Below are 110,934 nucleotides of genomic sequence, written 5' to 3'. Positions count from 1 at the left end.
TTCTTGAGTTTCTTACGTAAAGCTTACAGACACGTACAATTATAAGTGATGAGCGCTCCGAGCAAACAGCTTATTACAAACCGGAATTTACTTATTGATGATGAAAGATCATGATATGAAATAGGTTGAGAAACTTTGACTTACAATAAGAAAAATACTTAGGATACGTCCCCTGTGTTGAAAACAGAACCTTCCCATCTTGGATAAAGTTATTGCTTATAGTTTGTAATAGTACTGTACAAGCAGTATTGAGGCGCTGTTAGGAGAAATCAAATAACAATAGTTACAATGTGGCAATTAACTGCGTATATTTTTATACATAGTACGTACGTAATTTACTATAGATAATGTATTTCGGCAGAATGAAAACTATCAACTGCAAGAGATTGGTAAAAAACGACTTACTTTTAGCGCCATCAATTTTTTTTCTCCTCAATTTTGCTGAAACCTAAACACAAGAATTCATACATACAAGGTGGACCAGACTCAATGAGGCATTTTTGAATAGATGTTGTTTTGCTTTTCCTTTGATGCTAATTGAGAAATGTATGACATATTGCAGTGGTCATAGAAATGGATAGATTAGGTTACAAACATGGAATCATATACAATAAGTAATCGATTTTCAACATACCGGTCGACCTGGGCACCACCTACATCAATATAGGCTTGCAGACGCCTTCCTACACATACTCTCCGGAACATTGTTGAACTCCTGAACAATCACTTCACGCAGATGTTGTTCATGTCTATAGGATTAGCGTACACTTTGTTTTTGATGTGACCCTAAAGAAAAAAGTCAGGTGAGATTATATCCGATGATCTGCTTGGTCACTCCACAGGCCCTCTACAGCTAATTCAGTGTTGAGGAAAACCTTACAAGAACGGCTGAACAATTTTGGCGAACAATATCGCTCAAAACTCTAGATAGACTTGTCCTCGAAATGTCCAGCAGGACAGATAAACGGCATGAAGACTTCAATTTGTGAGGAGGTTATGCCAGTTCCGCAGTAACACGTGTTTCTGCCTCTGCAGTTCGCACAGTTCCTGGTTGACCAAGGTGCTTGAGATTCATAGCACTGGAAGATTCACCAAACTGCTTATTTATTCGAGCGCTTGTGTCGTGGATTGCTCGCGTATAACTCATTCAATGTTATACGTTGGACTTCTGATACATTGTTAGTAACAGAGAAAAGACGCACACATTTACACTCTGCTCGATAGAGAACCGTCTTCCGGCCATGTTGTTTTCCTATTGCACATTAAGTGGAGTATTGGCCTCCTGCCTCGTTACCAGCATAAAGTATGATTTTCTGAAGCATCAACTTTTAGGTTTACAAAAAAAAAATTCTTCTCAACTGTCTCAAAAACTACGCATGAGTTTTTATACTGATACGTATACATTTTGCTCAGCTCGATTATATATATATATATATATATATATATATATATATATATATATATATATATATATATATCAATTGATATATGTCTCGTCTTTGAACATCTTTCTCGCTAATCTCTAATGATATTATAGACATTTTCTTTTAGCTTTAATTCTGTTTCGCAAAGTTCGGTGAGAGTTGGAAATGTGATTAGTGGAAATCAACCATGATTGCCATCAATCACCACTCTGGTCTGATGAATATTGCAAATTGAATTTCAATTACATGTTTTCGCCGGTGAGTACCGGTAATCAAAAAACAAATCTCTGATATGATTACCAATGATAGGTAGGTCACGCCTGCGTTTCTTGAAAATGAATGGATGTAGAACTTACACAATGCAGACACCTTTGCAGAAGAGAGCGAACTGAACTTCGCGCTTTTGTGTGCACTTGCATCTTTTGCGTAAACTTCAGCAAATGTTTGTTTTTCATACCAGCCTTCCTACTCACCGGATTTAGCACCAGCGGATTTCTAGCTCTTACCGAAGATCAAAAGACGCCTCAATGGTAACCATTTTGCGACCGTAGAAGACATCCAAACCAACGTGACGGCTGAACTTCGGGACGTACCTAAACAGGACTCTAAGTATTGTTTCCAGCAATGGTAGGAGAAGTGGAACAAATATGTGTGTTCTCAAGAAGCCCACTTGGAAGGCGATTAAGTGAATGGATACGTATATTGTGGTAATAAATACTTACAATGAAATTCCGGAAAATTCTTGACTGTTCCTCGTAAATGTTTTTAATTAACATTTTGTAAAAAAGAAAAAAGAAAGAAAGAAAAAGAAAAGAGAACTGCTTATTATTATTCTTTTATCTATAGAAAATTATATACATCCCAGTCAATTCACTCGTTTCATCATATTTTCTTGAATTTTAAATTTCTATCAATATGTTAATTTGTCTTGTACTAATACATACATAAAATGGAATTTTAATTTCTTTGTAAACAAATTACATGCATTACGGTGGCGCGAATTAAATTTCCGATCCCAAATATGTTGTGTTCAAAGGCCAGAAAATGAAACCCAATACCTGGTTAATCAAAACAGTCGTTATCTGAAACCAAACACTTTTGCCATTGCTAAGCAAACAATGGATTAGGTGGCAAGAGAAGTCTGGAGTTTGCCATACGAAAAAGATCTCAACCGCACGTTGCAAGACTCGATCATCAGGAAATTTGTTCCTTCCTAAGAAGTGCTCTCGAAATAGCGGAAGAGATATATAGTCAGTAGAAGAGACATGAGGAGAATACGGTGCAAGGCAAAGAGTTTCATACTGCAAATCATAATAAGTCTGCAACATCATTTGAATGACATTTGCGCATGCTTTTGTAGTGCAACATGAGGACACCATTTCTTTTGAACATTTCTGGATGCTGATGAGCAAAGTTGCAATGAACTCCAGGAGTTAAGCACTCTAATGATCCACAATGATGGTTTCGCGTCGACAGAGAAACATATGATCCACCAGCCCCGCCGTCTATCATCTATACCAGTAACAACATACTCTAGAAGTTTTATAGATTTTCCTGGACTTTGATCAACATCTCTCCCCTGTCCTAACAATTTACGTTTGTTTCAGCGGATCCATTTTTGATCAAAGTTACAATTCAATGCAACAAACTTTCCTGGTTATGCTTTACACTGAGTAAAATGCACAGTTCCAGATCGCGATTCTATTGGCTGTTGTCAACTCATGTAACACCCCTAAGTATAACCTTACTGATTACACGGAACCAGCGAACGACAGTGTTCCTGAGAAGCACGTCCGAACATAATGTTGGTCGTTTATCACGGGACTCACTTTGCAATGCTATACTGGAACGAAAACTGAGAAACCAACGGGGAATGGAGTGTTTATTTGTCATTCTTGACCCAAATTCACTGTTAATGTTCTCTTGCAACTTGCTTTACTGAATATCCCAGTTTGAATTCGTAAATATAAATCATTCGGAATTGTGTGTGTTCCCAACGGTGCACTTTCTGTCATACGATTCTGTTCAACAATGCACTACCTCCTGACTCCCTTGGTACTTCAGCCCTTGGGACTCCCTTGTTTACAGAACCTATACAGAGTTTGTGACGCGTGACCTTAGTCGATCCTTGTGTTGTGTTGCTGAGGTGAGTTTTACCACCAGACTTCAAAGCGGACATTTCATTCGCATCAACGTAATAGATAATATGATAAAATATTTTCTTCTTTTAAACATACCTATGTATAGCCATCGCCACATCGCCCAGTGATTAGAAGTGTCGATACTACTCTACTGATAAAGAACCAAATTTTCAAGATTGATTCACAAGATATCCTTTCCGTATTCAGTTTGAATTTGCCTACCTCATTTTCCCGAAATTTTAATGGTTTTATAAAAGTACCATTAGATATGCAGAGTTTCATGTCTCTATCTCATTAGGAAGTACCTAATCAATGATGAGTGAGTGAATGAATCGATCTCTGTTTCGGTAAGGACAGTTTTCGCTCCCCCCCAAAAAAAAATCCATTGCACATTCCTTAAATTTCGGACATTTTTCATACTCAAGCCATTACAATGTACTTTTATGTAGACACTCACAGGAATGGCTACGGACAATCTTACGCCTACAAGAAATTTCCCATAGCACATTCCTTAAATTTCGGACTTTTCCCATACTCACATTGTCAGGTCATTATAAGGTACCTCTGAAATGTGAGGAATGTGTTATGATAAATTTTTATGGGCAAAAAAATGTCCTTAGCCAAGCAAGAAATCGTTTCACTCATTCACTCATCAAATTGATTAGGTACTTCCCAATGAGATACGGATGTGAAACTGCATACAGGTACCCCATAATGACTTGAGCATGAAAAAAGTCCGAAATGTGAGGAATATGCTATGGGATTTTTTGTGGGCGAAAAACTATCCTTAGCCAAGCAAGAAATCACTTCACTCAGTCACTCATCAAATTGATTAGGTACTTCCCAATCAGATAGAGTCGTGAAACTTAGCATAAAGGTACTTTATAATAACTTGAGTGTGAAAAAGTCCAAAATGCGAGAAATATGTTATAGGAATGTACCTAAGTAGAATTGGGGATATTTAGAATTAATGAAGTTTTCCAAGAAATGAGAAATCCAATTGTTCGACTTTTGTATGAGACTAGCACAAAATGTAACCGATTCCGTAAATATATTGATACTACAAATTACATTATGGTTATCACATTCGTTGTGTAAAAATGTTCTTAAATCCGTAAACAGTGTGCGAATCTCTTACGTATCAGCCTTTGCATCAACAGTGAATTTCGTGCATTTGCTCTTCATATTTCCTGAATTTGCCCAGCTGGGGGCTTTGCCCCACAAGGCAGCCTTTGCTCGGCCAACGGCCTCGCACCTCTTAAACTCACAATTCTACTGAATTTCAAGTTTCTTTTCCTATTTCAACTATCTGAAAGATAAGATTTTGTATTCCAAGAAAACGCCTATTTAAATAACATGGGAATTTCCTCATCCTTTTTATACTCCTTAAAAATTAAACATATTGTGCCGGTGCTGTGTCATCAGTTATAGCTCAGAATATGAAATAAATAAATGCAATCAAATGGGGATGGAACTGATGCACAACACGGTACTTAACTGTAAAATTGTGGTTGAATTTAAATAAAATTCAAATGTTTCTAATTTTAAAAAATGACTAGTAAGGGGAAAGGGTGAGAGAAAGAGAAAGGTTGTAATTAAAGAATAGGAATGAGCACTAGCCTGATATATCCAACGAAGCTGGTGTCGTCCTGGTCATCTGGAATGAATGTCTGGAGAAGTCTGGATTAGCTGGTGACAGTCAACATCTGGATCTTAATCTTGTTGAACTGCAAGGGGCGTCGATAAGCGTCTTACGATAATGTCCTTCTACATCTTCATTCTACTACTCTGGTGACAAACTTAAAGGTATCTGCGGCGATGAACCGTCAAAATGGTACTCTTTGACTTGTGGAGTCGGTGGTCCTCCAATGGTGGGATCAGTTTCTCTCCGATGATCCTGCACCTCTCTAGATCGCGTGTCGAATACCCCTTGTTGTTCTGTTCCTCGTGGTTTTGATCAATTCAAGAATGATGACCTAATCGGGAAGTATCAGGCTGTGCTCGAAGGTATGCGGAAAGGAAAGAAGGAAGCTAGTCGAGTTTATTTAACAAATGTGCATTTACAACATGTGTCTGAGAATGTACACTTCTAAACAAAGTTTTCTTTCAAAGTTTTCAAAAGTTCATGTTTCTTTATATCAAATACACAGTTACATCACACCCCCTCCTCGAAACTGAAATACACGAAAATTTAAATTTTCCGTAGTACAAAAATAAAAAAAAAAATTTTTTTGAAGAAATTCCAGAAAAAAAATGTTTGTTGAAAATAAAAGAGTTCTTTGTATGACATATTGTTTGTTTTGAATTAATTCTCGGACGCAAACTGCTGAGTGTATATTTCTGAGATTGTTCATGTAGTTCACTGGGTAACCTGAAGATATGACGACAGCGTCTCTGGGAAGATGGAAAGTAAGAAAAAGAAAGATAAACATTAGTGCTTACATAATATCATTGTGAGTGACATGTATTTAAAACGTTAGTGTTGAGTTCCGTTAGTGCTCAGGGAAGGGAGATGAAAGGTAGGAATAATACTAAATTTAATTATCACTTACACAGATTATCAAAACTTAGATACGTATAATAAAATAAATATTTCATAAATATAGTATAATCTAATGTAGACCTCTCTATATATATATGTTCCTCTAATGCAGAAAATAACTTCAATATCAAACGTGACTAATACGCGAAAAGAAAAAAAAACGGTGTAATACTATCTAGCTAACCAAAGATAGTAAAGTTAGACTGCACAAGAAGGGTACTGATTTCAGTTTGAGAAAAATGAGCTTTAAGTTATTTAGGCTTAAAGCGTCCGTAGACTGGAAAAGAATTCCAAGGTATGGTTATAGCCCCATATACTGGCTGTAATCAAACTATATGAAATCAGCACGACAGAACTATTCACCACATATAACCTACAACTCTAACTAACATATAAATTTCTTCTTATCTTCATCTTCTTTCTTCTTGAATCTTGTCCTCTTCGGGCATCGAATACTAGACATCAATCATGGCATCGAATTCTAGACATCTAAAGGGATGGAGCATGGTTCTTGCAATCTTGACTTCAATCTTCTTACATCTTCTTAATATATCCATCGAAGTAACTATCCATACGCGTGTCGTAGATTTTCTTCATTCTTCACATACTCACATTTCAAAAAAAATAAAAGTAAGAAACTTCTGTAGTGATACGCTGTCCAATCAAACGAAATGGTACAATTCTTGAAGATACCAGCGTGTTCCAAAATTCGAAGTATTCCAAGTTTCAAGGTGTTCTAAGTTTTCGAAGTTTTCCACCGGTGGATTTGGATGCACAATTCAAAACCAAGATAAACTAACTTCTAAGCTAAAAGAGAGTTCATCATCCATCTACAAGGTGTTCCTATGCACAATCCAATCTTCAAGAAAAGTAATCCACATACAAGTTACATGCGGACAGACGGACTAACAGATTCTTCATCAATGGGAAAATATGTAGGGAGTAATCGCTGATAAATGTCCCAATTCTCTCTATCATAAACACAAAATACGACACGGTTTACGTCATCAACATGTTCCTCTAAAAATATTCTTGTTGTAGCCAAGGCAATTTTGGCAGCTTCTAACTTTGGAAACTTAAATGCTCCAGTCGAAATGTTAGGTAATACAATTGTAGAAAGATCATTCTCCAACATCACTTTAAAACAATTTTTATATGTCTCTCGTAAAATCTTGTCTGAATTCCGTGCTCCACATGTCATAATTACATAATTAGCTGGTAGACGATAACCATTGGCAATTTTCGCTTCTCCTGGCTTCAATGATGATATGGTCAAACATTCTTCTAAAAAATTCAGATCCAGCTGCGTCTTGAATGGCTTTATCTGCACCACCTAAAGGAGTTAAGGTTTCATTCGTTGGATTTACTAAGGCATCTGCTTTTATATCCACTATGTTACCTTTATAAATACTAATCTTCTGATTGATGGCAGTATAGTAGGGTACATATGTATGTTTTGCCCCACTTTCCCCCCTTCCACCCCCTAACTATCAAAATTTTATGAACCCACCCCTGACTATATTGTACTTTAACACAGAGGGATACCCCAAAGTGAGATTGAATATGCTTTTATGACATTTAAAAATCATAAAAACTTATAACTAACTTACATCTAAAACTTATAACTAAAACTATAACTATTCCTCTTCTATCCCATAATGCCCCCAAGCTAACGTATTTACACCATCTCGTAGTATATATCTTTTATCGTCTGAGGAATCTAATGCTAGCTTATGAACGGTTATACTATATATATCATGCTTATAACTTCTAATAAGGTTTATGTCTTTATACGTTTTAACATTTTTAAATAAGCTTTCTTTATAATCATCAAACTGCAACTCCTTGGCAACTACACACTTAGTTACTCCTTTAGCTTTTTTCTCTTCTTTATTTTCTACTCTATAAGCATACATCTTTGATCTCAATCCAATAAACTCTGTCATTATCTTACCTTTATTCTCATCTTTCATCTTACCTATTACTTTTTTGTTTATTAGTGGTAGTCCATATATGTTATTTTCCTTGTATTCACTCGTGTCAAACTGGTCAACTATTTCTGCTATATCTTTGTAAAAGTCTTCAGTCTCAATCTCATATATAAAGCTATCAGTATCCATATAACATAAATTTATATTGTTTCCATATTTCGGCTTCATCGTGTTATAATGAAAATCATACATTAACAGTTTTGATAGTTCTAATACACTCATACCAACATATATTGGCTTATTAAACGTTAATCGCTCTTTTTTCATATGTATAGCACATAGATTCTCTGTAAATATTGTTCTGTAATCAAAATTAGATTTTGCAATTAATTTTTCTACTCTTTCAGGATCACATTCTAATTGTATGGGCTGCCTCTTTCTAATATTTTCCATTGTTTTTCCAAATACCGAGTTATTCATGAGCTTATAAAAATCTTCTTCAAACTTGTTTTTAGCTTGCGTTCTCATATTTGTATTTAAATCAATGTATTTCTTTAACCAGTCTGATTGTTTGAATTCTAATACTCTATGCACTTTCTTTAATCTCATTCCAAGTGACATATATAGTTTTAAGTTCCTATAGTGAATTACATATCTTTCCTTATTATAAAGTGTCGTTAGTAGTTTTGATTGTTTAGATTCTGGTGGACACATGTTCTCTGGAGCTAATGGTAAATCAGAATGCTTGTTATGTAAATGTTTTGGATATTCTAAATCTACTTCTAATATGTAACCAGTTTCTGAGTCATCCGGAATGTTCATTATATCTATGTATGGTTTAACCCACTTAAAGTCTTTATAAGGCATGTATTGGCTCATAGCCCATCCATATAAGTTGTTTGCGTCTAGATATGCTAGGTATGTTGAACACTCATCTTTATTATAATCTTGCATATATTTGTTGTTAGCTTTTACATATCTTTTACTGCATTGTGAGATTCCTCCTCGTATACCCTTTTCTAACATTAGTATTTTATCATAATCAGTCAACATTTCTAAGTTAATTTTAGTCATCTTTAACATTGCATCCCACGATAGACCTGGTGCTGTATAATACCAAGCAGGATCTAATCCATATGCCTTTAAACACACATCTCTAAAGTTTTCAAATATATCTGTTAATTGAAGGACATCTGTTTTGTTATAATGTTCAGTTAAGTCCTCCAATAACTCTAGATTGAATTCTTTACAAACTCGTACATGAAGCTTATGACGTTCAGGACTCATTTTTTCTCCTGTTAATCTGTTTGTAAATTTGTCTGGAGATAATGGAACAGGTTCTTTCAATTTTTCAAATGAATCAACATAATCAAATGGATAATCACCTTTAGTATTAACTAGATCAAGTTTATCAATCGGGAAAAACTTTAATGTTTCTCGAAATTGTTCTGGCTTTAAATTCTTTGTTAACTCTGCTAAACTCTTTGACATAAATCTAAATGAATCAACAAATCTTAAATTTATTCCATCTTTTTTTGGTCCTGCTTTTACATATTTTTCATATGTTATGTACCTTTCTTCATTGTTTGCAATCAGTTTAATTTTCTGTGTATCATAAGCTAACTCCTTAATAAACAAATGCGTATCATAGCCAGTTAAATTGTGAAGAAATACAGGAACAAAGTTGGGATTTTTATAGTTTAAATTGCAATAACTGTGAGCTGCACCTCTAAACTTTCCAGTTAAATAATCATGATCTCTTACTTTTGCTTTATTTTTATTTATCTTATACAAACACTTTTTTAAGTCATGCTTCCATTCTTTTATTTTTTCACTCATATCATCTCTATCCTTATAGAACTGTATTTTCCCCTTTAATATATTTATTTTTTTCTCAACAGCTGGTGGTAGGTCATTCAAGTTTTTCTCACATATATGGCAAGTATCCGAACTGTTATAAACTTCTATTTCCTCCTCACTAAGCGGGGTCATATCAACTACCCTTTTATATATTTCCATAATTTCTATTGCTTCTTTTTGTAACATTTCAATAAATACTTTCGCAGCATCTGGACCTATATAACTAACAGGGGCTTTGTAGTCTCCATTTGAATATTTGACATAGTAACAAAAACTCATTGGTTTATGCTTTTGATATTTTACTGTTTTACTACAATTATGCTCTATTTTTAACTTACATAAGATACATTCAAAGTCAGCAATTATCGTAAATGGAACTCTTAATGATCGATTATAGTTTTGAAACTTTATTTGATTGTCATATGGTTTAGGAAGTTCTATTCTAACAGCCTCATGCTCTTTACAATCTAATTCATGTTTTGCAACTGCTTCTCATTTCGAAAGTGCCTTGTTAAACATCTATCACAAAAGTATAACTTCTCAGTATGTTTTGTCACTTGACTTCTTATTAATCGTGATAAGTCTTTTATCCAACAAAAATGACTGTTTTTTTCATCTTTTACATATAATAAATTGATATGAGTTTCCTGCTTATTTTTTGTGATTTGAAGCGGATATACATTATAGTTCTTGTCATAGCTGTAACATTGATGGAGATATTACTTCTTTTTTCAAATTTAACTATATCTTTTAACTGTACAGGAAACTCAATACCATCACAATATTTCTTTTGTAATTCATTAACAAGTTGTTTATAATGAGAGGGTCTTTGAGGATTTTTTGAAACGGTTCTATCAATAGGTTTTAAATAACTTGCAATAGAATATAAGAAACATTTATTATCTTTATTTTGAATATTCATTACTGCTTTCTTATCTTTAATCTGCTTTGGAAGTTCAATATAGGAAGAAGCTCTTAATGGTACACCTTGTCTCAAAAAGGTTGAGCGCATTCTTTACTGGTGTTTTGAGGCAAAAATTTTCTAAGTCCAGCTTCGGGTATCTTCGGGAAAAAGTAAGCCAGGTTCGAACCTCCAAGCCAGCCTTTGCAATCGGGAAAAAGTTTGCAGGTGTGTTTTTCTTCTTTTAAATATAATAAGACTTGTTACCAAGTGTTTAAAAAAGCAACATTGATTGAAATACTTAAGGATACAATATTTCGAAACCTTTTTTTTTTTAATGTCAGCACATGCTTGTTTGTCATTTAGCTGTCCATACGTAATGGAACATTTAAATACGTTAAAGAATCTTTCCATATATAAAAGAATGCTCAAAGTTAAGAAATAGAACATAATTATCGCCTGAGTACTAAAATGAAAGTCAAAGTAGAACAGAAACAGCGTTTGTAATGGATATGAATGTCATAATTATCTTGAGATCCGTTATACATCGCTAGAAGCATAATTGTAGAAGTCCTTGTGTTAGCTCATTGGTAAGCTGTCGGATTTCAAATCATAAGGTTGAGAGTTCGGATCCCGTCTGGGTTAATCATTTTTTTTAAAATTATATTTTCTGCAATGCATGAAAAATTATATAAAATAATTATATTAGAATACATAAGTTGTGTATATATAACATAATCATTGCAGAACATAGTAATTATTATGTTTAAAATATAACATCTAAGATAATTTTCACAGTAGGTCGGTATTATATATGAGGATGTAAATACAAGTTAGGAAAATCATTTAATAGCAATAAATAAGTTATGTAGTGTATTTATTTGCATCTATTTGTCATACAGATGTAACTTCTCAATATTCTCATTACAGCATGTCATTTACATTCGTGAAATACAATATATTCCTACGGATATAGAAAGTGTATAAACAGAGTACCCAAAGTCGTATCCTGCTTCAAGACACATAACTTTTCCCGATCCCCTTAACGTCACGGGAAGAAACACAAACTCTCTTTAGAACGGAATGTCGTTACTTAGAGTCTCATTCGAATACGTTGAATATGCTTTTGTATATTCATCTCTCTCTCTCTCCCTTTCGCTTTGTTTATGTGTGTGTGTGTGTGTGTTGCGGAATATCCCAAGTTGAATACAACATTTGCCAAGTATATGAGCATCATTGTCATCGAATACCAGAAATAGAAAGTCGTGTTTCTTCAGGTTGGGTTTGCGTGTTCATGTTAGCTCACTGGTAGAGTACGGACTTGCCAATAAAGAGGTCTTGAGTACAAAGCCTACAGCTAATTATCATTCTTTTGTTAGTAGGATTGCACAGAAATCGGATACAAGGAGTGGTTTACTTCTAGAAATATTTTCAGAAGCGTTTAGGTAGCCCTGAAAAGGGCTGTTTTCGGGAGTTAAGGCGGGGACATTAATATTGCGTCCAAGACCCTTCTGAATTTATTACACGCTCCATTCTTCTGGGCATGGAATCTATTACATGGGTGACAAATCTATCTCCTTCCCCTACCTCCAGCCATGCTTCGGAAACAAGATGTCACAGGTCATCCTGAGTTCTTGGTGGATCTGCCTCAGGCCAACTTTCCCTTAGAGTACGCTTCACTTCTGCCCACATATTTTCCATGAGATTAAGGTCTGCTCCACGAGCGGCCAGTCGATTAAATCAATCTCAGGGTGCCCTGCGAACCATTCCTGAATCACACGGGAAGTATGTATTGGCGACTGGTATTGCTGGAACTGAATTACACCATCAGGCTGAAATACTCGTACAGATAGCACCATGATATTACTGATAATGTCTAAGTACTGAGCATTGTCCAGATGTCCTTCAATTCTATGAAACTGTCCTGCTCCGCGACTGGAAATCCAACCCCAACATAAAATAGATACATGGCCACTGCGATTGCAATCAGCCACATATCCATGGTCATATCGGGTGCCTCTCGGACGATACACAAAACGGCGTCCCTCCTTTGATGTTGTGAATATGGATTCATCTGAGAAAACTACGTTTTCCCAATTGAGACCCACATTCACCTGTGCAAACGCGAGACGGTAAATTTTGTGGTCGTCTGAGAGTTTTTCCTTCACGGCAGCAACACGGCCACGTAACCCAGCATGACGAAGCCTTCGCAGAGCTGTATGCTTACTACCAGGATAGAGAGAAACTTCCCTTAGCTGTCTAGACGTCCTTAGTGGGTCTAACCGGGCTTCGTTTACTAATCTCGCATCTTGGGCTTCGGTTGACACATGCGGACGACCAGGAGATCGTAAATTATCAGTCTGACCTGTAGCACCATATTTCCGAATCCATCGCCTTCTTGTAGAGGCCGGGACACCTACTCGCCTGCTAGCTGCAGATGCAGAATAACCTTCCAACTCCCATAAAGTAATTACTGCTGTACGTCTATCCATAGTTACCAATGTTCTGAGCTGTGAGAAGGAAGCAATAGGTAAAAGCTAGTACCTGACGTGTGATTGGTTACTTGCACGACACGCCTACTGTGGGAAACAGCGTTGCCAGATCTAGCATAATGATGCTAGATCTAGCATAATTTGCATGTCTCTAGCATCTAGCAGCTTGCTTTTAGCATCCTGCTCAAATCTAGCACAATTTCAGCAAGTTTATCAAAAAGCCGTAAAACCTGGAGATGAGAAAGAAGTTGGTCGTGGGAAGAAAAAGAACGGCAGAAATGTATCCTCTTCCATTGATTCATACAGTCGGTAAACCATACAGGCAGTCTTATTTTCCGAAGTAAGTTCGAAACGTCTTTGGGCTTTTTTGTGGCTCCACCCAGGGTTTTCTAATCCTTTAACTCCGAGGCATGGGCGGAGCTATGGGGGACATTCTCCCCCCAACTTTTTGACAACTACTCCATCTTTATTTCTGACTTCATGATCATATTTATTCCTGAAATGACAGCTCCGAGACCGACCAAAAATCTGCCGCCCCCCCCCCCCCCAGCAGACGATTCCCAACTCCCCTTATGCTGCGAAGTAATTTTCTTTCAAAATATGTAAACAAAAACTTTGCATTCATTTATACGATATATACGCCATTGAGTCTGGCAACGACTGCATTAATTTAGTTGAGTTAAAATTTTGGTGCGTGAAGTATTGAGTTCTATCCATGCATTCTTGCTCTCTGTGTATTTTAAGTTACGTTATCGTATCTCAACTTCGTTTTTTTAAACTCCTGAATTAGTAATTATGAGGATCTAGCATAATTTGACCGAATCTAGCATAAGTTCGATCAGGTTTTGGAATAATTCCGAGCTGTGAGTCTGGCAACGCTGGTGGGGAACGACTTGGTCAACGACTCGCGAAAGAAATCTGAAAATGGTGCGCCGTAATAATAATATCAAAAACAGTTTTTATAAAGGAATATTAATACATACGAAAAGCTGTTTAAAGAATGAATTGTTATACTGACTTTACGCGTATAAAAACATATACCATATACCAAACAGATTGAGCGATATGATGATAGCTGTTTTGAGACAAACTCTTTCGAAGTCCAACTTCGGGTATCTTGGGAAAACAGTAAACTAAAGCTGCTGGTTCGAACCTCCAAAGCCAACCTTAGTAATCGGGAAACGATGTACAGATATGTTATTCCTTCTGTTAAATATAATAAGACATGTTGAAATGGTATTAAGTGTAGAAAAAAGTAACATTGAAATACTTAATGATACAATATTTCGAGACTATGTATTCACACTCTCGTTTCGTCATTGTGATTTCCATACGGAAAAGAGCATTTACGTATGAGCTCAGTTATATTTCAGAAGCAGCTTCCGAAAAGCGGTCATGTTAGCTCAGTGGTACACCACCGAGCGTTTAAATCGTGAGTTCGATACCCGTTCAGGTGAAATTCTTTTATGATATTCTACTTTTCCTCAATGCATGAAAATTATGTAAAATAGTTACATTACAATTCATCAGTTGTATATATCAGTTGAATGTATATATTCATATCATCAGTTGTATATATCAGTTGAATATATATATTCATATCATTTCACGACATAAGTAATTCTTATCTTTAAAATATAACATCTGAGGTATTGACAGAACGTCGGTGTGTTATGTGTGAATATTGAATACAAATTTAAAAAATCGTGTAATAGCAATAAATAAGTTATGTAATGTATTTATTTGCAGCTACTTTCATCGCAGATAACTTCTCAATATTCGCATTACAGCATTTAGGTAGAGCATATCGAAAATCGGATCGTGGTCCAAGACAAAAAACTAGCTAGCCCCAAACTGTCACGTAAGAAATTCGCGAATCGCAAAAGTAAAGTGAAGAGATTGAGAGCGGTAATTCCTTAATCGCTCTCTCTCAACTCCCTCTTATCTGCATTTATACACATAAAAGTGTATGTATGTATGTTCCAACATAACTCATGTATGCCTAGAGCAGGGTTTCTCAACCTGGGAGTCGCGGCCCCTAGGGGATCGCGAAGATAGGCGGAAGAGATAAATATAGTTAGAATCTAATACCAGAAATTATTTTTAAATATTATTTTTAATTTTGTTCTGATAGGCATACTTTTATTTTTTATACACACTGTAAAGAACAATAAAAAATAAGTCTACTGAACATTTTCAAAGGGTGTAGAATTCGTGTTACTATTCGGTTGAAAGTCTCTTGTCGTCGCGAATTCTGTCAAGAAATTTGAAGCTTAAAATATACAAAACGATAATCATGCCTGTTGTTCTGTATGGTTGCGAAACATGGTCGCTTACTTTGAGGGAAGAACATAGACTGAAAGTATTTGAGAACAAGATCCTTAGACGAATATTCGGACCCAAGAGGAACGGGAATGGGGAATGGCGGAAACTTCATAACGAGGAACTACATAATTTATACGGTTTACCCAACATTGTTAGGGTCGTCAAGTCTAGAAGGCTTAGGTGGGCAGGTCATGTAGCTAGAATGGAAGAAAGTAGAAACGCTTTCAAAATCTTGACTGGAAGACCAATCGGAAAACGACCATTAGGAAGACCTAGGCGCAGATGGAAGGACAATATTAAGATGGATCTCGCTGAGATACGAATACAAAGTAGAAACTGGATCCAATTGGCTAAGGATAGAAGTCAGTGTAGAGCTTTTGTGAACGCGGCATTGAACCTCCGGGTTCCATAGGCCATAGAGTTAGTTAGTTAGTAGAGTTGTTTAAAAATGAATTTAAATCAAAGAGGTATGATATAAAACTAATGAGAACTGTATATAGAAATACTAGAAAAATACACATGCAACAAAACCTGCACATTGAAATACAATTAAAATTAAAACCTAATGAGACACCTAAGCATGGTGTAATTTCACTAGTTCAGCAATGTCCGGTTCAATCTTCATGACGAACATTATCAAGCCATTTTCAACTGATAAGCGATTTCTTATCTTTGTTTTAATGTTTACCATAAAAAACACACTTTCGCACAAGTACGATATAGCAAATGGAATTATTACTTTTAAAGCAGCAATCCCCAGACCAGGATATTCTTCTCTCCTCATCAGGCAGAACTTGTCCAAGTCTTCGTTACAAAAAAAAAAAACAGTTGCAAAGACTTGTCGCATGATCGTTCTATTATTTGGTCAAGAAGTTGTGGGAAGTTGTGGGTCGCTGGCAAGAGCGTGTGATAAAAGGAGATCGTGATAGGAATTAGATTGAGAACCACTGGCCTAGAGTAATTTTAACCACATTTCTTATAGTTTCGAAAAGAGTGCTGTCGGGTTACCTATGGTGAATGGGAGGGGGATACATATAAAAGATTGCTAGAAAATGATCGATATTAGATTCATAGTTTTCGGGGTCGCTTAGATAAATAGTGAGACTTTCAATTTCGCTTAACTCCGATTAAGCTTTCATTAATAGGGATGGGCACGAACGACTTTTCTTTGAAACTCGACTCGACTCGAAACAGACATCTTTGAGGTCTACTCTTGGACTCGGCGCGAAAAATATCTTCCAACTCGACTCGGATTAGAGTCAAGTCGAACCAAAACGAGCAAAATCTTGTGTGTAGCCCTACCTAGACAATACATAGACAATAATTATTCTATCATCAATTATACTACTATTACTACAAATAATAATAATAATAATAATAATAATAATAATAATAATAATAATAATAATAATAATAATAATAATAATAATAATAATAATAATAATAATAATAATAATAATTAGGCAATGGGACTAATGTGAAATGTGGACTAATGTGGACTAATGGGAAATGCTGCACTGTTAGCGGCGCTGAAAACTTACGATTCGATTCTAATATCGAAGGATTTCGATATCTTTATGTCGCTACGTAACCACCCTGGGTGCTAATGGGAGCTTAATTGGACTTGAATTGAAAGTAGAACTATTCACCTAAGCGACCACGAAACTATGGATTCGATACTAATATCGACCCGTTTCTAGCATTTTTGATATGTATCCCGACAGTACTCTTTTTCCAGACTGTAAGAAATATAGTTAAAATTGCTCTAGATATATCAGAATTATGTTTAAAAAACACACATAAATCCACTTTTATATTCTGTATAAATAGAGAGTGAGCGAGCGAACGAGCGAGAGAGGGCGACTCAAGGCATCACCACTTCCACATTGCAAAAGCATATATCAGGAATTGAATTGAAAATCTATGTAAAGACTTTATGCTGTGGCATGCTTCATAAGGACAATTCCAGTCTGCTCACGTGACCTTTGGGGTTCATGATTTTTTTTGCGAGCGTTCCGACTTTGGGTTCTCTGTTTATACCTTCTGTTTATGCATCGAATAACTTTTCAAGAACATAAATGACATTCTATATTATGAATGTTGAGAATTACCCTCTATATGACAAATAGCTGCAAATAAATACACTACATGATTTATTTATTGCTATTGAACGAGTTTCTTAACTTGTATTTACATTCTTATATATAATACCGATCTACTGTGAAAATTATCTCAGATGTTATATTTTAAACATAATAATTACTATGTTCTGCAATGATTATGTTATATATACACAACTTATGTATTCTAATGTAATTATTTTATATAATTTTTCATGCATTGCAGAAAATATAATTTAAAAAAAAATGACTAATCTAGACGGGATTCGAACTCTCAACCTTATGATTTGAAGCCCGACAGCTTACCAATGAGCTAACACAAGGACTTCTAGAACTATGCTTCTAGCGATGTATAACGGATCTCAAGATAATTATGACATTCATATCCATTACAAACGCTGTTTCTGTTCTACTTTGACTTTCATTTTAGTACTCAGGCGATAATTATGTTCTATTTCTTAACTTTGAGCATTCTTTTATATATGGAAAGATTCTTTAACGTATTTAAATGTTCCATTACGTATGGAGAGCTAAATGACAAACAAGCATGTGCTGACATTAAAAAAAAAAAGGTTTCGAAATATTGTATCCTTAAGTATTTCAATCAATGTTGCTTTTTTAAACACTTGGTAACAAGTCTTATTATATTTAAAAGAAGAAAAACACATCTGCAAACTTTTTCCCGATTGCAAAGGCTGGCTTGGAGGTTCGAACCTGGCTTACTTTTTCCCGAAGATACCCGAAGCTGGACTTAGAAAATTTTTGCCTCAAAACACCAGTAAAGAATGCGCTCAACCTTTTTGAGACAAGGTGTACATACTTATTTAATCTGATTTCTAGGTGTTTAATTTGATGTAACGTCCATCCTGATCCTCGGCCTTGAAATTCTTCCATTTCTCTACGAAGTTTTTGTTTGGCATAAGATATATATTCACTTAAGTCAGTTGATTCTAATATTCTCTCGTTTGATGTTTTGAAATTGCGTTCTTGTATTTCTTTATCTTTTATATAATCACAAATGAGAACAAGGTTTACTGTAACTGGATGAAATTTTAATTCCTCTTTGATTTTGTTAATAGCAACTCTTCCACTTGTATCTAAAAATTTTATTGGATCTTTATATCCTCCTGTGTTTTCAACTTTAACGGTTTGTAAGCGCTTCTTGAATGCTGTTTCTTCTAATTCTACTTTGATGGGTATACGTGCTGGCTTCGGTTCTTCAAATACTTCTTCTTTAAATGGGAATATATTTCTAATCTGTTCATCATCATATTGTTTAAGAAGGTTTATTAGTTCTGCTTTTCTTAATCCGGAATATCTTTTGATTCCCTTTTCTTTACATAAGTTTTTTAATTCAACAACAGTATGTTTAATTAAACTCATAATTACTCTATCGTTTTATATAGAAAATCTTACTATTACTCAATTGTTTATCTTCGCCGAATTATTTCTAGTCATTTTTTGTATTATTTTACTTCCATATATCCTAATACAACGCTTAACATTGTACACTCCTGCCATTGTCTACATATTACACGTTGTATTAGAACACGACTTTTATGGGAATAACCCATCAAAGTTACATATACACATATTAAAATTACATCATTTTTGTAAACTAATTCATCATCGTCATAATCATCACTACCATATTTATATTCATCATCACTATCCAAATCAGATGTTTTTTGTTGTATTATTGATAATTCTTTTTCCTTTAACAGTATTTGCTTCTCTAGTAGTGCTGTTATGAGTTTAAGATCATGATGAATTAATTTAAGTCTATCATGTAATAAATCAAAATATGTCTTCATATTTATTATATAGAAAATTAGCAAAAATGATCATTATTTTTTAAAATTTATATATATACGATAGAGTAATTATGAGTTTAATTAAACATACTGTTGCTGAATTGAAAAACTTATGTAAAGAAAAGGGTATACGAGGTTATTCAAAGCTTACAAAAGCAGAACTAATAACCTTAATCAACGAACACAGAACAACTACCACAAGTTCACAACAACTAACTGAACTTATAAAAGACATGGTTCAAAAATTAAATCCTGAACATATCGTAAACTACTTTGAAAATCCACTTTGTAAAAATATAGTTATAGATGTGCTTAATAATCGAAATGTCGAAGAATGGAGACAAATTTCAGAAATAAAAGATTTATCCGATAACTTTCTACATACTTTTAGAAACAAGATAAATTGGTATTCAGTTACATTTAAACATAATCTATCACTTTCTTTTATTGAAAATCACAAAGAACACATTGATTGGGTTAGATTATCAAGAAGAAAAGATCTGACTCAACACGAAAGCATTATTAGTAAGTATGGCGATATGATTTTCTGGGATGAATTGTGTAAGCCAAAGTTTGATTCAAGGTATGGGCGATATTCTCATCTAAAACCAGAATTCGTATTAAAACATAAAGAACATGTAAGACAACATATAAGATGGTATTATTACACTGATGAATATGCTCGACAAATGACGGAAGATTTTCTTAATGAGTTTAAAGAAGAGATTGATTGGCTTGCATTCACTGAAAAAAATAACTGGAGAAAGTATACAGAGAAACAAGCTATTAATTTTTGTACACAATTCAGAGAATACTTATATTGGGATATAATCTCTTATCATTCAAATTTGCTCACACTTGCATTCCTAAGAACCTTTAAAGATAAACTGGGATGCAGTTTCTATAAAGTGTCATATTGAAAGCAAAGAACAAACAGCCTTCTTGAGCGAATTTAATTCTCTTATCAATTGGCGAGCTATTACACCGAAACTAGATGAAACACATGTAAGAAAATACCAAAATAGAGTTTATTGGCCAAATGTTAGTTTAGATGATAAAAGCGAAAAATTCATTCTCGAGTTTGAAAGCAAAGGTTTAGATTTAAGTGAGATAGTATATACTTGTTGGAATAGGAGTTTTTCTGAAAGCTTTATAATGAGAATCAAAGACAAGATCAATATAGTTGAATTCTTAAGATTAAATAGGCATGTTAGCGATAGCCTTAGAAACAAACTAATGTTACTTTCATCAGGTTTACGCTTAATAGAAAACTCAGAAGAATGTCCAATATGCAAAGAAACAAAAACTCAATTGTGTAAAACAGCATGTGAACATGTGTTCTGTGTTGAGTGTATGGTTACCTGGTTAGGGAATAATAACACTTGTCCTTTGTGTAGAACGGTTATATATAATAATAATTGATAACCCGGTTTATTCTAGATATTGATAGCATGTTTTTATGTAGAATTAGGTTAGTGTAGATTAATGTTAAACTTTTATGATCAATAATCATAAAAGTTATATTTACATAATCCTTACCTTTATAAATATCTCCATCCACATGATAATCATACTTTTTCTTTTACTTTATTTAGAAGGTTGATTGAGTCTCCCTTACAACTAAAACAATCATCATTCACAAGTGGAATGATTCACTATTCATACTAACCTTTTATGTAATAATAACCATAAAAGACATTATATATTTACACTACAACATTACTTTTATCTATCCAACTATTATGTGAATCATCAAACCCTAACCATTTAACAAACACTTTATTACCTTTCTTTCTCAATATTTTTTCAACCAAATACTCATCCTTATATTTAGTTTTCAATAATTCTGGTTCATAAAATCTTCCTCTAACTTCTTCATTGTTTAAATCTTTAATTTTATATGTTGGTGGATTAGATGGTATAATCTCATTAATAACAAACACTTCTGCTGACCAATTTGGTGTATAACCTTTCTCAAACAAACCTTTAATTTTACTTATACGAACATAATCGCCAATCTTATACTTTAACTTAACAGACTTATATTCTTTCTTATACACTTTCTTTAATATTGTTCGCTCATTTTTCTTATTCACTTCTACAGGTTTCATGCCAATTGTTCTATGTACTTTGTTATTATATTCATCAACCAAAACTTGCAATATTTTTAACCACTTATAATTACCTTGAACAGTAAATTTTTTCCACATATTTTGTTTAAGTGTTTTGTTAAATCTTTCAACAACAGAAGCTTTTTTACCACTATATGTTGAGTAATGATTGATATTGTTTTTTCCCATCAAATCTTCAAATTCTTTATTGTAAAACTCTTTACCTTGATCTGTTTGTAAATTATTAGGTTTTCTTATTTTTAACACTGATTCAAATGCTTCTGTAACATTCTTACCACTCTTATCTTTAACAGGAACAGCAAACGCATATTTTGAAAACACATCTATAATCGTTAGCAAATACTTATACCCTTTATTGATTTTGGAAATACCTTTTAACACACCACTATCCATTTCCACAAGATCTGCTTGCCATAAGTCATCTATACCTTTAACAATAACACTTAACCTAGGATAATTTTTTCTAGATGGTTTATGAATTTCTTCTATAATATCTTCTCTAATACCTTCACCTTCATATAGTCAATCGCGCTTTTTAATGAATTGAGATTTATTAGTACCACATACAACACATATACCTTTCTTAACATATCTCCCATTCTTTGTCTGTTCTATTCTAATGTTATCTATTTTTGTATTTGTTGATTTCTTACACTTAACACAATACATCATTATTTATTAAAAGAAAATAATTAAGGTTCTCTTTCTATATACATAATAACTTCCAATAATTTTCCTTCTTCCATAGCTGAATTTTTTGTGCTTGAAACATAATTTTATCACCCTTTTTAATGTTTAATGGCAAATTTACCACTAAAGTATTGTTCAAAAATATATCTAAAAAGTATCTATCCAAACTTAATTCCATATGCATTATTTTTCCATTGTAGAGAAACTCATAATCATTAGATAGATTAAATATTCTGAAGATTGGATTTGGAACATTTCTAGTTCTCAATCGACATAATAAATTTATAGTTTCTTTTTGCATAATTAGATTAAAAGTTTCCTTTTTCATCATTTGAAAATCTTGTTTTGTTGTAAGTGTATTTAACAGGGATGATATTTCTGACTTATATTGATTAAATTCTGAAACAGGAAGTTTTGCTTTAAATAGAATAGTAACATTATTATTGGTCTTTTTAAATTCTTCCATATATTCACCTTTTAAAACCTCAATATCATCTTTCTTTATATGTGTGTCTTGTAATGATTTTAATACATCTTCAAATTTGTTTCTATCACTTTCTAATTGGTTGTTAATATCGCTTTTCACTAACTCGAGCTGGTTTAACGTAATAGCATCTTGTTGATCAATACCATTAGTTATATTAACTAATCTTTTTTGTGTAAAATCAATCCACGATCTATAATTTGTTGTGAAAATTTTATTTAGTTCAGATTTAAAATTTGTACGACTCATTAAATTTTCATGTGTGTCTCTTTTATATTTTTCAAATTCTTCATTCTTAACAACATTATCCAAATTCCTTAACTGCTCTTCACTAATATCACTTACCTTACTTTTAATATTACCAAAAATATCCATATTTATTATATAATAATTTGAGTTATTTAACAGCAAGTAAAACAGATATACGAGCTCCACCAAAATCAATCAAATCACCATTCTCATCTTTAATTGAAACTTTGAAATTATTAAATTTATTGTGATGTATTGGGAAAAATATCTTTTCATTAGGTTCATATATAATTGGTTCTCTAAACTCTGCATTTGTTCTAAATGTTGCAATTAAGTCTGTTTCGTTGTGTGTTGCATCATTGTGTTTTAAAATCATACCTTCTGCTAAATCACAATGAATATTTATAGTATCAAACGGATGAAACCTTGGTGGCTTATCTCCAATATGTTCTACTTTTATAGCCAAGTTCTTCTCACTAAAACCTAATACAGTATTAATGGTATCTAAGGTTATATCACACAAACTGCTAAATATTTTAACTCTATTGGTCTTTCTGTCCTCGGTAATTTTAATAACTTCAGAAGCATTGTTCTTATATGGAAGGTTTGATTTAATATATTCTTCTAATTCCTTTAAATTATATTGACCAGGTTGAACTATGAATTGTTTTGTATATTTTGAGTTACTACTACAGAATGTTAATTTATTGTTCTTTTCTGTAATGTTTGGAGTTAAGTATGTTGTGTAAAATCCTGCAACAGCTACTTCTAAATCGTTTTCAAATGGGTAATGCAATGACATGTTTAATACAGATGAATAACCATTTAAATTAAATACCTTCATTTATTATATAATAAATAACTAATATGGATAATTGGGATATTAAAGTAAGGTTAACAGAAGAAACGGCGAAGAGAAAGAGGAATGGTGAGTTGTTACCTGATGATATAAGATGTTTAATAGTTGGGCCTAGTGGTTGTGGTAAAACGACGTTAATGATTGATAATTTTTTGTTAGCACCTAAATGGTTAAATTATGCAAATGTTTATATATATTCTAAAAGTTTAAATCAACCTAAATACCAACACTTAATACAACTTTTTCGAGATATTGAACGTAATATTAAAGACACAATAGCAATAATAAAAGGAAACAATGAAGAGATTATTCCATTAGATGAATGTGAGGACTATTCTGTGGTAGTATTTGATGATTTCATATTAGAAGAACAAAATCACGTTAGAGAATATTTTACTCGAGGTCGTCATAAGGGTTTGAACTGTTTCTATCTTGGACAAACATATTCTAAAGTGCCAAAACAATTAATTAGGGACAACTTAAACTTTCTTAGTATATTTAGACAGGACAATGTAAATTTAAAACATATATATGATGAATTTGTTGCATCTGATATGTCGTTTGAAAAATTACAATCATTATGTAGCAAGTGTTGGAGTGAAGAACATGGTTTCTTAACAATAGATATGACTAGGAAGGTGAATAATGGTAAATATAGAAATAAAATTAAAGAATTTCTAAAAGTGTAAAGTAAACGTATATGAATGCAGGTGAACGTATATATTATGTTATGTTATGTTATGTTATGTTATGTTATGTTATGTTACGTTATGTTATGTTATGTTATGTTATGTTATGTTATGTTATGTTATGTTATGTTTTTTATTTTTTCTTTATATAATAAATGGATGTTAATAAAGCTAAGAAGTATATTAAGTTAAAAGAAGAACTTGTTAAAAGATTTAAGGAAATTAAACAAAGTAATCGAAGTAAGTATGAAAAATTTAAAGAACAAGATCAGCCTGTTATTGATGCAATTAAAGATTTAGGGCAAGATATATCAAAAGTAGCAGAAGAAAATAAAAATCTAATTCAAGAGTTAGTTCCAGTTGTACATAAAAGTGCGAGAGTGGATTCAAGCTTATTAGAAACACCGCCTATGTATGATAGTTCTATAAATGAAAGTGATACGCCTATAACAGAAGAAATAAAACACATGAAAAAACAAATTAAATATAAAGTAGAAGGAATAGAATCTTTAGCAACAACTCGTTTTGGTAAGATTGCTTCAAGATATTATGCAACTAGAGATGATAAAAGTTTTGGAATACAACCATATGATAGGAAATGCGGAAGTTAAAATTCATGGTGATGATTTAGTTATTAATAATCGACATTATACAGGAACAGAAGGTTTATGGGAATTATTGACAAAACATAATCCAACAAATTATAATGATGATGATCTAGAAAAATATAAACAAATAGTAATTGATTCTAGTGTTGCATTTCATAATAATGATCCAAGTACAAGAAAACAAAAATCTAGTAAAAGTAAAAAATATAAAGAAATTATCAAACCTATTTGGGATGAATATATAAAACCAACAACACCTTCGAAAAATACACCAAAATCTGGAGAAGGAATAAAGGTATATAACGAATTATCAAAAGAATACATATGGATGGATGATGTGAGAAAACTGATTGATCGCTTGATTGTTATTGATGGGGAAGAAAAATCTGGAAATGATAACTTTTATAATGAGAAAGTAGGTATTATGGATATGATTAATTCTAAACTTGCACAATTTATACCTAATGATCCAAAAGGTATAGGTTATTTGATAAAGATATTGAATACGCTGCCACCAAAATTTTGGAATAGTGAAAAGTATGGAAAAGGATTAGTAAATGATTTGATTAATAAACTTCCATTTGAGTTGCATATTCCAGGATTTAGATTTTGCGGGCCTGGGACTAAGTTAGAAGAAAGATTAGAAAGAGGTGATGAAGGTATTAACAAATTAGATGAGGCTTGTAAAGAACATGATATATACTATAGGGATAATAAAGATACAGAATCAAGACATATTGCAGATAAGGAATTAGAAAATAAAGCTTGGGAAAGAGTTTTTGCTAAAGATGCTAATTTAATAACTGAAAAACTACCTGCTCGTGGAACTGCTTTAATGATGAATACAAAAGTAAGATTTGGTTTAGGTTTATAAGTAATGAAAGTAAGATTAGGTTTATAAGTATTTTTTAGATTTAGGTTTATATATGTACTTTTTATGGAATTTTTTCATAAAAAGCTTTTAATTTATATAATAAATATGCAGTTAAAAGGTTTTACATTTACGATTCCTAATCACGAACTTAAACAATTAAATATAGATCACATTTTAACTAACAAACAACTCAAACAAAAGGATGCAAAACTAAGTAAAGGACAATGTATGTCTCTATCTCTTTCTATACCACAACTTAAGAAAATAAACAAAGAAATGAAGGCAAATGATAATAAAGTTCATTATGGTGGTTTTATATTTACTATTCCAACTATTTTAGCTTTAATAGGTGCTCTAGGTTCTGTTGCTGGAGATGCGGCTGCTATTGCTAAGACTGTAGATGATGCAAAAAAGAATAAAATGGAATTAGAGGAACAAAAGCGACATAACTTAGCAATGGAAGAAAAACAAGGTGGTAAGCTTTCAAAAAACGTAAACTCCAAAACAGTAAAGAAAAAGAAGAAATTAAACCTTTAAGTAATTTAGATCTAATACAACTTGTTAAAAAACTTAAGATAAGAAACTTTAGAGGTGTATTTATGAGTGATGAATTGCCTAAACAACCAAGGAAGAATGAGTGTGGTATTGTTAATTTTGATACGTCTAAAAATATAGGAACGCATTGGATTTGTTATTGGAAAAAAGGAAATAGAAAGTATGTGTTTGATTCATTTGGAGGTAATCCGCCAAAAACACTCGTAAAATATCTTGGTCATAATATAAAGTACAATAGCAGCCGTATACAACATTTTAACGAGGTAATTTGTGGACATTTATGCATTACAGTGTTAAAAATGTTTACAGATGGGTATAGTTTTTCAGAAATTATTAGTCAGGTGAATAGGAATAAGGATATTTGTAGAAGTTATATTTAAGTTTTTATGGGCTTAATTCATAAAACGATTATAAATATTTTTTATAATAAATATGGATAAGATAGAATCATATGAATTACAATCCTTTAAACCTAATCAAAAAAACAATCGAGAATTTAAATAAGCCAAACAGGTCTATTGAATTTGATATTGACGTGGGTGATGGCTTCATACATCCTTATTATGCTGATATTTATGTAACTTTTGAAATTAGAGGTAGAGATGGTGATGGGGAATATACTACTGGTCAAAATATTAGACTTATTAATAATTTCTTCCCACATTTGTTTTCTCAAATTCAAATTAGTAAGCATGGACAGATATTAGATATTATAGATTATCCTGGTTTAACTTCAACAGCTGTAAACACATGTACGATTTCAAAACCAGAGGCAAATCACTATGATGAATGTGGATGGGAAGGAATTACGTGGGCAAGAACAGATGAAGAAATAGTGTTTTTGCTAAGACTTTTGCCAGGATTTTGTTCAGATTTTAAAGATATTATGTGGAAAGGAGGTTTGAAATATACATTTAAAAGAAGTGGTTCTGATGATAATGCATTTGCTATTTGGAAAACAAAAAAGCAGGATGGAACATATGAGAATGATCAACCACATCCAGGTAAAATTAAGATTACAAATATGGAGTTAAGAATGCCTATTGTTAATTATGAACCTAACTATGCCACCTTGTTAAGATCTAATATGTTAAAAGAAGGTAAGATTCCTATTTCATTTAACACGTATCAATGTTTACAGAAATCAGTTAGTGGAAAGTATTTAGAATTCGATTTAACCACACAATTTAACTCAAGTGAATTTGATATGCCTAATTTTGTGATTGCCTTTTTCCAAACTGATAGAAATGATAATCAAGAAAGAGATTCAAGCTATTTTGATCATTGTAAAGTTCAGAATATCCATTTTCGTAATTCTAGAAATGAATCTTTCCCATTAGAATCTTTAAACTTAGATTTTGCAAAACATAAGTATTTGAAAGTTTATGAAATGTATACGGTATATAAGCGAGCTACAATTGGAAATACTGAGATGTTTTATTATCCTAAAGAGTTTTTAGAAAATAGGCCGATGTTCGTAATTAACACAAGCAAGCATAAATCAGTAACTGTAAGTGATAGAACTAATTTGAAACTGACTGTTAATTTTGAAAGCGATGTACCAGATAAAACAATTTGCTATGTTGTTATGATTGGTAAGAAAAATTTAGAGTATGATGTTGAGAAAGAAAAAATTGAGAAGATATAAACCAATTATATGTTTATTAGATTAGTTTAGTTTGTAAGTGTTTTTATGATAATATCATAAAAACTTATTTAATAAAATGACTATTCCAGATAACATTCCACGTGAGAATTTAATTGTGTTAATTGAAGATACTATATTAAATCTTGAGAAGTTATTAATGAAAAACAAAAGGAAGTTTAAGAGAATAAAATGTGTTTATATTACTCTTATTACGTTATCAATTCTATTATCAGCTTCTACAGGGTTCATCAATGTATTTATTCCTGTTACAGTGTATTCAATTATTACAACTGCATTTGCTTCGGCTTCTGCTGTTATCACTGGTCTATCAACACGGTTTAATATAGCTTCAAAGAAAGAACATTATAAAAATATGGTGAATCGAATTGGGATGTTTAAAGATGAGCTTAATGTAATTAAGCTCATGAATGGTGAATTAACAGATGAAAATGTAAGAGATATTGTTAACAGAATCAATGACATACTTAACGAAATTCGAGGCTATTAGAAACTGATTTTTAAAAAGTTTTAATATAATAAATACGATGGCGAGTCATATTGAACTTTTAAATAAACTTGGAAGTCTTGAACAAAAACAGGTTATTGGATTAAGAGAATTAGAATTAAATACAGAATATAAGATTGTGAAAATGGAAAAGATTAAAACTAAGTTTGGAAAGAGTGTTTTAGTTGAATGTGAAGAGTTTAAGGTATTTCTTCCACCTAGATTTACAAAACACTTAACAGATAAAATGATTGATGAGATCGTTAAAGATGGAATAAAAATCAAATACACTGGTTTAAAAGATAATTATCCAACTGTTGAGTTCTGTATGTAAATCCAAAAAATGATCAAAAATATGTTGTCAGAAGTAAAAAATGGAGTGAATAGAATGGATCCTCAAAAGAAATTTATACTTACTAATAATTTCAATGTAATTGTGAAAAATGTGCAAACCGAAGTTCAAGTTGTTTTTGATATTAACGGCTGTCTATTCAGCTTGAATTATGATCAGTGGACAGAGTTTAAGAAGTCATTGTTTCCTATAGAGAACGAAGTTAGCAGAAGATTCCATTATCAGTATCCGAATTTGTAACTATTAATATACTAATTTGTAACTATTATGTAATTATGTAGAATTTAGTTAACTTTTATGGTATAATCATAAAAGTGTTTTTGTAATTTTATTATCAATATCCGAACTTATAATTTTAAGTGTATAAGTGTTTTTATAGTATCAAACTATAAAAAACTAAAACCTTTGGATATACAGAACATAATGTCATTTAAATTTTAAAGATACATATATAAATAAGGGATTTATTTGAGTTTTTTGTAATTATATCCTTAGAGTTATGCAATTTATAAGACATTCAGTAGATAGGAAATTTGTTTGTCTATCGATTGTCGTTTGAATTTTGAAAATCGGTTAATAAACAACGGAGATATAACAAATTCGGAATAGTATCCTTAGAGGTATGCAACCCGCAATACCATCAAAAAATAGCAATTTTTTTTCTTTATCGATTGTCGTTTGAATTTTGAAAATCGGTTAATAAACAACGAAGGTATAACGATCTGAAGATATTTTCCCTCATGAGCAGCCATTGATGTTAGGGTTTCCAAAAAATTATCATGTTTACCTTATTTAGTACTAGTTCATTTGTAAGTTTCAGAGCTTAATTCATAATTTTAACAATTCTTGAAAAACATGATAAAAAGAATTAGTTTCCAACCCTGTTTATCACGTGAAGGTAAAAATCATCACGTTACAACTAAGAAGTTTAAAAAAGTTTAAAACTTTTTCGATTGTGAGGAGAGAGAAAATTGTAACTGCATAACGTGACTATGTAACGTGACGTGACAGTTTTGGTGTTGTTATTACTAGACTTCCATATACTGCTTGACTGCCTTAGGGAATGCAACTTGTGACTTAAAAAGAAACAAGTCCTCCTTTACATATGTTCATATGGAAGTCACGTACGCAGCTTGCATGCGGAATCATTCTCAAATACAATGGAAGTAGATAGCCTTGGCTTTAGTTCAACTTATTTTTTTTATTCTCACCAAGCAAACTGGATTGTGTGTGCATGTATCAATAAGTTGGTTGAATGAATATATATATATATATATACTGTGGCTGTGCGTTTATTCAATACTCAATCTATAGTTCATCTTCTTATTACTCAGCTATTAGTAGGCCGATTTTAATCAAACAAAAAGTATTTTTTCAATCAAAGACAGCACTATAAGTTATAAGTTTTAGATGTAAGTTTTTATGATTTTAAATGTCATAAAAGCATATTCAATCTCACTTTAACATTGTAGTTATGGGAATACTTTGCATTAGTTTCTTGGGTCCTTAATGCTAGTCCGCTAATGTTAAAGCAAAAATATATATATTCAAAGAAAGTGTTTAGTAATTACGTTAGTCATCTAATGGTGATTTATAGTTAGTGATATTATATCCCTTTTCTTTAAATTCTGGCAATCTTTTTTGTATCCAATCATGAAGTTTTATATGGGATATGGAACAAAAGTTCTCATTATAATATGCAGGAATTCCACATACAACACACTTATTATTAATATTTCCTTCATTATTTAAGTCATAACAAGATGTAGTTTCACTCATTCTAGAAAGATGTGGTGGGAAACCAATACGTATTATATCTTTAAATAAAATAACTTGTGGTGCTGGTAATGTAATACCTACGGGGTTATATGTTGGATCTACAAACTTACATTCTGATAATGTAGCAGGTCTTAGAATCATAAATGGTGTATCTGCATCCTTAAAGAATTGATACATTATTTTTATAAAGTCATGCTCTAACATTTTATTATGTATTTCAACCACTCGTTCTTTTGATGAGAGTGAATAATCTAGTAACGGTCCAGAATATTTTAAACCCTGTTCAGCTTCTTTATTGAGATTCTCTGCTCTATAACATCTTTTACAATTATCAGACCTCTTGTTTCCATTTCTAGCGAACTCTTGGAATTGTTTTAATTCTCCACAAATTACACACTTTTTCATGATTTATTAAATATAAAATATCCAAAATAGTTAGATCATTTTTGTTTGGTTTTAAATGTCATAAAAGCATATTCAATCTCACTTTGGGGTATCCCTCTGTGTTAAAGTACAATATAGTCAGGGGTGGGTTCATAAAATTTTGATAGTTAGGGGGTGGAAGGGGGGAAAGTGGGGCAAAACATACATATGTACCCTACTCAGTATTACAGGCAAATTTCGGTTTTTCTTCTGTAGAATTCTTCCCTATAGTTGCCCACGTCGGTAGATTTTCGGCAATCACAACATCCTTAATATGAAGAGAAGGGATGAAAACTTCTTCCAAACACTGTTTCTTGGGGTTGAAGATCTCTTCAGTTGGTGGTCCTTGATGGTCTTCGCGTCTCGTCTTCTTCCTTTTCATCGTATGGTCTTCCGTGCAGACGTTGATAGGCATCTCTTCGTCAGAGTCTTCAAGGTGGTCTTCCTCTTCCGGGTTTTCCTTCTCATAAAACTTCTTCAATCTCTGAACTGCTATGCTGTCTATCTTGTAAGATCCTCGGGCGGTCTTATACTTAACAAAATATGAATTTGGATTTTCCACACGTTCAATTATGCCTGGACCAATAAACTTTCCGCTAAATGCTTTGGCGTGACCTTTTTTTCTTGTGGTGTCTAATATCCAAACTTTTTCTCCTTCTTTAAAAGCTGGTTTCGTATGTCTCTTGTCAAAAAATTTTGTCGCCGTTTTATGACGTTTGTAAAGATTTTCTTGCGCTTTATCTCTAATCTCTTGTAATTGCTGTAAACGAATGGCATTATCCTCGTATTGACACGGGGTATTTAAAATTGCCTGATGAAGTAACCTAGGTTTGAAGCCAAAAAGACATTCAAATGGTGAAATTTGAGACGATAAGTTCTTGGTGACGTTAAGCGAAAAAACTATGGGTTGTAATAAATCAATCCATTCTCCTAAATCTTTGTCACATAAAGCTGATTTCAATCGTTGTTCTATGTTTCTAATAGTAACTTCACAAACACCATTACTATAATGCCCATGTACATTTACAAAACGCATGTTAGCACCAATCATAGCACATAATTCTTTAAAAAGTCCACTAGTGAAGGCACTGCCTTTGTCTAAGACAATTTCATAGAAAATTCCAAACTTTAAAATTACTTTGTGATAAAGAAATGAAGCCAAAGTACTTGCTGTAACATCAGGAAGTGAATCTGCAATTATGTATCTAGTACAACTGTCTACTACAACTATCATATATTTGTGATTTAACATATTATTGGGAGAATAATTCCCAGCTACATCTATGTGGATACGATAGAAGGGGGGAACGGAGGGATAAGTAAGCAATCTGCCATACGGAGAACCAATTTTCGATTTCGATACTTGACAAATCGTACATTCTTTACATTTCTGATATATATATTTCTTCATGTTGGGAAAATACACTGTTTTTACTAACATATCATAGGTTTTAGAATAGCCAGAAAGAGATGATCCCAATGCAGACGTATGACAAGCATTAAAAACTTTATAACGCAAAGAAGTAGGAACTGCAACTAAAAATCTTATACCTTGAGACGTTTTCTGTTTTCTATACAAAATTCCATCTTTAATAGTAAAATATAATGCTTGGCGTTCTATTTTAGGATTTCTATTTTCTTTCTGTTCCAACCAAGAAAAAATATCTTTAAAAAACGGATCTTTACGCTGTTCTGTTGCCAGATTTGGCTCATTTAAAATTGAAAATGAATTTGTGGTCTGAGTAAACAAAATTTTCGGATCTTCTTGATTCTTTTTCTCGTCTTCCAAATCTCTAGGGGGGTTAGAAAAACGTGAAATGGCGTCTGCCTCTACGTTACTGGAGCCACTGATATGTGAAATAGTAAAATTATACGATTCGATTTCATTCAACCATCTAGAAATCTTACTTACATTCTTTGTTTGCTTCAAATAAATTAAACTATGACAATCTGTCTTCAAATAAAAATGACGTCCCAAAAGAAAATATCTAAATGAACGTAATGAGTACAATAATGCTAGTAATTCAAGCTGATATGGGTGTAATTTTCTCTCGCTAGGAGACGTTGCACGACTACAATAACTAATAGGAACTAGATTTGTGTCGTCAGGTGAATTTTGAGGTTGTTTGATTAGTCCAGAAAGAGCGAGTTTGCTGGCATCGAAATAGAGATACAGAGGATAATCAGGCTTGTACCTCATGAGACAAGGTGCTGAAATGATGGCTTGTTTGATATTATTGAATGCTGTCTCCTGTGCGTCCTTCCAACGAAAAGGAGCGTCTTTTTTCAACAAAGAAAGTAACGCTTCTGCCAATTGACTGAAATTAGGTAATACGAACGAACAAAAGAAGCCAATCCTAAAAAACTTTTGACCTGTTTCTTTGTTTTGGGACGTTGATAGTTGGAGATTGAGTTAATTATTCGTTTCGAAATAGACAAACCATCTTTACTAACAGTGTGACCTAAAACATCTAATGAAAAATATCCCAATTTTGTTTTTTCTGGGGAAAGCTTTAAACCAATTTCTTTTATTCTTTGAAGCAACATACGAGTTAACTGCAAAATTTCATCAAAACTATCACTAGACCAAAAATAATCGTCAACATAGGCAAATATTTTATCTTGTGGAAGACCTTCTAAGGTGAGTTTCACTAATCTGTTCATACCACTAGTAGATGTCTTGACACCCTGGGGCAAAAAATTAAAATGATATGATCCCACGCCCGGAATCGAAAAAGCTGTAATAGGTTTAGATTCTTCAGTGAGCGGAATATTAAAGAACGCTCCAAAAACGTCGCTAGAACATAGATATTTGCGTCCTGCCAAATTAGTCAAAATATCCTGGATAGGAGGAACCGGAAAACTGTCGGGAACCATTTTTTTGTTCAAAAATCTCGCGTCTTGTACAAATCTATACTGTCCATTCTTCTTTTTAACAAGCATTACCGGAGAATTATACGGACTAATACTAGGTTCAATGATCTTACTTTTCAATAAAATATCCACTTGTTTTTTGATCTCATCCCGTAGATGAAATGGTATCGAAAATTGGGGTCGATTTACTGGAATATTGTCTACTAATTCAATTTTATGCTTATATCCTTTAGCACAACCATAATCAAATTCATTCCAAGAAAAACTAGAATAAAATTCCTCTACTAAATCATATAATTGCTGTTGTTGATGTGGCAACAATTCAGGGTTAACATTTACTCTATATTTATCATAACCTTCAGGAAAAGATTTCGTATCTACTGCATTAACTTGATGAACCTTATTATTAGTGGTATTTTGTTTCTTGAAGTTGGTATTACTGATAACATTTTCGGCAGAACCCAAAACAACATCTTTTTTCAAGTAGAGTTTACTTTTGGTAGGATTAGTCACAGATATTACCGGATGAATTTCGTCTACAACTGATTTACGCACAAAAATTTCTGCCTGCGTATCTATTAACTCATTAGGAACTAATAAATTGCGAGTTCCTGCAAGATCATTTACTTTTTTCAATGTAACTTGAACACTTGAATTTGGAGGCAAAACAACAGAGCGAGCCACTAAAAATTGAGGTTTATATAATTTTGCTATATGGTTAGAAATTTCTTCAAAAGATACGTATGGCGGCAATTCAATTCTTGGAGGAATACCAAATTTAACAAAACTAAAAGAATTCTTATTGTGATCAACCATTGCAAGATGATTTTTCAAAAAATCTTGGCCAATTATGCTATTATACGGAAAATTATTATACACTCGAAAAGGATGCGTAAAATACTGTCCTCCTAATTTAAATTTCACTAAAGCGATTTGATCACTTCCTTGAGAATTTCCAGTGATACCACGAATAAAAGTCGCTCCTTTGAGTATTTTATGCTTATTGCTTAAACTATTACCAGAAATTAAGCTAACAGTGCTGCCTGAATCCAATAGAAATAAATGCGGCTTATTATCAATATATGCTTTAACATGAGGCAAATCAGCTTCATATTGAATAGGAACATAATATCGCTTACTATTTCTAACATTATTACACATATTCTTGTCTACTTTATTCCTATTATTCGATTTAACATTCTCATTTACATTGACAGAAGCAGGAGGCAACGAATGAGCAAAGGATGGAGAGGATGCATGAATGGGATTTCTTCGCTCCAAACGCGAATGCTCATAAGATTGTATACACACAGATTTTCCTTTGTGTGCGTGAGAAACTTTTGCGAGCGCAGTTCGTTGCACAAGATCTTGTAACTGGACTTTGATACCGTCCAACTGAGCTATCAATGTATTTTTTTCTTCAGGCTGACTTACAATTTCATTTTCGTTCTGAATATTAACATCTAAAGTATTTTCTTTTTGCTGTATAGCATTCTTACTAACAGGATGTATATTGTATTCGTTTGTTATTGCCAAGGACTTCGATTGCTGACTACGCATGCTGACAAGAAAATTAACTCTTTCCTTTAGACCTAAGGACTTTGCTAACTCAATAACAGTCTTATACGATTTTCTTACAACTACAGAATAAAATGAAGCCAATAACCCATTGATTATCAAGTTAATTTGTTCGGTCACTGGCATCTTCGGATCGCACTCGAGTATTAATTTCCACTTATGAAAAATGTAATCTAAAACAGATTCAGAATCTGACTGTTCCCTATTTCTCATTTCTTGCTCTAAAACTTGCGAAACTATATTATCCTCATAAGCCTCTATTAATTTCTTCTTAATTTGAACATACATGAGATTATCATATTCTGCGGTTGATTGTAAAGCTAGCAGATGAGCACGAGCTCCGTTTTCTAAACAATACGGCAACAAATGACGTTTCTGTACATCACGTAGGTTATGAAGGACAGAAAAATCCTCAAAATGACTAAAAAGTGATTGAACTGACTCGTTCAATTTGCCGGAAAATTTGGGGGGTTCTACTAAACGATCTATAGCAGAAGACATAACACTAGTATTCTCCATTATATCTATTTTCAAAATCACACTTATAATAAATATCTTACACTACTATGTATATATATCCAACACCAAAATGTAAATAACACAAAGAAAAACAAAATATAATAACTTAGCAAAATTTTCTCTTCTCACCCACTTATCATTCGATTAAGATACAACAAAAACAAAAAAATACTCTAACAGAGCAAATGAATAAAGTAGCGAGGGTGGGCGGGTGGGTTAAAAATAACTTTACTCAATTTCTCTCGACAAACTATAAATTACACAGTACAAATTACTCAAAATTTGGGATCTTAAAGCATCTACCGAATATTTAGAATCGTAATTTATCGAAATTTTAGGATCGTAACAAAGGCGTAAGCCTCACAGCATCTCCATCATGTGCCGGTGCTGTGTCATCAGTTATAGCTCAGAATATGAAATAAATAAATGCAATCAAATGGGGATGGAACTGATGCACAACACGGTACTTAACTGTAAAATTGTGGTTGAATTTAAATAAAATTCAAATGTTTCTAATTTTAAAAAATGACTAGTAAGGGGAAAGGGTGAGAGAAAGAGAAAGGTTGTAATTAAAGAATAGGAATGAGCACTAGCCTGATATATCCAACGAAGCTGGTGTCGTCCTGGAATGAATGTCTGGAGAAGTCTGGATTAGCTGGTGACAGTCAACATCTGGATCTTAATCTTGTTGAACTGCAAGGGGCGTCGATAAGCGTCTTACGATAATGTCCTTCTACATCTTCATTCTACTACTCTGGTGACAAACTTAAAGGTATCTGCGGCGATGAACCGTCAGAATGGTACTCTTTGACTTGTGGAGTCGGTGGTCCTCCAATGGTGGGATCCGTTTCTCTCCGATGATCCTGCACCTCTCTAGATCGCGTGTCGAATACCCCTTGTTGTTCTGTTCCTCGTGGTTTTGATCAATTCAAGAATGATGACCTAATCGGGAAGTATCAGGCTGTGCTCGAAGGTATGCGGAAAGGAAAGAAGGAAGCTAGTCGAGTTTATTTAACAAATGTGCATTTACAACATGTGTCTGAGAATGTACACTTCTAAACAAAGTTTTCTTTCAAAGTTTTCAAAAGTTCATGTTTCTTTATATCAAATACACAGTTACTTCACAATATTCACTTTTGGCAATTTTCCTGCAGGTTAGTCCCGAAATGCTACAATCGTGCCAAATTTCATCATTTTAATCCTGCCGGAAGTGCTTAAACATTTTCGGGTGTAGAAGACGACCCGTATAAATAACATGGGAAAGGTTTTTCAGTTCCTCATAAAACCACTCTATGGTTCGAAATTTTTATTTTTACTGATTTACTTAGGTAATGCTAACGAAAACGTGCAAGCATACCGTATATCACATTTTTATTTCAATTTCAAATACCTAAAATATGAGATTATAGGTCCAAAAAGGCCCAGTTAAATAACACGGGGATTTTTTCATCTTCCCTTTTGACCCCTTAAGTCCCGAAAAGCTACAATCATGTCAGATTTAATCATTGTAGCCCTACAGAAAGTGCCCAATAATTTTTGAATGTAAAAGGTGTCCCATATAAACATGGGAACGACTTTTCATTCCCCATAAAACCACTCTAAAATTGGAGATTTTTATTTTTACTGATTTACTTACGTAAACGTAAACGTACGAGCATACTGAATTTCAAGTTTTTACTCCAATTCCAAGTTTCTAAAACATTAGATTATAGGTTCAAAAAGACCCATTTAAATAACATGGGAAAATTCTTCATCCCCCCTTTAGACCACCAACAAAAATAATAAAAATATTCACTTCTGGCAATTTTCCTGTCGGTTAGTTTCGGAAAGCTACAATCATGCCAAATTTCAACTTTCCACGTCAACCGGAAGTACTCCTTCAATTTATGACAGTTCATGTAGTTTTTATATAGTTAGGATTTGGTGGCAAACATAAATAAGTTTACAAACTATTTGAAAGTTGTATATCATTGGAAGGAAAACCCGAGGCAGTATGAAACTGCGCAACATGCACGTCATGTAATAAACTCTGAAATTTTGTAATGTGGAAGGGTAGAGAACAGCTAAATATATTGAAACACCAGCCATGTCCAGTAATGTAGCATCGAGGATTCAGCATCAAGGGTTTTGGGGTCCCACTCTTCGTATTAGGTAATGAAAAATGAGGTGTTAGTGATTGTGATTTCGTAGCTCAGGTAAATGAATTAGAATCTCATTTGAACATAATTCTGTGACATATATTTAATAGAAGGAATCCTCCCCTCTGGTCTAGTGGCTAGCATGCGCACCTTTGTTGACAGGATCCTGGGTTCGATTCCCGGTGGGAGAGCCCTTGGAAACTAATGTTGCATGTCACACATTATGATTCCTTTAAAAATATACAATTCTAAATTTAAATCCAACAATATGCCGCAACAGAGAATCCCAATATACGATATTAATATGGTGAACTAAAAAAAAGAAGTGAAATCTGAACAAAAACACTAGAGGTGCAAAAAGTGCAGCCAAGTTCATCAGCCTCAAAAAGTGTTGAGATGAGGAAGGACGAGCCAAGTTCCTTGGTCACTGCATCTGAAACGAACATTGGAACTTGGCGCGAGGTGTCAAGGAAAATTATGCTAAGGAGCCTTAGAAATAGTGGTGGTGAGCGTGGTGGGTTTGGGGCCACCACCAACCTTAGGAATATCAACTTCGCTAAGACGCTAAGGCACATATACACTATACTACAGTAAGATTGGTGGTTCGAAACCCAGACAAGGAAAACTTATAATCCTCCACGAGGTATCAACCCAGACAGCATGTTTGCTTGCCGCAAGCTTGCCTGCCGCTTTTATTTGATTTTATTTCGCTTTGGCTTATACACAAAAGCTTATTTCTGCTTAGCGCAAGCCGTAGTGCGGGCAACCCACGCTTCGCTTGCGAGACGATTTTCTTTAGATTGAAGTAAAAAGCCAGCGCGCGTTCGATTTTCAGTTGTTCTCAAAATCCACGTGACGCTGACCTCCTTACTTTCGGCGATAAGGTAGTGTTTGCGTTGTTAGTGTCTTGTTAGCATTCAGCTTGAATAAAGGACAAACTTAATTATTTTTTTTAATTGTTCCGTCTAGTACTCTAGTACTCTAGTCCCACGTACCTATAATATCGCTCTTTATTTCCTCATATTTCGGTAACTATGAGGCATAACGAATTGTAGTATTTACGTATAAAGCATAAATGTGAACATAGATGGCAGCAGATTTGAGCCTACTTATTTCGCGAAAGAATACAGAACTGTTGCAGATATTTTAATATAAACTTCAAGTTTAACTTACAGTTTATTATAAACTTTATCTGAACGCTGTGTTTAAAGTATAAACATTTTTCTGCGTTTTTATATAAAAAGGTAGAAATTTCAAGTACTCGCGACTAATATAGCAACATGTTAGATATTTGTAAGAAGCAACGGCGCGTTGCGTGTCACAACTAAACCGTAACAATTATGCTTATTTTGATGTTTTGCAGAAGCGGGTGGGAGACTTGGGTGTTTTCATGGTTGTGCATATGCTCCAATAATTGGGGAGGTGAGGGGACAATATATTGTAGCATAGATTTAGTCAGACGGTTAAATTATACTGATATCTAAATTCGCTTAGTGCAAGATTCCATATAACTTCTTTGGATTGTGTTTCGCTTGCAATAAGCTTAATAAAGCTTGCCATTGATGAGAATACGCTTAAATTGGCTTGCGTTTGAGATAATTTGACTTGTGTTTAACTTGTGAAGACAAGCTTGCCCCAAGCCTTGCCCAGATGTAACTAACTAGCTTGCCACAAGCTTAAAGCAAGCTAATTGGCTTGCATAGTATAGCTTGCGGCAAGCTAATTTACCTTGCAACAGCAAGTTTGTGGCAACTTGCAGCAAGTTTAAATTGCTGTCTGGGAAGGAAAATGATGTTGACGAGCCTTAGGAATGGCGCTTGTGTGCGCGGTGGATTTGGAGGCCATTGCTAGCCTTAGGGCTGAAAGGTCCCGGCCGTGAAACTAGGAACAGACATCTTGGTGTATTCGAATATGTTAGACACCTTCAAAAAAGAAACAAAAATTTTAGGGTTCTTGAGAAACTGTGCAATGTTTGGATATAACACTGAAGCAATCATAAAATTCATTGAAATTATTTTTTTTTTCCTTTTTCTAGGATTCAAAGGAAAAACCTTGAAGCAGAAAAGTCATATTCCATCTGCTCTTATACATTAACAAAGACTTAACAAATTCACTAGAACAGTGACTAGCAAACTTTTTAGGACACAGCCAAAGTAAAAAGAAAAATCTTTAGGCAGTTCAATATAATTTATTAAAAGTAGTAATGGTAAATTTTATAAAATTAATGCTAAGTCCTCTTAATGTTTGAAAGATTACAAAGCGAAGTATGGTGAATGAAATTTTGAATACGTGTTTAACAGTTTCTCATAATGTAGTCTGAACTTGGATCACCTGATTTCCAGAGAAGTTAAATTCTGGTATGAATAATGTCGGAGGCCGGACAAAGCTTTCAGAGAGCTGTATCTGGCCTGCGAATCGTAGTTTGCCCATCACTGTACTAGAATACCAACAGTTATTTCAGAGCAGGTAACAACATAGCTTTATTTACACAAAGTACATTCACAATATCAACATACACAATGTACAATTTGGATTATATGTGTACAGAGAATTTAAAAAGATAATTACTAGAAACATGGAGCTAATATCTCATTTAATTTTCCTGCATAGTAGACTTTGTTGAGGAAGATGAATTAACACTTTTTAACTGTGAAGTCCGTGACACGCGGAGTCCACTTGAACCTCTTAGTGAACTTATACTGCACTTTTGAGAAGAAGCAATGGATCTTTGTTCTTCTGGACCTAGAGTCAATGTATCATTACTAACGGTTATGATTCGCGATCCAACAGAATCAACTATTGAATCTCGTGATGCGTCAGAGAGTGAAGCTCTATGGTAGATTGGGCGAAGTAGCAGATCATACTTTCGTCGCAATTGCCCAAGAATACCAACCTGCATCCCAAGTCGATACAGTGTTTTCTCTGGAGAGTAAAAGGTATGCTGGACATAATTGAACCATTCGTCGTCCCTAGAAAAAGAAATATGACTATATTGGTTTATGCAAGGAAACGGAAACACTATATTTCACAACACTTTTATGCAATGTAAGCTCTACTTGATCGTTATATATATATATAATCATCCAGTCATCATCGAAATATATATAATCGAGTCCAATATTGTCAATTTGGCCATTTTATTGCTACACCTTCACATGCTAATTAGCCGGTAAAAATAAAGTTTAACTACAGCTATAAGTTTAGGCAATTTTCAAACCATTTGTTCATTTCAATGGTAGCTAGTACATTTTTCAATCAAAATATCTTTAAAAAAAGAATCAAAACAAGAAGTACGTTTCGCTGTTTTCTTAGAACTTCGAACGCTGGCTCCTGAGACACAGCCTTTCCCAAGAATGCTGGGATTTTTGCTATTTTTTTTTTTTTAAATCAAATCTAGAAATGCAAAAGTTATGTATCATACATTAGTGGAAATTTTGAAGCTTCTGATTTGTTTTTGGTAATCATATTTTACATTCCAATAAAATAAAAGCTATATTGGAAAGTGCATTGTATACTACATAAATTCATACACACACAACGAAACACACGATATACATAAAAGAAACACATGCACTGTATTTTACGGGCTATATTTCTTGATATAGACTCCTATGTAAACATTAGATTACACTTTCACCATCTGCACTGCACTACAAGGCATCAATTTACGATTTGAAGTATTTTCTTGAATGAAAATTTCGGAGTGCCTTTACAATGGTCCACACGTATCAAGTATCCTGTTCCTTTCTTTTTTCTTTTTCATTTTTTAGCCTTTGCTGTTTCCTTCTTCCCTTCCTTCGACAAGACTACGTATTTCTTGTTGGTTTTTCTTTACTGGAAGTGTGCAGAGTGTTTTCGTTGCGTACATCCAGATATTTTACCTCACAAAAGATTTCATTAATTCAGCAAGGAATAGTTTGTCATTGGTGGTTTTGTTGTACAGTACGCAAGAATTGACCAAAACTATTAGATCTTCCAAATTGAAGCATATAACATCGTGTGACATTTTTTTCTTTCCACTTTTGCCATAAAACAACATGTACACTCATGTCCAAAATGACTGTCACATCTATAACTGTTTTCTGGTAAGAATATAATTTGATAATGATTTTGCAGGGTATTTTTAATACTGATACTAAGCGTATAATCGGGAAATGTATATTTGTGGTAAATTTCATAGGAAAAGAATTATAAATACGAAAATTAGAATGAGTAAAACAAAATGTTGCTAAATGGACAAGAGAGCTTTATTTTCGTTTTATTGTTCTTATTTACTCCTCTTTTGACATGAAATTTGCCATATATATGTCTTTGCCGATTATACACATACTAACATTATAAGAAATACCGGGTGAAATCGTTATCAAATTATATTCCTATAACACCATATTTATAGACATGCGACAATAATTTTGGACATGAGTGTACGCTTTCAGACAAAGAAGTTAACAAAACAGTAAGAAGAACAGAACAGTTATTTGCGCATCCTATAGCGACAAAATTACGGTCTATGAGATCCTAGACCGTGTCCAGAAAGTGCAAAATGCATACTTCGAGGATGCACGCTCGAAGTCTACAAATGAAGTGCACACTAGATAGTGTACACTTCGTCAAATTAACTTTTGATCCGCACTTCGTTTCAGTGCTCATCGTGGTGGAACATGAAATATTGATAACAAAAGAAGGGAGAATTTCGCATGCTATAAAAATAAATTAATGTTTTTTTTTTTTTATTAAAGAAAAATAAATACCTTTCCAGTTATGTTAAAGATAAATATATCGTACAGATTGACAATATGGGGCAACCATGAAATGACTTAAGAGTAAGGGCGCCGATCCTGGGGGGCCGGGGGACCAGCCCCCCCAAAGCTCATGTGGTCCCCCCTATTGAATTTATGAATATACAATATTTGGCATAATTTGAATGCAATTTGTCTTAAAATCCTCATATATATAACTTTTGCATCTGAATGGGATCCCCTAAATTTACAGAGAAATCGGCACCCTTGCTTAAGAGTTTCATTTATGTATGCCAACAGCTTCAGCTTTGTTGCACCTGCAAATATTCGTCATTTCGGATCACTCACTGAAAAGTCTATGCCCACTCCTATTAATCTGAAACGGTGAGACAGGTGTAAAACAAAAGGAAAAAAAAAAAACTAGAATGTTTCAACACGCTTGTGTTGATATTTTGACCCACCGTCATTTTGCACACGCTCATCATCAAAAGTCGAGACTTATTTCATCTTCTTTCACTTAAAATCAGCTTTCATACGATACTCAGCTTGAACCCCTTTCCCATTTCAGCATTTTGAATTGAACCCCGTCTGGAATCCTGCGAGGGACCCGGAACATTTTATTTTTACTTTGAATCATTATACTTTTGAAATAATGACATATCCGTGTTTTTGTTTTTATACCTACCTCACCGTTTCAGATTCATACGAGTGGCTGTAGACTTTGCAATGAAGATTGTGTTGATATTTTACCCACCGTTTTTTTTTTTTTTTTTTTTTTTTTTTTTTTTTTTTTTTTTTTTACAGGCTTATCGTAGAGAGTGGAGACTTGATTTATCTTCTTTCATTTAACACCAACTTTCATACGATATGCAAGGTGACCCCCCTTTACATTTAAAAATTTTGAGTTGGACCCCGTCTAGGATCCTGCGAAGGACCCTGGAATAATTTATTTTACTTTGATACGTTGTACTTTTGAAATTATGGAAGACTTGTTTTCCTGCTTTCATATCTGTCTCACCGCTTCAGATTTTTCGGGGTTGCACCGGACTTTTAGACACGCTTAAAGATATTAATAAAAAATGAATAAAGTGCTGCCCCCAAGCGGAATGCATGAGACCTCCCCAATGTGCATTTCATTTACGCTGAATCTTCTCAACCTTTAACTGTGGTCATTGAACTGAAGCACTATGTGAGGACATTGTTTATGACAAGGCGTATCACCCTTCAAGACATTTCTTCCTATACTGCGAGGTTCACCAATAGGTTCTGTTGGACTGAAAAGGTCGAGAGCAAATTATTACAGGACTTTGTCTAATGGTACTAGTGGATGATTCCTGGCTTGGTCACGTTCTGAAAACCGGGAGTTTTTTTTTTTTTTTTTGCAATATGGCTGCCAAGGTCAAAGGTCGCCGAAAAATTACCTTATATCAGAAATCTTTAAATATATTGAAAAATGTTGTGTGTTTTGAAAAATAACCTTCTACAAAAGTTTCGGGGAGGGCTTTGCTAACTTTCGGGGGGACTTTGCCTGAAAATGTGAAAATTCTACAAGATGTTTCATATACTTTACTATACTAAGTAAAATTTCGGGGGGGGATTAAGCCCGGAAGCCCCCCCCCTAAATACGCCACTGTATATATATATATATTAAAAACATGGATTATGAAAGGTACAATGAGGTGAAGGTCCAGAAAGTGAAATTCGGGTGAGAGCAGGAATCTACAAGGAAAAAATCAAGTAAGTCCACTCGTTCGAATTATGGTCCGGTGAGAGAGAAAGGTGAAGAAAATTCCATAGTTGGATAGTGTAACCTCAGAATTCACTTTGATTAGCTTAATGGTTTTCTTCGTGGTGTTCTGTGCTAATATGAAGTGCTAAATTTTAAGATTGTCTCCAGAAATTACACATATACATATCCGCGACGTGAATGTAAGAAACACTCAATGGGAGGGGGGGACATGGTAGTCGTATCGGTTGTCATAATAATCACAAACGTATGTACCTTGCGTACATAGTTTACCCTAAATTTGAACCTTGTTTTAGGCTATGTAATTCGTTCAAATTATTGTTTTGATGACAATAATACTGTTCATTTTCCTTTCTTTTACTTTGCTTAAATTCTGGAAAATGCTCATTTAGTAAATATGTTTTCAAATAGCTGAAAAATAAAATCTAAGTGGATTCCCATTGCATTAAGTTTCTATATCACGGTATAAGTGAATTATATGGGTGCATTTTTAATGTACCGGTAAGGTGAGATTTTCGTTAGTAGCTCATGTCTCGACTACTATGTTCTGATAACAGCCATAGTAATTTATATTATGAGTAAAATAATTTGGAATGTTTAAATCGAAAACTCTTTTATGACAAAGAAACAGCTGGTCTGATCACGATGCGTTCTTGAGGAAATGTGGTAGCTAGAAAGTGATTTTATTTTTATTTTTAAAGTGAAAATATCTATGTATGTGTGGTTTCCTTAGGTTAAGTTAGTTCAGTTAGTTAGGTTAGGGAAGGGTAGGTATCTTAGGTTAGGAATAATTCATGTGATTTTCTTGTATGTTTTGGTTGTGTCTGATGTGAAAAGAAGTGTCAGTAAAAGTTTAGATGAACATGTTAGCAATGAGTGAGCCGTGCTACGTGTGTGAGATCGCTAAGGCCACCCATAGGTCCAGTTGGATCGAGAAGGTCGAGAGCAAATTATTACAGGACTTTGTCTAATGGTACTAGTGGATGATTTCTTGCTTTGTCACATGTTCTGAAAATCGTGAGGTTTTTGGCAATATGATCGCCAGGGTCAAAAGTCGCCGAAAAATTACCTTATATCAGAAATCTTTCAATATATTGAAAACTTTTTCTTTTCTTTTTCTTTCTTTCTTTCTTTTTCTTTCTTTTCTTTCTTTTCTTTTTTCTTTTCTTTTTTTTTTGAAAAATAGCCTTCTACAAAAGTTGTTCAGTATTAAATTTTGAGCAAATTTTGAGCTATTTTTTTACCTTTCTGTCCAGTGGCGTAGCGTGATCAAAAATTTAGGGGATCACTATTTCCTAAACTCTTATAAATATTTGGACCATACAAATATCCATATAATAAAGAGGTAAGAAGATATTTCAGGGGAGAAAGTTGGGGCATGTACCTCCCCCCGTCGTGACGCTGTTGCCTAAAACCTACCTTTATCGGAAAAAATCCGCGTAAAGTTAAATGCTGATACATAACGTAAATGTGTACTTCTTGAAGCTTTTGTGTATTTCTTGAAGCTTCAAGCAGTCTTCCAAATGAACTGAGTCCGATCTAGAATAAGTTTTCCGAGCGCAAAGGACAGTGGAAGGGTCCATCGGAGAGCAGCACATTAACCTCCCGACTGGCCTCTCTGTCAGCTCGAATCATATTTCTTAAGACTGGAAACAAAACACTGAAGAATGTATTTCAATAACGGAACATTTTAACTTATTACATCCGTCTTCCACAAAGGAATTGAAATAATCGATCGTGGAAATTGACGAATCATATTAAAGGTGGTAATAACAAATTATGTTAAAATAAAGGAGCGATACAATCGACTGGAAGTAAATTCTTTCTATGAAGACAAAACTGCGATATTAAACTTTAATCCTTCTAAGAAACAATAAGCTGATCAAACAAGAATGCAATTTAAGTACATATCTTTGCAGAATAAAATTATTTTCTAGTAAGTAAATAGGATTTATATTCATAACTTAGATAACGAAGATATAAAAAATGTAGGTTATATACAAAAAGAACTAGTTAATACTGGTTTTGCTAAATACCGTAAGACTACTTCTACTTAATGAAATAAACCTCAGAGAAATCAAAATAACTTTCATTTAACTAAATACCGTAAAAGTAAATAAAATAAAAGGCAGCGTACACATTTACGTTATGTATCAGCATTTAACTTTACGCGGATTTTTTCCGATAAAGGTAGGTTTTAGGCAACAGCGTCACGACGGGGGGAGTACATGCCCCAACTTTCTCCCCTGAAATATCTTCTTACCTCTTTATTATATGGATATTTGTATGGTCCAAATATTTATAAGAGTTTAGGAAATAGTGATCCCCTAAATTTTTGATCACGCTACGCCACTGGACAGAAAGGTAAAAAAATAGCTCAAAATTTGCTCAAAATTTAATACTGAACAACTTTTGTAGAAGGCTATTTTTCAAAAAAAAAAAAGAAAAAAGAAAAGAAAGAAAAGAAAGAAAAAGAAAGAAAGAAAGAAAAAGAAAAGAAAAAGTTTTCAATATATTGAAAGATTTCTGATATAAGGTAATTTTTCGGCGACTTTTGACCCTGGCGATCATATTGCCAAAAACCTCACGATTTTCAGAACATGTGACAAAGCAAGAAATCATCCACTAGTACCATTAGACAAAGTCCTGTAATAATTTGCTCTCGACCTTCTCGATCCAACTGGACCTATGGGTGGCCTTAGCGATCTCACACACGTAGCACGGCTCACTCATTGCTAACATGTTCATCTAAACTTTTACTGACACTTCTTTTCACATCAGACACAACCAAAACATACAAGAAAATCACATGAATTATTCCTAACCTAAGATACCTACCCTTCCCTAACCTAACTAACTGAACTAACTTAACCTAAGGAAACCACACATACATAGATATTTTCACTTTAAAAATAAAAATAAAATCACTTTCTAGCTACCACATTTCCTCAAGAACGCATCGTGATCAGACCAGCTGTTTCTTTGTCATAAAAGAGTTTTCGATTAAACATTCCAAATTATTTTACTCATAATATAAATTACTATGGCTGTTATCAGAACATAGTAGTCGAGACATGAGCTACTAACGAAAATCTCACCTTACCGGTACATTAAAAATGCACCCATATAATTCACTTATACCGTGATATAGAAACTTAATGCAATGGGAATCCACTTAGATTTTATTTTTCAGCTATTTGAAAACATATTTACTAAATGAGCATTTTCCAGAATTTAAGCAAAGTAAAAGAAAGGAAAATGAACAGTATTATTGTCACCAAAACAATAATTTGAACGAATTACATAGCCTAAAACAAGGTTCAAATTTAGGGTAAACTATGTACGCAAGGTACATACGTTTGTGATTATTATGACAACCGATACGACTACCATGTCCCCCCCTCCCATTGAGTGTTTCTTACATTCACGTCGCGGATATGTATATGTGTAATTTCTGGAGACAATCTTAAAATTTAGCACTTCATATTAGCACAGAACACCACGAAGAAAACCATTAAGCTAATCAAAGTGAATTCTGAGGTTACACTATCCAACTATGGAATTTTCTTCACCTTTCTCTCTCACCGGACCATAATTCGAACGAGTGGACTTACTTGATTTTTTCCTTGTAGATTCCTGCTCTCACCCGAATTTCACTTTCTGGACCTTCACCTCATTGTACCTTTCATAATCCATGTTTTTAACATATATATATATATATATATATATATATATATATATATATATATATATATATATATATATATATATATACAGTGGCGTATTTAGGGGGGGCTTCCGGGCTTAAGCCCCCCCCGAAATTTTACTTAGTATAGTAAAGTATATGAAACATCTTGTAGAATTTTCACATTTTCAGGCAAAGTCCCCCGAAAGTTAGCAAAGCCCTCCCCGAAACAAAATCGTAAATACGCCACTGTATATATATATATATATATATATATATATATATATATATATATATATATATATATATATACATATATCGGTATTTTCAAAACTGATAGATGGTAACCAATACGTCAGCCATGATTTGTCTGGGATGGCGGACTAGTCAGCTTCTTCGCTGACGTCAGTCTCTACTCCCAATTTTAACTCTTGTCCTAGATGCATCCCAGAAGGAATTTCACTCACTTCTTCATTTTCTATTTTCTGTCCCACCCTAGGAAGAAAGGATGTTGTAAAATAGACGATCTGCCCATACATATCTTCATCATATGAACTCAGTGAAGCCAAAAAACAATCAAGGATCGTCTGAACCGGCACGTCTGATTGGCTACTCTCGTTTCCGCCATGATTGTTGGTTCGAAACATTGCGATCTTAGTAGCGCGGAGTGGGCAGAGTAGGTGTGGCGACATATGGCTGTGACATATGGCTTCACGATTTTGTTGTATGGGCAGATCCTCTATTTTATAACATCCTTGCTAGGAAGAATATAAAACGGAAGTACGTCAAACGTGTCAAACCAATGTACCCAGTAGCAAAAAGTGCACTTTTCTGTCAGAAAGGATGAAAGACTAATGTCCCTTTATACATGTGAATATAGTCTCGTACAACAAGTTGGGAAGTGAATGACACAAGTCACTTTATGTAGTTATTTATAACAGTATCTTTACTTAAATAACATAATAGTGTGTGTAATCCAATTTTATGTATGGCCAAACGGCAAAGCAGAATGAAAAGATTTTCGGTTTATATTAGACCCCAATCCCAACTGAGATGTTATAATATCATATTCATTATAATAATATACAATGGAGGAGTGGGGAGGAGTCCGAATTTTCGCAAAAAATTGAGTATCTCACCAGCCGCTCATCTTAGAAAGCTGAAATTCCGCATTAAAAAAAAAAAAAAATAAGCAGATAGCCTAGCAATTTTAGCGTTTATGATAATTCCCTTCAAATTCTAGACCCCTCTAACAATCAATTTTCTTACACACACCCTTGAATAGAAAAGGAATCCAATTCTATCAATCAGTATCATATGATTATTGCATCAATTAAACAAATGTTAGGTTTGCTGATTTATTTGTTTCCTTTCAAAATACGAAGTATACACATTCTCATGTCTGGTTTTGTAAAAAAAAAAAAAAAAAAAAAAAAAATCATTTCATTCTTTCAGAGTTTCGATCAAGACAATTAACAAAATTTTATCAGTTATTTTATCAGTGTTATTTTATCAGTTAATATTCGTTAAAAATGTATGTTTGAAAATTTCAACAATAACAATGAGTAAAACAAAACAGTTTTAATAACTTATAACCTTAATATGGATACATCAAATATTTCAAATGATGTGCAATGTGTTCATTGTAATAAACATTTTCTTAGCCAAAGAGGCTTATCCATACACACAGGCAAATGTCATCATGTGATACGCAGGAGTAAGGGCAGTAACGTGAAACTTCAACAGCCTACCAACTATATTTCGGATTTATTAACCTTAGATTTGAATGACAATTCCTCTGAAATTTTATCCAAAATGAATGATTTTATGTCTCATCTGAAGGCTAATGTTCCGGTTCATCGTCGTGTCCCGCGCGGTGCTCGTTCATCGGTAGCTGATTCTTTATGTGATATTATTCGTAATATCAACAACACCAATAATGTTGATTCTTGGATCGACCTTCTAGTTTTCCCTTACGCAGTGCTTTGCATCCCGCCGCGTTCTGAGAGAGTAAGTAATCTCACCACTTGGATGAAGCTAAGAGTCAGAAACTGGAGGGAACATCATCGTGAAGTATTAATGAAGCAGCATCGAGGGACCAGCGAACCTCGCAAACCACAAAAATCCGGCTCAATCAATACCAAGAGCATCGAACAAAAATTAGCAGATGGTGATATACGCGGCGCTATCAGACTACTGATATCCGATGACACTGTGGTTACGCCAGATACGTCAGTACTACATGCTCTCAGAGAAAAGCATCCAGCCCACGCTCACTCATTCATCAATCCCGAACCACCCGAGGACTCGACTACAATAACTAAAGTCTCTTCCATCGAATTATTAAAGGCGATAAGATCCTTCCCCTCTGGTTCGGCAGGCGGAATGGATAATCTCCGTCCCTCAATCTTAAAAGATCTACTTACAAATCAAGACTTTGATTCAAGGGAACGCTTAACCACAGCCATTTGTGAATTTATGCACTTAATTATATCTGGGAAAGTGCCGACCATTTTACGACCAATTTTTTTTGGTGCTTCACTTATAGCACTGAAGAAGAAAAGCGGTGGAATTCGCCCAATAGCTGTTGGCAATGTTTGGAGACGCTTATCAGCAAAAATTATCTGCTTCCGGATACGAGATTCTTTAATTAAGATTCTATCACCACACCAACTAGGGGTCTGTATACCATTCGGAGCAGAATCTGCCGTACATGCTGCCAGAATGTACTACTCATCTTCCCATACTGAAGTGAAAGCATTTTTGAAAATTGACTTCCGCAACGCCTTCAATGAACTCAACCGCGACTCAATGTTACAATCTGTTAAAACTAATTTTCCAACTTACTATCCATACATCTACCAATGCTACTCCGAACCAAGCAATCTTTTTATAAGTGATAACATAATTCACTCACAACGTGGAGTACAGCAAGGTGACCCACTTGGACCAGCACTGTTCGCCCTAACCATCCATCACATTGTTAAGGATATTAACACAGATTTAAATATCTGGTACTTAGACGACGGTACCATAGCTGGAAATATCGACGTAGTACTATGCGCTTTTAATAAAATTCGTCTAGAAGCTTCATCTATTGGATTGTTTCTTAACTCTGCCAAATGTGAAGTGAGTTTTCTGAGCGCCAGAGTTGATGAAATCCATGACCTTTATGAAAGGTTTAATGAAGTAGCACCTGGTATCAAACTCTTATCTCCTACCAATGCGGAACTTTTAGGGGCTGCCATCTCTACCGAATCAAGGAGCAAAATTTTATTGGACAAGATATCAAAATTAGAATTCTTTTTTTCTCAATTATCAAAGCTTTCTGCACACTCCGCCTATTATTTACTGCGAGCTTCACTCTCACTTCCAAGATTACTGTATTTCCTTCGTTGTTCCCCTTCTTGGCAGGATGATAAATTACTTGACAATTTCGACCACACTCTTAGAACAGGACTGGAATCCATCCTAAACTGTTCTTTGAAAGACAGTTCATGGTTACAAGCTTCCTTACCAGTGGAGAATGGGGGCCTTGGGATTCGTCGAGCCATGGATATCGCCATACCTTCTTTCCTCGCATCATTCTATGGCTCACGAGAACTAATTGGATCTCTTCTTCAACAGGAGGTTGACTTAGACTCGATTCGAGATGTACAAGAATGCATCGATAAATGGACTAGTCTGGTTGGAATGGATCCCCCACCTAACGACAAAAGACATGTTCAGTCTGTTTGGGATGAACCTATAGTCAAGCTTCATTTATCTTCACTCCTATCATCAACCAATAACCCAGATGACAAAGCCAGGCTGTTAGCTGTCTCCTCCTCCAAAAACGGAGCATGGCTTCAAGCCCTACCTTCTCACACACTCGGCCTACACCTTTCTAATGAGAGCTTTCGTATTGCTACAGCTCTGCGCTTAGGTGCTAATATCTGTGAGCCTCACTTTTGTCCTGCTTGCAACGCATATGTTGATAATAAAGGATTACATGGTCTTTCATGTAAAAAAAGTGCGGGAAGACAATCTCGACATCATATTGTAAACGACATTATTTGTAGAGCCCTCGTTTCAGCGGGAGTTCCTTCAATAAAAGAACCAAATGGTTGTTGCCGCTCTGATGGTAAAAGGCCTGATGGCATGACTTTGGTACCGTGGAAAAATGGAAAGGCACTAGTCTGGGATTTCACATGTTCCGATACGTTTGCTCCTTCCAACTTATCCCATTCTTCAATTCAGGCAGGTCTCGTCGCCGCTCACAGAGAATCAGACAAAAGACTAAAATACTCAAACATATTGGACAAATATTGGTTTGTAACAGTAGCAATAGAAACTAGTGGGTCTTGGGGTCACGAAGGATCTAATTTCATTAATGAGGTTGGTCATCGAATAGCAATCAAAACTGGTGACCCCCGAGCTACTGCATTCCTTTTCCAACGTATCAGCATCGCCATCCAGCGCGGGAATGTGTCATCGATCTTAGGCACATTACCTCCTGGTAAAGAACTGGACGAGATTTTTCTTCTATAACACACAATAAGACGGAAGTAGAGACATCCTAGGAGGCTGACAACCACTTTTACTATGTTCATGAAGAATGTTTTGAATCCAGTTTGGATAAATATAAATTCTAAGAAGTCATGGCTAATGCCGGTAAATTTGGGAGTGGTAGCAACATTATCTACAGATTTTACTTTGTTGCTCAAAATCGTTAAAGACCCGAAAGATATTGTTGTCAAGCTGTCCGATGTTTATTTTGGAACAAATATGCTATAACATATTGTAAATAAATGTAAAAAGAATATATGAATTATATTTGGAAAATATTTTAATTAACAAAATAGACATGCTTAATCCTTCTCTTCTGGGCTCCGCAGTCCCTTCCGAAAAATAATTACAGTTTTTTTTTTTTTTTTTTTTTTAGCAAATTGATACGAATAAATGAAGGTTGAGAGGGAGACCATTAAACCAGTTATTATCACTAATAGTTGAGTTACAGAATATTGTTTTGTCAATACACCCTTTTATTTTGAACATCCCCCTAAGTAAAAGTTCCTGGCGTACGCATTCATTCCCTTTTTAGTGAGTGGGCGCGGTTTTATTATATGACGAGTTGGTAGTGGGTTAATATGTAAAAATAATCGAAATCAATTAATATTAGGGTCGAATCAATAGTTTGGGGGTCACTGAGATCAGAAATGGAGTGGGTCAGTGGGTCGGTGGGTCAGTGGGTCAAGTGGGTCAAGTTTTCTGGGTGGGTCAGTGGGTCAACAGCATGTGACCCACTGTGACCCACCACCCACCGTGACCCACTGCGACCCACCACCCACCATGACCCACTGCGACCCACCACCCACCGTGACCCACTGCGACCCACCGACACAGTATGATCTACCGACCCTCTCTGCTCACTGCATTGTAGACAGTATCTTCTGAGGACTGGAAAATTTGTCTCCGTTTTACTTTCAAGACCTTCATTTCCCTTTCTTTTCCACTTGTTTCTGTCTACTTACCTGAGGTGAGTATATCTAACCAAGTGAAAAAAGAACTTCAGGCACTTTTGGATATTGATATTTTTAATAGTAATAATAGCAATAGGACTTATACTACTACTTGGCTTTCGAGATCTGTAAGTTTTTAGAGCTAACTACTGGAAAAAAATACATTTTTGAATCACTGTAATATATAAATTATTATATAAAAAAATGAATGTAACTGTGTGTGCCTGATCATCACGGTCAAATTGCAAAGTGAAATGAAATTACTTTTGGTATATAGTTAGGCCTTAATCCAAATTGGGATGTTATATTGCTTTTATTATAATGCATAATATCCTAAGGAGGTAGTGAGGATCCGAATTTTTGCGAAAAAAATTAGTATCTCGCAAACCGTTAAACTTACGGAGATGAAATTCAGTATTAACTCTTTATTGAAAATAAACAGTGTGTGTCCTAGCATTTTTAAAATTCCCCTTTATGTGGGGGGGGGGGGCACTTTCTATATATGGAAAATTGGTATTGAGTTGGTTTGTAAAAATGATCGAAAACGATCAATGTTATTTAAGAAAAAAAATTAGAAACAAAAAATACAGTGCTTGGCTTCATATATCCATTGCTTTCTGCTATAATAATTGCTGAAGCTTATGTTTATTATATGGAGCGCTTACAGCACAGGACAATCAACCCATAAAGTTGTGAGAAAAATAGGCATAAAATTTGTACTGTAAGCTTAATTACACGGAAATTTGAAGTTTGGATTGTACGCATAATTGTATGGAAAATTTTACACTTTTTCTCCCTTTACGTTGGTCTACTTACTTTGATTTCGAACTTTGAAATTTCATCCTTTTTTCCACTGAAAAGTATTGATAATTCAACAAGGAAAAAATCGTTATCAGACGTAAGTCTAACAAGCAGATTGTCGATGAGAAGTTGCAGAAATCGGGTAGAAATATTATCAATTTCCACGACAGAGTGCGAACGGGGATTTCCCCTTATGAATTTACAGATGACTGATATTAGAAATACACTAAGTGCTCAAACATTGTCTAACTTGTTGCTCATCAATGTTAATGGCCCACCGCTAGACAAGCTCAAAGTAGACGAGCTAGTTATTTCTTGGCTGAAGGATGGACATCATTCCACTGCGGATGATTTACCGCCAAAAAGTTACCAACAGGAAATAAATCCGATTTCAGATTTGTTTTAAGGTGGAAAATTACCAGTTACGGAAAATGTTTACTTGTATTACTAATGGCTTATTTGTGTTATTCAACTTTATACCTAATTTTTAGTAAGTCTCTTCTTTGCTTTAGGTAAACTACTTTGAATAAATATTCATAATAATTGCAATTATGCATATTTGTAACTTGAATTTAACATGGTGTTTTGTGATTACACAAATTGCAATTATGAGCATATTTTATGGAGACGCTCTCACAGAAGGTACCCGAGCAACTTTATACCCTATGAAGAACTGATTTTTCAAGTCTTTTGTGAGAAAAATACTGTGAACTGAGAAACCACAACCTTTTCCATATTGTACAGGGGTATTTTCCTGCGAATAGAAGTTTCTTGTGGAATGCGTTCAGAAATTAACACTTGAAAGAATACTATCTTAGTACAAGTATATTTTAGCCACACACTATTCCCCCACCCCCACCTCGAACTGTTTCAATTTCCTCACTGACAAACACTTTACCAGTTTATATCGTAAAGGTCAGATCCACTGTTATTGTAACAGAGTGGTGCTTGAGCGAGTGACTAGAAATTTAAACTCCGATTAGTGACAATTTCACAGTCTTGTTTCATTACAAGTGTAAACTCTTTAGTCAGTTCAAAAGAGGCCGTGGATCGTGTTCAGAGTTGATGACAATGGATTTTGGTGAGTCAGAGTAGGTCAAAGTGGATGAGAGTGGTTAATGGTGGGTGGTGGGTCAGAGTGGGTCACGGTGGGTGGTGGGTCGTGGGTCAGAGTGGGTCACGGTGGTTGGTGGGTCAGTGGGTCGTGGGTCACGGTGGGTGGTGGGTCAGTGGGTCGTGGGTCAAGTTTTCATTGACCCACGCCAACTCTGACTGAGATGAATAGTCTCCATTTACATGGTGGGGATGAAAATTAAAATGTCCAAACTCACTAAGATTATGTAGAATTCATAGTTTTTGGGGTCGCTAGATGAATAGTGACAATCGCCGTCTGTCCAAATAGTGTTGCTCACAAGACGAGAAATAAGGTTTTCTCGTCTCGTCTCGATTATGGGAGACTTATTTCTTGTCTCGATTATCGAAGGATTAGTTCTTGTCTCATCTCAAAATAAACTCGGATTGTTTTGTAAATTTATTTATGCCCTGATTTTTCTTAATTTCATCCACAATTTATGAGATTCCCTTCTCATCACGAGAGGTTTACGAAAGGTGTAGTATAACAAAAATTTAAACCATGTTAATTTTTGTAGCAATCGTGTGGCCATGGAGGATCCGAGGCTATACACCCCCGAAAGTTTTTTTCTTTTCAATTCCTTCATTTTTAAAACTGTCAAAGTTAATAGCCTATATGCTATTCTTAATTTCAGTATACTGTATTTTTTGATGTATTTTATTGATATTTATGATGTAAAACCTCTTTAAATGCGTTTGAAAGTCTTTCTCTATTGAAAGTCTTTAAGCAAAACAAAATTTACTTGAACAAGTCATTGAAGCGGGGGGGGGGGAGGGAATATAAAAGCTAAAATTTGCTTTAAAAAATGAAGCTTAAAACGATGTTTACGGGAGAGGGTTTCCGGACCACCCACTACCCAGTGTAGTATTCCATACTACTGGTGCGAAAAAGAATAACGGTTTTTCGGTTTTTAAAAGAACCGACAGAGATTTTTCAAAATCTAGGAAGATTATAAAACAGTTCCGATTTTCAGAGAAAATTGTTTCGTATTTAAAAACTGTTACGTTTGTAACTGAAGCCGATTTTTAATAGAAATCTGAACCGTCTTTTAGTAGTAGACAGACGAGCCTGTTTAAAATCAAAAAAGGTTTTGGTGAATTTGGTTAGTGACAGAATTTAAAATGTTTTTGAAGATTATGGTATAAACAAATTAAACTTCAGAGTTGACTTGCGTGGCAGCTTATAATTGTTCGTGTGTCCAGCGTAGCTGGCACTAAGGATGCGCTCGAGTCAAGACATGTCTCGAATCTCGACTCGACTCGACTCGAATTCGAGTCGAGATTCGAGTCGAGACACTCTTTGTAAAATTCGAGACGAGTCGAGACAAACGTATTTCTCGACTCGAATTTTCGAGTCGAGACTCGAGTCGAGTCGAGACAGCTGGTAAAAATCTCGACTCCACTCGAATGTCCCGAAAATCTTTCTATAATTTTTAATATTATTTTGAAGAAAGTACTCGCTCAGAAACACTCGGCACGAGAATTTCGGAAACTGCAGGACTTGTCAGGTGTTCGAGGAGTGCTGTCGTGATTGTCTTCAACAAGCGGCGAAACCAAGAGGAAAAGACGTCCAAATGTCTAGGGGTTGGGCGCCCCCTACTACATTAAAGATGTGGAGAATAAGATCGAGGACAGAAAAAGGGAAAGAGAACGAAAACAGAAAAAGAAACAGAAAAAGAACGAAAATTTAGATGGCTCACTGACCGTTGGGAATTATCCCTTAGTTGAAGCGATGGTTGGAGTAATAAAACCAGTTAGTATTTCCGCTGTTGTATTGTTGATTTCACAGAAATGTTCAAAAATAAGCAAAACGTGACTCTGCACAAGATGTTTACTTACCCATAGTTTTATTATTGTCAACTGAACCCTGAGTGTCTGGGATGTTTCTGTCCCTTCTCACTTTACAACTTGAGAAGGGAGGGGGTATTATCATCAGGGTACCACTACTAGTACACCGCTAAAAGATATGCTTTAGTGCTGCGTCAGAAGCGGCATGTTTTGTATATATTTCTTAAAATGTTATCCATCCATAAAGTATAAATTCCCCCTCCCTCCCCTCATTCTGTTTCCAATACAGAGAACCGACTCTTTAAATGAAGAACGAACCCTGAACCTTCCCGAAAATGCTAAAATGATTGATGCGTACAAATAACAAATCTGTGGATGAATCAGAAATGCAGATACATGAGTAGATGACGAAGATAACAATGCTTGATGCAGTGCAGACCACCACATGTAAATAGATTTGAAGTGTTCATATTTGTGTATGTGCACGTGTGTATGTGCTTGTTTCTGAGTATTTATATGCGCGTGTGTCTTGTAATTGTTATATTAATATCCACTGGATTAAGTGAAAGTATAAAATGGATTTGATGACTGCCAAATTGACGTGACATTGGTAAGTCATTATTTTTTAATATTTAGTAATATTAAATTAGATTATAGTTTAGCGTCGTTTTTAGGAGCAAAGCTCTACAAGACGTGAACGTACAGTTTAATGTCGGATTTGAAACACATGAGCTCGTACCATGAATCAAACCTCGTTCGAGAAAGGCGCATCGCTAACAACATAGCAACGGGGAGCTCAACATTTAGTAATATGTATATTAAGTTGTAAAATTATATTCGTTTAATTTTCACTAATATAATCTTCACAATGTAAAGCATTCGCAAGACACGTTATCTTGTTTAAAAACAAAAAGCCCATCTCTTATGTTTCCGTCTCGGGATTGGACTGCGGGATGATAGAAATCCGAAAGAAATGTTTTATTATATTTTGTACAGTAGATCTGCTCCTTCATAATCTCCGTGTTTGATAAGAATGAACCTCCCTGGCTCACGAAAATGTATACGTAATATAACAAACCATGCACATTAAATGCCAGACTAATATAGCAAACATTGAAGATGCCCCCCTAGAAAATTTTCTTCGGCCGTCCATGTCTGGAGGTACACAATTTCGCAACTCAGTGGATACGATGTGGATGTATTCAAAGTCCACTGATTTACCCATCAAATTTAAATTTTATAAAAATATTATCAGTGAATACTAACCTGTGAACAACTATTTTTTTAATTCGATCGCAAAAGTTTTCTTTTTTTGTTCACCAGGTCTCGGTAATCGTCCGGTACGAAAACTGAAGTTTGTACAAGTGTTTCCCCAGCAATTTTTTTGAGAAAGGGGTCCTCCAGGAGCGTTATTTATGGGGCAATTCCTGCGTTTGTTATATACATATATAGATATAAATATAGATATACTGTATACATATAAAGATAAGTAGGAGGGGGTCTTTAAAATTAGTTCGGAAAGATAATATGAAAATCTGGTATAATTTGCAAGAATCTATCTAGTCTAATATAAATAAAATAAATAGTTTGTTTGTGTGTTTGTCTGTCTGTATGCGGCCTGGGGACCAGACGAGTGGACCGAGAGTTATCAAATTTTGGTCAGGGGTACCTTGGCCTAGGCCGGAGATCAAGACGAAAAGTTGTTTTCAAATTTCGAACCAGGGGAGTCTCAGGGGGAGGCGTTTACCGGAACCGGCTTGGGAACCAGACAAATTGACCGAGAGTTACCAAATTTTAGTCACGAATACCTTGGTCCAGGCTCCAGACCAGAGTTAAACGATTTTGTCAAAATTCGAACCAGGGGGGTCTCAGGGGTTGTTTACCGGGACATGTAAAAGTAGTAGAAAATAACAGATATTAGTGTTGAATTCATAGTTTTCGCGGTTGCTGAAATCAATGGTGAAACTCCGATCGCATTAACTTCCAAATTCATGCTATGCGGCACCGGGTCGGGGGTCACCGGGAAGGAGGAGTTGAGATATCGAGAAATATAAAAGTAATCCACAATGACCGATATTAGTGTCAAATCCATAGTTTTCGCGGTCTCTGAGATCAATAGTGACACTTCCATTAGCGATGATTTGCAAATTCAGCTACAATCGCATGTGGGCCGGGAGTCAGTGGGGGGGGGGGAATACCGAGACAAGTAAAAGTAATCCAAAATGACCGATATTAGTATCAAATCCATAGTTTTCGTGATCGCTGAGAACAATGGTGACACTTCCATTAGCGATGATTTGCAAATTCGTTTACCATTGTATGCGGACCGAGAATCAGCGGGGGGGGGGCATATACCGAGACATGTAAAAGTAATCCAAAATGATCGATTTAGTCTCAGATCCATAGTTTTCGCGGTCGCGGAAATGAGGGTAATACTTCCACAGGGCTTGGCTTCCATGCGAAGAATGGGTATATTTAGCTAATATATATATATATATATATATATATATATATATATATATATATATATATATATATATATATATATATATATATATATTGATCCAAAAAATTAGGGAATCAGATGAAAACACATCTAAAACTTCTTACGAATAATGTGAGAACACTGTATCTTGTCCAGTTCAGATTAAAATCATGAAGGCCCAACGTGCAAACGAACCGTTTGAAACATGTGTGCACGTGATCAGTGACGTGGCGCTAACAGATATCATTTTGTAGTGTGGCGCTGCCAACACATTCCAGCTCCAGGATACCTTTGCCCTCATTGTGTTTAGTGCGTCACAAATCTACGTAGTGAAATTGCGCAAAAACGTGATTTGCCAGAATCGTTGGCATGGCGAGCTGTCGGCAGGTTGGAAGCTGGTCAGTTACAGCGGGAGGTGTCACATGCCATAGGAGTGGCACAAAGTGTGATTTCCCGATTGTGGAATCGATTTCAAACAACTTGAAGTGTTCGAAGAAGACAAGGACAGAGCCGTCCACTAGCAACCAAAGCCAGAGACGATCGTTATCTCTTGTTAACAGCCCGTCGAAACCGGCGTCAGAATACAACTCTGCTCCCGCAAGCCTTCCGAACAACAACAGGACGCACAATATCCACTCAAACGGTCTGCAATCGCCTTCGAGAAGGGGGTCTCTACGCACGTAGGCCTATGGTGTGTGTCCCATTAACTGCACGACACCGTGTTGATCGAAGAGCGTAGGCAGAGGAACATCGTGGGTTGGGACGCAATGAATGGGGCAATGTTTTGTTCTCTGACGAGTCTCGATTCAGTGTGGAGCCTGATAGACGTGTTTTCATCTGGAGAGATTGTAGAACACGACACAATCCCACGTTTGTGCGAGAAAGATCCCAGTATCATGGTGGTAGACTGAGGGTGTGGGCAGGAATCAGCACTGGTGAGCGTACTGAGCTCCACATCATCCAAAATGGCTCTTTGACGGCTCTCAGATATAGGGATGAGATCATGAAAACTCTTGTTCTTTCTTATGCTGGTGCCATTGGTGATTCGTTCCTTTTCATGGATGACAATACTCGTCCTCACAGAGCTCGGTTAGTGGATGAGATGCTGGATGCTGAATGTATCGCTCGGATGAAGTGGCCAGCATGCTCTCCGGATCTCAATCCAATTGAGCGTGTCTGGGATATGCATGGTAGACGAATTGCCGCTAGGCCAGTAAATCCAACAACCATTCCAGAGCTGGAAGTCGCTTTTCTGGATGGGTGGCACAACATTCCCCAAGAACTCATCGATAATCTGATTGAATCCATGCCACGCAGGTGCGAGGCTCTGTTGGCTATTCGAAGTGATCATATGACATATTAAGGAACAATCAGTGTTGTTGCCTTGTCTGTTTGTGAGCAGTTCGAGAGGTACACACATAACCGTCTTGTGTCATGAGCCATTTGAACAAGGTTTTCCGTGCCCCAGCACCAGTATGTGCCCCATTTTTCTAGTGTATCTTAAAGCATTCATTCTTGTATGATATATATATATGAGTCAGTGATGGTTCAGCTGAAGGCCTAATATTTTTGAGCATTATATACAGTATAGTGGCGGATCCAGGATATGATCAAGGGAGGGGCTAAACCATAATTTACAGTTTTATCCAGTGTAAAACAGGATTGAAGCCCATTTTATGCAGTGTATACTTGAGTGTGAAGAGAGGGGGGCAATAGCCCCCTTGGATCCGCCTCTGTATATATATATATATATATATATATATATATATATATATATATATATATATATATGATAGAAAATGGCCTCGAATCCATACTCGCTGAGATGAACAGAAGATGCCGTTTAAATCCACAAATTCAGCCCCATTAGTACTCTAAGGGGGATGGTGACATGTAAAGATAATTGAAAATTACCGGTATTAATGTCAAATTCATAGTTTTGGGGCTCCACAACTTCATTGGTGACAGTTTTGGCGCCCTTTGTGTCCAAAATAAAACGTATTCTCCCCGTGCGAAGAACGGATATTCTGCTAGTCTGTAATAATAACTAACGGAAGTTTCACTTAATATATTTCTCGCTGCTCAAATTTACTCACTTGTGCGGTATATGTGTGTAAAGTAGAATTAAAACCTGTTGCTTTAAGTATTTTTCCGTTAGCGAAATACATTGTATATATAGTAGGACGTCGATAATCCTAACGTCAAAAATCCGAACGCGGTCTCTAGAAGCTGTCTTAACGCTATCGATAAACAAACAATAGCGTGTCCATCGACGTTATGTGAAGTCAGTGTTTTTACAAAAGTTCATTTATATGTAATTGTTCGTCATGTATTTTTATTTTTATTTTTTTCTTAGGCCTATAAGTTTTAAGTGTGACTTACAAGAACAGTGTTATTTAGAGTACAAGCAGGTTCTTCAGAAACATTAAATGTAAGTAGCCTTACGTACGGTATTGTAATTACTGTATGTACTGAATAACCACTGTATCGATAGAAGAACGTACCGTACAGTATATGTAAGCCTAAATGGCATTTTCTTGGTCATTTTCAACAATTTGAAAATCCGAACTACCTGTGGTCCCAATTAGTTCGAATTTTCGACTTCCCACTGTATATGTTGCAGACATGTTACAGCAATTAAAATTACTAGCATCAGGCCAACAAATAGTTTTTAAACTATATTTTCCTGTTTTTGCCAATATTTCCGAACAAATGATTTTTTTCTAATGGTTTCAAAATTTCCGGAATTTTACATAGAACAATGTAGATATCTCTATGAAATATGTTTGATTTAAGAAATTAACTAAAATGATTCTGTGATTAACAAAAATGATGATTCTGATAATACCCAAATTTTCCGTTTTTTCCGCAGCTCGGGAAAACCGTAAAAAAACTGTTTTTTTACCCAAAATTTCCGTTTTTTCACAGACCTTCACAACACTAGTCTGAACACACAGTGCACCGAACACTCCTAACGATGGCGAATATTAACACCACGACATCGGCAACTACAACTGAAATGAACACGTTACCATCGCCACTAGAGCTTGGCACAATGGCAGAGCGTTGCATTATCTGACGAATCCTGATATCATCTTCATCATGACGATGTGAGGGTGCGAATCCGCCGTGTTCCAAGGGAACAGCTCCTTGACATCTGTACTGGGGGGCGGAGACAAACTGGCTGCGGCTTAATTATTATCTGGGGAACATTCAGGTGAGCATCAATGTGTCTATTGGAGCTCGAGCAAGGCACCATGACGGCCGAGGCGTCGCACGCTGCTTGCAGACTACGTACATCCCTTCATGACGGCCATGTTTCTCATCGGTAGTGGCATTTTTCGACAAGACAATGCACCATGTCACAAGGCCAGGAGTGTGATGCAGTGGTTCGAGGAACACAGGAGCGAGTTCCAAGTAATGTGCTGGCCCCCAAACTCTCCGGATCTGAACCCAATCGATCACATCTGGGATGTGATTGAACGTGACCTGAGGGCGCATCACCCCCTCCCCGGAATTTACGGGAATTAGATGACCTGTGTGTGCATATGTGGTGCCAACTCTCTCCAGCGACCCACCGAGGAACATTGCGATCATGCCAAGACGCGTTGTCGTTGTTATTCGTGCCAAAAGGTGGACATACTAACAATTAGGTAGGTAGTCATAATGGTCTGGGTGATGTGTGTGTATATTTTTATTCGTATATTTTGTCTCGACTCAAATTCGAGTCGAGTCGAGACAGAGACTGTCGAGTCGAGACACGAGTCGAGACAGCAACATATTTTCGAGTCGAGACAACATTTTCTCGAGTCGAGTCGAGACAGGCTTAAATCTCAACTCGACTCGTGCGCATCCCTATCTGGCACGTTCAGCTAGCATATTAATATAACCACTTGCAACCCGAACTGTAGCCCATGACAGAAAAGGAAGCATGACACAAGTAACATTGTCAGATTTACTCTCACTCAAATATCAATGTGTCGAAAAACTTTTTAAAATGTAGCTACTTTGCAGTATATACACAAAGAAAGTAAGATTGACTGTTAGAATAACAACAGAGATATGCAAACTCATTCTTTATCAGTTAAACTTCTTACGATAAGGTAAGTTTGGCAACATGAGCTCCGTTGTTGCCACGTCGGCGGAAGCGGGGTGACAGTTTTGATTCATTGTGATATGTGATAGTTCAGTGAATTTTACCGTGCGGGTTTCTTCTGTTATGTTTTATTATTTTCTTGTTATGGTTATTCCGTGCGTTATTAGTGTTGTTAGTTAGTTAATTTTGCGTTTATCTGCTACAGTGCTATTTTTTGAGACAGGGGGAGAGTGATTCATGCCATGAGTGGGTTAATTCCTGGAGCTGACGTCGTTTTTCGAAGCACAAAAACATATGATTATCACGGAGAATTAAATGCAGGAAAATATGTACAACATTACCAAGAAAAACTCCTTCCGAATGTACCACCAAATTCCGTGATTGTTATTGATAATGAATCCACACACTCAGTAAAAGACGAAAAAATCCTTATGAAATCATGTACTAAAGAAGAAATTGTAGAGTGGTTGAATGTGATTCAAGCTGGAACAATTTTAAGTAATAGAAATGTTAAACAAAGTTGCTTCTAACATAGAAGTCTCCTACAGAATAGACCGCATTGCAAAGGAAGTCGCACTGCCTCCAGGATTAGATTACGTATGGTAAGTACTTACACTTGCTCTTCTATTATTATTATTATTATTATTATTATTATTATTATTATTATTATTATTATTATTATTATTATTGAGTCGCTTATCGCTGTACTGTTTGGTTTATGTTCTTCCTTTTTTTTTAAATCAACCGCCGCCTACTCAATAATAAGTGGCAACGTCGCGCTGTAAGACGTTTCGTTGAACGTCATTTCCGTTTTGTAATCTTCCTAGGGTGGGACAGAGACTAGATGCTGTGCAAGTCCAAAATGCCAATTTAAACTACTGCCACAATTAAATTTTAAAATTTTCACTCTTTTTTTACGTTTTATAGACGATGGTAAATTTTGGCTTCTAGCACTACTCCAGTTAAAAGACAAAAGATAATAAGAAGGGCACTAATTGGCTACTGTTGATGACGTAACGATAAGACGAGAGTTTTAGCTACTTGACATCAAAGGAGCAGTGACGAAGCGTACTATGAGGCTCTGAGGCCGGGCCTATCCCGTTTTTTTTTTACAGTGAATTTCGTATAAAATAAAGTCAATACTTCAACATTTCGTTTTTTTCGGTAAAAATATAGTAGACTGGAAACACTTGGACGCCCTTCCATCTGAGCCTCACCAGCTCGCTAGGCAGGCTCACGGGCTATGCTGCTCAGGGAGCGAAGCTATTATCGCTGGGGATTACACGCATTGTTGGCAAGGTGCGAAGCCTCGCCTCTGGAAGTTTAGATTTAGTGCTGAAGGCATGTTTCAATGCTAATATGTTATAAAATGAGTTCCTTAACACAGAGTAAGAAGTTTCTGTGTAAAATTATGTATTTCTAAATGATAATTTGCTTATTAATGATAATTTGCTTTAATTTAGATATATACTCTAAGCAGTTATTCAGAGCAGCTGTTTTTTTCTCTTACATGAGGCCTAGTCCATAATAACTTTTAAAATATGTCTGATACATTAAACATATGTACAAATTTACCAAACGCTACTGTACAGGATAAAATAATAATATTTCTGTTTAATTTTAGTGTTTTCCATTTCATAGAATCCGTGGAGTATTAACGATTTTGCTTCGAGGGACTTCGCTAACTTTATTCCTGGAAATGTGAAAATTCAGCAATATATATAAAACTATAAAAAATTGCGATAAAATTTCGGTGAATGCTTAAACCCTGAAACCTCTCCCTTATATATGCCACTACATTAAATATCTTGCGTTGATTCAAATGAAGCTCGATTAACATTTCTTGTGAAGTATTAACTAAATGCAGCGTTATACTTATTTTAAAGTGGGAGATGCAAGTAACAAACGCTTATCCAAGAAATTTGACAGCTAACAATAAGAACGTACTTTCTTTTTCTCTCCCTCCATTTTCAAATATGCAAAAAATGAAAACAGCAAGTGAGGAGGAAATTTCCCTCATCCCCCCCTACAAATTTCAGACAGAAGAAAAAGTCAGCTGCCCTTCAAAGTATTTGTAGTGGATCTATATGGGAATATTACTTTATCGGGCCTACCCTACTTGTGGGATTACGCTTCGCCACTGCAAAGGAGCCGCAAATCTCAAACACAGCAGAGATTTTTATGATCCAATAGCAGACAATTTCCACCGAAACAAAGAGATGTACAAAGAAGACATTATGGCTGAGTTTCTAAACTTAAAATTTTTGAAGAAATTACGAAACAAAACTTTGAGCTTTTCTTAAGAAGATTCCTTGCATCAAAATTCCACTGGAAATAAACTAAAAGCCACTGAAAACTATTAAATGCATTTTTATTTCCTATAATAATGCAATATTTTTATTAAATAAGAAAAATTCTGAAAATAATACTATTACATATATTTTTTTAAAATGGAATCTCTACTTAAATATTACTCTTGACGAAAAAATAAAAATTTTGCGAATTAACTCTACAGTACTACAATAAATTTCACCCTACAATAAAGTTTCCTTTACCCTCACCAATTGGGAGTATGCGTTCCCAATGAAGCCGAAGCCGCAGCACATGCAGCTCGCATTTACTTTTCTACTCCCCATTCACAACAAAAGGCTTTTCTGAAATTAGACTTTCGTAACGCTTTTAATGAACTGAACCGAGACGCTATGCTACCCACAGTTAAAACTAATTTTCCATCGATTTATCACTATGTATATCAATGTTATGCGCAACCAAGTAACCTATTTCTAGGTGATAAGATTATACTCTTGCAACGTGGAGTACAACAAGGCGATCCTCTAGGTCCCGCTTTGTTCGCCATGACAATTCAGTCCATAGTGTCTAGGATTAACACTGAATTAGATCTGGTACTTAGATGATGGTACTATAGCAGGAGATCCTGACACAGTTATAAGAGAACTACACAATATTCGAACTATGGCAGCAGACATCGGACTACAATTAAATTTTATGAAGTGTGAAGTAGGATTTTTAGGAATTTCGCAAGATCAAATAGAAGTGTTATATTCACAATTTAAAAATTCAGCACCGGGAATACAACTTATCACAACCTCGTCAGCCTTTCTACTTGGTGCAGCCCTTTCACCTGAGGCAACACGTAATTTGTTAGTCGAGAAAATAAAAAGTTAGATTTTTTCTTGTCACGTCTAGCCCTAGTCTCCGCACATTCAGCTTTTTATCTCCTTCGTGCGTCGTTCTCCATACCAAGAATAATCTATTTTTTACGCTGTTCTACTTCTTGGCGTGAAGTCGATTTACTAGAGAAGTTTGACACCGTTCCGAAATGTGGACTGGAATCGTTACTCAACTGTAACCTAAATAGCAACGCATGGATACAGGCCTCCCTTCCAGTTGATTCTGGAGGTCTTGGTATTCGTCGGGCTGTCGATTTGGCGTATCCTTCATTTTTTAGCGTCGTTCTATGGCTCCCGGCATACCATTGAGATACTTCTCAACCAACTGAATGAGCCTCACATAGAATCTGACGTCCAAGACTGTATATCTGACTGGTCTAACCTAGTTGGTTTAAACCCTCCTGGAATAACGGGCAGAAGTTCGCAATCAATTTAGGACAAGCTAATCATCAAATTACATCAATCAGTGTTATTACAAGAAGCAGACAGTCAAGAGGATAAGGCTAGACTTCTCGCCTCCTCATTTGCAATTTCAGGTGCTTGGCTACAGGCATTACCTTCACACACCCTAGGACTGCACCTTCCAAACGAAAGTTTTCGTATTGCAGTTGCACTTCGCCTAGGAGTAGATATCCGTGAATCACACAACTGCTCTAAATGTGGTGCATCAGTCAAGCACAATGGTCTACATGGTCTGTCTTGTATAAGTAGCTCCGGAAGACATGTGAGGCATTCGAACGTGATTGACATTATCTTGAGAGCACTCACATCGGCGGAAGTTCCATCTGTTCGTGAACCTGTGGGGTGTAACAGATCTGATGGCAAAAGACCAGATGGCATGACGCTGGTACCGTGGAAGAGGGGAAGGATTCTTCTCTGAGATTTTACCTGCTCTGACACTTTCGCGTCATCTAATCTCACTCTTTCTTCATCTCGAGAAGGAGCTATTGCAGCCCGCAGAGAATGCGAGAAAAGAAGAAAGTATAAAGATCTGCTCAATAGATACATGTTCGTGCCCGTAGCCATTGAATCGAGCGGCATTTGGGGCCTCGAAGAGCTCAATTTCATCAAAGAAGTAGGCCAACGTATTGCACACCTTACTGGTGACAAGCGAGCTACTACTTTTCTGATACAACGTATCAGCATAGCAGTTCAGCGAGGAAATGTGGCTTCCATTTTAGGTACATTACCTCCTGGAAAATTATTAGAAGAAGTTTTTCTTTTATAACTAACTGTTCAGAATTTGCTGTTTATCAGTCTGAAAAAAAATGTCAAATATGTTCCAATTTATAGATAAAAAATATTCTATTTAAATTGTAATTTATATAAAAAAATAAATTTCAACATTTTTCCAAAATCTCTACTAAACTAACAAAAATGTGAAGATATACATAGGATGTCCAAAAATCTCGAACCATGATACATTATACCATGGTATAATGTAACATACATACATACAGACAGACTCAATACGGAAATTGTAGGTCTTCACGCAAATGTAGTCGTATCTGGATTTATATTAGGCATTTTGACCATAATATAATACTTCCTTGTTATAGTATAAAATAAAAGTAGTATCAATCACTCAAAGAAATATTATGCCACCAATGTTGTAAAGAATTTGTTTATACGTACAGTATTTTTCCAGTTAAAAATTGTTTTGATTTGTCAAAATCAAAAACGTAAGCGTAACTGATATTACTTTGCGATGTCTATTCGCGAAGTGCTTGGAAGGATTTCACATGCAATATCTTCTAAACAGTACAAGCTACAGTAAAATTCACTACACCAGTGAATTTCCGAGAAAATTATACATGAATTTGATGTATCACTTGTATCTATTCCCATTTGAAAATCCGAAATTTGAAACCAATATGGGGATTCAAGATGGTGGCCGGGATAGGTAACATGTGTCAGAGAAGCAGTGCTTGATCCAATTTGTTTTGCATATGACCACATTCATGTTCAGTTAAATCTAAAGAAACTAAAAGCAATTTTGTGTCCGAGCGTTATAGTAGTGTATGATTGAATTCCGGCAAATATGCAAATTACCGGCATGAGCCACTAAAATTAGTACAATACACATTGAGTTGCAGAGAACTTTGCATTTCAATCAATTTTACATGAATCCCGAGGGGACACTTCGCGAATGTACCCTGCAATTATGAAGGTTTGGTGTAAACTTAAGGGTTCTATATAGTATTTCGAGCAGTGTTATGCTAGGTGATCTATCAGAATATTAACTTATCTACTTGTGTATACATATAGGACCATATACCACAGTAAGTTTTGGGATATTGTACGCTGAGATCAACCATGTCAGTTAATATTTCCTATAAATATGACAGATGCTTTTAAGTTGTTTCGTCTGTGATAATGCATCCAAGTTACATACTGTGTTTTAATATTTCTATTATTGAACTATACCAAAATTAAAGAACTGCTATCCAAACAATATAGTTAAAGCAAAGCGGTATACCTAGGTAAATCTGCCAATGTATCAAAAATCTGAAACAGCAAAAATCTCCAGACATTAAGGATTTTTTAAAAATTAATAATATTAATAGTTTCAGTATTTGGGTTACGAAATTCTTCAGTAGGATAGACTTTCCTTCAGAAAGAAATTTCGTTTTAGCTGGTAACACTACTTGAACTAACAATGAACGACCTCAGAAGTTCCGCCCTAAATCTCATGATATTAATCACTCGGTGAGCCATTTGGATATCAACAATAGATTTGACACTAAATGTTTGTAAAGAACTCTGAATTCCACAACTCATCCTCTCCTGCATCAACAACTCTAAAAATTAGATTGGTGCGGATGAAATCTCCGCTTTGATGTCCAATAGGAAACTCACCTCAGCAATATAACACAAGGATTGACTAAGACCGCACAACTAAAGTCACATTCTCAGTACATGTCTGGCAAACAGGCAGTACACTGTTGAAGAGGGCGTCATATTCGGATGAGTTCCTCAGGTATACCATAGAAGCAGAACCTTGGAAAAGTATTCAAGCTAGGCATACACCATAAATGCGGCGGCTCCATGCAATCGGTAAGACGAAAAAGTTGGATAAATGGGTGCCACATTAGTTGACCCCGGCCAACAAGAATAGCGTTTATATGGTGCGCAGTTCTCTGAGTGCATGGAATAACTTGGAAGATTTCCTGCATCGGTTTGTCAGTTTTGATGAAATACATATCTCTTGCAATAATCGTAAATGACCAGGACAGTGATCAAGTGTGACCAACGTTTACAACATTGTTCCAAATTACCTCCCTATCTGCAGAAGTTATTATGGTTGTTGTGATGAGTGCCATGTCTTTCTCCGTCGAGTCAAAACCATTATTGCGGATAGCACTGAACTCCATGAAGTGTAGTTCAAACTTGTCCGGAAACATACATGCAATGGTCAACAGATATGGTGTTCTCATGTTGCACGATAATTACTTCATGTTACCCACAAGTAACTCTAAGGACGCTACTGACTCTCCTCGACTTTCAGCATGAAACTCTTCCTCACCCACCTATTCTGCTGACGTTTGTCCCTCCGACTACCACCTATTCCAGGATCTCGATCACTTCACTGGAGGGAAGATCTTTCCTGATGTTGGGTGGTGAAACGTGCTGTTAAGGACTTCTTCGAATCGCAGATTTCAGGCTTATTTCGTCGCACAACCCAATCATTGGCTGAGCGATACCAAGTTTGCAGACGGTAACTATTTTGGTTAACCAGGTATTATAGTTTTCATTCTTTTTATTTTAGGAAATTACGTACCAGGCATTGACACTTCAATCACACCAACCTAATACTTACCGAGTTAAGATATGTTCAAAAGTTTTAAATTTATGAACGTAATCCTGCCTAATCGTTTTTATGTCGAGAGCGGAACTTACATGAGGTTGCTCATCTCTGACTATGACTCAGATACGTACATAGGAGTTCCTTCATCAGTTTGCATAAGTCTGAAATCGTGAGGCTTCATCAGGTCCTCAATCACTGGGCTATTAAGTACCTTCTTAGACATCACTCGCCTTCTCTTCCCGTGCATAACCTGTATAATGTATGAACGAGACTTATCATCTGCAACGTTACTTTCCTCGGGATTGAAGACCTCTGTTCTGTGAATTCGCCCCAGTTCTTTCTCGAACACTTTTATATTGCGTCGTCCAAGTGCAATCCAGATGATACGTACAGATATAGCAAACAATAGTTCATAGAGCGTTTCGTCTCGTTGATGTTTTGATGGACCATGTCGATCTGCTTTGTGGTGAAATTTTGCCATTTCATCAACGCCAAGCAGCAACATACTGTACTCACGACCAATAAGAGCTCGAAGATCTTCTAGGTGTTGCCTTAACATTTCATGCCTTTTGACGGTGTTAGGACTAAACAATTGGTCTGTTGATCTCGAAGCGTTTTCTATTTCTTCTAAGGTCTAATGAAAAAAAATAGAATAATACATTTTATATGCTGTTGGTATTTTAATTTTAATGTCTTTTTGTGTAGCTACATTTTTGAAGAAATATGACAAACTATGAAAATAAATGTTTTCTACCTACGTGACCATATAATTACGCGAAGTCAGTTCCAAATTATCTTCGGGATTCTAAACTTTGTTACAGGTAGATTACTAAATTTATGGCTTGGTGAAATTAGTGTTTGTAGAAAGAACTCGAACAGTTACTAGCGTGTCCATTGTACTTCTGTAGGTTAAATTTCTGCTGTAATGTACTTTGTACATCATTAGTGAGATTAGTGATCCTTATTGTTGTACAAGAATTAAGAAATTGTTCTTTGCATCTGAATATCATATTACGTCGTCCGCAATCATTACGTACATGAATTTCGTACAAAAATTGTTGTAAAACCATCTTTTGTAGTTTACTTCAGAACTGATGTATCAAGCTCAAAAATACAAATTACCACCGCGCACTGTTTCCACCTTTACTTCCCCCTTATTTGTTCCAATCACAGAAAATAGCGATTCGAGACGTAGCTTATACTTTCATGTTATCAACGCAAATCTAACATATTTAATCCATCCTTATCTTTGTAATTGACCACACATTCCCTCAAAGACATGAGCGGCACTAACCAATTGGTAGATTCTTACCATCTTAATACAGAGTTGTTTTGACGTATGATTAGCGTCATACTAAAGGCCTGCCTACTTCAGGAAACATATGTTAGTCGAACTCTTTAGTATGGCATTAATCACGCGTCAGAACGACTCTGCATAAGGACCTTGATCTCTAAGGGCTGTTAAACCAAGAGATTTATGTTTCACATTATCGCAGATCTACGGGAGCACATGATTCAGGCAGTAAACATTATCAACAGACCTATACTAGAACATTGTGACCAGAAACAAACTCTCATGGTGCAATCAAAATAAGGTTTGAGGTAGACATTTAGAATAAAAAGATGAGACCTTCTGGAATTTGTTCGTGATCTCTTCCTCATTAAACTCCAGAAAATAAAAAAAAAATCCAGTTGCGGGTTTTCCGCCATTTTGAGTAAATAGTCTGCCCCCTTGGATTTGTCACATGCACTTAGTTTATGCTACATAACTTCTAAACTAATTAACGTAGAAGAATCATTCTTTCTTTATTATACTTCTAATATTATAGGCAATCTAACAAGTTATTATCACTTTTCTCCGAATAACCACTTTTAGATAACTTTAGGATAAAGTGAAAGATTGGAATCTGTATTAGTGGACATATTCTTTTCATTGTCTCACACAACTTAACAGAGTAGAAATATGAAAAAGTGCTCGAATAAAAGTTGTTGGAAATTTCATAAGCTTTCAAATGATGTATATATTGTCACTATATACAATGTCAGAGATGCGCAATGAAGCTTCAAACGTCATCGGACTGCGCACAATTTCTGTAGAAACATATGAAGGAATCACTTAACATGAAGGAAAAGATATTTAGTGATTTGTGACGGCTTTTCATTGCAATTTCCGTTAAGAATCAACAGGCTTGGAAGCAGGCCCGTGCTGGCCCACCGGGACACCATTTCATCAGATGGAAAAACACATAATCAAACTGATCAAGTTTTAGTAGACAGAAGAAAACAGTCTAGCACAACTGAAGTTCGGTCGTTCAGAGGAATTGATTGTGATAGTAAGAGAGAGACTATCGTTGAATAAAGGAAATAGTCAATATCTGAAAACGGAGCGGTTTAATTTTTAAAAAATAGAAGAGAGTCAGGTGAGAGGGGAGCCAGATTGAAGTGTCGAATTGATTCTCGGTTTTAGAAGGTTCGGAGTGCACTAGTGTTCAGGATACTTGGTTGAAATTAGAGATAGCATTAAAATTTCAGCAAAAGAAATATTGGGGCACGCAGAAATATTTAGGAACAAACCATTATTCAACCAGGAATGCATTAAAGTAGCAGAGAAGAGAAAACAGAAAAAACAGCGTTGGCTACAAAATCCGAACGAAATTACTACATAAAATTTTATTGTCATCTGGCAGAAAACTTCCAAAACTTTTGGAACAAAGAAACGCGGCTTTTGAAAGTTAAAATTAATTAACTTGAAGATAATAGTGAAAACAAAAACATTCGGGACATGTATAAGTGCATCAACGAATTTAAGAAAGGCTATCAACCTCGTGCTTATAGATCTATATTAAAGAAAGCTAACGGAACAGTTCTCACTGATCAGGATAGCATCTTAAATAGAAGGAAAGATTTCTTTGACGATTTGCTTAACACATAGCCAAAAACTAATGCACGTGGGGAAAGTGAAATCCATAGAGCATAAGCGTATATTCGAGAACCTAAACAGACAGAAATAGAAATCGGTATTAAAAAATTAAAGAAACACACATCTCTGGGTGTAGACGAAATTCTGGTTGACTTAATTTTAGCTGGAGGAGAAAAATTGTAGAGCAAGGTACACAAACTCCTTATCTGGAACAAGGAGGAATTACCACAAGAGTTAAAAGAATCAATCATTGTCCCAGTTCAGAAGAAAAGCAACAAAACGGATTTAATAATTATTGAGGCATTTCTTTCTGGCAACATCCTATAAATTCTCTTAAACATTTTATTAGAAAGATTGACTCCATATGCAGATGAAAGTATACAACGACTCACCAAAGGTAGTCGTCAACCCTGGTTCGGCTAATAATATAAGTAAAATTTTTAGTGGCAGTAATTGTTTACACCTTAAAATATCTTCAGTAATTATATCCACTAGTATTATCACCTTTTCTACTAAAATTACAAGTCGATGATGAGTATTAAATAATTTATTCGTTGATTCTCTTTTAACGTATATTCACACAAACTGTCTTGCAATCATACATGTTAATTAGGTATCTATAAACAAACTACATAGCAACCAAATATACAATAATGTATATTTCTTACATATATTAAAACATTCTTCTTTTGTTATTTTTAATTAACATTATATCAGGTATAGTGCTTGTGTAGAAGCACTTTCTGCCCAAGATACAGGTAATTATCAACCAATACAAAGTATCTCGTTGTATAAAATGTCGCCCGATAATGGGACTAAATATAAAAGTTATAAGGTAGCTTGACTTTTATATTTAAGAACCACTGGTCCGTTTATAATAATGATATTATATGAATTGTGTCCTTTACATTTTGATCGCCCCTCGTATATAACTTCATCAAGTTTCCTTCATATAAATACATTTATAATAAATCTTTTATTTCATTAATATCTATCCTTTATTATAAAAACGTCGTCGCTTACTAATATAATCAACGAAGGGTGCGAAGTCAAAAACATAAGAGGTAATTACATTTTAAAACATAAATCACAATGATCAACAGTTTCAATCATCATTAAAAACGGTGATGTTAACAATGTTTGATCTTTCTAGGGCGCATTATATAATAACTACGTTAGATGATATTTTACGGTATACATTGTATCAATAAGGCGTCATGATACAGAAGAATCTTATTCGAGTAACATATAAGGTGGCGCATGAAGACAGTCGTCGGATAATTAGCTTAATAGAATGAACCTTATACTTAACATAATCTTTGACAATTAAGTTTCAACACAAATCAATATAATGTAAATAACCTTTGTGATTAATCAATTATGAATCGAACTATAATTCTTCACATTAACAAGAAAGAATTAAAATCATTTGAAAATTATCATTTGTTGAAACAAACATGATAAAGTATCTAAAAGTCATAAGGGTTGTTTTCATTATTAATATTAACACGTAAATTTGAAAATAAATGTTCATAAGAATCAATGGCTGATATGGGTTTGACATTATCGCATAAATTTGAAGATAAATGTTCATGAGAATCTATAGCTGATATGGGTTTAACCCCTACCACATCAGCTGCAGTTAGTTTAAATTCATACTCGTATATGGTTCCAATAAAGTACATTGTACTGCACTATCATGATTATGTCCCACATTGTTATTCTGTACTGGAATTGTGTCATTATCTTGATTTTGATACGAAGAGCCATCTCTTGAATTACGATTACGTCTATCCATGTAGTTTACTGTATTTCTGGAATTTCGCCATGTATTTCGTCTATTTTTGAATCTATTTTGGTTAAATGGTCTAACATAATGATTATCACGAATAATTAGATTAGGTGGATTCCCAACATATCTTTGCCTATTTTGATCGTTCTGATTGTTTAAATTTGATCGAATTAAGTTATGTTCCGTATTGTCTGCATTATGGATATTTAGATTCCGAACAGGTACAAGGTGATCTGAATTGTTTTTAATTTTGCCTAATCCCGCTTGATGATTCTGAGCATGGTATTGAGTTTCATAACATTGGACAAGCATTAATAGGTGATTAAAACTCATGCATTGCGTAGAAAACAGGATCTGTTGTAGTTTAAACGGTAGTAAATTTCGAATAGATGCAATCACTCTAGATTCCGATTGCAGTGGATTTACGACTTTTAATTCGTTATACGTATTTACAACAAAATCAACAACAGATTTGTGCAAGCGAGGATTAAAAGGTTGGTTTCTAATCGTGGCATCTCTGTTTGCAAGTAAAAAGTCGTTTTCGTAATTTGCAATCAGCGCTGCTTTGAATTCCTCATATGTATTGACGTGATCCCGTACTGCTTTAAACCATAAAGAACATGGTGGGAGTAATAAATGAGGGATTAGTTTCATATATTGGGATTTATCTATACACATTATACTGCACTCATCCTGAAATTTTTCTAGGAAAGAAGTAGCATTTTCATTACATTTACCACTAAACTTACTCATAGCACGTATTTCGCTCATCTTTACACCTAACTTTACCTTCCTTTCACCATTTCGTGTTGAGTGACAATTCCTACCTACTGCGTGATGTGTGGTTCCACCATCTCTTTTCCGCCCATCTGTATTCCTTGGATGAATTCTTTCCAAAATAATGTCCTCATCGGATGGATTACTTGAAGAAGAGATAACGTAAGGTCCACGTTGATCTGCTGCGGGTGAATGCGAGGGCATCTCTTGTGAACAAGGGAACTCCAAACGATCATTAACCATGTTGTTGTGGTATGCGTTGTCCTTAATCTGTAACGTCCTAATTTCCTCTTGTAAGGTAGATATCAATTGAGTATTTGCACGTATTTGGTTAGAATTATCTGTGACCTGAATCTTTTGCTGACGAACAGAAGATTCTATTACTTCCAAATCCTTTTTTACACAATTGACTTCTTGGATTACATGGTTGTAATTATCCTGGCAATCTTCAGATAATCTTTTTAGCTTTTCATCAAACTGTAATGTGATGTCTCTCACCGCCTGGATAACAGATTGTTTCGTCTCTTCTGATTTTTGGTCTATTTGTTCTAATCCTTTACTCAATTCTTCTGACTTTTGATCTAAGTGCTCCAATCGTCTACTTAATTCTTCGGATTTCTGCTGTACCGTCTGTTTTAATTCGTTGGACATCTGAGCCAAATTTTGCTTCATGGCTTCTAAATCGTCTTTTCGGCTTTGTTCCTGTCGCTGTAATGCCATTAAAATTTTGTCTTCTAATGTCAACATTTCGGGTGTAACGGGAGCTATATTTTGCTCGTTGTTAACACTGTCAACAGTTTCATTCGCTACTATCTCACCGATCATAATTTTTCTTGTGATTATTCTGCCACTTCTAAGAATAGTTGAGTTCGTATTCATGAACCTTCTTACTGAGGTAAATTCACCCTTACTTTAGACTTCGGGATATGAATTTACAAGAATCCCGGGTGAGGTAAACCAAAAATTTTACAACGACTCACCAAAGGTAGTCGTCAACCCTGGTTCGGCTAATAATATAAGTAAAATTTTTAGTGGCAGTAATTGTTTACACCTTAAAATATCTTCAGTAATTATATCCACTAGTATTATCACCTTTTCTACTAAAATTACAAGTCGATGATGAGTATTAAATAATTTATTCGTTGATTCTCTTTTAACGTATATTCACACAAACTGTCTTGCAATCATACATGTTAATTAGGTATCTATAAACAAACTACATAGCAACCAAATATACAATAATGTATATTTCTTACATATATTAAAACATTCTTCTTTTGTTATTTTTAATTAACATTATATCAGGTATAGTGCTTGTGTAGAAGCACTTACTGCCCAAGATACAGGTAATTATCAACCAATACAAAGTATCTCGTTGTAAGTATTGGAGATTATCAGAGCGGATTTAGGTAAAATCGATCAACTATCGACCAGACATTTACCATTTGACTAATACTTTTAAAACAAATGTGAATACAATATCCTGGCACATCAGTTATTGACTTTAGACTCGGGTAGGAGGGAAACATTGTAGAACATGCTTACAGAATTTGGAATACCGAAGAAAGTAGATTAATTAAGATATATTTAAATGAATCCCAAAGTAAGGTTCTAGTAGAGAAATTCTTGTTCACGAGGTTTCACGTTGAGAATGGCCTGAAACAAGGAGATGCGTTGTCCCTATTATTATTTAACTTTGTTCTGGAGAACACTATAAGGAAAATCAAAGACAGCAATCAGGTACTAGAGCTGAATTGTATTTGCCAGGTTATGGCGTATATTGATGATGTAAATTTAATAGGAAACGATAGGAGAACAATAGAAAGAAGTGCAGAGGTCCTATTAAACACTTATAGGGACATGGGTTTAGAAGTAAATGCTGAGAAAACTAAATACATGGAAGTTTGTCGAGATCGTAATACTGCATTTTATGGATGCGTTAAAATACCATATAATATTTTCTTTCGACAAAGTGGATATTTTCAAATATCTAGGATCATTATTAACAGACCAAAATCATAATCACTAAAAAATTTGATGTCAACTGAAAGCAGGGATTTCCTGTTATTATTCAGTTAAAAAAAACTTTTGTTGTCGCTAATTCTGTTGAGGAACTTGTAGCTCAAAATATAAAACGATAATCATGTCTGTTGTGTTGTATGATTGCGAAACATGGTCACCGACTCTGAGGGAAAATCGCAGACTGGAAGTATTTTAAAACAAGATGCTTAAACCAATATTCGAACTCCAAGAGGAATGGGAATTCGGAAAGGCGGAAACTTCATAAGAAGGAACTGTATAATTTTATACCGTTTACCAAACATTGTTAAGGTCATCAAGTCTAGGAGGCTCAAATGGGCAGGTTATGTAGACAGAATGGAAGAAATTAGAAACGATTTCAAAATTGTAACTGGAAATCCAAATAGGAAAATGACCGTTAGGAAGACCAAGGCGCAGAAGGACAATATTAAAATGGTTCTCGCAGAAATGTATATATATATATAACCGTATACTCCCGTTTGTATGGGCGCCCTTTTAGTAGACTTGTCCACCGCCCTCATTAGTATCCCAGCACGGCCCTGCTTGGAAGTCCGGCTCGTTTAAAAAGTAGTTCGTAAACAGTGGCGTCGGCAGGGGGTGCGCAAGAGCTCTGAAAGTAGACTTTCGCGCTATCTTTCAGTATGTAGACCTATGTGTCCATTGAAATTAGTGTTTGAGATAAACGTTTTAAAAAGAAGATGAAATATATTTAAATATGTTTTACTGATATTGTTATCTTGCAAAAAATCCAGTTGCGGGTTTTCCGTCTTTTTGAATAATTAGCCCTACCTCTTTTCGTACTAGTTTTTATAATTGTGCTTAGATTCTACTGTGCATCTATTAAACTGCCGAAGTTAAATGTATTGTAGTTGTAAAAAGGAAGGCAATATACACTGATCACCAGTTGAATTATAGACACCTACCTAATAGCGAGAAACACCACCTTTCGCTTTGATAACGGCGGCTTTCCTACGCGGCATGGACTCCACGAGGTGCCTGAAGTGTTGTTGTGGAATCTCAATCCATATGTGCTGCAAAGTCTCCCACAGACCTTGCAGGTTACTTGGAAGAGGATCCACAGCCGAGGGCGTCGTTTCATGGCGTCACAGATCAGGGGCGGATCCAGAACGGACTTTTGGGGAGGCGGTGGATTGTAATATTGCTACTTAGAGCTACTTTTAAGAGTTCCAAGCTCTGGGATTGGTTTTATTTATATATAAAATAAGAAAGTTGCCTCTTCTCGGGGAGGGGGCGATTGCCCCGATCGCTCCCTCTGAATCCGCCCTTGTCGCAGACAGATGTGGTCCCGGATGTGTTAGATCAGATTGAGGTCCGATGATCGTGTTGTCAGGTCAGAGGAGTGCTCATCAAACCAGTTTGCTGCCATCCTAGAGCGGTGGGGCGGCACATTGTCCTGCTACAAAATGAGGTCACCACCTGGATGTAGCAGCCGAGCAAATGACATGACATGGCCGTCGAGAATATCGCGGTAGTGTTTACCTATGAAGGACTGTGTTACACGTATTAGGGTATCCATTTTAGTCCACGTTACATGCCCCAGATGAATATACCACCACCACCGGTCTGCACAGTTCCATGCTGTCACGATGGATCCACTTCCTCTTGCGGTTGGCGACGCACCCATACCGGTTCATCTTCATGTATCAGTGTGAAACTGTCCACGCAACCTTTTCGTCTAGGCAACCTTGCATCGAACCTCTCCGCGATTTGACGCACTGTGGCCCGTCTATCGGTTGTTACGATACGGGCAATCGGCGTCTAACCCTTTAGTTGACGCGCTCCTGACCGCGGCAGTTTGCCCCTGTGGGTGCGGTTTGACCGCAAGAAGATACACACGTGCTCTTTGTGTTAGAAAGAAATTCCTGTTGAGATAAACGAACAAAATGGATGTTATTCTCAACGATTACGCGTATTCATAGCTTCTCTGTTCATGTCCAGTGTTTTATATCCTTTACGTTTGGTCCACCATCATAACCATCAGATGCAATACGTTATTTACCATAGTGTTTTGTGATAAACCTCACATATTGCTCACATAATTGGCCGCAAAAATTACGGAAAAGCAACAACTAGAATTTTGGGACTGTTTTAGTAATATATCAATACACATAACATACTTTAACAGGTTAAATCTTTTTAGAAAAGAAATCTTTAAGTTTGATCTATTTTTGTCGTAATTACACTGGAGTAGAGCTAATTATTCAGAAAGGCGGAAAACCCGCAACTGGATTTTTTGCGAGATAACATCAGTAAAACATATTTCAATAGATTTAATCTTCTTTCTAAAACGTTTATCTCAAATAATAGTTTCAATGGACACATAGGTCTACGTACTGAAAGATAGAACGAAAGTCTACTTTCAGAGCTCTTGCACACCCCCTGCCGACGCCACTGTTAACGAACTACTTTTTAAACTAGTCGAACTTCCAAACCTGTTTATACTTACCGGAAATTACAATGAAAAGCCGTCACAAATCACTAAATATCTTTTCCTTCATGTTAAGTATGTTTCTACAGAAATTGTGCGCAGTCCGATTACGTTTGAAGCTTCATTGCGCATCTCTGACATTGTATATAGTGACAATATATACATCATTTGAAAGCTTATGAAATTTCCAACAACTTTTATTCGAGCACTTTTTCATATTTCTACTCTGTTAAGTTGTATGAGACAATGAAAAGAATATGTTCACTAATACAGATCCCAATCTTTCACTTTATCCTAAAGTTATGCAAAAGTGGTTACTCGGAGAAAAGTGATAATAACTTGTTAGATTGCCTATAATATTAGAAGTATAATAAAGAAAGAATGATCCTTCTACGTTAATTAGTTTAGAAGTTATGTAGCATAAATTAAGTGCATGTGACAAATCCAAGGTGGCAGACTATTTATTCGAAATCGCGGAAAACCCGCAACTGGATTTCTTTTTATTTTCTGGAGGTTAATGAGGAAGAGATCACGAACAAATTCCAGGGGGTCCCATCTTTTTATTCTGAATGTCTAGGGTTGGCCCATTTTTATGTAATTTTACTGGACTATTATGTCTAAATAAAGCAGGTAATAAAATTTGCACAAACAGGAAAAAAGAATTAGCACTGTAATATTCCACCATGAAACACAATCTTTGTTGTCAACTGAGACTGGTACAATACGCGGCATAGAAAAATTTTAAGTCCAATTACTAACAAACTCTTGGGTCGAGTGCTTATGCATTTAGAAACGCATGTCTCGATCGACTGCTGCTCCTGGTATTCAATCCAGTTCCTCCTCCTCCTCCTGGTATTCAATCGAATTCATCCTCCTTTCCTTGCCTAAAGCAGTTTGTGTGACCTTACGTACTCTTTTCATTCAGATGGAAAAAATAGGAGCCATGTTTTACAAGTTTTATAGCTCTAAAACCGACTCTTTCATTCGTTTGTTTTGAAATGCCTCTGTACGGCCTGAATAAAAAAGTGACACAAAATGTTCCCATAGCTTCATGAACGCTTTTATTTGTATTTTGCCTCATCATCAAAGTTTATATATCACATCAAGCTAAGCCCTGTAGAATATACGGAAATTGTTAATCACGGCAGCATGTTTTGTACTTTGCGAACTCAGTAATGCCGGCGGAGAGCTCTAAAAACTACTGACAGAAATGAATGTTATTCAGTGATTAACTTCATTTTGTTCCCAGTAATTGCAAGCAAATGTTCGAAGGGTGTCATTTGGGTAGGGCAGGAGGGTATAAATCTCCCCTCTCTTGAGTGTGATAAACACATTGTTTGATCAAATGTACAGTAAAACTCTGATATAAAAAGTGAAACTCTTATGTCGGCGCAGAATCCTCCCCGAACAAAATCTAAAATGACACTGCTTTTAGCAACAAACCTATAGAGTTGTGATATCACATTACTAGAGCGTTTACATTTGGTTTCAAAAGGCAAAGGTTTGATCCTAAGCCATGTGCGTTCATGGTGGACGACATTGAGAGAGACAGATTCGAATATGGAGACAGGTAGGGATGATTTACATATGCAAGTTTAGAATTGGAGAAAAAATGATCGAACAGCATCCATATTATGACGAAATTTGTGATTTTGTGGAACAGAGAAAGAAAAGTTTCCGAACTGCTAGGATCACATCAGGCAGTTGTCGAATTAAGGTGGAGAACTCTTTTTAGAGCATCAGATGATTGCGAAGTGAGAGGAAGATCTTAAGATATGGGGAATTAAGACTTTAAAAATTCTTCAGGTTGCAGAACATTTCGAACAACAAACTTCTTAGTTATCGGACCATGAGTTTATCTATTCACCCATGGGGAACTCAAAGGAACCATATACTGTTCTTTTAGCTACGTTGAGGAGGTAATATAATGGAATATTCCGAAAGTTTACTTGGTGGGTGCGCCGTTTACATTGAACGTAGACCTTGTGTAGCTTAGTTACAGGGTACACATTGAACTTCCCCTTGTTCAGGAACATCTTTTAAGGCAATAAAAGTTTGTTACTACTGTGTTACTTGAGTTATATTTGATAGAATCGTCTGATTAGGTAGTGTCAAATACTCAGATATATATAATCACGTTTTGCGAAACTCTAAAGAAAAACGAAACAAATTTTTATAAACATGTTAGACTTTTAAAATAAAAACGTAAAAAAAAAGAAAAAAAAAGGAAATGCTCATAAGAGTGTCACTTGGATGCAAACATATAACTTTAAGAAATTGCGCATTTATTTCGTGATACGTTAGATGAGCAGTTAGTGTGAAGGACTCCTACACTAAGGATGGTCCTAGGTTAGAATCCTGACCCTTTTTATTGTTTCTTTTCCTTTCAACTACGTTCATACTGTGCATTTCAGAAGTTCAATTTTGAATTAAATGTAGTCGCAGCTAGTTCAAGCAGAAATTATTTTCAAATATGAAATGTGTTATTACATGTCTTTCTTTAACTTGCGATGTTTCAACTTCGATATTAGTTCTTACAACCTTAACTTAACTCATTTAACATCATATAATGATGAAGTTTTGCACAACGACAGTCGGGCGGTAACACAATATTCCATTGTTACTGTAATATATTTATATATCTTTACGAACTTTTGGATCAGATAAAAACGTACAGTGGACCGTACGATGCAAAAAAAAGGACTCCTGGAGTAATTTCAAACGAATTTAGTATACACATAAATTACTATTTGAAAAATATACTGTGAGGTAAGAAACTGAAACCGTTCCTAGAAAGGGAGGGATCACATGTAAAAGTAATAGAATACGAACAATATTAGTGAACAGAAGAACTCAGTTCAAGTTCAGGAAACATTTATTCATTTCATTACTATTGAGGCTAAGAATACCAATAGCATTTCTGCTGACATATTGAAGAAATTTCAGTGCAGTAGATTTGACATTTCCGATTGCAGAGGTCAAGCGTATGACAAAGCAAGCCACAACAGTCTGTTAATGTTCTGAATCTCAAACTTTGATTCGGAATGCAAATCCTTTTACCGTATTCCCAGCAACCATTTCTTGAATGTTGTTAGTATACATGCTGCGCACGTTAACGTTCGAACAGCCACTTTCTTTGAAACAATGGAAAATATCTTCGTGTTGTTCTCTAGATCTACTCATCAGTAGTGTTCTTCGTGACCGTTTTTGTCAAATGTAAGACATAAATGATAGATTTGGATTCCTCTCCCATTGCCAACTATATCAAACAACAATCATGTGAAAATGAAGAAAGACTGAAAGCATGTTAACAGATTTGCCATTATCGTATCGCAATGACCCCGATGGTGTGCTGTTATGCCTGGAATTAAAGACATCATTCATTCACTTAGTTGCACACAGGAAGCTAGACAACACCTGCACTTTCCCTTAAAAGGCATCCTGAAACACATATTTCCCTGAAGCCTACAAAAGTATGGGAACTGTATTTCAAATTTTGGATATCCTGTCTATATCTGTCGCATCATATGAACTATCCTCAAGTAAAATGAAATTTATAAAATCGTACTTTTTTCCCGCCATTAGTCAGGAAAGACTTGCAAACCTGTTTTTTTCATTGAGCATGCAACAGAATCGACTTTGGATTTTGAAATATAATTGAAACTTTCGCAGCACGAAATGTTTCATTCTGAATATTAACGAAAAGACAGGGAAGCGAAATAGTAGTACATCATTTGTAAAAATCATTAATGTAATAATATCTGTATAATTAAATTAAATTAAAATTAAATTTAAAAAAATAAACATATAAACAATAGTATACATGAAAATAAATGTCCGACAAAATTTGGCTACTAATCTCCACGGGGTGAAGAGTGTTAACGGGAAACAAGAATTCTGTGAGATGTGAAGATCATTTCCCAAACCTGAAAAGTCCAGATTGGTCAAACACTGATATAGCGCTTGATCCAAGTTTTATCACAACCCCCGCTATCAGAAACGAGATAAAATGTGTGTAGAAATTTTTTCCCACATACCTTATCTTGTTTCAGATTGCGGAAACTGCAATAAAACTTGGAACAAGCGCTATGTCAGTGTTTGCCCAAAATGGACTTTGCAGGTTTTGGAAATGACCGTCATAAATATTAACAGTGTGCAGTCAAATTACTTTCGTAAGCTGATTTCGATTAATTTCATTTGCCCCGTCCCCAGTTGGGTTTACACAGCCTCTGACTATTGACACCTCTAAAAGTCAAAAAGAATCAGTAAATTGTGCTCTTCTTGATTCTTTAAAATAGAACAATGCTTTTTATTTTCAGTGATAAAATTTAAATAACTTCTTACCGGAATATAATAGTAGAAATATGCAATAACAACTCGGAGCCAGCGTCGCACAGGGGCAGTGTCCAAGAATTCATAGAACTCATCTGAAAGTTTATTTTCTATCAGAAACTTTACAAGGTCGACTACATCACTGAGAAGAATAACGTCTGTTTCTTCATCTTCTGGTACCCTCATGTAGCGCAGACGGTACTTGACTATTTGCATGTCTGTCATTGTGTCACGGAAGGTGAGACGATACTGCTGGATCCTTTGATAGCGAGTGCTTTTACTCAAAACTTGCTCCAAAAGAATTGATGAACGACGACGTTCAATCTTCTTTTTAGCAAGAATGGTCCTAGAACAGTAAAAACAATACTTTACACTCCCGTGTTATTGCAGCAACAAATTGTTAAATATTATATAAATGTCTATCGTCTGTGTTGTGATCATTGTTTGGGTATTCACTTTAACCTCATCAATCTCACGCTCAGCTTATCAATTTGACATCGCGCTCACTCGATCTCACACTTAAATAATCATTTCGACATCATGCTGACTCAATCTCATGTTCACATCACTATTTCGACATCTTGTTCACTGCACCTCACGTTAGAGGTCTGCACGGGTCTAAATTTTTAGCCCGGGCCCGGCCCGGCCCATGAATTTATAATGTGAGGCCCAACCCGAGTCCGAAAGGCCCGAGATAGTGTTATAATCAAATGAGCACGAAATAAACCCGAATTACAGAAACTTAATAATTAACGCAAATTTGTGTTTTTATTTACAGCAAATAGAGGTTGAATTTTGCACTTGTGCTTTAAAATGTTCTCCAGAAAGAATGGTGCATTAAATATCGTTCTACAGTATATTTACATAGTTATTCCCGAAAAGGTCCGAGATATATGGTTGTATATTTAAAAATGTACAACCCGAGCCCGAAGTGATATATGCTTTGTAGGCCCGAGTCCGAGCCGCGGGTCGGGTCGGGCTTAAGAACGCGGGCTCGGCCCGAGCCCGTGCAGACCTCTACCTCAAGTTCACATTACTAATATGACCTCATGCTCACTTTATTTCGACATCACGTCTACTCAACCTCACGTTCAAACATCATTTCGACATCACACACTCAACTTTACGTTCACAATATCATTACCACATAGCACTCACTCGACCTCACATTCACATCATTTCGACATCTCGTTCACTGAACCTCTTGCTCAAAATATTATGTCGATATCTCGATATCATACTCACTCGACCTCATGCTCACAACATCCTTTCGACATCACACTCATTTGATCTTGCACATACAATATTTCTTCGGCATTGGCTCACTTGATCTCACATACGCATTTCGACATTTCGTGAAGATGATTGGTTCGATTGGAGTTTAGCATCCCGTTCAGCACCGAGGCCATATAAGACGTGGATTTAAAAAACATGATCTCTTACCGGGGATCTAACCGAGGTTTCCCGTGCTGAAAATATGTACCAGTATCCGTGATGTTCAGTAAGCGTGAGTTTCGAACTTGTGAACTCTCGAGCGAAGAGTTCGGGCCCATTTGGTCCTAACATCCACGACATATGTAACTTAAAATTCAAATAGAGTTAATGTATAGTCTTGTAAAAAAAAGTGTGATCATCCTTTTTAATTTAAAGGATTGTATTCCCACAGCTACGCGCAGGACAATTGAATATTCTATTGAAATAAAGCTAGTAGACAGCCAAAGAAAGTTGATTGTTTTATTTACTTTCGCTCATGAGTAAAAGAGAAAAAAAATAAATTAAATGAAGGTGTGTGACCAGGATTTCAATTTTTAGCATTTATTTTAAACATAACAGTAAAACAGAAAAAATAAATATTCTTTAAATTGATGAAATTTTAATCTTTGTTATCAATCGATGTTACTGCCCATTATAACAGAAAACAAATCAAACTAAGAATTCAAGAAAGTACAATTGTATCACATCTTGTGGCTATGACCATATCTGGTTATACCGGATAATTAAACGTATAAATTCGAGCATAAAATTTTACAGAATATTTTAGGATCTTAGTATACTCTTGAGACTAATTTTTTGTAAAAATTAAAAAGCCAAGAAATTTCAGGCTTTTAATTTAAGGAAGTTAAAATATGATTGTTATTGCATAATTTCTCGGATCTAGGCATGTGCGATATGTCGATATATCGATATCGTCGATATTGATATTGACATATATCAACATTCGATATCGCGAATATTTCAACATTGATATAACATCATCCTAAATTTTCGATATCGATATTCGGGGGGCGAGGTATAGGGAACCCCGAAAACTTGTGATGGATGAAGAAATAAAACTTAATTTTTACAATAATCTCTTCTAATGACAATTTCATTATGATCACAAATTGCAATGTAAATAAATCCACTTGCAAATTTGGAATGTTATATACTGTAACATCTTAGCCGCCAGAACTTTTCTTTTTCCGAAAAGAAAAAGCAAAGAAACACCTGTCAAGAACAAGTGCTTCGAAGTTTGGCCTGGAATTTATGTTAAGAATTTCTTTTGTTGCTCTCTCTCAAAAATTTCCATTCTTTTGGCGTTTGGAACCACTCATTGACAAAAAGTTGACATATGACCGCTATATGCACACACGCTCTTGGGCAGTCAGAAATTTTGAAATGATTTGGTAATAATAATAATAATTATTATTATTAATAATAATAATAATAAAATAATAATAATAATAATAATAATTATAATTATTATTATTATTATGACAATTGGGTTTACAACTAGAGTTCCATCTGTTTATCTTGTATGGGAGGGCTGCAAGTCTGCTACGCCACTAATATCCGTTATTCTGTGTTTGTCTTTCTTTCCGTTTAATGTGGATGTTTATTTTTGTGCTGTTAGGTTTTTATATTACACCTTTACATTATGTAACTTGTGGCGAGTTTCTAGATCACTGGTTCCCCTTCCCATTGAGCTGTAATAAAGACAGAAAAATAACGTACCCTGCGGAGCTCTAACCCGCCTTTACTCGCTAACACTCGCTCGACAATACTGTGTGAATTAAAATTATAAATTTTAGTACAGGAAGAAACCAACCCAACTATTAACCTACATGGGGGGACCAGTAATCTAGAACCTTCCGTAACATTTTCTTTTTTACGATTTTTTTTTTTTTTTTTTTTGAAAAAGGAAAGAAATTGCTTTCCTCTGATATTTATTTCTTCTCATTTGTCTTATTTGAACTGCTTAAGTAAGATGATTTTGTAACTTTTTATGTCATCCATTGCCTTCGAGATAGTAAAATCGTCATTCTTAACAATTTATTTTATTCTCTTACTTGCAGTTTGCTACACTGCTATATTTGTAACAAAATTGAGGTTTGGTCCAACCCCTTTCTAATTCTCAACCAGCCCAATGATAGTGTTTTTTGGAGTTGCCTACTATTGCAGGAAAAGGAAAATTGCAGGTGCTAATGCACTTTTGGAGTCGTGTGTACAAGACAACGACACAGTGAGACAGTACTTTAGAAAGGTAGCAGCATTAACCCTTATACCGCTAGAATATGTAAGTGATGCTTGGACGAAAATAATGAAGACATGTCTAATGATAAATTGCGTTCAGTGCTTCAATAACTATTTTGTAGAACAATGCAATGGCGTAACTATAATGGAGCTAGTGGGGCAGTTGCTCCAGGGCGCACAGTAAAAGTGCGCAAGGACGAAAAAAGAATACGGAAAACTGTTTCTTATGCAAAGAGTATTTGAAAACATTCCAAAAGGTAAGCTATGACTATTAGCAGTTAATTGGCAATAGCCGATCCCGGCGGCGGTCCAGGAATTTTTGAGGGAGGCGCAGATTTGAAAAATAAATTTAAGACATTTTTCGATATTTGGTTCGTTAACTAAAAATGTGGACTGCAGTGCTTCTGGAGGCGGCATTGAGGAAAGCTATGTTGTTCAACACGAAAGACTCCAGAATTACCGTGAACTGGAAACGCATACATTATCTGCAATGAGTGGAGAATGCACTCAAAATCTTCCTTTTGAGAGAAATTTTAAAACTTTTTCCCACAGGCTTTGAACAAGCGCTTCATTAGGGACTAATTTATATATTTTACTCCTCATGGAGGAGCGCGCGAGCTCCGCGCCCCCTACCTGGATCCCACTTTCCGGGCGATACCCGGACAATAGTGATAACTTAGGAAAAAGATAAGTAAAAACTTTAGGTTTCTTAACAAAAAAAAAACTTTGTATACTGTTAGTATATATATAACACAGCAGCTGAAATGCGTGGGGCAGGGGGTGGGTATGAGTAAATAGATAATCGATCGATCCAGAACGCAGCAAAACTGGATGCGCCACTGGGACAATGGTTTCAAAACGAGGTCTGCAAAGATATCTGTAATTGTTATGATCAACCGCCACAGAACAACAACTAATCCAGCTGAAGGGTGACATTATCGTCTAAATTAGAAAATCTCAACCCCAATGCAGTAGAATTGGTAAAAATCTTGAAAGAAGACTCACAATTATATGACATTTTGCAGTTGCAAATTGGAAACCACATGAATATTGAACATAGGAAGACAAAATATATAAAACTGAACATGAAAATTATCAATGTTCTTAGCAAATTTTAAGAACATAACTTAGATAAGTTCCTCAAGTGCTTGGAGTATCTTAGAAGGCTTGACTGATCATCTTTAACTCCGAACAACACTTGACTATAATGTCAGCAATATTAAGATTTACTAAGAAATAGTGACAATAGCTATATACTATTCGATATTATGTATTGATTTATTTTGTGTCGGATCGCCTGCAGATGCATCTGCACAACTTGGAGCTGAAGAGATTAAGTGGCAAGACTCATTTTAAAGCCACCTAATTGAATATATTGAATGAGACGTTATATTTGCTTCATTTCGTTTTCTCTATTTCTTTGTGACGAGTTGTCACTTTATCGGCATGTGAAGAAGGCAAAGAAACATTCCGGTAGAAAGTGAATTCGATCATCTATTGGGTATTAAGGTGGAAATCATATATGAGATAGGGTTTAACCATGGGCGGCGATTAGGGGGGGCAAGAGGGGGCAGTTGCCCCCCCCACTTTTATGAAGTGACCACTTAACTCTTTTAAATTATATAATCCATTTTTCTGTGATAGCTAGAATCTTCACTATTTGATTTTAAAAGTACCAAAAAAGCTTTTTACTTCTGTTTTTTCTCAAGCCTGCAGGCATTGTAGAACACGTTACATATGCTTTCACGCCTTTCTGCGTCGAGATGTAGTGTGATGACGTCATAACTTAAAAATATTTTTTGTTATGACTTTTTTATTACTTTTTGCAGGGCTTACTTTTGCACCTAGAAGATTGAAATTTTGCACACACATTCAGTGCACCCCTTAATATTTTTCACATTCGTTTCAGATTTCTGCGATAAAACAGGGGGGTCCAGAGGGGTAAAAAGGTAAAAGAACGTTATTTTTTAACAAAGATCCCTTTTTACGCGATTTCCCCTCCTCAGATAGATACATGATGGAGACATGTGAGTGGTACCGTTTGAAAGGCTGTTCTGTTCTAAAAAGAATGATGTACGAACCATGATCCTAGTATAAATAGGGATGTCTCAGGGAATTTTTTCCTGAGATCCTTTTTTATACGAGAATCTGGAGTATTGTAGAGATATTATTTTGGCGGGCTTACTTTTGCACCTAGAAGATTGAAATTTTGCACACACATTTAGTACACTCTTTAGTATTTTTCAGATTTGTTTCAGATCTTTGCGTTAAAACAGGAGGATACAGAGGGGGAAAAAACACAAAGAAGGAATATTTTTTAAACAAATAATCAATTTTTTCATGATTTTTCCACCTCAGGTACAAGGTGGAGACATGTGAGTAGTACCGTTTGAAGGCATGTTCTATTCTGAAGGGAATGATGTACGAACAATGATCCTAGAATAAATAGGGATGTCTCAGGAAAATTTTATATTACATCTGGGTCATCTGGGGCATTGTGGGAATGTTCTTAGCTCATTGGTAAACATTTTCCCGCACTTAGTTTTCAAGATAGAAGCTTGACATTTTTTAAATACACATTTAGTACACCCCTTCGTATTTTTCAGTTGATTTTGAGATCTGTGCGTTAACATAGGGGGTCCAGAGGGGGTCAAAATTTGAAAAAAAAAAACATATTTCGCTCAAAATTTCCTGCCTTAGAGACATGATAGGAAAACGTAAATAGAACCGTTTGAAAAGTTGTTCTATTCTGAAGAGAATGAGGTACTAACCATGATCCTAGGATAAATAGGGATGATGCTGTAGCTGATTGACTGAAATTCAATAATTTACCTTTAAAAAGCCATAATTTAAAATGGTTAATGTATATAGTTTAATTTGGAAATGTAAAGTTTTTTGCATATATTACTGATTCATAGAAAAAAAATGGTACCACATAATATTTGTCGTTGCGTAAGTGGGTATTGGTTATTTGTCATCCCGTGGAGTTAAGACAGCTACAGGAATTGCGTTTTAATTGCAATTCAAAGGAATTAATATTACAATTGCGTCGTAGCATATCCTTGTAGTATTTACTGTCTTTCATTTTCTAAAAGTAATGACATAAATTTAATGCAAGTGTGGAATTAAAAATGTTAGTTGTTTGTTTATTAATCCCCCAGTTTCAATATAACTTCTACAAAACAAGCCTCATTATTCATTAGTATGATTAATATTATCCTTTCTATTTATTTGTTTTGCAAATATGTTATTAAATAATCTGATCACACAATTTTCCAGACATAATTTTATGATTTTCATAAGCAAGGAATCAAGGGTTAGTACCTAATGTGCGTTGCTCTTGTCAATTTACTTAAATATGAAACACGATATACGGTATTTTAACTGAAAAAGATAGTATCCTATTAGTTATACAACCTTTCGACAAACTAAGTGTTAGAAACAACCAGGAAAACTAACATTGATATACAAATATTCAGATCACATCTTGCCGCCCCCCCCACTTTTAACGTCCAATCGCCGCCACTGGGTTTAACAATACTATTTCAGAATAAATCATACAATATGGCGTTCTTTAAGGAAACGGCATTCTGGAAATAAATCAAAGTGCCCATGGATTCCCATCAAGGGGCGTTTTGATATCAAATATTCAATATTTTCATGGAGAGGCGTTTCGGGACCGGGCGTTTTAGGCATACTTCTCATGCCCACGTTTATTTATTTATTTATTTATTTGGTTAAAAAAATACAGTACTTAATGCTATTTTGCTTTGCTTCATAGTAACATTTGTCATATTAATGGCAAAAGGAAGCTCATTGGAAATAATTGCAATATACCCTAATTTACTGCCCATAAATGATTGTTTAAAAAATACTGAAAATCAAGTGCAAAATATTCTATCTCATCATATTACTATAAAATTATAGTATATAAAACATAATATAATAGAAAAATATATTCAAAATTAATATTATATTAAATGTTAGTCAAATAAATTATCTAGGTGATGCCTGGCAATTGTATAATTGAACGGTGATGTTATTTGCCAACGGGAGTTCTTATCGGTCACCACACTGATAAAATAGTTCATTCCATACAGTTATTATGACTAAAGATGGCTACTGTATTTTACATGCACAAAGTAAAATAGCGAACCTTATATAACCTCCATTATTATTATTATTAGTAATATTTCTCTTACTTGCACAGAACCAGTTTATTCTCCTTACTGTCCCATTCCCATTGACCCGTCCATTCAAGTGTAGGAGGCTCCATGTATCTAGAAAATTTTGTTTCAAATCTACGAAGCTAAATAAATTTAAGTTATCAAAATATAGTAATTAACGTGGAAACAGGATACATTTAATTTGAATTGTTACTTTTACCAACATTATTAAAACATTAATAAGAAGATACACTCTGGGATATTCGTTGGTTGGATTTAGTTTAAAGTATATAAGAACGTGAACCTACAGCTGAACGTGGAATCCGAAACACATAAAAAAATGGATGGATAAAATACATTCTCCAGTCTTAACAACATTTACACAATATTTTATGGAATATATCACCATGCTTAATGAGCGTATCGTACGTCTCCCATGTCATGACGGTCTGAGATTTACGTAATTTATGTAAATTTATTATTTTATTCGCAGCCTTGCATCAATAGTTAAATTTCTGTATATATATTTTAATTTTTTATTTTATTTTTTATTTTTGGAAAAGAAGGTTGGAAGATTGACTGGAGATGAACCATGTGAATCACTGTAGAAATCATTTTACAAAACTCAGTGTCTTAACAATGTCATGTTTGTATACATACTATTTGTCACAATTAGTGTTGTAAAGTATAAGGAAAAAATGCGGAAAAACTTTCTTTACCCTCTTTTTTCAAGGCGAGGAAAGAAACCGAAAATTTGGTGAGAAAACGAAAAATGTTAGTTTTTATTGTTTTCCTAGCAGTTCTTTGTTACATAGTTGTTGCAAAACTAAATGTGAATAGCAAATATTATACAGTATCTTGTTCCTGTTGCAGACAGTTGCGTATCTACAGGTATTGTTGCCCTGGGTGGAATTCACTCTGATTCCCCATCTTCCTCCGAATATACTTACAGGCAAACATACCCGAAGAAAGTAAGATTTTTTTTTCGAAGCAGATATATATATATATATATATATATATATATATATATATATATATATATATATATATATATATATATATATATATATATATATATATATATATATATATATTCATTAAATGGGGACTTAATTATTTAAAGTTTAGGTTCAAATTATTTCCTTTTCAAAATATATCTGTTTAACTAACTCTATGGCCTATGGAACCTGAAGCCTCATTGACGTCTGTCCTTAGCCAATTCGATCCACTTTCCATTTTGTACTTATTTCTGCGAGCTCCACTTTAATATTGTTCTTGCATCTATACCTAGGTCTTTCTAATGATGTTTTTTCGATTTGGTTTCCAGTTAACATTTTGAAAGCGTTCCTACTTTCTTCCAGACTGGTTACATGACTACGCAGCCGAGACTCCTAGATTTAATGACACAAGATTAGGTTAACCCAGGGATGCAAATAAGCAACAAAATTTTACTAGCCCGAGAAAAGAGATACTAGCCCACGTTCCACACTAGAAACTCGCCCGCACCGATGAACCACTCGCCAGAGAACAAAGAAAATAGGACCGTTATTAGCATTCCTGCGTTAACGGTATAAATTATCCAATTCCTCATTGTAAATTGTTTAGCTAGGATAACTTCATGTAAGTTAATTGTTTTTGTCAATATTCTATTTGAAGCAATATATCTACAATGTAAAATGCATTAACAGAATTGAATGACTTTTTATAATGCAATCATAAATACTTATATGATTGAATTATAAGAAATAAGTTTAATTGTTGGATTACAGTTTAGCGTCCCGTTCAGCACTAAGGCTACAAGAGGCCTGGATCTACATACAACTTGATATGGGATGCGAATCACATGAGTTCCCTCCGGGAATCGAGCCTGAATCTCCTACGCCAAGTAATGAGTTGAAGTTTGTATTTATAATATTTTAAGCACAGGAAATAATTTAGCTGACAAAGCTTCGAATAATAACTAGGGACGGGCACGAATCGAGTCAAAGGTAATTTTCTCGAGTTCCGAGCCGAGTCACTAGATTTGAGATCGAGTTTCGTGTCGAGTTTGATAAATGGCTCATTCAGCTCGTTTTGAAATCATGGCCTGATTAGACTGGAAAGAGAAATCCATGAGAAATGTAAGCAGCTATGTGGAATATTTTTAGTGTTGTTCACGAGAGGGGACACTGCTCGCATCTCGTCTTGTTGCGATAACAAGACGACAATAGATTTTTATAACGAGACAGCTCATAATGTGAACATCAATTAAGTATATAAATATAGCACAGTAGGAACTACATAGGCACTTGAATTGAAGTAATTGTTGTTCAGCTGTTCGAAAGTTCATGGAATTACGGACAATATGAATTCGCTATTGTCGATTATAAAAACCAGGTTATTCAAACGAGCGATGAACTGGCAAATTTGCAAAAAGGATTTTCATGAACCGGCGAATAAGCTCAAAGCAATAAATCTCACGTTCGTTAATCTCTATTAATATTTTTCATTTATGTAAATTTTTAGGTAGATCGCTATTGAATGAAATTATTCATTTTTTAACAACTATTTTCTCAAAACCATATTTTTGTATATTCACCAGTTTGTGATATCTTGAAACAACTATATTCGTTAATTCGTTAAAACAACGACGACGATATATGTTAGAGAGCCTTTTACGTAGAGCCCCTCCAATCGCGCGCCCAGGGTACATGTCCCGCTTGCCCCTCTGTAGTTGTCGCCGTGCTGGAACGACGGGTTAAGTTTGACTTCCAATGTGCCACTGTATCTATAGCATTGGTTTTTCCTCTCTCCTACATTCTCCTGTAATTCCTCATTACTTTTGTAACGTTCAATATTTTAGTTTACCGTTAATTTCTTTTTTCTTTCTGTTACATTTATTGCCCACAGTTCGAATAATAAGATAAGTCACCACAATCAAACACTTTTAATTTATACACATAATTGCAAGAATTCGCGATTGCATAACTTTGAAATTAGACACATCAAATACACATCAAATACACATCACAACTACCTTTTATTCTCAAATCTCCATGAATATCTTTCAGTCGTCATAGCAACACGAAACAAGCAACTATATCTAGTTACTGTACTACTAGTACATCATTATCTATCTATCTCAACATATATATTCTACATTTTTCTTCTTCTTCACAACAGATTGTGTTATGTTATGAAAACCGAAACCGAAAGTCGATTTTCTGAAATTAACCTTTCAAAAATTGATTTTCGATTTTCCGAAAAATCGATTTGCTCAGCGCTAGTTGATACATGAAGTGTTTCTTTCAATTATTCTTGTATTCGTATCCACACCGCTTATTTAAGCCCACGTTTCTTACAAATTTTCCTCAAGTTTGTAACACTGATTTTCTGTTCGAATTCCAAACAAAAGCTCTCTGTAGGCCTTTCTTCTAAATAAATACTAAATAACTTTGTTGATTCATCATTTTTACTCAACTCATCTTCCAATTACCCTTTCCTATCATGTCTTTTCCCTGTTTTAACTTACTTGTTAGTTCATATGAGTTTTGTTGTGAGATTTCTATCCTTATATTCAACTTTTATTCAGAGTATCTCAGTTAAATGTTAGAAGCAACAAGGTTTAGATTTAGATCAAGAGGTGTAAGGTTAATACTAAAAATTTCGTTTTCATTTTATTTTCCATAAATGTAGAAGAGAATTGTTAATATTTTATTAAAGGTCAACAGTGAAGATTAAATAATTCTTACTACTGGCTCTTGGCAACAACTAGATTTAATCAAGAATGTTTTATTGTCGTCATATATTCGATGGTTACGCCTTCAGATACGGAAAAGTGAATCATCTGAAAGGTAAGATTCTACAATTCAGCTAATCATTTATACTATGCTGTCATTTTATTTATTTATTTTTATTTATTTATTTATTTATTTATTTGTCTTTAGCATCCAATCTGGGTAAAATTTACATAATAATATGGCAAGTCATGACCATTTATCTATGTATCTTGTTTATATAATGTCTCTCGGCCTAATAATGCCATGCTAAGTTTCTTTGATTTTTCCATTTTTTATAAAACATTTGATATTTGGAAAACTGGATAATTGAATACAATGTTCTTTCCTACAACCTAAAAATATACAATTTCGTTATTTCAAATGGTACCAAATTTCACAAAATTAAATCCCCACGTTAAGCGGGTTTGCATATCCAGGCTCCTAACTATGAAAACATTTACGCTCACTCCAACCTCAATCATTTCACGAATTCAACCTGTTTTACGTATGTTATTAATACATAATATCGATTGTGATTTATTCTAAAAACACTTTTATACATTGCAAGAGCTGTAACGTCCAAATATTTACTGAGAACTCATAGTCGTATCGGAATAAACAAAAGCGAGTATGGAACAGTAAACTGCTTTCACAAAAGGCAAAAGAAGAGGTGCAAAGGCATACAAAACGGTCGAGTGGTTTGGGTCGATACACTATCAATCACATGTTTGTGTGTTCAAGCCCGGTAGTAAGTTGTTTCTTTTTTAAGTGTCTTTCTATTTTCATCCGGAGGCTGAAAATATTTCTTTGAGTAACTCATTGAAAACTTCTTTTGTTTCAAATTCGATTAGAACGGAACATTATATGAATTGCGAATCTTAAATCAATAGCTAAATAAAAAAAAATAAAAAGGGGGGGGGGGAATTTCAATATGCGGGTGGAGGGAAAACATTGGTAGTCCACATTGAGCACGATCGAATATATGGTACTGAAGGCGGAAATTTCTTAGCTCGAGAGGGGTCTCAAATTCTCCGTCAGATCACGTCCTGAAAGCATCATTGCTTAAAAGCTTTTCGTAACAAATATAATATTACACTTGTTTCTCGTTCTACATTTAGAATTGGTAAAATCATAACTTATAGAGGATTGTAATAAAAGCATAAAAATCACAATACCAATCATGTATACATTATCCTGTAAGTTACCAATTTTGGGTCAGATTAAAACTCAAATATTTGTTTTCGGATTGCACTTAGAAGTAAGTCCTCTCTATATAATCCTGATTGGAAAGTCATGTATAACTCTAATTAATTAATCAATTAATCAATAACTCTATTTATAAAAATATTTTTTTTATTTTACTATTTTACTCTTCAATATTATATACACATCATTTCCAAAATCAAAATCTCGAAAATGTATATTGTACGAGTGCAGATTCGCTGGTCTCTATTCGAAATTCTATTTAGTCGAATCCGACAAGAACACAGACAGAAGTATCGAGAACAGGTGAAAACAAAATAGAAAAAAAGGTGCTGTTCCCGGCGGGGACTCGAACTTAGCTCGAATGGTGTTTTATAAGCCGAACGCCTTAGACCACTCGGCTATGGTAACAACTAGTGATTGTAGCAAAGGCTTCGGGTAATAGTTCTTAATTACAGAATAACATTTTCTATTGCCTAAAATTTAAACCTAATTTACTTTGATATAATATATCTATTAATTTGTTTCATGAACACGTTTTCGTTACTTTGATGAATGATGTATGTTGTTGATATAGATTCTATTACACGTTCTTTCGTAAATATTATAGAAAGTATCAGGGTTATTTATGATCTTTCATGGAAAATGACTGGCGCATGGGCAGTACACAGACAGATCAATTGGAAGGCGAGGAAGGAAACGCTAACACACTGTTAGAATGTTTCATCGCTGTGAAGTATAAAGAATAGCTACAATGTATTTTACGCTTGTCATTGCGTAAAGAATCACCAGGTTAATGTTTGTCCAAGTTCTCACTGATCAACTGGACTCATAAAAAATAATTAAGATTGTCATTACTGCACAATATGAAGAATAAAGAACGTAAATTACACCACATTGTTCTCAAATTCGAACCTAGCTAAGGAAGGGACAATAAACTAAATGTGATTTATTCATTCGAATTGAGATAATTCAATGAAACTAGAAATTACACAATCAAAAGGAAAAACATCGTTAAAAAGACGATAATACTTTTATCCGAGATGTGAAATAAAGTTATTAATTAACTGAAATGAAAGTAATATTGGGCATGATATAGAGTAAGAAAAAAAAGTAAATGTATTCTTAGAAACGTTCAAAGTAAATTCACAAATACTTTTTGAAGATATACTACTCTTTCTTAACGTTTTAACGAACTAATAAGTAAACAAGCAAAGGAAAAGAATGAAAGTATTGCTCTTGAAAAAATATAATAAATAAATGAAACTTAAATAAATGTTTACACAAAAAATAACACACTAGTACTTCGTGTAATCACCTCCAGAGTCAATAACTTCTTGAATTCTGGAGGGGATACTAGATACAAGTCTCGAGCAATACGACGGTGTGTCACGAAAATGTTGCCACAGTTCCATAACATGATTTTGAAGAAACGTTTGGTCTCTGTCTTCACGTCTCTCTTCCCATTCTTGCACCATGTAGGCCCACAGATGTTCAATTGGGTTCAAATCTGGGATAGAGGGGGCCACTCAATACAAATTAACTCTGGATGTTCACTTAGCCACTCTCGTGTTTGCCGGGAAGTGTGAACAGCACTGTTGTCATGCATAAATATATATTCTTCCTGTTCGGGGAAGTTTCTTTCTAAGGACGGTAACAACGTATTTTCGAGGATATTAATGTAAACGCTGCTGTTTATTCTCTCAGGCACCGCAACCAAATCTCCAGGACCAGCAGCCGTCATGTATCCCCAAAAGTGTGCTGATATTCGTCCTGAACAAGAAGTTCTGATAGTATTTTGTTCAGCATACCTGGTTCCGCGCGGTCTATACAATATAACTCTGCCTTGTTGGTTAAACTTGAAAACCTTCTCGTCGGTCCAGATGACTAAGTCCCAATATGACTGAGGTTGGGTTATGTTAATCTGTGCCCATTCCATTCGTCTGGCCTTGTGAGTTTCAGTCAGGAGAGTCTTCCTAGCGGGTATTGAACAGTGTAGACCAGCCCCCAATAATCTTCTTCTTATTGTTTCGTGAGAACAATTATATTCTCTGGCTTTGTCCAAGAGGATTGACATGTGGCGTAGAGGTCTGTTGATTACTTCTGTAACTAAAGCTTGATCTTGAGCCGCAGTTGTCACTTTTGGCCTTCCACTTCTTGACCGAGACCTGAACCATTCGCCACCTTCTTCATGTCGCTGAACCCATTTCTTGACCGTTTTCTTGTCACATCCCAAATCTCTAGCAATCTGAGGCACAGTTTGTCCCATTTTTGCTCGGCCTATGATTTCTCCTCTCAGAGCAACAGACAGTTCTCCACAACCTTTAGAGCGAGGCATTTTCAGAACCTGTTAGAAATTTGCATTCTGGCGTGTATGACAAATGTCGGTATAGTGCATCTTTCTGTTTCTACTGCGCATGCACCAGTTAATTTTCATGAAAGATCATAAATAATCCTGACAATTGTTGTAATATTTATGAACGAATACGTAATAGAACCTATATTAACAACATAATTCGTCAAAGTAAAGAATACCGTAAACATAAAACAATTTCAACAGACTATTACATCAGGCCAAAATAGGCTTAAACTTCAGAGAATACAAAATAAATTTCATACTGTAACAAAAAGATTGAACATGAAACACGCTTACTATATTTTCAACTTGTCACATTAGCCGAGTGGACTAAGGCATTCGGCTAGAGATTCTGAGGCACCATTCAAGAGTAGTTCGAATCCCACCGCAGTACAATTTAGTTTTACATCTTCTTGACGTTTCTGTTTGTGATCCTGCCGGATTCTATTACATATAATTTCGCAATACACTAAAATATACGTAATATATGAAATTCTTAACCTCCCATTTTTACATTTTTCAAGCTCAGTTGAGAAGAAAGAGGGAAAATGAAAGTACAAAGATTTACAATAATTACTTAGCATTTACTGTTATTGTAATTGTGGATATATTATTTATGAAAATGTATAATGAACTAAAAATATATTTAGTAGGTCACATGTCTCCATTTTTCGATTCTAATTTGAAAGTTATAGTTTAGGCGGTGACATATCGAAGACCCAGGGGGTTGAGGGGGTTGTAACCCCTCCCATTGAAAGTTTTTTTATATTCTATTGAAATAAAAAGTGTTTCAGTTTATAATCTTGGAAAAGCAACAATCACTGTGTGTGGAGGACGGTTTATTTATACTACGATTTATCACTTCCAAATGTGTAGAAGATGTGACTGGATATTGTGTATAATCATTCAAGAAATATCAGACAACGAAGGGAATTCGTAAACCCTTTACGCCACCCCAGGAAGAGGAAGTGCATCCCGCCGTCCCTCGGTTGGGAACTACTGCTTGCGAGGGAAACATCCTAACAGTGTGTTAGTGTTTCCTTCCTCGCCTTCCAATTGAACTGTCTGTGTACTGCACACTCACTCCAGTCAATTTCCATAAATGAGCTCCTTCGTGGCTAAGCGGTTAGCGTACGCGCCTTTGGCGCGGGAGACCCGGGTTCGATTCCCGGCGGGAGCTCATGTGGTTCGGATTCCACGTTAATCAGTAGGTCCACGTCTCATATAGCCTCGCTGCTGAACGGGACGTAAAACTCAAAATCAATCAATCAATCAATTTCCATAAAAGATCATAAATAACCCTGATACTTTCTATAATATTTACGAAAGAACGTGTAATAGAATCTATATCAACAACATACATCATTCATCAATGTAACGAAAACGTTCATGAAACAAATTAATAGATATATTATATCAAAGTAAATTAGGTTTAAATTTTAGGCAATAGAAAATGTTATTCTGTAATAAGAACTACTACTCGAAGCCTTTGCTACACTCACTTGTTGTTACCATAGCCGAGTGGTAGTTAGTTGCGCCTGAGTTTTCGTCGAGGCAACACGTCCTGTGTTGCTCGCGCCTTGGTGCTGATTCTGCTAGTAGTGATAGTTTTTTTTTTTTTTGTGCGAGTTTTTGCTGTGCTTTTTGGACTTGAGCAGAGTGAGCTTACCACTTGATTTGGGTGATTTCTCCCCGTTTTTGTTCAGTGAAGTGCAAGATTACGACTGATTACGATGGCCAATATTAGGCTTAACACTCTTCGCATTAGTTTTCAACCTGTCTCCAAAGTTCCCAATTCGATTTCGCTCCATGAGTGGATACGAACCACCTTTGAGCTTGCACAAGATGCAGTATTAAGTATTGAACTAGACTTTCCACGTAAACTTCTATATATCAAATTAATTACTCAACAGCTCTGTGAACAGATCATTACTAAATTTGACAATAAAGTACCGTATATAGATGCAGAAGGTACTTACGACCTTCCGCTTGACTCGGCTTCTCATACAATTAAATTGGTACGTATCCACGCGGTACAGTACCTATGGAAATTTCTGATAACCAAGTGAAACAAGTTCTTCAAGTTTATGGTGAAATTCTTAGTGTTAGTGACGAACTTTATACTGATGGACATTATTATAAAGTACGTACTGGCCGCAAAGTTGTGAAAATGATTTTAAAAAAGAATATCCCTTCCTATATTACTCTCAGTTCTCTTCGTTGTTGGGTGACGTATCCCGGACAGAAAAAAACTTGTGCGAGGTGTGACAGTGAAACGCATTTGGTGTCCCAGTGTGATCGCCGAACATTTAGCGCCCGTTTAGATCATCGGTCCAGTGATTCTTCTGGAATTTCTACTTTGGGTAGCCGCATTGCTCGACCTATCCTACAACTGAAGGATGCGCCTGCTATTCACAACTATAGTGTGTTTCCGGTTTTGCCGACAAAAAGCGGGCCCGCTATTACTACCATGCTGACAACTCCGGATGACTCTACCCCGCCAGCCCCCTGCGAGGCAGCTTCTGTGTCCCGACCAAGTGATACATCCTCACAGGTCCCGTTTCATGAAGAGGGTATGGCCAGCCAAATTCTTCCTGAGGTTAACCCCGACGCAAATAAGGTAGGTGACTTATCTGATAAGACTGAGTGTCCCGGACCCCAGCCAATGACTTTCGATACTTCAGCACCTGCTCGGCCTGAACCTGTTGTTAGTGATTCCCTTGACATGGTGCCTCCTCTCTCCGATGTGCTCGACTCGACTGGTAGTGGTTCCCCCGTTACGCCTACATCCAGTGTTGATGACACTTCTGAACCCCCTATTAGTGAACAACTGAAAAAGAAGAAACGTTCCAGTCACGAGGTGAATACTGGGAAAGTTTTGAAAGTGACCGGGAAGACCTATGATTCGACCAGTAGATTAACCCGCACTAGATTACGACAGATGTCTCAATTAGATGCTACTACATGTAATGGTGGGGAGGTTGTCCCCGAGACTTTGGACAGACCCGCTACGCAGTGAGAATATGCTAGCGGTCTGTTTGGGACTTTTGTTTTTGTTAATATTGCATCTTTTTGCTGCTTTCCTTGGGCCTGCTGGTTCTTTTGTGTGTGCCTTTTCCTCCACACCAAGCCTTTCCTTGCAGCTCTTAATGTATTCTTTTAAAATAGGAACGGTCAATTTTAATGGTCTAACATCTCCTACCAAGCAAAGTGCTGTTTTGGATTTCATTAAATGTTATTCTCTTGATATACTGTTTGCTCAGGAAGTGACCTTGACCGACCTTCAAGGCCTTTATCAGCACACCTTTCTTCTAACGAAACTGTTAACGGCACGGGTACTGCACTTATATATCGTAATGATATAGAATTTGAACAGTTATACAAACATCCCACCGACCGGATTATTACTGGAAATGTGGCCAATATCCGGTTTTGCAACTCGTATGCCCCTGCAGGTACACACCGACGGCGTGAACGTCATAATTTCTTTAATTCCGAGGTAGCCTCCGCCTTACATGACAGTTCTCGTTTGATTATATGGGGTGGAGATCATAATAGTATAGTTTCCGCTCAAGATTCCACTTCTACTTCGAACTTCTGCCCTACTTTATTACAGGTGATTAACCAATTTAATTTATGTGATGTCTGGCGTCATTTTCATCCCCACAATCCTGGACATACTTTTTTCTACGCCACTGGATCTTCACGCCTCGATTCTTTTTATATCTCACGGTCATTACTTCCACATGTGCAATCTGTGGAAAGGATTCCTGTTTGTTTTTCGGATCACATGGGCCTAGTTATGACTATCCAGCTACCGCTTCAAAAGCTTCTGAACCATAATAGCTTATGGCACCTCAATACCGGCATCCTTTCTGAGCCAGAATTCCAGCAGTTGCTACGCCAACGCTGGAGAGAAATTAATCAGCAACTTTTGCGGCGGAACAATATTATCCAATGGTGGGAGCAACGGGGGAAACCAGCTTTGAAACAAATCTGTAAAGAATACAGCAGAGAACGGTCACAGCGATTCCATGAACAATATAATTACTATTCTCAGTTTCTACGCGACTATCATACGGCATTCCTTAACGGTGAACCTGTACTTCCACAAATTAAACAGGTAAAGGCTTTCTTGTTAACATTACACCGCAAAAGACTCCACGGTATTACTGTTCGCAGCAAAATCTCATCAATGTCACCCACTGAGCCTCCGAGTCTTGTACATATCAGTGCTGAACGTCGCAGAGGCAAACAACAGATTATTCATAATATACTGGATGATAAAGGTGTTTTATATGAAGGAACTAATATTATTCCATACTTTGTGCGCTATTTTGCTGATTTATATCGCAACCATGATGTTCCAGCTAGTAATGACGGTGTTTACGATACCTTGAACCCTCTCCCAGTTGAACTCCAAGCAGAGCTTGATGCTCCCTTTACTGAAGCAGAAATTCAGCATGCCCTCCTCCAGGCAAAAAAGAATAAATCTAGTGGCATTGACTCCCTACCTTACGAATTTTACCAGACATTCCCAGATCTTTTCATTCCTTTTTTTACTGAACTTTTTAATGCCTTTCGTTCTAATTTACAAGTAGGCAAAACATTTACACACAGTATTATAGTGATCATTCCTAAGCAGCCCAAGAGCACTCGCATCAACCAATTTAGACCTATCAGTCTCGCATGTTGTGATTATAAACTTCTCGCAAAAGTTCTAGCAGCTCGGTTACGTAATACTTTAAGTTCCATTCTGTTACCGGAACAATTTGGTCACGATCAGCAGCATCCTACATATCTGGCTTTATCGAATATTAGGGACACGATCGCTTATTTTGAAAGTCGTCCGAAATTAACTGCAGCGCTTTTGAGTACTGATTTTTCTCAAGCCTTCGATAAACTAAGCCATCAGTACTTATTCACAGTTCTTGAGAAGCTCCATTTCGGGCCAGTATTTTCAAATATGGTTAAGACGTTATACTCCCAGCGTACTGCCCAACTTAAACTGAACGGTGCCTTAACGAGGGTCTTTTCAATTAACCGGGGGCTTATTCAGGGCTGTCCCTTGTCCCCCATGCTTTACAGCATTGCCGATATACCGGTTCTGTATAAGATCCGGAATGAAATGACGGGATTGTGTTCCTCCGGCTACTATTAAAGTTCAGAGTTTCATAGATGATATTTGCTTTTTCTTTCGCTCCCAGCGCGATTTAGATACTATCCTTACTAATCTCCAGATATTTAGTCAACTGTCTGGTGCGGAATTACATCCCACGAAAACCAAATTACTTTTTTTGAATGATACGTCTTCTTGCCCTTTTGTCTCTCCCTTCCCTGTCGTTAACACTCATAAAATTCTCGGCATTACTTGGCATACCACTACAAAAGCATCTATTCAGGCAACATATGGAGTGGCTGTTCCTAAGGTCATTAACTTGCTTTATAAACACAAAGCTCGCAATATTACATTACATGAGCGAGCGAACTTCTTAAATATTTTTGCCTTCAGTCTATTGTACTATATAATGCCGATTTTTCAGCTTTCTGTCTCAGACGCTAACACACTTAACAAACATTTGTTTGCCTTTTTGTGGTATTAATCGACACTGCGCGTACATCGTCGAACTGTGTGTACGACCAAGCAAGTAGGAGGGTTAGGTATTAAAGACGTGGCTCTTCAAGGCCGTTGTCTACTACTACAACGCACGTGTCAGCTGTTAACTTCCTTTTCTGAGTCTTTCTCCGCGTGCCATATCATGCGTTGCCTTCGGCACGTGACTCTCAGTTCACCTGTTTCTATTCTGAACTGGTCCCAACCTTACCATTACCTGCGCACCGTCATTCTAGACATTTCGTATGCTCTTATCAGTCACACAGCTATTGAAGATATGACTGTGAAGAAATTGTATACTTATTATGCAAATTATCTCTATACCCCCCCTAAATGTGTTACTCGCCATTCCAATTGTTCTTGGGCGCAAATTTGGCATAATATTAATTCCTCTTTTTTACCCTCTGGAATGAGAGAGTTATGGTATAGGTTAGTGCATAATGTATTTCTTACTAACCATCGAGCATGGGAACTCGGTTTTCGACCAGATGCTCAATGTATCCGATGTGGACAAGCTGACACACTCATCCATCGCTTGTAAACATGTCCATCTATCCAGCATTTGTGGTGTACCTATACACATATTATAGCACGAATACTTCGTGTTGATCAACGGATTATTAATAGTGAGCCGTTTTTTCTTTTGCCTGATTTCAAATACTTCCCACGTCCTAAACACAATATCATAGTGTGGTTAACTATTCACACAGCGGCTATCCTACTTACCGAAAATGAGCTGGTGACACAAGCAATGTACATTTTTAGCCTACAGTGCTCTTTAAAAACAATGCCTTCAGATCTACGCTTGCGTCATTTTGCCCACTACCCGACTGCTGTTTACTAATTTTTTTTTCGTGTGTGTGTTTGTGTGTATACTTCATGTGATTGATTTCCAATTGTATTGCAGTGGTATCCCTTTTGTAATTTGTGATTGCTCTTTTATTCTTATTATATATACATATATGTACTGTAATTTCTTGCAATAAAACTGACTGTTTAAAAAAAAGAGTGGTCTAAGGCGTTCGGCTTATAAAACACCATTCGAGCTAAGTTCGAGTCCCCGCCGGGAACAGCACCTTTTCTTCTATTTTTTTTCACCTGTTCTCGATACTTCTGTCTGTGTTCTTGTCGGATTCGACTAAATAGAATTTCGAATAGAGACCAGCGAATCTGCACTCGTACAATATACATTTTCGAGATTTTGATTTTGGAAATGACGTGTATATAATATTGAAGAGTAAAATAGTAAAATAAAAAAAATATTTTTATAAATAGAGTTATTGATTAATTGATTAATTAATTAGAGTTATACATGACTTTCCAATCAGGATTATATAGAGAGGACTTACTTCTAAGTGCAATCCGAAAACAAATATTTGAGTTTTAATCTGACCCAAAATTGGTAACTTACAGGATAATGTATACATGATTGGTATTGTAATTTTTATGCTTTTACTATAATCCTCTATAAGTTATGATTTTACCAATTCTAAATGTAGAACGAGAAACAAGTGTAATATTATATTTGTTACGAAAAGCTTTTAAGCAATGATGCTTTCAGGACGTGATCTGACGGAGAATTTGAGACCCCTCTCGAGCTAAGAAATTTCCGCCTTCAGTACCATATTGTAAAGGAATCAATGTGTCTTTGCTTCGATTCACAAAGACTGTTATTAATAATGCATTGAGTTATGCAGACAATGACGTTGGTGACAGGTTTCTATTAATTTTATTTGTGTTTTGTGGAGTTTCTGTGTAGAGTGCTTGCGTCCTGAACTGTCAACAGTCAACTGGTTGTTGTTTTGCTACATCAGCAATTTATGAATGTTATGTATTTATTGTAATAAAGTTACGAGAGACACCTTCCTGTCTCCTCCCAACACCTAAAACCACACCTCCTATGACGCCTGGGACTCGCTTTCGATATCAACCAGAATAGTCACCGAGCCTGGGGGCCCTCCTTAAATAGCCCCGGTTACTTCCGTCTCGGGGAGTAGCGATATAGATTTGAAGCCGGGAGTAACGGTGCGGAGTGGAAGCTAATCTCGGACTTCTCCTACGATCTGGCGGATGCCCGCGATATCCCGCCAATAGTCCAGGACCAGATCCATAGCAAGATACCAGGAGACCAGAGAGGGAACAACGCACGCCCGGACGTCATGAAGGTACACCTTCCCTAACCGATAAACCTAACCCTAACCCTGTCTCTCTTCTTTCATAGAATTTCTTCGTTATTAACTCTAATATCCTAATGATCTTTTACTTCAAAGGACAGCCGTCCGAATCCAGTGCCTATGAACTGAGCTAAATTCCCCACTTTCGTTCTTCTGACGGCTTGTGTGTAGGTGGAGTTTCCTTTCATTTTTCCTCCCCCACACACCCTTTATATGGTGGAGATGTGGCTTTTTACTCTTTCTTTTTACTCCTGCTAGTGTCCTACTTGGTGGAGAATTGTTTTTACCCTGTCAGTTCTATCTCTGCATGTTTTTAGGTCAATCTTCGAGTAGTGCATGTTTTTCTTGTTTTCTTTTCTGGCCAATAGCTGTTGTTGGAGCAGGCATTTCAGTGCCGAGTCTAGACTGGTTTTCTTGCGGGAGTGTAGCACACGCACCCCGATCGAGACCAGTTATTGGGCGTATCTCCGCAACAGACGGATGGTTTCACCAGAGTGGAGGCCAATAAGCTCTCTTGTCTATTGGGTCTTTCGCATTTCACTACTTTTGCAGTGAGGCATTTTTGCCGAGTCTGTGCGAGGTTTATTGCGGAGGTATGGACGTACCCCGAGCAGAACCTTGCTAAGGGCGTAGCACTGTACGAGGAGGGTTTCACCCTATTGTGAATGCTCTTTTGGTGTGCGTCTTATTTTCGAGCAAAAAGTACTACTTTAGCGTCGAGGCCTTTTGGTCGAGTCCGCACACGGAGGTCATTGCGTTCAGATGGAACTTCTGACCGATCTGACTTCCTCGTTTAGGGGCGTAGTGGCGCTAGAGTCCGAGAGGTTCTCCTCAATTGGAAAATAGCTCACCTATGTATCCTCTTATTTTTTGCATGACACTTGGGTCCTGGCGAGATGTCTTTTTTTCCTAACTCTCTCCGAAGTATAGTGCGTTTCTTATTTTTTGTGTATATTAGCGTATTCTCGGTATTATTTTATTATTTTTAAGTTAATTATTGAGTTATAGTATTAATGTGATGTGTAGTTGTGTGCCCAAATTTTTAGATTTTTATCTATGTTGCGTTACTAACATGAGGAGTTAGGTGTGCCTACAGAAGAAATCTTAGACCACAGCAATACTGTATATTTTGAGCCTGCCGCGTGTTCTTCCCCAAAGTCCGCTAAGATTACGCGCCAATATTTGTATAACTTACGTCGGCAGTTACGTTTATCTGATACCTTCTCCGAGATTACTGGGTCCTCTTCCATTTCTTTAAGTCCTAAAGTATCAGATATGGCATCTGCAGCGAATAATGCAGGAGGCGAAGGTCCCGTTCAATATATGAATTCCATTATTAGACCTGAGCCGTTTTATGCTCGTTTCGGGGAGGATGTGGACAGATTTTTGAGGAAATACGAAACTGTGGCCGAAGTCAACGGCTGGACAGGAGCCCGTAAGAAGTTAATTTTAGGATCATTACTGAAAGGAGGTGCTGAAAATTGGTATTCAGCAATTGAATCGAAACCCGAATTTGCGCAGTGGAATTATGACCAGTTTAAAGAACGAATCCGTCAAACCTTTAAAGATCATGCGCTTCCCCACTTTACTGTTGCGCAGATGAGGGCTCGAGAGCAAGGTACGGATGAGAGCGTGATGGACTACGTTTACTCAAAACAGGATCTCATTCTTAGATCAGATCCTACAGCCTCAGAAAAAGCACAAATACAGTACATTATCGAAGGTCTTCAACCTGAATATTTTCGTGCTGTTATTAAAAAAGAATATGAAAATCTCGCTGCACTCGTCGATGAGTTAATATTAGAGGAAAAAGCACGATTGCTGACAAAGAGGAAGGAATTAGATCAGTTCATTAAAAAGAACTCAGTGCTTTTGCAGTCTGCCTTGGTCAGCAATAAGCCAACAGACAGCCTTCCTTATGTAACAGCTGCTGACGCAGCATATAGACAGGAAACAGCTGTTAGAGCTGCTGACTCGCCACGAGAGCAAACGCAGCAGAGTAATGACGTCAATGGCCGTTTGCTTGAATTACAGCAACAATTATCTAAGTTAACGTTGCAAATATCAGCTTTTTCTGATGGCAGTAAAAACAAAAACAATGACAATGGCTCACGCAATAGAAGAAATAACAATAGACGAAACTTTCCACGTAATAACAGGCAACAAAACAATGATAATGGTGCCAATAGTTTTCATGTGCCCCAAACCGATCCTAACCGGTCCGAATCAAATACAGGGTCGTCCCAAAACAACGACTCCTCAAAAAAGGGACCTATTATCTGTTTTCGTTGTAAAGGCCCTAATCATATCGCTAGATATTGCAGGGCGACTTTAAACTAACTGCTAGGGTAGCAAATTGGAC

At 35.6% G+C, this 110,934-nt stretch overlaps 1 protein-coding gene across 1 annotated transcript; it reads right to left on the bottom strand.

Moving 5' to 3' along the window:
• Window positions 1-40,958: 40,958 nt before the first annotated feature.
• Window positions 40,959-93,651, bottom strand: LOC145664220 (protein phosphatase 1 regulatory subunit 36-like). Its single transcript, XM_081730677.1, has 4 exons — window positions 93,504-93,651; window positions 85,801-86,134; window positions 71,610-72,112; window positions 40,959-41,475 (listed from the first exon to the last, which is right to left on the bottom strand). Exons 1-4 carry the CDS (start codon window positions 93,575-93,577, stop codon window positions 41,100-41,102), a joined length of 1,287 nt encoding a protein of 428 aa, XP_081586803.1. The 5' UTR covers window positions 93,578-93,651; the 3' UTR covers window positions 40,959-41,099.
• Between the last annotated feature and the right edge of the window lie 17,283 nt (window positions 93,652-110,934).

Source organism: Thermobia domestica, chromosome 11 (assembly GCF_964235325.1).
Source record: "Thermobia domestica chromosome 11, izTheDome1.hap1.1, whole genome shotgun sequence".
Lineage (NCBI taxonomy): Eukaryota > Metazoa > Arthropoda > Insecta > Zygentoma > Lepismatidae > Thermobia > Thermobia domestica.
The sequence above is the reverse complement of the archived record's forward strand: the minus strand, read 5'-3'. Positions and strand labels throughout refer to the sequence as shown.

Bases quoted from the DNA above. Each gene is read 5' to 3' on its own strand.
- LOC145664220 (XM_081730677.1), bottom strand. From the start codon at position 93,577: ATGGAGCCTCCTACACTTGAATGGACGGGTCAATGGGAATGGGACAGT. The intron at 86,135-93,503 runs GTAAGAGAAATA...TTACTGTTCTAG, and splicing joins AATAAACTGGTTCTGTGCAA to GACCATTCTTGCTAAAAAGA. The intron at 41,476-71,609 runs GTACGTATCTGA...TTCTTTTTCTAG, and splicing joins ACTGATGAAGGAACTCCTAT to GGACGACGAATGGTTCAATT.